The sequence below is a fragment of the Malaclemys terrapin genome, chromosome 21, assembly GCF_027887155.1.
Source record: "Malaclemys terrapin pileata isolate rMalTer1 chromosome 21, rMalTer1.hap1, whole genome shotgun sequence".
In the NCBI taxonomy this organism is placed as follows: Eukaryota; Metazoa; Chordata; order Testudines; family Emydidae; genus Malaclemys; species Malaclemys terrapin.
In genome coordinates, this window is record NC_071525.1 from 6,712,348 (window position 1) to 6,847,501 (window position 135,154).

A 135,154-nucleotide genomic window follows, 5' to 3' on the forward strand; every position below is an offset into this window, starting at 1 on the left:
GGCCCCACTCTCGGGCCGGAGCACCCCACCGCGCCGCCCCCCTCCAGGCGCCGCCCCAAGCACATGCTTGGTGGGCTGGTGCCTGGAGCCGGCCCTGGTTCCACCCCAGAGACAGCTGCATTTCGACCACCCTTGGGATGCAGCAGCACGACTGTAGATACAGACTGTCCAGGGCTCTGGGAGTCTTTAGAAAGGTACTTAATAAAAGGTGAGACTCTTCTTATTATGTTGTCCTTGGCTTTGTTTCTACACATTTTCTCCACAGCTCTGAATATCCATTTAAGCTTGAACTCAAACCTGGGCAGCTCCGCCTCTGCCCCTTGCCCGGCATTGGCCCCGGTTCCCAGTGACTCTGATCCTGGGCTTGGGACGCCGTCATGCCTCTTTTCGCAAGCTCCCTTAGCAGTTCAGCAAGTTAGAGCAGCTTCAGGGCTGCTCCAATTTCCACTCTGCTCCCCATGCCCCCTGGAAGGCAGAGAACAGTGCAGAGTGCTCCAGCCACACCCCGCCTCCAGGGTTGGGAGCAGGGCGGGTGCAGAGTGTAGAGGTCTTAGGGCACGTCTTCACTGGCCACGTTAACATGGCTTGTGTAGTCGCGGCGTAGCGACTCCACGAGGGGCGTAGCTCCCAGCGCCGGTGCACCGTCTACACTGGGGCTTTACAGCGCTGAAACTTGCAGTGCACGGGGGGAGAGGGGGGGGTTCACCCCCCTGAGTGAGAAAGTTGCAGCGCTGTAACGTGCTAGTGTACACAAGCCCTTAGAATCGGGCCCTTTTCCTTAGCTGGGTTTGTTGTGCCCCAAGCACCGTCAGTGCTAAGCAGACACATAAGGAAATAATAATACATCACTGATCCTTCGTGAATAATGGACAACGGTCCCCAGAACATCCCAGTATCACGCTGATGCCGCGCTAATCCAGTGCCCTGATGCCTCCGACCTGTCAGATCTGTGGTGCTTTGCTCCCACCTTCCCCCTTCCACACCCAGGGCCCATGGGTGACGTCAGAGCAGTGGGGAGCCATGGCTCCAGCAGGCGGGAGGCGGCAGGCCCAGGGCTGAGCTAAACACGCTGGATTCTCTGTCACTTGACGTCTTTAAGCCATGATCTGAGGACGGCAGCAAGTCAGCCAGAGGCCAGGGGTCTATTACAGGAGCTGGGTGGGGGCGGTTCTGCAGCCTGTGACGCGCAGGAGGTCAGACTAGATGATCACGACGGTCCCTTCTGGCCGTAAAGTCTACGTGTGTGGCACAGAGCAGCCGGGGAGCGAGCCCAAGCGCGCCCACGCTCCCGCTCGCGCGCCCGCTCTCTGTTATGTAACCAGCAGGCCGGGCTGGCCGGGGAACAGAGCACGCCGCTCCATCTGCCAATCACACGCCGCTGGAGGAGGCCGCGGCCCAGTGGGCGGGGGAGAGAGCCCATTCAAGGCTTGCGCTCTGGTTACTCACGCTGTCTGCTGACAGCCTTGCCGCATGCCAGGCCATGTGAGCGCCTTGCCATTGCCTCCCCCTCCCCCCAAGGCCTTCTTTGAAAAAATCTGCTCAGTGTTTGCTTTAAAAAAAAACAAACACCCAGGCCTGAGACACATTCCCCCCCCCACACACACACACACTTTTTGCAGGGATTCCTGCCCTTGTCCCTGGGACAATCGCCACCTCGGCCCATCAGGACTGAGTTTGCTGGGTGTTTTCTCACCGAATGCGCTGTAGGAAGCGGGAGGGGAGCGCTGGCTCTGGGGAGAGGCGGCACAGCTCAGGGGTGCGGAGAGGTAACCGGGAGGGAATCCTTAGGGACAGGCTGGCAGCTGGGAGAAGCATCGGACCCTTTCCTCCCTTCTGGGGCAGTTTGCTTTCAATTCCTTCCCTGGCTGGGGTCTTTGGCTAACTTCTCGGGGGTCTGTGCGGAGGGTGCAAAGCAAGTGTAAAATCCTCCCGGTCTGAGCTGCTCGGTAAAGGAAGGCATCCGGTGAGAGGGAATTGGGATCCCGGGCGCTTGTGGTGTCTGGAAAAGAAGGGGATTTTTCCCGGCGATTTCCTTTGCTCTAGCAAGTCTCATCTGACCATCAGTTGGACCTCTGATGAGCGGTGCCACTAACTGTTGGGGGTTTGGGGGCACAGACACCCCCAAACTTATCTGCAGCAAACGCCATTAAACTCTGGTCAGGTTAGCGGAGCCATAATTCAGGCCTGATGACGGATGCCCAGCTCCCCAAACGTCAGCTGAAGTGTTCATGGGCTGGTGCAGTGGTTAGAGCACCAGTGCAGGAGTTGAGAGACCTGGTTTCAAGTCCCTGCTCTGCCACAGGCTGCCTGGGTGACCCTGGGCAAATCACTTAGCCTTCCCGTGCCTCAGTTTCCCCCCACAGGGACAATGGGGATAATAGCCCTGCCCTGCCCCGCAGGCTGTGATGAGGATATACCTTAACGATTATGAAGTGCTCCGATACTACAGTGATGGGGTAAGAAAAGAACCTCAGACAGAGCGAGCCTGCAAAATCAGGCCCTTAGTAACTAACACACGTGGCTGAGTCAGGACTCCTGGGTTCCCTGGGACCTGGGTAAGCTGCCAAGTCCTGCAGCCCTTGCTCCCCTAATTTAGTGCCATGGGAGTTAGATGTGTGAAAAGCGCAGGATCAGCCTAGTAAGGCTCAGTGCCTCAGTTTCCCCCTTTTGTAAAAGCGGAGAACGGTGCCCACTGTTGGGAGGCTTCGCTGCTGTTCATAAAGGGCTCTGAGATCCTAAAAGAAAGCAAAGGACTAGGCACTTCTGGGAGGATGGGGACTACAAACCCTCTTACCGTGACCCCCACACGTTAGAAGTTGGGACGGGGCAGCCCTCCAGCTCTTTTCTGCCTCTCCTTCCCACGCACTCCTCCCCAACGCCCCGCAGCCAGAAGTAGGGGGCTGTGACACAGGGCAGCAAGGACCCAACTCAAAGCCTTGGGCTGGATCAGAACCAGCAGCCCCCCCAAGGGACACCCAGGCTCTGCGTCCCGGTCCCAGCCCCTGCAAGCCACTCGCTCAAAAGGGAGCCAGCTCCCCTGATGCAGCAGCCCAGCCAGGCGTGCTCTTCCCCCAGTTGGCTGGCAGCCACCAACCTGGCTCTGGGTTTATTTATTTACGCCTCTGCTGACTAAACCACCTTGTTCCCAGCAGCTGGGGAGGGGCCGAGGCACCAGAGCTGGGAGAACGCTATGTCCTCTTCTCAGATTTTTGATTAAATTTGCAACTGCCCCTTATGTAATAGACTCGAGGAGGGATCAGCGCACGTTCCCAGCACTGCTCACTTGGTGCAGATTTTCCTGGCATCGGTCTGCTGCTGGGGCTCGGATCCCTCTTCCCACTCTGGAGCCTGCCTGTCTGTCCTGTGTCAGAGACTGAGTATTATTGGTAGTGCCTAGGGCAGGGTCAGCTCCCTTCATTACAAACAACTGATAGCATGGGGGGTGCGCTAGCTTTGTTCCTCTCCCCAGGAATGCAGGGGAGGGCTAAAGCCAAGAAGCAACTACTGGATTGACCCAAGAGGAATCATCCGTGTTACGAACTGTTCCAGTTCTTATGCTGCCAGCTTTCGTTTCGTAATACTCAGCACTTATATAGCACATTGGCCGGGCATGTTGCCGTGCAGGCATCAACCCAACTTCCCAGCCTGCCTCGCTCCTTTGGGGTCATTCATTATTATACTCAATTGATAGGTTGGGGAAACTGAGGCACAAAGACTTGAAGAGACTTTATCAAGGTCACATAGCTGTTCGTGGACAGAGCCGGGCCTAATGCCCAGGAGTCCTGACTCTAGGGTGACCAGATGTCCCGATTTTATAGGGACAGTCCCAATTTGGGGGGCTTTTTCTTATATAGGCTCCTATTACCCCCCACCCCATCCCAATTTTTCACACTTGCTGTCTGGTCACCCTACCTGACTCACAGTTCCCCCTGTTCTAACCAGTAGTCTGCACTCTCTTCCATTGCCAGGAATAGAACCCAGGACAGCCATTCCCTTGCTCTAACCACATACCCTCTCTGGAATTCTTCCTGTTTATAGTGCGCCCTTATATAACTACTCATACGTCTCCTTGGGTGTGGACTAGGTAATCCTTTGCTGACCAAAAATTGCAATGGCAACATTATTTATTTGGTGACAGGTTTCAGAGTAGCAGCCGTGTTAGTCTGTATCAGCAAAAACAACAGGGAGTCCTTGTGGCACCTTAGAGACTAACAAATTTATTTGGGCATAAGCTTTCGTGGGCTAAAACCCACTTCATCAGATGCATGGAGTGGAAAATACAGCAGCAGGTATATATACACAGTACCTGAAAAGATGGGAGTTGCCTTACCAAGTGGTGGGGTCAGTGCTAACGAGACAATTCAATTAACAGTAGAATACCAAGGGAGGAAACATCACTATTGTAGTGGTCATGAGGATGGCCCATTTCAAACAGTTGACAAGAAGGTGCGAGTAACAGTATGGGGAAATTAGTTTTTGTAATGACCCATCCACTCCCAGTCTTTATTCAGGCCTAATTTGATGGTCCCCAGTTTGCAAATTAATTCCAGTTCTTCGGTTTCTCGTTGGAGTCCGTTTTTGAAGTTGTTTTGTTGAAGAATTGCCACTTTTAAGTCTGTTATTGAGTGACCAGGGAGATTGAAGTGTTCTCCTACTGATTTTTGAATGTTATAATTCCTGATGTCAGATTTGTGTCCATTTATTCTTTTGCGTAGAGACTGTCCGGTTTGGCCAATGTACATGACAGAGGGGCATTGCTGGCACATGATGGCATATATCACATTGGTAGATGTGCAGGTGAACGAGTCCCTGATGGTGTGGCTGATGTGGTTAGGTCCTATGATGGTGTCATAGGCGCCGACACTGTGGGTGCTCCGGGGCTGGAGCACCCAGGGGGAAAAATTGGTGGGTGCTCTGCACCCACCGGCAGCTCCCCGACCCGCCCTCCCTCCCCAGCTCACCTCTACCTCTGCTCCGCCTCCACCTCCTCCTCTGAGTGCACCGCCGCAGCCTGCTTCTCCCCCCTCCCTCCCAGCGCTTTCACTGCGAAACAGCTGATTCGCACGGCAAGCGCTGGGAGGGATGGGGAGGAGGAGGAATGCGGCGCACTCGGGGAAGAGGCAGGGCCAGGGCAGGGATTTGGGGAGGGGTCCAATAGGGGCAGGGAGGGGGTGGAGTCGGGGCGGGGCTGGGGGGGGCGTGAGCACCCACCAGAGCCAACGAAAGTTGGCGCCTGTGGATGGTGCCCCTTGAACAGATATGTAGACAGAGTTGGCACCGGGGTTTGTTGCAGGGTTTGGTTCCTGGGTTAGTGTTTTTGTTGTGTGGTGTGTAGTTGCTGGTGAGTATTTGCTTCAGGTTGGGGGCCTGTCTGTAAGCGAGGACTGGCCTGAAGGACGATCCCTCACTCTCACAGAGCTTGGAAAGAGACAGCCACTTATCAGTGCACAGCACACTACACAACAGTTTGGGCTGGGAAGTAAAGAAAACCCCCTTATCTGCAGAGGGAATCCACAGGGAGACTTAACCAGGGGGAACTCTAGGGGAACAGCCCTTCCTTTGCTAAAAGTGTGTCAGAATCTTTAATGGCCAAATGATCATGAACTGCAAATGGTCGAGAACTGGTCTTTGTCTTCATCTCATCTGAGATGGCTTGCAAGGAGATGCCTTGTCTCTTGCTCTTGATAGCAGCTAGCCGCACTGCAGGCCTGTGTTAGACATTTCGAGTCCAAGGCTTGGAAATGGCTCCACAGAGACACTGTTTAAGATTTTGCCTGCCATCTGTTTTGTGCTCAAGAGTCCATGTTATAAGAAAAACCACAGGATTAGTTCCCCTCTAATTAATAAGCTGTACTCCACCCCCCAAAATCAACACAAGCTGCAGAAGTCATTGGCCGGGGTTTCACTCTCTTCGGCTTTCTGGACATGGCTGGAGTACTGGTGCCATCAGACCACGAGCAGTCACAGCACTGCCAGCGGATTTTGAACATGGAGGCTGCCAGAGAATGATGGGTCCACTGCGAAGGAATGGGTTGGAAACCCAGAGAGGAGACTGATTTCAGAGTAGCAGCCGTGTTAGTCTGTATCTGCAAAAAGAGGAGGCTGAGTTTGCACAGTAAAAAGAAATTGAGACATCCAACTCTGCTAGATTCTGCACAGCCGTATAAGATGCTCAAGAGAAAGACATAAGCAGCACCAGATCCCACAGTGATAGGCCCAGTAGAAAAGATATCCAGATAGATAGATGGGTGTGTATGGCGATGGATGAATAGATACACAGAAGGGTGTGAATGTGGATGGATGGATTCATCTGGTGAGGGAGTGAGAGAGAAATCAAATCAGATAGATGGAAAAGCTTTTCTATTCTCTGTTATTTTTCCTTTGATTTTAATCATTTTTGTTTTCAGGGATGCTGTCGAGGTAACAGAAAAATTCGATATGTTCCAGATTTTAACCTCATTCATACTGGCTTTCCTCTGATGTAATATACATTGGAGTGGCTGAAGTTCTTCTTGATGAAGTTCTCCCTGGGGAGCAGAATCAGACCCTTTCCTGTATTATTACTAACTCCATCTTAGATTCTTAAAAGAGAGTGGTTAAAGAAAATCCAGCTTGCTTTCGGCACTGATGAGGTTGGTTTCCTGTTTGCATTTCACTCAGCTTGGACAGGAAAGGTAAGCTGGTCAATATCACTTTTTGTTTGCAATCAGATTCAGTGCTGGGTTCTAATGCACAAGGTTGCCATCACTGCCCGAGAAGCATGAAATGAACCAAGCTCTCATTGAATAAATCACAGCAACATCTCTATTCATGTTCAGTTTTGTAGCATCTCTCTCTCGCTCGCTTTTTGTGTATGTTGGTTTCCATAAGTAAATCTCTGTTGGGGACCCTAAACAAGGCTGACGCTGTCGCTTTAATGTTGTGTGCGTTGGATAAACACAGTGGACTATTTGAATCACTTACAGGGAACAATAATCAGAGAACAAATCCTGTTCCAAAGAGGCTGCATGCATACTAATCAAAGCATCAAATTCATCCATGGTGTAAATCCACAGAAGTGAGTAGATTCACTCTAGAGTGAATCTGGGCCCAAAATCTACTTATGCCCAGAATATTCAAATTTCTCAGCATTGTACTTAGGCATGTATTTCAGTTTATAAATATCAAACAAGGACTTCCATCCGCAGTGCAGGGAGAAAGAACAGCCATTTTCCTATTAGAATTGTTCTTTGATTAAAGATAGTTACAAAACACAAATGAATCCCCCCTTCCAATTTTTGTTGAGTGCTGGAGAGCTGTTACATTGGTCACTAAGGGACTGTAAACTGACAGATTCAGGACTTCAAGATTCTGCTTATTATTAATCATTCATATTACAGCAACAGCCAAGGAATCCATTCAGGATCGGGGCATCTTCTACTTTCCAGCTCTGGAGGAAAGTGAGGTCTGGTTTTTAGAGCAATGAAAACACCTGGGTTCTATTCCCAGGTCTGCCACTGACTCACTGTGAGGTGAGATGCAAGCCACTTCCTGTCTCTTTGGCTCAGTTTCTCCCTCTGGAAAGTGAGGACGGAGTAATTGATTACAAATTACTGGATGGGAACATTAATAGGAATTCAACCCAGAGATGGAACAGACCTGTCGGAACTGGATGTACTATCTCCTTTCCAATGCAGGATCATTCCCTACCGCATGTTTTAGCACATTTAAGCCAGCTTACTAAGTGCTGAACATCACAGCCTGTAGAGGGGGAACAGATCGTCAGTGACAGATCACAGGTTACCTTTACATTATGTGGACAACTGATACTGATGTCAGCAGCCGGGAACATAGAATAATAGACCTCTGCCAACCCACAGCATATAACAGCACTTTAAAACAAAAGCCACTTTGCTGACGCTTTTGCCACATCCCAGGGCCATAAAAGAGTTGGCTATATGCCCCCGCATGCAGTCACAGTGGCATGACACTGGAGGTCATGAGCATGCACGCAGCAGTAAAGTTTGTTATGCCCCTTAATGCTAATTCAGCAAAGCATTTAAGCATGTACGTTAACTTAAACTCCCCTCTGAAGTCAAGGGGACTTAAGCGTGCGCTTAAGGGCTTTGATGTATAGAGACAAGCTGCTGCCTTGGGGCACTAAGGGCTCCAGGCTTTGCAGTGCTGTGTGTCCTTTATTCCTACTGACCCATTACCAGGACAATAGTGTCTGTGCAGCACCCAGCCCCTTACAGAGCTGAAGTTGCGTGCGGGACAGGGCTGGGCTCCTGGCCAGCACCCACCTTTACCACATAACCTCAGCCGGAAGCACAAGAGGAGTCATTGTTCATTTAAAAAAGCCATCAGAGCAAAGAGACTTTGGGGAGCATCATCTTTTGAGGTAAATAGGTCCATGTGCCTGGCCCGGGCACAGGGGACGGGCTTCTCGTACCATCAGGCCAAGGCAGCTGCAGGGCAGGTTAAGCCTTCACCAGCTCCTCTCCACAACTCCCACCCCCTCCTCCCCGATCTCTTTTGCTCTTTCCTTTCTTCCCTTCTCTTTCCCCATGCACCTGTCTCCTTCCCCTCATGCTCCCTGTCCCTGCTGCTGTCCCCTTAGCAGCCCCGACTCTGTGTACATACCCTGCCATACCCCTCTCCCCACCCCTCCCTCCCCATCTCCCATCCCATTTCTCTTGCTTCTCTCCACTGACTGTGTTTCCCCAGCCATAACCCCCTCCTATCCCTGCTGGGGATCGCAGCCCCCCCATCCCCTCTCCTGTCTCCCCAGTCCTCCAGCCCCTCTCCTCTCTGTGTCCTCCAGCTGCTTCCTCTTCTGAGCCCCACCTCCACCGCCTCCTAACCCACTGTGGTCCTCTAGTCCTGCCATTTCTCTCCCCACCCCCAGTCCCTATGGTCTCCTCCTGTGCCTTCACCAGCTTCCTCTCCTCTGCCCCATTACCCCTATGGGTCACCTATCATCCCCCCTCCTCTGCCCCATTACCCCCTATGGGTCCCCTATCATCCCCCCTCCTCTGCCCCATTACCCCCTATGGGTCCCCTATCATCCCCCCTCCTCTGCCCCATTACCCCCTATGGGTCCCCTATCATCCCCCCTCCTCTGCCCTATTACCCCCTATGGGTCCCCTATCATCCCCCCTCCTCTGCCCCATTACCCCCTATGGGTCCCCTATCATCCCCCCTCCTCGGCCCCATTACCCCCTATAGGTCCCCTATCACGCCCCCTCCCCTGCCCCATTGCCCTCTATGGGTCCCCCATCGCATCTCCCGCCCAGCCCCCTTCGATGCGGCAGGCTGACACAAAGGGGCGTGTCCTTCTCCATTGCCCCGCCCCCAGACCCCTGCATCCAGCTCCCGCAGCCACATGTAGGGGCGTGGCCTCGAGCCCCACCCTCCCGGCCAATGGGTTCAGCGCTGCTCCGCCATTGGGCTGCGGGGGAGCCGCCGAGCTCCAATTAGGGGCAGGGGGCGTGGCTCTAGGGCGGTGGCCGGCGACACGGGGTGGGCTTGGGGAGCCAATGGGAGCGGGACGGGCGGGGCCCAGCGGGAGGCACGTGCCCGGCCGCACGTGGCCGCGTGGCGCCCGCACTGAGCCGGGGGCGGGGACCGGGCACCGGGCTGGGGACTGGGACGGGCTGGGTGTGGAGCGGGGACGGAGCCGCCCAGGGGACAGAGCAGAGGGAGCGGAGCTGGGAACGAGATCAGGTGAGGAGCTGGAGGCTCGCTGGGATCCAGGGGGGCGGACGGACACGGGGCTCGGGCAGGGAGCTGGGAGCCGCTGCGGTGTGAGAACCCCTGGCCGGGGGGCGGACAGCAGGGATCGGGACCCCCCAGTCCGTCCCCGGCCAGGATCGGGCTCCTCCCCCCCCCCCAACCAGCCTGAGACCCGCCGGCATCAGGGATCGGGCTCCTCCCCCCCACCCAGCCTGAGACCCGCCGGCATCAGGGATCGGGCTCCTCCCCCCCCCCCCCAGCCTGGGACCCGCCGGCATCAGGGATCGGGCTCCTCCCCCCCCCCAGCCTGAGACCCGCCGGCATCGGGGATCGGGCTCCTCCCCCCCACCCAGCCTGAGACCCGCCGGCATCGGGGATCGGGCTCCTCCCCCCCCCCCAGCCTGGGACCCGCCGGCATCGGGGATCGGGCTCCTCCCCCCCACCCAGCCTGAGACCCGCCGGCATCGGGGATCGGGCTCCTCCCCCCCACCCAGCCTGAGACCCGCCGGCATCGGGGATCGGGCTCCTCCCCCACCCGCCCCCAGCCTGGGACCCGCCGGCATCGGGGATCGGGCTCCTCCCCCCCCCGCCCCCAGCCTGGGACCCGCCGGCATCGGGGATCGGGCTCCTCCCCCCCCCCGCCCCCAGCCTGGGACCCGCCGGCATCGGGGATCGGGCTCCTCCCCCCCCCGCCCCCAGCCTGGGACCCGCCGGCATCGGGGATCGGGCTCCTCCCCCCCCCGCCCCCAGCCTGGGACCCGCCGGCATCGGGGATCGGGCTCCTCCCCCCCCCGCCCCCAGCCTGGGACCCGCCGGCATCGGGGATCGGGCTCCTCCCCCCCCCGCCCCCAGCCTGGGACCCGCCGGCATCGGGGATCGGGCTCCTCCCCCCCACCCAGCCTGGGACCCGCCGGCATCGGGGATCGGGCTCCTCCCCCCCACCCAGCCTGAGACCCGCCGGCATCGGGGATCGGGCTCCTCCCCCCCCCCACCCAGCCTGGGACCCGCCGGCATCAGGGATCGGGCTCCTCCCCCCCCCCCAGCCTGGGACCCGCCGGCATCAGGGATCGGGCTCCCCCCCCCTCTCCCCCCAGCCTGGGACCCGCCCCCACCCCCGGTCTGTGACCTTCTGGCATCAGGGATCGGGCTCCTCAGACTCCCCTCCCCAGCCTGAGAACCGCCGGCATCAGGGATCGGGCTCCTCCCCCCCCCCCAGCCTGGGACCCGCCCCCACCCCCGGTCTGTGACCTGCTGGCATCGGGGATCGGGCTCCTCCCCTCTGCCCCCGCCTGGGATCAGGTGAAAGGACCCTGTGCCATTGGGGGGATCAGGGGATTTCCCTCCCCCACATGTGCGCCCCCTGGGAGGATTCTCTTTTCTGACCAGAATGTGGGGATCCAGACCCCCCCCACACGCTTTTCTGTGGAGTGTCCGGATCCCGGCATTGTCCCCGGGCACAGAGGAGTCCGATCCGGATCGCGGGGGCAAGCATTGCAGCTCCCCACCAATCCCAGGAGCAACCCTGACCCCTGGGAGCACGCATGGGGCTTGGAGATTAACCTGCCCTGTGTTTGAAGGGTGGTGACCTGAGTGTGGAAGGGAAGGGGGATATGGAGGGTGTATGTGCAGTAGTTTGACCAGATGTCCTGATTTTATAGGGACAGTCCCGATATTTAGGGCTTTGTCTTATATAGGAGCCTATTACCCCCCCCACACACACACGACCCGATTTTTCACATTTGCTATCTGGTCACCCTAGTGTTCAGGGGATTCTGCATGAGGGATGCAAGGACTGTGTGTGCATGAATGGTAGGGAGGGGCAGGGTGTGAATGGCAGTGACTTGAGTGTGTAACACGTGAGTAGTGCGTGTGCTGGGATGAGTGCGTGAATGGCGGGGAGAGGGGGGGCATGGAGGGCGTGCATATATGTGTGTGTGTGTGTGTGTGTGTTGGAGAGGGAAGGACCAGGGAGAGTGTGTTCCTGCTTGCAGAAGGGGAGGCCAGGGCTGCGTGTGTGAGAATTCGACCAGCGTGCAGGGCTCATTGTGTCCCGTGGCATGGGGACAGCCGTGTCCATGATTGCAGCAGACATCCAGACAGCACGACTCTTGGTGTCGAGGAGCGGATGCGTGTTTAATCTAGGTCAGCAACGTGCGGTGGTGGCTGGGTGCGTTGCAGGCGAGGTGCTTGCTAGGCTCTGGGTGAAGGGAAGGAGGAACGAAACTGATTCTCAGGGTGGTGACCCTGGACGGGTTTAGTGGAAGGAGGTTTGCTGGGGACGAAGGAGCTGCCGTGGGGGCTCCTACTCGAGATCTCCTACTGAGTTCCAAGAATAGCGGGTTGGTTTCTTTAGCAAAGGGACTGGAGGGTGCTGCTGGCTCTGAAGTTAGGAGGGGGGTGATGGGTCTTGTAAGAAGCAGGGATGCGGCTGAGGCTGGCATGTGGCACCAGGGGGTTGATTACTTCGGGGGGAGACATGGGGTATAGGGAGAAGGGAATGTTTTGTAGCAAAGAGAGCGGGACTCCCACCCCTCCATCGAGTCACCGCCAAGTCACTCTGAACTGTAAAAACAGCTGAGGGCAACTTGTAGGTTAACTTGCCCCTGTCGTTCCCCAGCCTTCTTGGATAAAACACCTGCTGCACTTGGAAACCACCTCCTTTGCCGCTGCAGAGAGAGCCCAGCACCAGACCAGGAAACACCCAGGCAGATTGAATTCCCAGCAAGGTGGACACAACCCTTCATCCGTTTATTGAGTCCCGGAGGGATACCTGTGTAGGTGCGTTGGGCTAGGCCTAAAAAACAACAAGACGTGTGTATACCAAAAATCCCACGCGTGTGTGTGCGTGCGCGCGCACACACAGAGCATGCCATGTAGGGAAAGGCGGGTGGGGGTGGTGAGTGTGTTGATCCCTTCTGCTCCTAGGAAGTGGGTGCAGGATGGCAGGGATCTTAGCGATGCTGCGTATCTTGTGTGTGGTTTGGGATCTTTTGGGGGTGGAAGCCACTTGTGACTGTTTTATGACATTGGCTGCGTGAAGCATGCCCTTAGAACAGCCTCTCCAGGATTTCTCCCTGCCTGCCATTCTCTGTTGGCCAATTTACCGGTGAAATGCCACATTTCTCACTTAGGGGTTGTTGATTTCTCTCCAGCTGTTTGGCTGGCAGCAGGGTAGTTGCTGTGAGGTGGCAGTAGGCATCTCTCTAAAACAGGGCAGGAGAATAAAGCGTAGAAGTGTCTCATCTTTGTCTGCCTCTCCATGGAGGAAAGGGTTACAGATTTTTGTCTGCCTGCAGTGATGGGGAGCGTGGGAAGGCTGGAGCCCTCCCGTCCCTAAGTTTATGATCCTATGTTGCCCAGTAGCTGGGGCCAGTGCTCTGTTACAGAGACCGCAGGTGCTGACTGCATTGAGTCAGCCAGACAGTCCCTTTCAAATCAGACTGTCACACCCTGCTCTTATCTCTAGTGTATTGGAGAAACCTTTTCTCATTTAGATGTGTAGTTTGTCCTCTGCTTATTTTACCCTCAAGGGCCGGGTTTAACTCTTGCATTGAACAGCTCCAAGGTTCTCTGATTTTTATTTTATTTTATTTTATTTTAATTCACTTGTTTCCTGTCTGGTGGGCACTTGTGTTTAGTATGTTGACTTATGAGCTGTTCGTTTTATACCAGTCCAAATCAAAAGGACACAGACAATATCACTCTAGTATTACATTGTTAGTGGTCACTTTTGTACCCTAGGGTTGCTAACATTTTCGATGAGTAAACATGTTCTCGATGCACCACAGAAGTGGTTTAACGGGTCGATTTGGTTCTGCAGAAAAGAGATCTTAAGAAACTAAGACTGATCAGAGAGAGAGAGAGAGAGTGTTTGTTTAATGCCAGTTTTTGTTTTGTTTGAAACCTTTTCCCTACTGTGTTTGCAACCCAAACCTTGGAGCACCTGTCCATGTGAGCCAGAAAATGAAACATCACATTATATGTTTCAGTGTGTCCAAGTGGAAGCAACCCCACTCCCTTCCCCAAGGGGAAAGGTCCTGGTCTCTGAGGGTACATCTACACTACAGCGGGGAGTCGATTTAAGATACGCAAATTCAGCTACGTGAATAGCGTAGCTGAATTCGACGTATCACAGCCGACTTACCCCGTTGTGAGGACGGCGGCAAAATCGACTTCTGCGGCTTTTTGTCGGCGGTGCTTACTCCCACCTCCGCTGGTGGAGTTAGAGCGCCGATTCAGGGATCGATTGTCGCGTCCCGACGGGACGCGATAAATCGATCCCCGAGAGGTCGATTTCTACCCGCCGATTCAGGCGGGTAGTATAGACCAGACCTGAGTCGGGTTCCTACTGCTGCCTTAATACACATAAGAATTGTGTTTCCCCTTCTTAATATTTAGCAGACCGTGCTGTAAAACCGGGCAGGACATGTAGCTTTTTCCCAACTGATTTTGAAGCTGCCTGTGTCCGTGGCAATGAGGTTGCTAGGATATTTTTGTTGTCCATATCCTGTAATGCTCCTACAGGGAGTAATGCCACCCAGGGCGGCAAAGGAAGCCTGTCGTGAACTTTGCACCCTCCCCCACCTCACTAGTTCAGGCTCTGTGTATGTCACTCCGCCTCGCGCTCCCGTCGAGTGTCTGGGAGTTGACTTGGGCACCCACCCGCTGCAGGGCTGCTCTGTGGACCCTTCTGGCTGCCCCCGACAATGAAATCTAGTGGGTGCCTTGTCCCGGTGCAGACCCGATGGGAACAGATTGGTCGCATCTGGAACAGCTTCTGCTGGCAAGCTCTATCCAGGAACTGCAACTGCCCAGGGTCCATTTGGCTCCCTTTGTCTTTACCCCTTTGTTTTCAGCCGCCTCCCCCCAGTAAACCAGCGGAGAGTTTGATTTTTAGCTGACCCCGAGGAAATTATTCTAAAGCCTCCTTCTGCTCAGCAGCCGTGCTAAGAGCCGCTGGGCTGTAGGGTCTGGGGATGCCAGAGAGGCAGACGGTAGGATCTCTAAGGCATCTTTTGTTGCTGTTACTGGCATCTTCTTCATTTGTTTGCCCGTTTTTGGTCCCTGACAGGTTCCCGCAGCCATGGAGTCCCCCAACAGCATGTCGTCCTGCGAGTCTCTGTATTCGGTCGACAGCGCCGCCAGCGACGAAGAGGACAAGTGTTACGACTTCGGCGTCTTCCTGTCGGACTGCGAGAGCGAGGTAGGCGGTTTGAGCCGCCGGAGAGACGCCCGCTCTGGAGGGGAGAGGATTCTCTTTTCTCCCAAGTCGGCATGGACTAGCCCCAGCCTGCCGGGCCGGGACTGCAAACGCAGGACAGTGAAACCCACTTTGCAGAGCTCTGCTAGACAACGGCCGTCGAGTCAGTGCGGCCGGTTTCCCGGGGCGTTGGAAGGCAGATACCCCTCCGCCTGCGCTTGTTTGATGGACGGGGATGGCAGCCTGGCTGGGAGGACTCTGAGCCAGAAGAGGATGGAGAGCGGACGGAAGCGTCTGATCCGTCCCGCGGGGGAGAGGGAATACCCCGAGTATGCTGCAAAGCCCGCTGCCCACGGGATAAAAAGGCAAAGGAATGGGGAAACGGAGATGAGGGAAGCTCCGACGTTGCCCTTGACCGACGGCGACCGGTTGTTTGCCCAGAAGGTGAGTTCCATGAGAATATCCGGGGAAGCGGGTGTCAGCAGGGAGGGAGTTACCTGGGAAGGGGTGAAATGTGCGATCAAATGAGACATGAGGCCTGATCCAGGCTGGGATTTCTCCCCTGCCGGCTTGATGCACCAATGCCATTGGCAAAGCCTCGCTCTCTTTGCACCTTTGATCGCACCAAGGCCCTGTAGACGCTGAAGCTGGTGGGTGGAATACGTGGTGTGAGCCTGCTGGACATCTGGCCGTCTGTGTTATTAGTGTCAGGGGGGTTGTGCCTCAGTTTCCCATGTGCCGTGGCCAGTGCAGACTCAGATGTGAGCTGGGCACCCTATGGACTGGAAAAAATTGAGGGCAGTGGGGAAGGACTAGCATGGGGAAGGAAAACGGTTGGTCAGCGTCATCGTAATAGTGAAAGGATGGGAATTGGAATTCTTGCAGTCACTTGCATTAGCACCATGAGCCCTTCAGGATTAGTGGTGTGAAGTATTCATACTGCAGCAATGTGTAAGAGCCCCAGTCGTGGACCATACCCTGGTGCTAGGCGCTGTACAGACCCTGGTGCTAGGCGCTGTACAGACCCTGGTGCTAGGCACTGTACAGACTCAGAACAAAGACTGTCCCTGCTCCCAAAAGCTTACAGTCTGAGGAGGGTCATGAAATCAGATGTAATAAGTGCATTACTGGGGATTAAAGCGAGTGCTTTAGAGCCCACCTCGTTGTATTCACACCTCGCCGCCCCACACAGCTGCACAGGTGCAAAACTAGCCCCAGGGATGCGTCAGGGAGAGGTGTGTGCGGAGGGGTTGGGGGGAGCCCAGAAGGGGGATCGTCCCGGACGGGCTGGCTCACTTTCTGTGCTCCTTCTCTGCAGTGCCGGGAACTCCAGGGCTTCATCAGGCCTCTCGCAGAGCTTCTGAACGGGCTGAAGAAAGGCCGCTACGAACGAGGTAAGTGCTGTTCCTCGCGCTTGTCCCTCCCCAGAGTGTCTGACGCCGCCACGCGGCTATTTAACCGCAGGGAATTATTTCCCCTCTCTCCCCATTTTGATCCCTAAATCAGAGGCCAGTGGCCATCTCCGGGCTTCTTGCTGGAGTGGCATTCAGAGGGTGGGAGAATTGGGGACCAGTGAGAAACAGCTGCTGCCTGGCGCGGGGAGTTGCCCACTGCACGGTTTCCCCTGTCTGAGCTCTTTGTGTGGCTGGTCCAGGGTTTTCCTGCCTCCCCCCTCCCCCTCCTTCTTAATATCGCCCTCTTTCAATCAGCCCTTTGTTCCTTCTGGGGCCCCAAACGGAGCAGGGCAGACAGCTTTACCTGGCACTTGTCTGCTCCGGGACATAAACGGCCTCAGGACGGGGCTGGGTTGGGAGCAAACGAAGGAGTGGCGGGGACATGTATGATCCATAAGGGGGATGGGATGGGCAATTAGAGCTGCCCACGCTGCAGTTGCCACTTTAGAGACAGAACAGAAAACCCCAAAGGGCTCGATCTGCTCCCAGCCCAGCGCCACGGTGAGAGGCCGGGGGTTTTGTAAGAGCTGGGCAAGTTGGGTGCTGGAAACCCAGCTGTAAGTGTCACATTGGGAGCTGAGCGCGTTGGCTGACCCTGGCCCCAGTTGTGGCGCTGCACGCTTGGCAATCTGGTTCTGAGATCACATCCCCGAGGAAAGCGGTGGCATCTCGCATTCGTTTTCCATGCTTCCTGTGCATATAAATGCGTGCGCTAGATTAAGGACCTGTAATCACCACCATGGGGGGGAAGAGGATTTCTGGCTCCTGTAACGTGCATGTGTTGGACGGCAGAATTTCTCACTCTCTATAAGGGTGCATCCAGGGCTTTACCCCAGTGCTAAAGATGCCTTCTCCCAGGACCAGATTCTGAGCTCTGTTACGCTACGGTGACTCCTTTGACTTCTGTGAATTTACTCCTCATTGATGTGACTGAGATCAGAATCTGGCCCTTCATTATGGATTCATTAACGCTTGTAAAGTGCTCTGTAAGTGGTAAGGATCCAAATGCCGTTGAGAGAATGGGCCAGATTCCCCGCTGGTATAAATCAATGTCGTGCCGCTGAAGTCAGCAGATCTATGCCGAGGATCTGGCCCAATCCCTCTGACTTCTTTTTCCCAGCGTGGGGTCATTTCATCATCTTGGCCCTATGACTCAATCACCCGTTGTGTTTACATATTAATCTGATTACATCTGCTAGCAGGCGGCTGCCCTGCCCTGGAATGGGAAGGGATTTGAGGATCTAATGGGTGTCGCAGCTCTGAGATCCTGTATATTCTAGGATACTAGAGTAGATACGGGTGCTTTACCATTGCTCAGTACTTAAGAGACTAGTGTGTTACGTACCCAACACTCATTGTTTTCCCCTTATTCCTCTGCCCCCGAAAAGAATTGAAGGGCCAGATGTGGGCTAATGTGTAGTCTGTTGGCATTAGCTTATTCCCTTTACAAGATCTTCTCTGAATTCCTTCTTTCTGTTTTTAGCACTCTCCTGAGCCCTCACCTTAATTTCTGCCCCTGGGTTGACTGTGCTAAATTGCCTAGTAAAGAAGGCCATTGTAAGCTGCATTGATCGCAGCGTGAGCTGAGAAATTCCCAGGGAGCTGCTTGTGCTTTGTATCGCTGCTTTCCTGCCCTGAGAACACGCTGTTGGAAATCTGAAAGAGCAGGCTTTCATTGAAGCTCCCGCTCGGCGCTGAGAGCCTGCTCTCCTTTCTCTCTCAGCGGGCTGGTTACACGTGTCTCTGTGCGTGCGAGTTCCATCAGCCAGACACGTGTCGCGCTGCCTGCTTGTGTCACGCCCACTCTTGGCTGTGAAGAAATGATTATGGCTCGGAATAACGTGCAAGAAGGCAGCTGGTGTGGCGTGATACCTGCCCTTCAGAAAGTCATCACATGGTGCTAATAGAGCCCCAGGGGCACCTGCTTCTCCAGTATACAAACCCTTTTCCATGCTGGCTGCATTACGTGGGTGACTTCTCCTAGTACAACAGCCTCCGCTACAAGGAGCAGAGGCTGCAATTCACTGTATCTGCAGTGGGAGGGCAAAGACATGACAACATCTCAGCCCCCCCGCATTGTGCTGGCCTTTTCCTCCAGCTAATCTGAGGGCTAGGTTCTCGCGTCTGTCCACGCTGCATGTAATTGGCGTGATCTCTCCATAATCTCCCCTGGGTAATCAGAGTCTGAGCAGTGTGGAGGCTGAATCAGCCTGGCCGTGGCTTCCCAAGCGACTGCCTTCTCTCGCAGCAGTAAAGTTGGTTCGGTTTGTTTGTAAACTAATAGCCTTGCTCTGTTTTTTATTCCGCCCCCCAGGATTAAGCAGCTTCCAGCGGAGCGTGGCCATGGACAGGATTCAGAGGATAGTTGGAGTCCTGCAAAAGCCAGAAATGGGGTAAGCGTCTCCTCCGCAAAATCATTATAAGAGCTCCGCAGAGGTTGGTGTGTGACTGGCTGTGGGAGGGAGAGACAGACCGTGCACAGACTCTGTCCAGCGTTTCCAGCATCAGCAAACTCCTGTGCTGTTTCCTTGAGAACGTCAGTGCCCCGGGTCGCTTGCAGTTTGACTCGCAGGCGCCCCAGGTTAAACACCCCCGGGGCTGAGGTCTGCCTTGGGTGTCAGTAGAGAAATAGCTGGATTCTTCCTGGCACTATCATTCTGCTACTCCTGGTGGTTGATTCCCCCACTGGCAGCAATCACCCATGACTGGTAGTGCTGGACTGCACCTAGGGTGACCAGATAGCAAATGTGAAAAATCGGGACAGGGGGTGGGGGGTAATTGGAGCCTATATAAGAAAAAGACGCAAAAATCAGGACTGTCCCTATAAAATCGGGACATCTGGTCACACTAACTGCACCGTTGCACTCTGGGCTTTTCGAACCGAGCCAAGTCCTGGCACTCGTTGAAACCACAAATCACTTGCTACCCTCGTCCCTTTTCTTCACTGAAATCTAATCCTATGGCAGAGCGAAGCCCTGGGGAGGGAGGGAGACATTCCTTTTGGACAAAGGGGAGGGGAGGCATCAAAGTACTGAATTTCTGCTATTCTGTAACTTGAATTCAAAGCCCAGATCTTAAAAGTTGAGGCCCATCTTTTTGTTGGGGGAACTTGGCCTGTTTTGGAGGTGTCTCTGAAAGAGAGGCAGCCGTACGGAATAACAGGGCAGTCTCCTTGCTGCGGGGAGCCTGACTGTCTCTTCTTTCTCACGTTAATTGTGTGATACCTGTGCAAGGCGCTAGGCTGTGACCGGTCTGTCTGGGCTCAGCAGGGTAAAACTGCACAACGATCTCCCCTGGCTTGAGAGGAACCCCCTGTTTCTTTCCTCATCTTGCAGGGAGCGATACCTGGGCACCCTGCTGCAGGTAGAAATGATGCTGAAAGTTTGGTTCCCTCATGTCGCCTTGAACAGTTCCTGTCCTGATTCCAATCCAGCAGAGCATGCACGCAAGCTGGCGAAGGTAAGGGGGCTTCCTTGCTGGGTAACCGGTCTATTCAACCCCTTCCATCTGTATACGGATTAAAGGCCCATGGATGAGGCTCCTCTAGGTCTGTTCTTGTCCGAGCGATGTGCTGTTTGGCAAACTTGGAGGTAGCTGTCCCTTGGGAGAGAGGTGGGAATTACTAGTAGAACTGCAGCATGTAAAAGCTTCGGTCCAGCAGAATGAGGATGGAGCTGGGTCTGTGGCAGGTGGGATGCTGGCTGGGGGGAGGAACTTCTGTGGCACATGCTGCACTGGGGACATGGGTGAAGTGGGTCCTATAGGGGCTTGCCTGGTGTCCGTGAGGGCCATGTGTTGCCGAGAGGTCTGTCTGGTCTCCCCATGGGAGCTGTGGGTTCCTCCTTGCCCGCTCTTGCCACATCTGTTGGCCTTGCGGGGAGCTCCAGCAGGTAGGCCATATTGGCTGTAGCAGCCAAGGCTCTTGAAAGTCAACGCCGTCTCAGCCTAAGGTGCCCCCTTTCTCCCCTCTCCTTCAGCAGTCCCACCCCAAGCCTTCAGCAGTGGACAGCTCCGCAGGAAAGCCCGCAGTGCCCAGCAAAGACTCTGTCCAAAGCCCCGCTGTGGAGAAGCTGCACCTCACGGACCCGGCCGCAGCCGACGGCAAAGCTGACGCGGTGTGGAGGGAGCAGGCCTGCTTTCTGGCCGACTGGTCTGCCATGAACTTGACCTGGATGCACACCTCACCCATCTGCAACCCGCCACTGGGGCTGGCGAACCTAGGGCACTTGAATGCTGCTTTCAGCCAGGCCCTGCTCGGACCAAACGCTTGCGGGGTCATTCTCTTCCTCCACAACAACCTGACAGCCCCCGCGCCCTTCTTCCGCTCCACCTCCGTCACTCCTGACAAGAGCTCGCCCGCCTACTGCCACCCCACGCAACCTCCGGGTACGGGAGACCCCCCGAGATGCCAGAGTGTGCCCGGGGCCATGGAAGCAGGGAGCTACGTGCTTAGCCAGCATCCGGGCAGCCACTCCAAATCTTTGCCTCACTTGCCCTCCTCCAGCAAGGAATCCAAGCCAGCAGCCGCTTGGACTGGGAATCGGGAGTCAGAACTGCTGGCTAGGAAAGGGCCCGTGTATTCTTCTTGATGCTCGACTTGAGGCACTTCCCAAAATGTGTGAATTTAATTTCTTTTTTTATTTCTGCCTTTTTTTCTTTTCTTTTTTTTTTTTTAAAGTAAAACATTTCACGCCTGTGTAAAAGTCTGATAAACTTCCAGGAGGAAAAAAATTAATGTTATTAAAAGGTTTAAACCAGAGCAGTTTCCAGATGAATGTGATCTTTGTTGATAAATGCTCGACGGTGGAAATGCACTTCCCCTGCCCGCCCCTCCGTTAATACCTGGTCGGTCCAGCGGCACCAATGCTTGTGCTTCTCTAGAGCCTTTCAGGTCAATGTGAACTCCGTTAACTAAGACTTGCACCCTCCCCTGGGAGGTAGATAAATTGTCATGCATATTTTGGGTGTGGGACTGAGAGCCCAGAACTCCTGGGTTCTAATTTCAGTTCTCTCACACATGGCTGTGGGACAAGTCCACTCTCTTTGTGACTCGGTTTCTCCATCTGTAAAACAAGGAGACTACTTGTGTACAACACGGTGAACCTAGCTAGTAGGTACTGCCGACTGCAAAGTAAGCTGAGACCAGTCCCACAGCTCGTAGCCTCTCTTTCACCAATACATATCGAACTAGAGAATACAGCGCCTGGCACATCTCTGAAAGGCTGAGGGGAGAGACAGGAAGTGCAAACTGCTAACGGTGTAGTATGCCTAAGTATATTATTAAGACCATCTCCCAGGAGAATGGGCTGCTCTTGTATAAGACAGGAGTGGCTGTGCATCGTTGGATCACGTTCCCTGGCATAACACACCCTCCTTGCATGTTTCTAAACCAGGCTCACACAATTCACATGTATAGTTGAACAAAGCCTTTGCCTTAACACCTTATATTTTGGTGCCTTTTGGTCTGATGGATCCCGTGACATCAGGCAAACTCCTGAAGGCCCTCCTCACCTGCTACTAGAGTGCACCTAGTTCTGGAGTGGAACGTGTAGTCACTGTTGGCAGGCAGTAACGCCACTACATGTGTTCCAGGGCAGGAAGTGGAAAAACAATCCTAGAAATGACAAGGGGATTGAGGCAGGCGAGGATGGGTATTTGGGTTGGATGCCAGAACTCTTGCAATAATTGGCATGGGATCTTTAGTGATGACAAGGGGTCAGATTGTGGTTGTCTTGTCACCCAAGAAACCAACTGCAGTGGCAGCATCTCCCATCCCCAAGCTACAACACGGCCTCAGGACGGACGTGGAGGTGAGAGCTGCATTTTTTATTATTTGTGTTACCATAGCCCAGGAGTGCCTGGTGCTAGGCGCTGTACAAACACAGGACAAAAAGACAGTCCCTGCCCCAAGGGACTTAAAATGTAAGTATGTAACTGAATTGCAGATGTGTTCTCTGGCATCTTGAATTTTCCATGTCTCCCACTTCAGTACTAACCCAGCCGCGGCCACGTGGTAGAATGGGATCCCAGCAACGGATGCTGTAGTTGCAGTGGAGCGGGTAAGGACAGCATTTGCTGTTACACTGATAACCTAAACCAGTTCAGCCTGAGTAAATGAAAGCTGCTCAATGACTTGCTAACCAATGGTCCTGATTACTTGGGTTTTGGGCTCCAGGAGGCGCCTTCTATTGTCAAAGCAAAAAGCCGCCCTGTGTTTTGAAAGGCATCTGTGCTTGCTCACCCAAAACACCTGTCCACACGAGGCAGAACACACTGCAGGCTGTATGTTGCCCTTAAAGCTGTTTGATTTTAAGGGGGGCGGTGGGAAGGCTCAAAGCTACCTTCACTGTGCTTGAAGAACATGGTGCGATGTGGCTTTCTCAAGTGTTACACTGCATGACAATGTGCTGCTTGTTTTTTGTTGTTGTTTTTTAAGAGAATTAAAGATGAAACCTTTAAAGCTGGCTTTAATCCTACCATTCTTATTTAAGCAATGGCATGTGCTGATCAGTTAGCTGCCTTCTGATGGATGTTGACCATACAGGACTAGGGTTTGAAACTCTAAACTAAGCCTCGATAAAATGTCCCCTTTATATCTTTTTGGAATAAACTGTCCTGCAAAAAATGGATTGGAACTCAGTAAACACAAGTCAGAGATTTTATGAAAAAGAAAGATTCAATTTGCATGGTGGGGCACGTTTTAAGAGGGTGAGTGGGAAATGCATGTTATTGGGCACTGGAAGGAAAAGCTGATGGCAGAAGAACATGAGGCAGAAAATGACGCTGGACGGCCGCTGGGGTATCCCGGGTGGATCTAAAGGCCTATTCATCCACCAAGAGATTAGCAGGGGATCCTGCAGACTGGGCTGCCATGGTTGCAAACTTCCAGGAATGGAGAAGCCACCTAAGAAGACAGTAATCTGTCCGTGTAAAGCAGGCAGTTACTCTAGCTAATAACAAGTTGAAAAGTTTTCATTAAACCCCAACCCGTTTTTTTTTTCTACTGTCAGTTTTCCAAAAACACACAAGCCCTCGTGGATGATGGACGCATCTGTTCCCGCAACAAAACTGCGGGGCGAAAAAGCATTTTGAATGAAATTTCAGCCCGCTCTGCGCACGAGCCTTCTGGATAAACAGGCACCATTCAGCCGTTGCACTGCAGTTGTGGCTGGTCACCCCAGTCATCGAGCAGGCAGCCCTTGTGCAAGGTGCTGTATGTTTCAGTGCTATTAGGGGTATTATGGTAGCACCTAGGCGCCCCAGTCATGGACCAGGACCCCATTGAGCTCGGCGCTCTAGAAACAACAGAGAGAGAGGCCTCGCCCCAAAAAGGAGCTGATCATTTAAAGGTGATCATGAGAGAAGGGAAAACAAGCCACTCCCACAAAACAGGGACAAGCCCACAAATCCCACAGGCTCCCCTGTAACACTTGGGTGTTGTCTCTGCACCCAATCTGCAGGGGTAGCAGCAGGCCTGGGATGGGAAGGGAGCCTCACTGCAGCCTCAGTGCTCAGCTGTCTCTCCTGGGAAGGAGGGTATTAGCTACGCTGCTTTGGGGGAGAGGACGCGAGCTGCCCAGAGGAGACATTGCCCCTACTTTGGTTGGCCAGCTGCCTCCGAAACATAAAGAGGTGAAGGTGAGGGCTCCATTAGGATCAGCTGTTGGTCTCCTCTGCAATCTCCTTCCATTATTTGCGCTTGGGGATTAAACCTCGGCAGGCGCGTCGTATCACGTGGCAGAGGGCATGCAGCTGGGAAAGGATCCACGCCAGCACCATGGGTTGCGCTCTGCGCTGACGCACCCGGGCCACCGCCGCACAACTGGTTCCTTGCACGGCGGCGTGCTTTGCGCAATGTGGGAGAACTGGATTCAGCCGAGCGGTTGTTGCTTTAGACACCCTGTCAATGGCTGGGCTTCGGCGTGTGCCCCGACTTGCAGAGCGAAGCACGTGTCTAGCCAGAGCTAGAGGATCAAAGCTCCTGCTTCTTTATTACCTCCAGAGAAGCCAAGCTCAGAAGTTTAGCGGGGGCTTGGCATTAGTTACTAGGCAGTGGCTGTTTTATGTCACTGGGGAGTGTAAAGAACAAGGGGAAACTGACATTGGGGGTTTGCAGCATCCTCAAAACAGCAGCAATGCCAGAAAGTGCCAGGTCTTCGGCGGCAATTCGGCGGCAGGGGCCCCCCACCGCCGAAGACCCCAGGCCCCCTGAATCCTCTGGGCAGCCCTGGCTCCAAACCTCTGAGCTGAAATACTAGACTCCAGAACCATTCAAGTCCCAGCAGGGGCCATTCTGCCCTTCCAAAATAGATCAGAAAGAGTGCCATGCAGTTCACTCTATATGGGTCCTTTGCGCGAGACCTTAAGACACCGCCATCCTGTCTGCTCTGCGTTAGCTTCCAAGCCTCCCTCTTTTCGTCAGTGTAGGGGTTTGTCTTGGAACCCTTGGCCCAAATTTCCCTCCTGCCCATGCTATATGTCTGTTAGTTGCTGCCCTCTGCTCAGAAGTGAGCTCCGTTTCTTTGGCACTGTAGGTATTATAAATTAAGTGCCTGTGAAAGGTGCCCGTCTATGTGACCTCAGTGCTAAAGGCCTCAGAGGGTGAACACTGAAGACTGAAATCCACTTTTCAGCTACAGAATGACTAAAGTTTGCATGGCAAGCTTCCTGTGCCAACATGCTGCAGCCCTGCCCGGGAAGGACAGCAATGGGAGGCAGGAAAGAGGCACCATCATGACGCTATGGGGTTGGGCACATTCAAAACATGTATCTAGTTCAGTCTCGGCGCCAGCTCAGCCTGTGGGCCTTTTGCTGAGCCAGCCACCTAGGGGCCAATCAGTGCCAAGTGTCGTGATGGTTTCTCTGACACTGACCCCTGTCCATCAACTAGTTTCAGCCAAGCCTCCGGCCAGCAATCAGACAGTAACGCCTTTCAACTAAAGCTAGATTCAAACTGGGCAACTAGAGGGAACTAGAGGGAAAAGCCAGTCAGTCCCCCCGCTCCCTTCAGCTTCAGAATATTACAATCCCTTTCCTCTTCTCGTCAGCCTCTCATCAGTGCAGGGGGTGAAAGGAAGAAAACCAATTCATGTGAAGTGTGCCCTTGGAATCAGATCTGGTCACGTCCAATGCCAATCACTGGCATGGCCATGTCCGCATCACCCCACCCTGCCAGCATGTATCATGAACCAGCTGCTCTCTGCTATTAGGCAAGATTTTATTCTCCATACAAGCTGTAGTTTCAGGCAAGACGACCCCACATGGGCCTCGGCCTTCTCACCTGAGGCCAGTTCATTCCCCAAGAGGTGCTTGAAACAGCCGTGAAGGGTCCCAAGCAATAGACAACTGTCAAAGGCCCAGAATTTCTTCTGTTCAAAGGACTCCAAGACTTCAGTGGTCCTGCCATGGTTCTGTCATGCGGCTTGTCCGCTCTATATCAGGTGATTGCTGACTCGTTGAGTGAGTTGCAGAGTCTGGCCAAAGTCCCTGCATGGATTTCACCTTGATTTCGGTCATGGGGGAATTCGGCCCTTTTGTCTTGGGCAATGATGGGTGAACCAAGGTTTAAATTAACGCCCAGACATTTGGCTGATGATATGAACGATCCAAGCCGCTTGGTTCAGAGCCAGTAATTGTCCAAGGAAGCTCTTGCCTTTGTGAGTTGTGCCACTCGTGATTCCCTGTTGGAACTGGGCAGCGCCAAAGGGTGGGGGGAAATCGTTTTTAAATCATGAGTGAACTGGATGTTTCCAAGGTTTGGGGCCTGAGTTCGAGGGTTGGACAAAGAGTTCTCAAATAATACCCATCCGCTCCTGCAAGCGTCCTGCGAGCTGCTCTATGCTGGCAAATCCCAGTGTTCATACAGAGCCATGGGGCTGCGCGTGGCCTCAGAGACTTGTTGGCATGGAGCAGCTGGGCATAGCACGGCCTACATGGGATTGTATAGAAGGCCACGGCTCCCTACTGTTGGCCTTTTTCACCTTCCCTTGGCTTGTGATTAAGCTTGTCTTCAGATGCCCTGGTGCTGTCCTAAACGTGAAGATCAAGGGGACGGAGGTGGGCTGGTAGGACCCTGTCAGCCGACTAAATTAACCCCAAGTTCAAAACCAGCTGAACGTCTGCTTTGCCCACAGCATTGGGGAGCTCACTGGAGGCTGACTGGACAGAGCACCCTGCCTGGAGCCTTGACAGGGCACACTTTCCTAGTGCCGGATGCCGAGTCTGTACACACCTTCATGTCGATGTAGCCTTGCCAGTCTCCGAGGCCACCAACCTTCACGAAGCGCCTGGGTGCTGTAGAAGGGATGGGGGTGTGTGATGGAACCAGGGCTGCGTTTTCTTAGCTACCACTCCTCCAAAAATGAAGAAGACAACGTTGATCTGATCCTGCGCCGAGCCTCCCCACGTCTCAAGGAAATCAATGGCAGTTTCCAGTGCTCAGTAACCCCTGAGCAAGCGGCACAAGAAAACATTCCCCCTGAAAAGGCTAGCAATTCCTTGATGACGGACTGCTTAAGAGGGACACGTCTGCATGGCCCCAGTCTCCAAAGGGTTAAATTAAGCCCATCGGCAGGTAAGCTTGTGGGAAGAGGAATGGAAACTGACAGCCCTCTTGGACTGGAGCTTTTAAAAAAAGGCTTTTAAAGTCCAAAGCGGAAAATAGAGTTGTTTTCCTTGTCGAGACGCAACTTATGCGCCGGCTAGGCTGTGTCGGGCTCTTTTCCCAACCCCCGTGCTGGGCTTGGGGACTGCTGATGTGAATTATTGAAGGTGAACGCTCAGTGGAGCAAGGGAAAAGAGGAGGCAGGAATTAGACTGAATGGCCGTTTCCATGGAGACCCAGCAGGGGGGATGCTATCCTTCAAGGAACATCAAACTCGTCTGCTTTTAAGGAATACTACTGCCTGGCTTAGCCGCCCTGTCAGGGCCTGGGCTAAGTGGGATGCAGAGATGGCAGGGTCAGAGTCCCACTAGTACCCTGGAGCGGAGACCACCAAATGTTTACAGCTGTCTGGTCCAATTAGCCTCACGGTGGACTTAAAATCCTACATATGACCTCCACCAGAGTCTAGGATCACAATGAGAGAGGGAAGGGGCTTGGGAACAAGCGAGTGCGGCTGGTATGTGTATGTGGCCATGGGACGAGCGTGAGAGAGTGAGTGTAGGTGCTTGGGGTGGGCGGCACATGCGGGCAAGGCCAAATGGTGCCCCCCCCTTTGTTAAACTTTTGAATATCTTATTTTTTATTGCATTTGTAGTCCATTTCATGACTTTGCATGCATGATTTAGCCCTGGCATATAAGAGGATAAATTTGCACACCAGGATCTGTAAATGGGTATTTATTCGTGCCATATATAAGCAAATTAAAAAAAATCATTTCCTCTAAGCTTATAGAAACTTTTTCATGTTACGAAGAACTGAAATGTACTATCATCAATACTGGAAACATGCTACTTCCAACATTTTATTTTCCCTTTTGTTGCTAACAACGAAAACAGCACGCAGAGCCCCCCAAAGCCTAGCACCCCAGGCGGTCACCAGCCACTAAATCCAGTCCTGCATGTGGACAAGGCTCCACACTGGCCATCTTAGAGTGGCCAAGGCACCAATGGGCTATGGACACAGCTCTCCTTGGCCTCCTGGTCAGGACTGAGACACACTGATCAGTTCCCGGTGGGAGTCTCACCTTGTTCTGCCGATATACAGAGGATCTGGGTCTCCGGGGCTGTGGGCATCACCTTAAATGCGCACCCATACTCATAAAAATGTGGGTCTTCTCTGACAAGTAACGTTGTAAAACTAGCCCCTCCGTACTCCCCAACTGTTCCCTGTGAGTTTCTGAGTCACTTCTGCCACCAGGACCTGCCTGAAAGCGCGCTTCACCCTACTGGCTCTGTGACAGCCACCACAGCTCCTGCCAAGCGAGCTGGAGTCCATTCTACCTGGCACCTCCTCGGCTAAGTTCTGACTGAAGGATCTTGATTACTGCTGATGAGGTGAGAGGCAGAAAGACGCCCGGCTACCAATTCAGACCCCACAGGTTCAATTCGAAGAGCTGCCTGGCCAACTAGAAAAATATCTTTTGGCTTGTGAACTGAGCTGCTATGAGAAAAGATGGAGAAGGAATAAATGGGGGAGCCCCATGAGGTCACTTTCCTGGCTAGAATGTAAAGGTAAGTGATGACTGAGGTGAGACTGTGTCCTTTTAATGGGAGTTTTAGAAAAAGCCCCATACCCAAAAGACCATTTATGGAAGGTTGTGAAGCACCAATTTTTCACTTAAAGGCCCCCTACTGAGCTCTTCTGGTCTGCTGAGCAAATCTGGATGGAGGCGTTTTTTAAAATGTGGATTTTAACCCAATAGAGTGGAATGCCTCATAGGGAGCCATTCTAATTTGTGTAAACCCATCTTAGTCCATAGATTGTTGACCTGGTAATAATAATAATACTTAGTATGTTGCCTTTCTGCAGTACTTTGCAAGCATGACCAAATTTAATCCTAACTACCTCTACTGCCAGACTGGGAAATGTTACCTTCTCCGTCTTACGCACTGTCGGGGGGAGACGGGGGAAGTGAAGTGACTTGGCCTAGATCACAGAGCAAGTCAATGGTAGAGCCAAGATTAGATCTCCAGAATCCTGGCTTCCACGCCTGGTCTCAGACCACGCGCTGACTCCCACCATCATCCCTCTTCGGATATTGTTTCTAAACCATCACCCCTGGTAATATTCACCCCTGAGAGAACTTCTGTGTCAAATGTTATTGAATTTAGACACCCCACTTGTAAACTCCCCTACCAATGGGTTTGTAATTGAAAAGCTGCCCTTGCATTAATGTGATATTGATCAAACTCAGCATGAATCTCAGAGCCAGCAGGAGACATGACAAAAATCTTTGCCCTCCCCAGCCAGCTCTTTTCCCTTTCTCACCCACTCAGCAACGAACAGGCCCTGATCCTGGAAGCCGCGCTGTGCTGGCAAACCCCTGCGTTCATGTACAACCATGGGGTCTCCACATGGCCTCAGAGATTTCTCTGCATGGAGCAGCTGGGAATATTGGGGCCTGCAGATAGAGTCTGATCTACAGCCCGTTGAAGTCATTGCTTTTCGAATGAATACGATTGGAAGGTCCTGAAATGTGTGATTAATCCATATCTTATTATTGCTCACTGCTGAGCCCCAGTGTGGGCTGGGCCATGATGGGACACTGAAGCACCAGCGTATGGGCAAGAAAGTCTGTTTTCATGGTATCCGTGGTCCCTTCTGATTCCCGAAATCTCATGAGTGAGCCTGACATCATGAAATTTCCAGCCCAAGTTTGCTGACACGAGGTTTTGGATCAGCCAGAGAACAGGGTGTTGATCTGAACCAAACCCAAACTAGGAACCTTTCTGGGGTTCACCCAACACTTTTAATGAAGTGGGATTAGAGAACGGAGCCCCGAATGATTTAGGGCTTCGCTACATGACAGGCTGCCTCTCTCCTTGTGTGATCCAATGGCTGTTGTGATCGGTGGAGGCGCCTGAGGTGAAGTCTCCTTGGTTTAAACTGGAAAGGGGCTAGTGGCAGAGTTATTTCTGCGAAGGCAACTCTCTCCTTGCCTCAGTCCATCAGACTGTGGCCCTGTTAACCTCCTTTGCATGCTACAAGGCTCATATTTTCTCCCAGGCATTTGATGAGGCAGGTTGAAGTCTGTGCAAACCACGCTGACTGGGGGTGGGTGTGGGAGAGAAACAGTGACATCCTTTATTGTGGTTACACTGAAAACATGTAAGGGCTTGCCTACCCAGGGAAATTGACTGGAATAGCTATTGCAGAATATACTCAATAAGACCAAGGAGTGAACTCCTTTCTCGCCACTAGCAATGGGACTTCTAGGGTGTAGGTGACACCCACTGGTGAGACAATGTATGGGTAACGTGCCCAGCATGCTGTACTGTTCCATGGATAAACAGAGGACTTCAGTTCCTGGGGGAAGCGGGGGAATCTGTCTGGAACATACCGCCAACACTCATTTTTCTACAGGTCCCTGTCAGTTTTGACACTTGTCCCTTAGGAAGGACATTTTGCTCCAGTGCTGTTCCACAGAACAATGACTTTCCCCATATGTTAATGTGATATTGACCAAACTCCACACGAGCTGACAGAGGAGCCCAGAGAGTATGTGTGACAAACATTAGCCTCAGTGATGGCCTAGTGCTTCTGCTAGCTCTCCCCCGGTTTACAAAACACTGGTTGTCGAGCAGGGAGCAAGCTATCTCACAAGTAGTGGTTTGGTGGAGTGAGTTTGATGAACAGAGAGGGGCAGATAATGTGCCCTTTCAGAGCTCGCTCACCAGAAATGCATCTCTCATTGGAGAATCTCAAAGCATTTTACAAACTGTAATGGATTCAGTTCCTAGGCCCGAAGGTAGGGTTAGTACTATTTACCCTATTTTACTCATAGCTCCAAAGAGATTAAGGCCAGAAGGGACCACTACGTTCATCTAGGCTGATCTACAGGAGAAATGCAGAGTCCTGCACTTAGGATGGAAGAATCCCATTCACTGTTACAGACTAGGGACTGAATGGCTAGGAAGCAGTTCTGCAGAAAAGGACCTAGGGGTTACAGTGGATGAGAAGCTGGATATGAGTCAACAGTGTGCCCTTGTTGCCAAAAAGGCTAATGGCATTTTGGGCTGTATAAGAAGGGGCATTGCCAGCAGATCGAGGGACGTGATCGTTCCCCTCTATTCAACATTAGTGAGGCCTCATCTGGAGTACTGTGTCCAGTTTTGGGCCCCTCACTACAAGAAGAACGTGGAAAAATTGAAGAGAGTCCAGCAGAGGGCAACAAAAATGATTAGAGGGCTGGAGCACATGACTTATGAGGAGAGGCTGAGGGAACTGGGATTGTTTAGTCTGCAGAAGAGAAGAATGAGGGGGGATTTGATAGCTGCTTTCAACTACCTGAAAGGGGGTTCCAAAGAGGATGGATCTAGATTGTTCTCAGTGGTACCAGATGACAGAACAAGGAATAATGGTCTCAAGTTGCAGTGGGGGAGGTTTAGGTTGGATATTAGGAAAATCTTTTTCACTAGGAGGGTGGTGAAGCACTGGAATGGGTTCCCTAGGGAGGTGGTGGAATCTCCTTCCTTAGAGGTTTTTAAGGTCAGGCTTGACAAAGCCCTGGCTGGGATGATTTAGTTGGGAATTGGTCCTGCTTTGAGCGGGGGTTGGACTAGATGACCTCCTGAGGTCCCTTCCAACCCTGATATTCTATGATTCTATGACCTCCCATATAACAGAGGTCACAGAACTTCCCCAAAATAATTCCTGTTTGAACTACAACAGGTCTTTTAGAAAAACATATGATCTTGATTTAAACATCACTAGTGATGGAGAATCCACCATCACCCTCGGTCCTTTGTTCCAATGATGAACTGCCCTCAATGTTAAAAATGTGTGCCTTATTTCCAGTCTGAATTTATCAATGGGAATACTGAGGCACAGAGATACAAAGTGATTTGCCCCAGGGTCACACAGCGGCTCAGTGCCAGAGCTGGGAATGGAACTTGTCACAGGAGATGACAATTTTCTGCAATATCTTTAGATCTCATTGACTGAAGTTGAAATGGTGTTGGAGTTCATTGTATTATAAATGCGAAGTTTATGTCATATTCATAGATTCATAGATTCTAGGACTGGAAGGGACCTCGAGAGGTCATCGAGTCCAGTCCCCTGCCCGTATGGCAGGACCAAATATTGTCTAGACCATCCCTGATAGACATTTATCTAGCCTACTCTTAAATATCTCCAGAGATGGAGATTCCACAACCTCCCTAGGCAATTTATTCCAGTGTTTAACCACCCTGACAGTTAGGAACTTTTTCCTAATGTCCAACCTAGACCTCCCTTGCTGCAGTTTAAGCCCATTGCTTCTTGTTCTATCCTTAGAGGCTAAGGTGAACAAGTTTTCTCCCTCCTCCTTATGACACCCTTTTAGATACCTGAAAACTGCTATTGTGGATTGTAACTTCTCTAGGGGGGAGATGTGACCACTCTAAACCCTGAGCAATGTTATGAGTTTTAAAGGAAGCTTTGAAACGATATTCCAGACAAGGATAAACTTTTGGGGCAACCAAAGGTAAGAGGGTTTCCCAGGAAATATTTAGGGGGTAGTTTATGCACATGTACCTTCTCTGGCTATGCAAGAACTCAGCCTTTTGAAGCTTTGCCAGGAGATGGGGACCTTTGCCCAATGATCAGCTATTACATAAGGACAAGCTCAAAGGCCCTAACTGGAAAAAAAAGAACGAACCATTTGTGGGCATGCTTGTTCTGTGCTAACAGCTGTTACGAACTTGTAACCACAGACAAACTCCTTGCTGGGGTTTGAAGAACTGATCACTGGCCGCAGCCTTACTGGAGTAGGGGGTGATCTCTGGTAAGCTTCTTAGCATGTGTAGGTTACTTTATTGTTTTAATATGTTTTCCCTGTAATGCCTTCACCTTAAAGAATAAATGTGCTTGCTTAAAACGGGCTGTGCGGTAACAGCTTAGACCTGTGGGCAACTGCGCTGTTTATAGCCCCCGAAAGCACAGTCAGGCCTGCTTAGGCAGCCTGACTTGCTGGGGAACTCACAGCATAGGAAAGGAACTGTGCAGCCTGGAAAACCCTGGTCAGAAGAGAGAGAGATGTGGGTCTTTACCCAAGAGAGATGACAGCTGAGGAGCCTGGAGCGGGTGCCTTTGCTGGATCACGGAGGGGGAATACAGGTGCAGTTGCCATGAACTGTTACAGAACTCAGAAATCCTGGTTCCAGTCCCCTGTCCTAACCACAAACACTTCCTAATAGGGTGATCACCTCTCCTGTGTTCCAAAGCATGCATTCAGTGCCTAATGTCCTGCATCCCTTATCAATAAACACACTTCTAGATCAGCAAAGGATCATACATTAGAGTACTGTACTGTTTGATTTTGTACCACAAATTAAACATCTGGTAGGAAAGGGCTTGTCCCTTATAAATAAGCTTTGTTCCATATTTTGCATACTTTCATTTTCTTGAACTCTAATTTATCCTTCCCTAGGGACTGCTCCTTGATATAGTGGAAAGGGTTGTGTGTTCCAGTGACCCTGAGAGCTATGCCAGTGGGAGTTTTAACTCCTTGTAGGGCCACCCAAGTCAGACAAGTCATAGGGTATTGACCAGATGAAAAGTAGTACATTGGTCTTCCAGGTTGGGGAACTGAACAACAGGGCTGGCTTTATGAACTGCGGGGCCCGATTCGAATACCCGGCGACGGTCCGGGACTTCAGCGGCAGGGGGTCCGCTCCGGGTCTTCGGCGGCATTTTGGCGGCGGGGGGTCCGCTCCGGGTCTTCTGTGGCACCGAAGGACCCCCCGCCAAAGACCCAGAGCGGACCGCCGCCGGGTGAGTAAAAAAATTTAAAAGGCGCCTTAGGTGTGGGGCCCGATTCTGGGGAATCAAGGGAATCGGCCTAAAGCCGGCCCTGCTGAACAATAGACCAGTCTAGCCTCATAAAAAAAATTAAGTTTTAGAAACACAATAAAGTAGCCATTCTGTAAAACAGCAGGATAGACAGGGATGGCGGAACATTGTGCCTTAAGCTAGTGGTTCTCAACCTTTCCAGACTACTGTACCCCTTTCGGGAGTCTGATTTGTCTTGCGTACCCCAAGTTTCATCATCCTTAAAAACTACTTGCTTACAAATTCAGATATAAAAATACAAAAGTGTTACAGCCGCACTGTTACTGAAAAATTGCTTAACTTCTCATTTTATCTGTATGAACTTTTAGTTTGTACTGACTTCAGTAGTGCTTTTTATGTGGCCTGTTGTAAAACTAGGTAAATATCTAGATGAGTTGATGTACTCCCCAGGAGACCTCTGCATAGCCCCAGGGGTACATGCCCTGAAAATATGGGAACTGCCTAACCCTGCCCTGTGCCCCAACACCACCACCACCACCCTCTGCCCCAACATCCCCCTCCCCTGCGCCCCAATATCCCCCTGCCCCTGTGCCCCAACATCCCCCTGCCCAGCACCCCAACACCTCCCCCTGCCCTGCACCCCAACATCCTCCTGCCTTGAACTCCAACACCTCCCCCCGCCCTGCACCCCAACACCTCCCCCTGGCCTGCGCCCCAACACCTCCCCCCGCCCTGCGCCCCAATATCCCCCTGCCCCTGTGCCCCAACATCCCCCTGCCCAGCACCCCAACACCTCCCCCTGCCCTGCACCCCAACATCCTCCTGCCTTGAACTCCAACACCTCCCCCCGCCCTGCGCCCCAATATCCCCCTGCCCTGCACCCCAACATCCTCCTGCCTTGAACTCCAACACCTCCCCCCGCCCTGCACCCCAACACCTCCCCCTGCCCTGCACCCCAACACCGCCCTGCGCCCCAACACCTCCCCCTGGCCTGCGCCCCAACATCCTCCTCCCCTGCGCCCCAACATCCCCCCGCCCTGCACCCCAACACCTCCTACCTCCCCAGTAGGCGGGCCTGGTTGCCATGGTTTCCAGGCGGGATGTGGGGGAGGGGGCGGCGCTACGTTCCGGTTCCGGTTCCGGTTCCGGTGTCTGGCCTGCCCGCGGGGCCCTCGGGCGGGTGAGTATCGCGCAGGGCCTGGGTCCCCCGTGGGGGCGGCGACCGGGGCGCGGTTCGGGTGCTGCGGCCGGAGGCCGCTCGGGATCCCCGGGCTCGCGTGGAAGCTGGGCCCGGCGCCGAGGCGGTCGGGGTCGTGGCCGGGCTGGGATCGGCCGGCCCCAGCGAACGGGTGGGGCGAAGGGGGCCCAAGCCCTGGAGGGAATAGGGGGACGGCCCCCCAGCCTGGGGAGGGGTGAGGGATTTCCCCCCCCATGGGTTCCCCCCCCCAGCCTGGGGAGGGGCGGCAGAGGAGGGGTGGGGACATGGCACCCCCCCAGCCGAAGAAGAGCGGGTAGAGGGATCCCTCAATGAGAGGATGTTGCTGAGATGCACCTTGTGTAATTAATTAACAAATACATTTAAATTAATGGAGATATCCTATTGCCTAGAACTGGAAGGGACCTTGAAAGGTCATAGAGTCCAGCCCCCTGCCTTCACTAGCAGGACCAAGTACTGATTTTGCCCCAGATCCCCAAGTGGCCCCCTCAAGGATTGAACTCACAACCCTGGGTTTAGCAGGCCAACCCAAGGTGGGGAGGGATAGCTCAGTGGTTTGAGCATTGGCCTGCTAAACCCAGGGTTGTGAGTTCAAGCCTTGAGGGGGCCACTTGGGGAAGGGGGGCAAAATAAGTACTTGGTCCTGCAAGTGAAAGCAGGGGGCTGGACTCGATGACCTTTCAAGGTCCCTTCCAGTTCTAGGAGATGGGATATCTCCATTAATTATTATTAATTATTATTATAACAATACTTAATACATGTGGGATTTTGGCAAATGTTTTCTTGCCATTGGAGAGCAAAAAGCTCCAATTAGCCCAAATCCCCTATGTACTTTACAATTACTATTTTTTTAAAGCATGTCTTCAAAGGGATAGTAATGAAAAATGTGATCAGTGCAGCACGGGATAAGCAAGGCCTGACCAGAGGAAATCTGGGCACATCTAGTAGCATTTTCAAGAATTCTGCTGGTGTGCGACAGTTTGCTGTTCATAGGGTCAGAAGAGATTTGGTTAAAATTTTCTAAAGAAAAGGACCTTAGGATAGAAACAAATCAATTGCTTTGCACCATACACATCAATTGGAAAAGGCACAAGAAATGTCTGTTTAGAAATCTGTTACTTATGCTTAAGTTTTGGGGCTTCTTTCCCCCCCAGATCTCAGACTTCACTTCAGTGGCCTCCCCGAAGAGCAGGTTATCTGTGTGGCAGCCAAAAACACGGCACAGAGCTCTCTAGCTCTGTGATTTAAGCTTCTTCAGGAACAGCTACCCCCAAAATGTCACATCACCTGAAATTTATTGCCAGAACGGTGATGGTCCAGAATGGGAATGTGGATGCTGCCTACAGGACACTAAACAGGTAAATGTTAACAGCTGTCAGAGTCCACTCCAGAAGTGGCTGCATTTTACTGATGAGCAAAGTGAGTCCTCTGTATTTGTTTGTGGCAAATACTGTTAGGTTTGTCTCTGGTTGGTTACTTCCATTCAGATAAATTGTGATTTGTATTTCTTTGCATACTGTTAGAACAAAGAAACACTTGAGCAAATCACATTCTCAACCCCTGCTAGGGGAAGGGAGATTTCTAACAGGTAGTAATAGTTTTAATCGTATGTGGTCTAGTGGTTAGAGCAGTGGCCGAGGGGGTCAGGAATCTGGATTCTATTCTTACTTCTGTCAATTGAATGATTGTGACCAAAGTGGGTGGTGACACTTGAGAACACAGAAAAATCAGAGGGGGGGCTTTAACAAGTTCTGGTAAGTGTTCATTTTCTGTTCCCTGACTTTAAACTGCAGTGAAGAGACTCCCAAGTGGCTTTACAGGGCTATGATCCAGTTAAGCTGTTCTATCTAGTCTGAAATAAGCTGGCTGGTCCTGGGCATGGCAAAAGGCCCTGGTCTCAAGCAAAGGGAAGAACTCATTAATCCTAATTAATAATAACTGAGCATCAGTGAAATGGAGTTCAGCAAACCTGGGTTCGTCATGTATGTTGAATGCAGAAGGCAATAACAGTCTCTCAACATTTTCATTTTGTCACATGAAAATGAGTGTCCCAACACTGTGTTAATTAAAATCACCACATTTAAATCTGTATTACTTTACATTTCAAGGGGAAAAGGTAACATTTAGCATCGATTAAAGCCAGTAAGCCTGCCAAAGGATGAATATTTCACATTGATCATTTGAGGGGGGACGGACACAAAAAACATGTGCATGTATTTAAAAGGTGTAGATGCCAATGAGTGGAAGGACTAGTTTAGAGCAGCACAAAAGGATTATAACTAGAAAATTGGGGTGACAATTTAAGGAAAAGGAAAACATGGGCTGAATACTAGGAAGTATTTGCTAATATCAAGATTTTGGACTGTGACATTCTATAGATTTGAGTGAAGCTCATTCGTTTCAATGAGAAGGGACAATCCGCTAAAAACTGGACTGGAGGAAGTAATCCTGCATTGGCATTGGGGTGTACCAGATCAGTGTTTTTCAACGACCAGTCCCTGAGATCTCCCTGACACAGTTTAGGAAGGGAATAAGCCAGTCCCAGGTATCAAAAAGGTTGAGAAACATTGTACTAGATGGCCCACTAAGCCTTTTCCATATTGTATGCAAGAAGGATGATTTTGTGGACTAGAAACATGGCTTCATTTTTCCAATGTGCTGCTGATATATCATCTGGATAAACCTGTCCTGACTGGCCTTGGTAAAATCACTTCTCTCTGCACCTCAGCTTCCCGCCTGGAAAATGAGGGACATTTGTCTGACCATGAGGTCTAGCATACATGTGGTAGGATGCCTTTGTTTGGAACACTGGAAGGCGATAAGGATAATGCTCATCAGATCTGGATGAGGGCTTAGTTGAGTGGGGAACTCCTGTCTTGGGGAAGGAAATATTAATTTATGCCAGGCCTGTTCATTTCAAGAGAAATTGTCAAGCCTCATGGCTGGACCATGTTTAGAATTTAATGTCTTTTTCATTGCCTTTCCCTTATTGTTCTCCGGCCATCATTTGATTCTTCCAGGTTAATGTGAGTTCCTTGGGCAGTGCTCTACAGTGAGGGTATGTAGATCTCCATACATCAAAGAAGAGGCATTGCCTGGTGTATGTGATTTACAGTGCAAGCTGCTAGGGAATTTTCCTGTGTTTGTGCATTGCCAAGTATATTGTCAGAGCTCAGTAAATAATGAGTCTGAACATAGGAGCCAGGGTTCTGTGATCGCTTTCTGGCTTTGACAAGAACTCTCTCACTGCTTGTGAGTCAAGATCTGTGTTTCTCCATCTGCAAAATGTAAATACTATACTTCCCTTCTGTAGAGTAACCAATGTCTGCAAATGTAACACGCTGTATAATAACAATACTTTATCTTTCTCTAGCACCTTGCATCTGAGGAACTAACATTAACTAAGCCCTACAGTTCTTTTCCTTGCCCCATGAGATAGGTGGTTTATCCCCATTTTACAGATGGGGAAACAGAATGTGGGGTGTGTGAAGTGACTTGCTCGAAATGTGTCAGAGAGTCAGTGGTGGAGCTGAGAATAGTATGAAGATTTGACGCCCAGTGATCTGCACTAACCACTACACCACTCTACCTCTGTGGATTCCCCTGAGTCCATGTTTGTGTATTTGAGGGTCCCTCATTGCAGGCATATGAATATATAGACTGCACTAGAATAATGGGACCAGGGCTCTTGCTAGCATGGGCATTGTATCTTCTACTACGGCTGAGTGAGTGAGCCACAAATATAACGAAGCTTGTCTAAGGCTTTGTCTACACTGCCAATTGAACGACACAACTTTTGTGATTCACAGGTGCTTAAAAAAGCCCCCCCGTCCCGAAAGACAAAACTTTTGTCGCGGCAAGTGGCAGTGTAAACGGCTCGTTGTCGGCAAGAGTGCGCTCCTGTCCACAACGCATCCCCTGCTCGTAGGGAGTGGAAGTATTTTGTCCGCAAAAGTGCTGACAAACAGCGTTTACACTGCCCGACTTTTAGCGACATGGCCAAGCTGTATAGTGTAGACAAATCACTAATGTCCCATAAGCCCAGCACATATACTTTAATATTGCCTTGCTTTGGGATTTTACTTGCTTTACTAGCATGCGTGTTTGTATCTTCATTCAGATATCTACTAAGCTGTGGTAACTGGTAGACAATGTTTTGTGCTGTGTGCCAATGTTAGACTTAATCTTCTTCAGTCTTGTGATCATACTGACCTCTGCTGGCCTCAGTGCTAAAAATCCAGGAGGGCAATATGTTTTCTTTGTTAGCTCTCAATTTCATTGTGACATTGATTCAGACACTGGCAACAGGCTTCAGCGTCTGTTAAGTACTTTGATCTCCTGGGCTAGTGTTTTGAGGCCAGGAGTTATGACTAAAGTTGTGATTTCTTGCACATTATGTGTGTGTTTGCGTGGTGTTAGGGTCCTCTGTTTGTGCTGTTCCCTTCCCATCTGATAATGAGACTGTCTTTGGAAAAGATTGGACTTCGGGCCTGGGGTTTTGTTTAGCATAAAACCTCTTTTCTGCTGTGTAAGGCAAATACTTCACTTACCAGGGGGTGGTTATGAGATCAGCTCTGCATCGTCCTAAGGAAGTTTAGAAAAGACAGCTGCTTTCATTTCAAAGGCAGAGTATAACCTTTATTCTCCCTTGCAGTGCCCTGTTCTGCAGTATGCTATGTATCCGTTGGTCAGCCCCCTTCACCCCAGAGCTGGCTGCCTTTCAGCGATGCTATACACATGTAGTTTGCGATGTGCTTTTATATCCTGTGGATTGAAAGGTGCTGTAAAAATGTAGTAAAAGGCTATTAATTAGAGGATTATGTTCCTAAATATTAAAGCCTTTTATTTAAGTCTCCCCCATAGTTCTGATTTTCTATCTAGCTACCACTCCCAGGTGATGTGAAACTGAGAACTTCACTGACGTGCGGAGCTGGATGACACTAGAGTCCAGGAAGTGGTGTTTAAGAATATGGTATGGCTCTGCAAAGTCCGGTACTTCTGTATCCAAAGGACCCCTTTATGTAACAAGTTTTGCAAAGCAATGCCCTGTACTCTGGATCCATGCTGCACTGGGCTTCTTTTAATGGTGTGCTATTGCAGCATGGGGCATGCCAGGTCGTAACTGGGTTGGAGCTGGCTGACCAAGGGAACCATTCAGCACTGATTAGCTCATTTAAAAAAAACGTATTTGCAAGACAGCTTCTGGCCCTCAGATCCTTGACTGTATCCCTTTTTAACAGCAGTATACACAACGTGTGTCTTGGTATTTCTTCTCTCGTTTCGGTGCCCAGCAGATTTGCGGCTCATAGTTGTCGGTTTATATATAGATCGGACTGCAATTACACCGTAAGTGTTTGTTCAGAACCGTACAAAGGGCAACACGTTTTTAAAATGCCTGTGCAGCTGGTGAGCTGAACATGTGTATCTCTCAGCCCTTGCCCGTGGGACTAACTAAGCCCACGATGTTACATAACAAGTGCTTGATGCAGAAAAACTTGCTGCCTTCCGATTGGCCGCCCTTTTGTGACAAGGAGGGGAACTAGAGAGAACTGAGCTGTATCTTATTGGATGCTGGACACTTGTGGGTGGGTTTTTCAGTCCATTGAAGACTATTTATCTTACACATGTTATCTGCTGACATACAGGCTGCGTGCATTGCCATGTGAATGCTTATTCTCTAAAAAGGCTTCTATTCAAATCTGAACTTTGTTAAAGGGAAACTGTCAAATTAAAAAAAATATTTTTTTAAAAAGCAGATTCCTTTATTTGTGATGCCAACAGTACTTTACACTGTTACCTCAAGAGTCAGGGGGTAGGTGTGTTAGTCTGTGTCCACAAAAACAACAAGGAGTCCGGTGGCACCTTAAAGACGAACGGATTTATTTGGGCATAAGATTTCGTGAATAAAAAAACCTCACTTCTTCAGATGCATGGAGTGAAAGTTACCCATGAAAGCTTATGCCCAAATAAATCTGTTCGTCTTTAAGGTGCCACCGGACTCCTTGTTGTTTTTGTTACCTCAAGAGTAATGTTGTTTTAAAATCTAACTTATCTGCCATTATTTTTTTTATTGATGTTTTTTTTTTTATTTGGCCCTTCATTTTGTTTGGGTGATGAAAACTAACCAATCAATTTCATGTTTTTCTGGTCAGTTTCATTTTCTGATTCACATGTCCTGTCAGAGCTGTTGCAGTGTTTGAGTTCCCAATGCCGAAAGGAAATTTTTAAATCTCAACAAAAAACAATTTTCATTTTTTTTTTTTTTTTAATAATGTAATTAAAACTCTCTTGTTAATAATCAGGGTTGTAAAACCTTTTCTTTACATGCCTAAATTGCTGGCCTAAATGACTGTAATTGACAGTGTCCCTTTAAAATCTGTAACAGGTTTGATCAAGGCTGTATTACTGGACAGGTTAAGCATCACTACAGCAGGTTGCTAAATCTGTATAAGCTCTGTCTGAATTAGCCCTTGACGTGCTCTTTGCTGATAAGAGATTCACAAGTAGACACATCAAGTACTTTATATGAAAGGACAGCTAAACAGCAGTTTTCTCCACGGAGTGGTGAAATCCCCCTATTGTGCATTCTGATTTTCTTCAATCCTGAAGAATAAAGAGCAACAAAAAATGATCAGGCAGGTGGAGGGATCAATTTCACAGGAAAGATTAAGGCCCTGTCTGTGCTTTAAAAATAGCCATGTCTAAGCATGGCTGTCGGCGAACAGTGTTAGAACAGGATTTATTCTTGCCTGCGTAGATGAGAACAAGTTGTCATATAGATGTTGGGAAACCATGTTTAAACCCTTTAAGATACTTAGGCTAAAACATGGTTCCTATACATGTCTTTTTCTGTCCACACAAGCAAGAGAAAAAGTTTTGTGTTTGTAGTGTAAGTGATCTTAAGTGTAATTTGGCTAAAAGGGGGGAATAAGGTGTAAGTTGAAATATGTAACTACCCACGAAGGAGAGGAGTTAAGTAGGGTGGAATAACTAGAGGTAATGGTTTGAAATTAAGAAAGGGAAAATCCTGGCTGAATGTCAAGGAAAACTTTCCAGTAGTGTGATATATTAGGCTATGGATTCCTCTCCTTCGAGAAGTGGTAGAAGCCTCCTTACTCAGTACATTGTAAAACTGAACATCACAAACCACAAGTGCAACAAGGAGTCTGGTGGCACCTTAAAGACTAACAGATTTATTTGGGCATAAGCTTTCGTGGGTAAAAACCCCACTTCTTCAGATGCATAGAGTGAAAGTTACAGATGCAGGCATTATATACTCCCTGCTCTCCATGTGTCAGTATATAATGCCTGCATCTGTAACTTTCACTCTATGCATCTGAAGAAGTGAGGTTTTTACCCACGAAAGCTTATGCCCAAATAAATCTGTTAGTCTTTAAGGTGCCACCAGACTCCTTGTTGTTTTTGTAGATACAGACTAACACGGCTACCTCCTGATACTTGAAACCACAAGTGGTTGGGCCTCAGCGTAGAGATGGACTGGGTGGCTTAATAGGTCCTTCTCTTACTTCTGTTATTCTGTGACTGCTCTGACAGAGGAGGAAGGATGGTTTTGCCCATGTGTGGGAGCTAGAAGGTCTGGGTTATGATCTTGGCTTTGCCAGATTCACTCTGTGACCTGGGGCAAGTCCCTTCCCCTTATCTCTCTGCTTCTGTTTCCCTTCTCTGTAAAATTCCTCTCGATGTCCAATGTGTGCAGGAGAAAGCAAAGGAAGCAACTATTCCTGATCTTACTTTGGAAAGGCTGCAGAGTCCGATGTGACAAGATCTAAGCCTGTCGTTGGCTGACAGCTGTGACAGATAAATTCCTCTAGTGCCTGAAGGAGGAGATACACTCCCAGGGCCGGCTCCAGACACCAGCGAAGGAAGCAGGTGCTTTGGGTGGCCAATGGAAAGGGACGGCATGTCCAGGTCGTCAGCGGCAATTCAGTGACAGGTCCCTCAGTCCCTCTCTTCCTCTTTGAGCTGCCGCCAAAGTGCTGCTGAAGAGGAAGAGAGGGAGCGAAGGACTCACCGTCGAATTGCCGCAGAAGAATGAAGTGGTGCGATTGAGCTGCCGCCGAAGTGCTGCCGATCGGCTTTATCTTTTTTTTTGCTTCGCCGCTTGGGGCGCCAAAAAAGCTGGAGCCGGCCCTGTACGCTCCTACGCTACAGTTATTGTTAGTGTCCTAAGCCACAGGCAAAATGGATCTCAGGCAATTTTATGTGAATTGAATTCTTATGCAGCATCCGTATTTACACAGTTTAGCAGCTGGACTGGCTGAGAGCCAAGGGTCTTGTTAAAGGTTATCCAATGAAGTCACTAACTCAGCCTTTGCATCAAGGCCTTTCGGCAACCACTAAATCACCCTGCTCTTCATGTGAAGCTGTTAAATGTGCCTGTAGTCTGACATGGCATATCAGAAAGCCCGCTGTAGTTCTGCAAGTGCACTCTGTGGGCATGGAGAACAACTGATTACTGTCCTCTTTATAACAGGTCTTAACATATTTGAAGATTATCAACAGGTCCTCCTCAGTCGTCTTTTTCTCAAGACTAAACGTGTACCCTTTTTTTAACCTTTCCTCACAGATCAGTCTTTCTAAACCTTTTTTCATTTTTGTTGCTCTCCTTTGGATTCTCTCCAATTTGCCACATCTTTCCTAAAGTGTGGCACCCAGAACTGGACACTGGACTCCAACTGAGGCCTCACCAGTGCTGAGTAGAACAGGACAAGTACCTCCCATGTCTTACCTGCGACACTCCTGTTAATGATATTAACCTTTTTTGCAACTTCATCACATTGTTGACTCTCATTCAGTATGTGATCCACTATACCCTCTAGATCTTTTTCAGCACTACCACCCAGCCAATTATTCCCCATTTTGTAGCTGTGCATTTGATTGTTCCTTCCTAAGTGAAGTACTTTGCACTTGTCCTTATTTAATTTCATCTTGTTGAATTCAGACCAATTCTCCAAATTGTCCAGGTCGTTTTGAATTCTAATCCTGTCCTGCAAAGTGCCTGCAACCCCTCCCAGCTTGGTGTCATCTGCAGATTTTACGAGCATACGCTGCACTTCATTATCAAGTTATTAATGAAAATATTGACTAATACCTGCCCCAGGATTGACCCTCGTGGTACCGCGCTGGATATGCCTTCCCAGTTTGACAGCGAACCATTAACTATTCTTTGAGTACGGTCTTTCAACCTATTGTGCACCCACCTTATAGTAATTTCATCTACCTCATGTCCTTAGTTTGCTTATGAGAATGTGATGTGGGACTATCAAAAGCCTTACTAAAATCAAGATATAGCACATCTACTGCTTCTCCCCTAGCTACTAGGCCAGTAACCCAGACACAGAAGGAAATTAAGTAGGATTGGCATAATTTGTTCTTGGCAAATTCATGCTGGCTATTCCTTATAAACTCTGCTATCCTTCAGGTGCTCACAGATTGGTTGTTTAATAATTTGTTCCAATATCTTTCCAGGTATTGAAGTCTGGCTGACTGGTCTATAATTCCCCAGGTCCTCTTTGTTCCCCTTTTTAAAGACACTATGTTTCCCCTTCACTAGTCTTCTGGGACTTCACCCCTCCTCCATGTGTTCTCAAAGACCATTGCAAACAGTTCCAAGATTGCATATGCTAAACAAAACTAAGAACAAAAGCTTAGGGAAATCAAGCTTAGCCTAGTCCCCTTGGAACTTCGAAAGTTTGATTAAAAACAAGTGCGGCCTCCTGATAGTAGTAGTCCTCGTAGATAGAGCCCTCTAGCAAGGTGGATCACCTCTTTTATAGGGCACAAGTGCCTGAAATCCTTCCTCCTATGTAGGGCCAGCTCCAGGCACCAGCTGAGCAAGCTGGTGCTTGGGGCGGCAGATTGTTCGAGGCGGCGTTCTGCCCAATCCTAGGGCGGCACGGCCGCTTTTTGTTGTTGTTGTTGTTGTTGTTGTTGTTGTTGTTGTTCCGCTCCGGCCGCCCTGTAGGGGGCGGTGGCACGGAGAACCAGAGCGTCCTGCAGGGCAGTCCTCTTCCTTCCCTCCCTGCCGACTGGAGCGGAGCCTGGCCGCAGGTTTTTTTTTTGCTTTGCTGTTCTGACCGCCCCGTGTTTTTTTTTTTTTTGCTTGGGGCGGCCAAAAAGCCAGAGCGGGCCCTGCTCCTATGCCCAAACTTCATTCCTCACCCGCAAAAAACGTTAGGGTACACTTACTCCATAGGCTAGTATGTTTGTACGTATTGAGGACATGTACATACATATTAATGACATTAGATCATACACACACACACGTTATTTTTGTTCTTCGGTTATTTTGGTTCTTTCCTTGTGGTGCACCTGTTAAGTCTGTGGGTGGCAGACTTGGAAACCCCCTATGCCATTCTTCCATTATTTATCTATCTAGGTGAAAGATCTCAGATATGTGTGGTTGTTGACTTGCTGTCTGGGTGAAAGGTCCCAGACATAGATATGCTAACTTTGCCTTAGCTCAGCGTATAGGATATGGTCTGTAGGTCCCTTGCAGTACAGCCCAACTTACTTGAATATAAATCTATAAACCTATTACAATAAATGAAATACTTAAACTATAAGAAAAGATTATATATATATATATATATATATATGCAAGCAAGCAGGTTAATCCTATAGGCTACACAGTCGGGAACCTTTTAGCTACACGTTCTTAACCCTTATTCTGTTAAAATACATGGGGAATGATTGAGAGCCACTAGCTGAACTCTGGTAGCAGTCCTACTGTGAGAGAAGAAGAACGAGAGTTGACGTGGCAAGGAAGACTCCAGTAGGGCAAGGCTCACCTGCTCAGCTACAGAATGGGGAAGGACACAATCCTGCTTGCTTAGAACGGATGGCTTGGCAGCAGTAATGCTGTTGAGACCGTTTCCGTGAATCACTTAGCACAGGAATGCAGCTGAAACAGACTGGTTGCAGTCAGTGAATTGTATGTAAGCCAGCCTTATTGAGGAGGCCTTTATGTAGCTGAGTCTGTTCTCTTACAAAATGTGTCACGTTGTGGATAAAAGATTCCTCATCTCTGTGGTGATGCACTGGGGAGGCCTGATCCAAAGCCCCTTGAAGTCAGTGGGAGTCTTTCTATTGCCTGCAGCAGTGTCTGGGTCAGACTATATGTGGCCTTCTCTAATCTCTCTGCACCACTGCCCTCTGCTGACTAGCACATGTATGAGCCTGCGGCCTAAAGAGGAGAGAGACTGTAAAATCTAACAATGGAGGTAGCTGCCACAGTCCCACTAATCCATGATTTTTTTCACAGCTACCAGATAGTTTAATAACAAAGTTTTAAAGGGATTTTATTTTCCTTCGTACAGTTCTCAATGTATGACAGACCCCAAAATGAGGCCCAGGAAATATTGATTAATACAGGAGATTTGAAAATGGCATGGGGCCCATTTCTCTAGCTGAAATCACCTTTTTTTTTCTGATTTGGCATTTTTGATGTTAATATTTATAGAAATAAACAGTTTAGAAAACATCCGGTTTGCGGACAAATTTGAATCTGCAAAATGGGATATCTTTTGTAATGAGAGGCAGCTGGGAGGGTTCATTATTTTTGCTGCTTAATAAATTATGCCAGTTGTGCTGAAGTCATCTGTTGGTGCCATTGACTGGGAGGGAGTGTGTATTGATGGTGAGAGCAGGGGCTGAGAGATAGGACTTCCCCTGATTTACTGTGTGGACAATTGACTTCACTGTGATTTAGACTTAAAGAATGTATGCTTGTAAAGCTCATTATTATGCTCAACTGTAAGGCCCTCAAGAAATGCAAAATCTGACACTTGATTAATTTCCTCAGAATTCTCACAATGGATGGGATCATTGAGGATGCCAAACAGCGCCGGTACTATGAGAAACCATGCCGCAAGCGGCAGCGGGAAACCTACGAGACGTGCCGGCGGATTTATAACACAGAGATGGCCAGGAAGATTGCATTTCTAATGAGGAAGAATCGACAGGACCCCTGGCTAGGCTGTTAGATCCAAAGAATTACAATAGCTGGGGAAACAGCCCAGTGACTTCTTTAAAACAAACAAACACAAACAAAAAACCCTCAGAACACACCACTGTCAGATCTGATCACCTCATTGCTAGTCTGAGCCGAGAGGCTAATGACTGACTGGGCCAGGGAGACTGATCTCCCTTCTCCACCAGGGCAGGAATGAAGGACATCATACCATAAAATCTGTTTCTGAGCAATTGCCGTGTTGTGTCTTTCTATCTGTTAATAAAGTGACCATTTTAGCATGTTGTCCTGCTGTTCTTGGGTGACACAAACATAAGCAAACTATATTCATTCAGAGTTTAGAATTAGCTTTCCCTTTTATGAACAATTCCTTTAAATAGTGCTTACTGCTCATTTTAATTAGAGCCCTGCAAATCCGTGGATATCGGCAGAAATCCGCAGCTGTGAATGCAGATATCCGTGGACCATTTTTGCAGAGCGCGGGTGGATGTGGATCCAAATTTTGTCTCCGTGCCGGGCTCTAATTATAATCTCCTAGATGGCAGTGCTTGTGAAAAACCTGAGTTAGGTCTGATTTATTCCAGACTAAAGATGCTGCTGCAAGTATTTTCATTTTCCTTCCCTTCATTTTACTCTCTGTTGATTGGCAGCAAAGGATGTAGATTATGGAATTCCTACACATCATTTGCAGATTATTTTTAAAACGGTGAAGGTTCAGAACCTTATCCTCATTTATACAGTGGTTCCAGTATTCAGCTCCGGTAGTGTAAAGGGGCCTTAAAATGAGTGTAAACGTATCTCCACCCACTTCCAGGCCTCTCCACACTGACAAAATAAGAGTAAAAAATAAAAACAAGTCCTCGGAGTCCTGGGAGAGTACAGCTGTGTTTGCTGTGTCAACAACGTAGTTTTTTGTTTTTTTTTTGCTGGAGTTTCCATTTAATTTTCTCCAGTTTTTTTAAGGTTCCTCTTAAGCAATCATGTTGGGAAATGCAGAAGTTAAGCTTGCAGATATCATTTTCACACCCTCCTTTCCCTGCTTCTGTAAATGCTTCCCTGGACCTGGTCAATCCTGTTTTTTCACACAATTATACTTTTTCTGACAATCTCACATATGTAGTATCTTGTAACACCCTTTATTGTGTGTTGTGTGCTAGAGTCCACAAAAGTGATTTGTATAAAAAATACAGACTAGTTGGACAACATAATATTGGCTGCCCCCAATGGAAAAATAAAATTTAGCACTCAGCGCAAAAAACAAAACAAAAGGTTTGTTTCCAAGATCCCATCTCACAGGTCCTCAAAATCTTTCAGTGGGGAAAGTATTTAGTGTATTTTTAGATATCTTTTCATGTAATTTGGCAGCTAGAAATGAGCCAATCCCATGTGAATAGGAAGTCCTTTGTGAAGAGCAGTGTGAGAACCTTTATAAAAGGGGATGAGTTTGGATGGGTGTACACTATAACCTTAACATGCCTCGGTGACCTCATGAGCCCCCATACTGACACTCTGGCAGAGTGTTGCAATGCTGTCCCATGGTAAGTGCAGGTGTCAGCTTTACAGTGCATTGTATCGGCTTTCTTGCATGGTGCAATGACATTCTCACCTGCTGCTGCTTGCAGAGCGGCATGGCCAAGACCATCAGAGGAACAAGAAGGTGATTTCATAGCATGACACAGCAAGGCATTGACATGATTTTACCACGGCCCATATATGACGGCTGCCATGAGGGCAGGCTTCTGCCAAGCCGACAGCCCTCTCTCCTATGCTCCTCTTGGGCCTCGGGGAAGCTGGGGACCAAGAACTCAGCCCAGCCCTGCTTCACATCCCCCCCTCTCCCTTAGCCCTTTCAAAAGCTGGGTGCCAGCACCTGAGCCCCTCTGGGTCCCTTGCCCTCCAGCTCCTGCAATTGGCCCCTGTGCATGATAGGGCCATGACCCCAGCTCCTCTAGATCCCCTGCCCTTCAGCTCCTGCCCCCTGTAGGTGGTGGGGCCAGGACCCCAGCCGCCCTCGAGCTCCTGGCCCCAAATCTCCTTTTCCACTCGCCCTGCAGCAGCTCCTGCCATGGAACAGGAGATGCTGGGCTCCGCCCCCCCGCCAGTCACGTGACTGACCCAGACGCGTTGTCGTCTTCCGAGTCACGTGATCAGGCTGCAGCTCCTCCGTCACGCGACCACATCGAGGCTCTGCGTTCCTGCGTCACGTGCTGGTGCCTAATTTCCCCCCCCCTCTCCCCCGCGAGCGCGCCGGGCGGCCTCACGCGGGCCGTTTCCGCTTCCGCTTTAACGTTCTGTCTCCGTCAGTCGCAGCGAGTCCGCGCTAGGCCGCCGCGGCGGGGAGCGGAAGTTTCGGCCTGGGGCCGGGCGGCGCTGAGGTGAGGAGCGCGGGAGCCGGGGATGGGCAGGCCGCGGAGCCCGGGCTGGGGCGGGGCGGGGGGCGCGGCCGCGTGATCCGCCCCCCGGGGCTCGAGGGCTAAGCTAGGCCGGCGCAGGCCTCATGTGCGCGCGCGGGGCGCTGACCAAGGGAGGGGAGCCCCCCAGCCGCTCCCCCCCCGCCCCGGGGAAGGGGGGAGCCCCCCAGCCGCCCCCCCCCACGCCCTGGGGAAGGGGGGAGCCCCCCAGCCGCCCCCCCCCACGCCCTGGGGAAGGGGGGAGCCCCCCAGCCGCCCCCCCCCACGCCCTGGGGAAGGGGGGAGCCCCCCAGCCGCCCCCCCCCACGCCCCGGGGAAGGGGGGAGCCCCCCAGCCGCCCCCCCCCACGCCCCGGGGAAGGGGGGAGCCCCCCAGCCGCCCCCCCCGCCCTGGGGAAGGGGGAGCCCCCAGCCTGCCCCTCATATTACTGAGGCGGTGGCAGGGACCCCCATTTACTGGCCTGCCGGCCCCCCCAGGCCCTAGGGAAGGGGGGAGACTCCCCAGCCTGCCCCTCATACTCCTGAGGATTTGACAGCGACCCCCGTGTGCTGGCTGGCCGTCACCCCCCATGTCCTGGTGCAGTGGGGAGTCTCCACTCTGCGTGCCAGAGTTGATAAATGACGCTCTTGGTGATGGCATGGTACCTTCTTCATCTGTCTTCACACTCCCCCTTTTTCCCCATTATCTGTTAAACCTCAGATATCTGCCCTGTCCTAAAGGACTCCCTTGTTCAGGAGGGTGAGCAACACACACTCAGGTGCCCCGGGTGTGTGGTACTGAGGGCAGGCTTGGACCTATTACGGGTACCCGTGTCTCATCATCATGTTCCCTTTTCCCTCTGTGCTCCTGAATATAACTGATCAAGCACAAGTGAATTATTAGCCCAATGTTTGCAGTTAAAACATCTCCGTGAATGATTCTGGGAATCTCGGAAAGTCTCTGAGCAGCCTCAATTTTTGTGCATCTACCTCAAAACTAACAATCTCAAGCTCCTTGAAATGCTGCTTATATCATTTTGGCCCGGATCAGGGAGCACTCAGATTTGCACTTTTTATTTTTGTTGCATACTCCTATTTTTTAGTGTTTGCACGTTCTTCACACAAGAAGTGTGTGATTTGGGTACTAGGGCAGGCAACTGGGAGTTAGGGCCCCTGAGTTCGGATCTCAGCTTTGCTACTGATTTGCTGTTTGACTTGAGACAAGTCACTTAACTCTTCTGTGTCACTTAGAAAGTTAGTAATATTAACTTGTCTGACCAAGTTATAGTGACAAAAAATCAGTGTGGTGCTTTGGAGAGAACATGCTATATAAACAGTTTTTCTCCCCTAACATCTAGCCTAGAAGTGACTTTGAGGGGCAATCCCATCAATCTGCCACAGTGATGGTTTTGTCAAGAGGAATTTTTGCCCTTTGTATCTCCTATTCTCTATGTATCATAGGCAAAAAGCATCCTCTTTAATGGTGTGTATTAGGTTTGATTCTAAACTTGGGTCTTCTGGATACTTCATGTAGCACCAGTGCTGCTTTAGGGAGGATAATAGTACTTTGAGTACACAAGAACAAGGGGTCATCCAATAAAATTGAGAGGCAGCAGATGTGAAACAATAAGGAAGTTCTTTTCAGAGTAGCAGCCGTGTTAGTCTGTATCCGCAAAAGGAACGGGAGTACTTGTGGCACCTTAGAGACTAACACAGTTAACCATGCCTAATACTCAGAACTCCTGCCTCCCATTTTGCCTCTAACCACTAGGCTACACTGCTCCTTTGCTGACTATTCAAAGGTACACACACAGTGGTGGGGAGGGAATTGGCACATTTATTTCCATTCTGGATAAACAAGCATTTTTATTAAATAAAATAAAATGGAACAACGGCAACAAAAAGGTGTCCATCTGGGTTTTAACCTTTGCCAGTGCAAATGAGTTTTATAAGTAAGATTAGAATTGTCTGCCCATAAACATGTTACATTTGTGTTAGGTTGCTTCTCAGAAAGAAGTAATTGGGAATGGGAGGGGGACAGCCCGATCTTCCTATGTACACAATTTTCATTTGCAGAATTTGGTAAAATTTTCCGCAGTTATAAGAACACTCTTTTCCTATTACAGTTACATTTGTCTGATTCAAGGCATCTAGATTTTTAGCCTTAACATAGCCAGCACTCAGACCTTTTAAAATAGTAGTCTTATTGGGGCAGTGCTGTGAGCAAAAGGGTTTCTATTGAAAAGGGGCATTGTACATCTCACTGTGGCTTTGGAAACTCTAATTATAATCAGAATTTTTACTTAATTTTAGGCATGCATGTTTTACAGAATGAAGTTAAATATGTTGCTTATCTGAAGGAGCCACAGTTGCTTTGACAACAGCTTTGTGAGAACATCAATTTCAGATTATCCGTTTACTGAGGAATAACATAGTGAAGAAGGTTAGTGGGTGTAAACCTTAATATGAGATGCATGTGTTGTGCAGTTTCACTATTGGACCACCTGGTAGAAATCTTCTATTATATTTGGTCTGTCAACTTTCTTAGACATTTTAATACACACATTTGGCCTTATATGCAAGGTTTAACTGTATATAGAATACTTACATGGCTGAAAGATAGTGTTCTCATTCTGTAGGTAGTACATAATGGAGAATGCTCATATATACTCTTGGCTCTTCAGATACTGAAATATCGTGTTAACCCGCCTGAGGCTGAGTATTCTATTGGGTCTTATTGAATTACATAAATGAAGGTAAAATCTATCAAGGCATAACTCATTCTTATAGCAATATTAGCCTGTTTTTACAATATATAAATGAGGATACTAATATGGCAACGTGTTTTTATGAAATGTAATCATGGCTCTTAACCTAGCTGACCTAATGATCATGAGTATCAAATGTTAACATTTAACAATCATCGTCTGAAATGATGAAACAAGCAGCTATAACTGAAATGTAGCTAAAGGATGCCTGTGGGCTACACCTACTGTTGCTTTGTTTCCTTGCTCTTTGAAGTTGAAATATGTAGAACATTTCTTGACTATACAAACAGAAAATCTTGATTCTTTTAGTCTCCATAAAATGTCTATATATGAAAATCTTTATTTTAAAACATTGACACTCCCTTTCTGATTTTATGGACCAATAGTAACACTTTGTAATTATACAGTACAGAACTACCTACAGTTTTTTCCTTGTAGGGAAGAAATGTCTTAGGCTGAGCATATTTCCTTAAGAAGACTGCCTCTTTCTAGGTAAAGGAGGCTTGATTTCCAAATCAGATCAGGGTCTGGGTGCATAATTAAACATTATTTCATTTGTAGAGTGTAACCCTCTTGACATAGTAGCTTCTATTTCAAACAGTTAGTGGAGAGAGATCTTGTCTCCAAAATCGGTAGCTCACAACTAGATTCAGAATAGTAGGAGTGGGGAATATGGGCTTGTAGTTTGCAGAAGGGGTTCTCAGGCTTAAGCATGCCTATAAATATTTCCAGGATGTGGGCCATAGATTGCACAGTGATTCATGTGTGTGTGCTTATGCCTGGCGAGGCAGGATGATCTTTTAGTCTAAGATCATCCTATCTGGGTTGGAAGGAATTTTCCCCCAAGTCAGATTGGCAGAGACCCAGGGTTTTTTTGGCCTTCCTCTGCAGCATGGGGCACAGGTCACTTGCTGATTTCAGCTAGAGTAAATGGAAGATTTTCTCTAACTTGAAGTCTTTAAATCAACAGTTGAGGACTTAAGTAACTAAGCCAGAGGTTGTGGGGCTTTTTGCAGGAGTGGGTGGGTGAGGTTCTGCAGCCTGCAATGCGCATGAGGTCACACTAGTTGATCATGATGGTCCCTTCTGGCCTTAAAGTCTGAATCTATAGTGAGGTTGAGAGTCAGGAGACCTGGGAGATGTCCCCTTGCTGTGTGACCTTAGACAAGTCTGCCTTAATTTCCTCTAGTGTAGAAGGCTGCACGTGCTTACCTTGTGTAGATGTTGAGGCTTAATGTCTGTAACATGATTTGAAATCTTCAAATGGAAGGTACTAAGCACTAACTAGTGTGTACTAGAATTTTCAGTGTTTATCAAAAATGTATTTCATTCACATTGCCTAAGATGGACTTGGTCCCCTCTCAAAATATTGTAAAAACTATTCTGATATATAAAGTGCAAGTGGTGTATGTGAAATATGTTTGGATAGGTCTCAGTCTAGTGAGTAATGGTCAAGGGTTCACATCACAAATCCATCACCCTGATTGTCGCTAATTGGCTCCCTTTGGCACAAGCCAAAGATTGAACGGGCCACGAAGACGGAACTCCCCCCTCTGTCCTGGGGGCATTTATGAGGCCGTAAGTCTGTAGGAGTTGGAAACTGTGTTGCTGGTACCTGTTACCTGCTCTGTAGATAAATAGGACAGTATCTCACTCACCTTGTCTCTCTAATATCCTGGGAGCAACATGGCTATAACAACACTGCATAGCCTCCAAGAGTGTCATTTTGACACCTTCCACAAGAGGAAGGTTGGCCTTGTAGTCGTGGCACTGGACTAAGATTCAGGAGATCTCGAGTCAGTTCCTGGCTCTGCCATAGATTTCCTGTGTAACTTTGAGAAAGCTGCTTAAAGAACGAACGCACAGAGAGATTATCTCTAATAAGAGTCTAATACTTCCTTTGTCTTGTCTAGTTAGGTTGTAAGGTCTTGAGGGGAGGAAGTATTCCTTGTCTTATACAGCACTTAGAACAATAGCACCCCAACATTGGTTGGGGTCTCTAGGTAGAAATACATTAAAAAAAATGCTTTGCACCTTCCACTAGCTCTAAATTCACACTAAAAAAAGAAAAATATAATGGCCATCAATATAATGCTGATTTGGCTACTCCAGTCTCTCTTCTAAGTGATGCTTTTTACACTCTTCATTTTTCTTGTAGGCAAAATTCAAATAATTGAAGTCAGTCTGCCGGTGAAGATGTCGCTCTCTAAACGGGAATTGGATGAGCTGAAGCCATGGATCGAGAAGACAGTGAAGCGGGTCCTGGGTTTCTCAGAACCCACTGTGGTCACTGCAGCATTGAACTGTGTTGGGAAGGGAATGGACAAAAAGAAAGCAGCTGGTATGTCCTCGGCTTTTCATTCCGACACTCACAACACCCATATCCATTGCTGTGTATTTAAGAGTATTAAAGATCCTTGACACAAAAAGAGGGAGGTGTATGAAATAAGTGTTAAAAGAGACAACCTGTTGAATCTCTCAGGATTTCTATTTAGCAATACAATCCATTTTTCTGCGAAGTATTTCATATAAATTGTATCCTACCATGCCTTCAAGCTAAACAGTAGCAAAGCTGGAAAAGGAATAGAAGCATCACTCAGGAAAATGAAACTAACAATATAGACACTTTGTGTTGGTCTAGAAAGCAACCAAGTGAGGCTTTCAAATTTGTATCTGAAATAAATGAGTATTTGTTCCTGTGAGTAGCTGTGAGCTTTACAAATGGAATTGGAAGAGCTGTACTGCATTTGAAAGGGTCTTTAAATTAGCTTTAAATTTATCTTCCTTATTCTTGGGCACTTTTTCACCTGACTTTAGTGGTGCTAAACTGTATGTGGCAAATTGTTTCTTCATCACTAATTAAGGTTGTGACAGTGTTTCCATTAGATGGACCCCCTTTTCATGGATATGACACCCCTTTTGAGCTGAGAATGTCCTTGCTAATTCTTAACTCAGAGCCAATTTTTATGTACTTAATATTTCTAGACTTACTTCACAGGCTGTAAGTATGTAGTAATAGAAGCTTAGTTTGGACAGATTTTCTTGTACTCCCCTTTTCCTCATGGCAGAAAGTGGCATTGTCTAAGGCCTTGGCTACACTTACCAGGTAGTTCGACGGCTGGAAATCGAAGTTCTGGGTTCGACTTATCGCGTCTAGTCTGGACGCGATAAGTCGAACCCGGAAGTGCTCGCCGTCGACTGCGGTACTCTAGCTCGGCGAGAGGAGTACCGCGGAGTCGACGGGGGAGCCTGCCTGCCGCGTGTGGACCAAGGTAAGTTCGAACTAAGGTACTTCGACTTCAGCTACGTTATTCACGTAGCTGAAGTTGCGTACCTTAGTTCGAATTGGAGGGGGTAGTGTAGACCAAGCCTAAGACACTTCCAAAACACTTAAAGGGTGTTACAGAAACTGACAAGACAGGAAATGCAGTTGAAAGACTCCATTGATAAAGAAACTGAAGAAATTTGCTGTAGTCAGTGAAAGAGGCTTGCATGGAATCTCCAAACCCATAGGTCATGTATTCTAGATGTCCGGGGGAATGGCAGTCTGTAAACTGAGAGGCTGAAGTATAATTTTTATCCACGTATTCCTGTCTCCAAAAATGTTCATGGTCTAGTCACACAAATTTATCTTCCTTGCCAGACCATCTGAAGCCTTTTCTTGATGATTCCACTCTGCGGTTTGTTGACAAGCTCTTTGAAGCTGTAGAGGAAGGACGAAGCTCCAGGCACTCAAAATCCAACAGTGACCGGAACCGGAAGAGAGAATTGAAGGTAAGCTAAGGACTGATTGTTATATTGTTCGTTAAAGGCCATGAATGCAGTGCTGTTACTTTACCACATTCTCCTCTTCCAGAAAGGCACATCTTATAATGCTTAAAGTTCAAGAGAAAAGACCCTTCTCTACAATGAAGTGTGTGAGCCTTTACATTTCAGTTCTTTTTACTCTCTTCTGAGGTGCCATGAGGTACCAAATACTTTCCCTGGCCATGTCCTGACTTGGAAGCCTGAGCATCCGGTTTCTTTAACAATCCCCTAGTAGGTTTAATGGAATAGAACAGCTTAAATAGCAGGATTTGTGGCTCTCTGCTGTTTTTCTTACTCCTTTATCCCTCACTGCATTTTTGCCATACTGTTGAGTCTTCATTAACTAGAGGTTAGGAGTCTGGGTTAGTCGGTCACAGCTTATAGTAACTTTCCATTGCTTTTCCTTGCTCAGACGTGTCATCATAAAATCTAAACGGATGATTTCACAACTGTCAGTGAATGAATGTTGGTGGGTTACCTTGTAGATTTTCACTTTCTGTCCATGCGCTGAAGCTCATCTGGGACCCATAATATGCAACTTCTGGCAACCTTTTTCCCCCACCAAATTCAAGGTCCTTAAATACAGCAAGGATTTTCTAGTGTTCTGGTGGTTTTCCCATCTAACATTTGACTGGGATGGTGGAAAGTCTCATGCATCCACAGTTGTCTTTTACTTCTCCCGCTATCTTGAAGATTTTGCTTTTGACCGTGGAATTACAATTTTTTTTCATCATTTGCATACAGAATTTAAAAATGGCTACTCGACAAGCTGTTCCCTGGTCTTAAAGTAAGTTCCCTTTCACTTTTTTCCTGAAGTTCCTATTTTATGGCATTTTATATTTCTCTTTTTGAAGTTTTGCATTGTATCCGTTCCTGAGTCATCAGTTACATAGTATATTCCCTTACAGGGCTCTCAGCTGTGCCTTTCCAGGTGTCTCTGGGAAAGTGCTTTGTACTAGGAGAGGGACTGCCTACACTTCTCAATATTTTCTGTCTGAAACTGTTACTTTTCTCCTCTGCCTGGCTGAGGCTTTAAAATGTGCTAGAGAAGGGTCTACTTACCTTTCCTCTTCCAGGTTCCAGTTACATTCACTGGTTAAATAGTCATGCATAAAAAAGAGGCATTTATCCCCAGAACAGGTACAGGCTGGTGCAAGCTTCCCTGCCAATGTGCCTTAGTCTGATCTGGAGTGAGCCCCACCCCTCCCAGGGGAGAGAGTGGGGAAGTTCAATCTTCCATAGCTCGGGTCTGGTCTACACTACAGACTTATATTGGTATAATTTATTGTTCTGAGGTGTGAAAAATCCACACACCAAGCGACGTAGTTATACCAACTTAACTCCCCGGGTGGACAGCGCTATGTCGGAAGGATAGCTTCTCCCACCGACATAGCTACCTCCTCTCAGGGAGGTGGATTAACTATGCCGACAAGAGAGCTCTCTCCTGTCGGCGTAGAGTGTTTTTATTAAAGCAATGCAATGCCTTAAGTGTCGATGTGCTCTCAGTCATTGGCACCTCTACTGAAACTATCAAGAAGGGAGCCAACTAGTGTTATGTGCTGGCATCTTTGTGCTGTAGGCACATTTAATTAGGAACTAGATTGAAATTTACTAACTCATTTCACATAAGCCACCAAACTGTCCTCAGATTGAAAGCCAGTAAGCCATCATATTTGTCCCGGCCAGATCTCAAGTCTCCTACCTCTGGTATATTGGGGAGACAGAGAAGAAACTGGAATATCTGAACTATGCCATGCAGCCACTTGACATCTCATTGTAAAGCAGATGGTTCTGCAGATGAATCCTTTAGCAGATGGATTACAGTCTACACTTTACGAGTGATGATTATCTTCTACTTCTGTAGCACTTCTGATACAAATGGATTCCCAAAGCTCTTCACAGTTACAAATCATTGATAAGACCATGCTTTACTCACCTGGAACATGCTTCTACATCATACAAGAATGTTACTTAGCATCAAATAGCAACACTGTACAACATCATAGGACAGGAAGGAAAGACGGTTACTCTGTTGAAACTCTATGGGGAATCTTATGGAGGTAGGTTAGATACCCAAGTTGGGCTTTGGACTGGGCACTGGGGCTAATGCCCCATCTCTAGTGAAAAGTGCTCTGGGATCTTGAATGACCAAAAGTGTTCCAGGCCCTCAGTTTTGTATCTGATCTGAAATTCAGCCCTCCTAGTAGCACAGCATGCCCAAACACACTGTGGTGGGGCACTGACTCAAGGAAAAGTGTCATCTACTGAACCACCAGCTCCTCTTCCTGGAGTTAACTTCCTTAGAAGTGTCACATCCAGACACTGATCTGCCCTGACCCTGCTTAGCAGGAGATCTACTGGAATTGCAGCCCAAGGTGGTATAACTAGGGTAACTTTTCCTTTCTGGCTTTTCCCTTGATATTAGCCCTGCTTTTACATATGCTCACAGAATTAGAATTGTAGTGGTGGACAGAGGGATGATAAAACCATTAGATAATACTCATGTTAGCTGTCTTTCAGCATTCTGTCTGGCCCTCTTTCTCCTCTCTCTTGTACCATTTCATGGGGTAGATCACTGCTTGGGAAGTTTCAGGAACTAAAACGTAATGGTCTACACACTTTATACTATGGGCAAGTCCTTTCTCTTGAACTTGTAGGTATTCCAAGAAGTACCTGTGTCTGGCTGAGGAAGTGTCCTTGTAGAATATGAACCATAATAGTGAAGAGGGGATTTCAACTAACGCTTACAACCGGTGTGTATATCTTCTTTTCAAATAACATTCACTTATAATACAGTATGTCTATTGTATGGTAGATTAAGGGCTTGTTTCCTCACACAAATGGCACCCATTTAACTAAATTAGTGCAATCTCCTTGTAGACACTCTCTTAAATCAGGTTTCAGAGGGGTAGCCGTGTTAGTCTGTATCAGCAAAAACAACGAGGAGTCCTTGTGGCACCTTAGAGACTAACCAATTTATTTGGGCATAAGCTTTTGTGGGCTAAAACCCACTTCATCAGATGCACGGAGTGAAAAATACAAGTAAGCAGAATATATATCATAGCACATGAAAAGGTGGGGGTTGCCTTACCAAGTGGGGGGTCAGGGCTAACAAGACAATTCAATTAAGGTGGAAGTGGCCTGTTCTCAACACTGAATACCAAGGGAGGGAAAATTACTCTTGTGCTATCAAGGCCAATGCAATCAGGGTGGCCCATTTCAGACAGTTGACAAGAAGGTGTGAGTTTCAGCAGAGGGAAGTAGTGACTCTTACATCAGTTTGAGATTTTAGAAACCAATTTTAGTTAAATCAGTTCAGTTTGTAGATCAGATCTGTCTGTGGATAGGTGTGTGAGAGAACACACAGGCTTACTGGGAAGAACGATGGACCTAGGAACTCTTTAACCCATGCAGAAGGATGGTAGTGCCTTTCACACAAGGATCTGGGTGCTTTGCAAACAATAGTTAACCTCGACATCACCACCATTCATTTAGATGGATCTCACTTACCATTGTACAGGTGAGAAAACGAGTCACAGATTGAATTTGTGCCTGATCCCACAGTGGGTAAACGGCAGGGCTGAGAATCCAACATCGGAGTTTTGGATTCAAGCCCTTTGCTGTGACCGCTTGACCAAAATGTTTTTCAAATTCTAAATTGCTGGACTCAAGTGGTGGTTGCTTGTCTTCATCAGTAGCCGTGAGTAGCTTTGTTATATCATTGATCGTAAGCTATCTCGTCTTGTTCCCGTTCTGTTAGGATGTGTTTGGGGATGACTCTGAGATCTCCAAGGAGTCTTCCGGCGTTAAGAAGCGGCGTATTCCACGTTTTGAGGAGGTAGAGGAGGAGCCGGAGGTTATCCCAGGCCCGCCTTCAGAGAGTCCTGGAATGCTGACCAAGCTACAGGTTTGTCTTATCAGGCTGCTCTCCTCCACCACCTCCCAAGAAACACAGATCTTGGATCTTAACATCTTAACATTGAGTTTCAGTGTGAGGGAATAACAAAAGTTTCAGGTATCTTATACTTCATATCATGATTAGAAATTTGAATGTCAGGGCCTGGCATCCTTCTTTTGAAAACTAATGGCAAGTGCTTTCCACTGTGTCCTTTTCGGAGTTTGCTGCTACTATTGGCCAGTTTCAATAGAAGTTCCCAAATTCACAAGCCTAATAGTCCTCTTTGCCGTTTCTCGAAAACGGAGTGGCAGAGAGAGTGCCATGTTGATGCCTTGTGTTGCTAAAACTTGCTACTCATACAGAATCTACGTTTGATAAAATACTAATGAATACAACTAAACTATACTGAGAATAAATAGAGAAAATACATTTGTTATGCAGTATCCTTCGTTTGTTTGGAGAAGTGTTGACTTGCACTGAAATGTGTTCATGTGCAGTTATGTAGTATAAACTGTTCATTAGCTGAATGCCATCTGTATGATCTGGCACATTTCATTATTTTTTTAATTATACGGTACCATAAATGTACATGAAGTTTTGCAGATTCAGAAAACATGCTTGGACTAAAGCTCTTAGTCTAAATTAGGCTGACCAAACAGTTCAGACACATGAAGTAGTTTACCTGTAATGGCTTAATCTCAAAGCACTGCAGATTTTTAATTAGTGGATTAATGTCACTGAGTTTAGTGGAGGAGGTGTTCTAGAATTAGTGAGATTCTCCTGTATATTATCTTGAAACAGTGATTTCCACCAGGAAAAGGCAATTCAGTTCTTACCGTTTGTGGTGTCAGTGAGCAGACTGAATTGATTAAGAACAGTCCAGGAAAATCCATTTTGCAGGTCCTTTCACTTTTTTTTTTTGGAACATGTAAAGCACGTGGTCACACTTGAATTCAGCCAAGGAAACAGAAAGCGAGGGTAAGACCCTCTTCACAAATGAAACCGGCAAACCAGGCTCCTTTTCTGTAGGGTGAGCTGAATCGGAAGGCACAGGTCATGGCCGTGGGCACTGACTACCCGGGGTTGCTGCTGCTGGATTGGAGGTTGTTGGTTAGAATTGTCCCGGTTGGTAGCTGGGTTTGCACTCATTTGCCACTGTGTGAGGAGCCTTTGAAGAGTGCTTTAGCCCTTCTGACTTCTTGTGAGGAGGGGGAAGAAACCTAACTTTCCAACTTTTATTTCTGCAGATCAAACAGATGATGGAGGCAGCAACACGTCAGATTGAGGAGAGGAAAAAGCAACTGAGTTTCATCAGTCCTCCTGCACCCCAGGTACAGCCTGGAAAGCAAAAGGGCAGATCCTTTGTCACAGGATTCAAATGGATGTATTGCCTTTCTCCTCAAACAGTGACTTGCGTGATTGTTCTGACATGTATCTAACAGTGTACGTCTCTCCCCAGCCCAAAACTCCCTCTTCATCCCAGCCAGAGCGTCTCCCCATCGGCAATACCATCCAGCCCTCACAGGCAGCCACATTCATGAATGATGCTATTGAGAAAGCCAGGAAAGCTGCTGAACTGCAGGCCCGAATCCAGGCTCAGCTGGCCTTGAAACCTGGGCTCATTGGCAATGCCAACATGGTGGGGTTGGCCAACCTGCATGCAATGGGAATTGCACCTCCGTGAGTACAATCAACTTGCCAAGTACACTGTACCCCTGGTAACTTCCTATAGGAACAAGAGAAATGTTAGGCGTGCATAGTGTCAGCCTTCATCATTGCCTTTCCACCAAAATTCATGTGTATTGGCTTGGATTCATAAACTGGATAATTGGTGGCTCTGTGTCAATGATAGAAGCACCAGAGAGTGATGTTGGACAGGCGTTGCCCTTCTGGATGTTGTCTGTCTGCTGTTGTTCACCTCTACTATAACACTGGTTGTTGTCCTTTGAATGTTCAGTCCATTTCAGGGTCAACTACGAGTAGTCTAAACTACATCAGATCCTTGTGGCCTTGTCTACACTAAGGGTTTTCTAGATTGCACAATGGTTAGAGTGCAAGACCACTCTCCATCACCTTAACTATACTGGTCCTTGCATCATTGCAGCCATCAATGTAGCTAAACAAATGATAGCAACAGTGGGAAATCTTACGGGGGGCAATGCCTCAGGGCTGACATTGTTACACTATGCCATTCTGGCAGCATAACATTTTCATTGTATAACATTTACACCCACTTTAGGACCCCTTTATGCTGCCAATAAGGTGTAAGGAGATCTTGATGCAAATGAGAATTGGACCCCTAGTGTAAGCATACCCATATCATTCATGGTGTATGAAACTCACCTCTGTTCCCCGAAGTATCAAGAAGAGAGAAGTGTTTAGATTATTGATGCTCTATGAGGGATCAAAATGTGGAAACCTCTGTGCTGATGCTTCGGTCAGACTTATAATAGTTGAAGTTGCTCTAGGCTCTGAATCATAATACTGGCACGTACTTTTTGATTACTGTTGCACTAAAATGGCTTCACATCTGTTTCCTTTATATGATATTGACTAACAAGGCTTAGCAAAAACCACCAAAGAGCAGACCATACTCTTTTCAAGACCTATTTTTGGGGTGGTCACAATACACTCTATATTTCCTCCGAGTTTAATGCTACATGACTGCATTTTAACAAAATGTTTCTTGCATCAGGAAAGTAGAGCTAAAGGACCAGACAAAGCCTACCCCATTGATCCTGGACGAACAAGGCCGAACTGTTGATGCGACTGGTAAAGAGATTGAGTTGACGCACCGTATGCCGACCCTAAAAGCAAACATCAGGGCTGTGAAGAGGGAGCAGTTTAAACAGCAGCTCAAAGAGAAACCTTCTGAAGACATGGAATCCAACACTTACTTTGACCCCCGGGTCTCCATAGCCTCATCCCAACGTCAGAAACGCACCTTTAAGTTCCACGACAAAGGCAAATTTGAAAAAATTGCACAGAGGTTACGAACAAAGGTATTGTCTAGTTTTTGAGTGCTGGTGTTAATGGACAGCACTAGAAGCAGGGGGTGGCATGGGAACTGAACTCTTGTGTCCCATTCAAGAACGATGGAGGCTTCAGGACAAGAAAGATTTCCACTGCAGATGGTTGAACATTTTCCATCAAAACTTTTTCAATGGAAAATTGGTTTTCAGTTTTTGTGGAAAGTGTCTTTCTGTATACGTTGTTGACTCTTTGTTGAAAACACAAAGAACTTAGTTCTCTTATGAAAAGCTGAAATTTTCCAGGGAAAAATATACTTTTTGACCTACTTTTATTAGAAACAAATGATTTGGGGGCTGAAAGAACTTAAAGGGAGAGAACTTGCCTACATTTTAACCCTGCGCAAAAACATAAGTGTACATAGCAGTCACCATTTAGTGCAGTTGTAAGGTATAACGGGGACTCTTGGAATGCAGGGCTGATTTAGGCTGGATATTGGGAAAACCCTTTGTGATACGGAGATCTGTTACACCATGGAAGAGATTTCCCCCAAAGAAGTAGTGAAGCACTTTGAGATCTTCTGATGAAAAGTGCTATGTAAGAGCTAGGTAGTATTATTGCTAAGACATTTCCCAGTACGTTGCCCAGCCCAGTTTTAAAGTATCATCTAGGAGAACAATTGTGTATTAGGGTTGTGCGGTAATGCGTGCATGGGGCAGGTGTAACACCCACAAACCTCCACAAAACAACCCGTTAGTCCCAGGCTCCATTCGGTGCTTCCTCTGTGACATGCCCTGATCAGCTTGTAAAAGAATATATCCAGTGTGCTTTGCTTTTTAAAGGCTTCGCTAGTTCTGCATGTGCCCATGGAAGTGACCTGCTTGTACCATCTCTCTCCTCTTGTTCTCAGGCTCAACTAGAAAAATTACAGGCAGAGATCTCTCAAGCTGCCAGAAAGACTGGGATCCACACCTCTACCAAACTAGCTCTTATCACCCCGAAAAAGGAGCTGAAAGAAGGGGAGATCCCTGAGATAGAGTGGTGGGATTCGTATATCATCCCTAATGGCTTTGACCTGTAAGTTATTACCTGCTGGACTTTGAAAATTTTATTGTAGAGAAGAAACTAATGGCCTGGCTTTTGAGAATTGCTGACCAACCCCTGGTTCCATTGAAATTTTTTAGGAGCTGCTGGTAGCTGAAGTGCTCAGCGCTTCTGAAAATCAGGCCCTAAGCCTTTACTGCCTCTTTTACAGAAGCAAGTGCCTCCGCTTGAGTAACTGCATTCTGCTCCCCTGAATTCCCCGTGGGCGGTTCAGTTGTATTTTGTGTTCGCTCCCTGCTCCAGTGTGTGATGTGGTGCCAAAGAGCTGCCATATTCCATTCCAGAGCTGTCTTATTCCAATGACTGAGAGAACAATTCCTGTGTGCAATCGATCCAGCAGTTTGTTAGAGCGATTTTGGCTAAAAGCCATTGTGGGATTTTCAAAAGCAGCTAAATGACTTTGGAGCACAAGCCCCATTGACTGTCAGTCAAGCATTTTTGAAAGTTCTGCCTCTAATGTCTAAATGTAAGATCAATATTTAGAATATTTGGGGCAATGGGAGGGACTTTAATACTTATGTAGGACCCATGCATCTCCTTGCCTCCCCTGAACTCTTGGCTTTAGAGTACCTCTCAGCAACTTGTGTAAGTTTAATGGTTAGCATTGTGGTGGTTGTGTGTGTGTGGGAGCCAAATTGCTTTGTTCGCCAAATGCTGTGGCTTGTGGAACATTGAAGGAAGTGTGGGAAGCCCAGCCCTAAGATGACAAATAGTGATATACGAATTCTCTCCTCTTTAGAACAGCTGGAGTCTACTCTAAAAGAGACGACTACTTTGGGATCACAAACCTTGTGGAACACCCAGCACAGTTAAGCCCACCAGGTACTATTATGTAGCAGTCTAGTTCAAGGCCTCTTTGTAGTCTTGATCGATTTATGGTTTGTTTTGTAGCAAGACCCTTCAAGTGCTCCAAATCACTGGCAGCATGAGACCTGAACCAGGCTAAGACCGTCCCCATTTGTAATTCCACTGACTTCATTTCTCACCATGAAAGAAATCATGCTAAGATAGAAAGTAGAGCTCTGCTAGGGTGGTGAGACAGCTAAGACTAGGAAGGCGAGTCTGCAAAAAGACTGGAGGCGATCACATTTAAAAGCATAGTGACCAACTGGATATTGGAAACTGGTAGACTCCCATGTGGTCGAGGGGATGGCTACTGCTACTTGGACATTATGGGTGTCTACACAGGAACTAAACACCTGTGTCAGCTGAGTCGGGCTCGGGCTGCAGGGCTGTCTAATTGCTGTATAGACGTTTGGGTTTGGGGTGGAGCCCGGGCCCAAGCCTGAATGTCTATGCCACAATTAAACACCCTGAGCCCCGTGAGCCTGACTCAGCTGATGCAGGCCAGCCACAGGTGTTTAGGTGCAGTGTAGACATACCTCAAATTCCTTCTGTGATCCACATGGTAACACAGACCCAGACAAGGGACATAGGATAGTAAAGAAAGGTTTAGATGATTAGTAGTTAATCTGTTTAACATAAACTATATTGTAACCTCTGTTTTCTGGTTCAGCATTGATATAAACAATCTGGAGTAACTCAAGGATCACAGATTGTAGCAGAGAGAAACTATGATCTAATATGGGATAGCAGAGAGGCATACATACCTGCTCAAAAAGAGGGGGTTTGTAGCTTACAAGCAGACTGGAGGACAAAAATGGTGGTGTTGGGCTGCCTTAGCCTTAAGCATGAGGAATTGGTTATAACTCTTAGACTGCAGCTATTTCCCTTTCCTTTCCCCAGTAATGATTGTAAACAGTATTTGGTCCTGCCCTTGTGGAACTGGGAAATGTAAAGTAACTGTTCATTGGTTTGCCTTCCTAGTGGACAGTGACACACCAGTGACTCTGGGCGTTTATCTAACTAAAAAAGAGCAGAAGAAGTTACGACGTCAGACGCGGAGAGAAGCACAGAAGGAACTGCAGGAGAAAGTCAGGCTGGGCCTAATGCCGCCTCCTGAACCAAAAGGTAGGTGACGACCTTGTGGAGAACAGGCTGTATGCAAAACACCGCATTGAAACATACACTATCTCCAAATGGTGTCACATTGGCTAGTTAAAAACTCCGTTTTGGTAAATTGCAGCAGACAAAGGAGTTGTGCGAGAGAAATCCTATAGATCTACTCTGTTCATGAATTTACATTCATGCATGTATATTAATAGAACTAAGTCCGGAAAAGGCTGTTATGATCATCTGGTGTGACCACAGATGATAACACAGGCCATAGAATTTCACTCAGTAATTCCTGCTTCAAGCTCCGTGTGCATAGGGCAGTATTCTGGGGTGACTTACACCCCATCCAACCCCACTGACTTCATTAGGGTTGCACAGAGTCAGAACGTGGTACAACAAATGTACATACTACACGGAATGCTCAGACGGAGGAACCGCTCTTTACTAAATTTCATGCATTGTTGCTGTGTCTTGTCAGTCAGTTGTCACACTGCACCTGGAAATACCTGCATTTCAGAGGCAAGTGATGTGTGTTTGTAGCTAGTAATTCGGTAAAGCATTTTGAGCCTGACAAAAGATGCTACAGAAGGCTGTTTTTAAATAATGCTGGGGAGGCTTTTGAAGCAAGCCTTAGAGAGGAGATCTGGTCTCACCTAGAAATTAACTTGTACCTTTCTTTCAGATGGTTTCCCCCAATGTTGTTTCACTCTTATAATCTTTGCACTCAGTTTTATTTAAAGTAAAACTTCTATTCTGAAGATCTTCTCATTTTTAAGCTTATACTTATAGGAAGTAACAGATGTCATAATTTGTGTCAAAAATGCAAAAGGCAAGTTGGTACTTGATAGATCCCTTTAAAATGTTCCTCTATTTCCCTTGCAGTAAGAATTTCTAACCTGATGCGAGTACTGGGAACAGAAGCTGTTCAGGACCCGACGAAAGTGGAAGCTCACGTTAGAGCACAGATGGCAAAGAGACAGAAGTAGGTTGCATGTTCTAGAATAAGAAAACTTTATTTTAAAGTAGATTCGGTGGTGGTGGTGGTGTCCTGACAGCCCTAGCGACTAAAGTCCTCTACTGAAGCATATATCAGATGTAGCAAAGGGAGAAGGAATGGCAAATTTTACTCAGATGATGACCCTACAATGTATTTCAACTTTGTCTTGAAACGCTCTTCTCTCTGAGAGCTAGAAGAGGGTTGCGTGTTCATGACCCATCCGTTCTTGGCCCCTTGTCCTGAAACTGTCAGCAAGAGGCCCAATTGCAGTGGTGGCTTTTGAGTAGAGACAGCTGTCTGCTGGGAACTGGACTGAGACCCTGACTCGCTTCACAGACCCTCCAACAACTGCTTGTGGAGTAATGACTTTGAAGCATGGTCCTCCTCCGCTCACTACGTTCAGTAACTTACCCTGAATAGCTTCCGGTTTAATACTAAGTAATTGACTGCTCCAGACAGCAACATCTCCACAGTAATGTTAGGTGGTGCATGCACACATTCATCCTCGAGGGAAGTCATCTGGGAAATGCAAAGGTTTCACTGTAGTAAAGGTGAACTGAGTAGGCTCTTTAAGAAACTAATCTAAAGCAAAGTACCTGAATTAAAAGTTCATATGTGCCGTCTGAAACTGCAAATAACCAGATGGCTGGATTTTTCAGGCTATGGTAACGATACAGGGCCTTATGCATCATCACCACTAGATCAAATGCAGCCTCTAGCAGTCCTGACTGAAAGTTTGTACCATCTGATGGTGGGTTAGTGACCGATTTAAAATTAGTTGGTGGGTTTTGATCCAGTTCACACCACAAATTTCCACCATTCCAGCTGGCACTAATTGCTCTCTTTCAGCAGAGGCCAAGGACTAAATGGATTGATCCCTCATCACTAGAGGCGTTGAAAGCAAATCGGAGGGTCACATTGCAGGAAGCTTGCAGTGTCACTATTCATACTTGTTACAACCTGGTCCAGTTTCCCTCGGGATGGAAACCGGTCTCTTGTGATCTAACCCACTCACATGCTTCTAAGCCAGTCGGGTCTGGGCAGAGCGTGGTTCACTGTTCCTAGCTCTGGGTCTACCAGGCACACTCCAAGGCTCACTCCCCTTCCAGTGTTCTGAACAGACAACCAACAAGCTGCATTTCTGCTGACCTGTTGTCTCTTTTCCTCCCACCCAGAGCTCACGAAGAGGCCAATGCTGCACGAAAACTAACAGCAGAACAGAGAAAAGCAAAGAAGGTTAAAAAACTTAAAGAAGATATTTCCCAGGGAGTGCATATATCTGTGTACAGGTGAGTGCCTTCTCCCACAGACCCTAGAGGGGCTTTGTCTCAACAGATGTTTTTCTCATGTCTTTTTCTAAATACAGATGACAAACGCCTGTCTATAAATGTGTGCTAATATGGAGTGTTCCTTTAATGCAAGGCTATTGTCATCTGGCTCCCTGAACTCCATTAGAAACACTGAATGCTGTTCAAATTATTTTATGGTAGAGAGAAACAGCCCCACTTTCTCAAAAGTAAATAAATGAAAAGGTAACTCCATTCTTCACTCATTCTGTGTGAGCCTTCAAGGTGAATGTAGAAAGTCTCTTCATACTTTAGTGCTTCTATAGCGCTTTCCATCCAAGGATCACAAAGCACTTTGACTTTTAATCCTAATGACAGGGAACCTGAGACACTGGGAGATGGAATGGCCAGTGTCACAAGCAGAGCTGGCAATAGAACCCAGGAGTCCTGACATCTGATAAAACGCCATTCAAAAGCCAGATGAAAGCTGCTCTTATAATGTAATATATGTAATAATGTATTCTAAACTAAGGATGGGACCCTGTTGTCCTAGGTGCTGTAAAAAGATAGATATTGTCCCTGCTCCACACTGAATAAAACCCTGTTGAGCATAAAGTTTTTTGTAAACCCCCACAGTGCTGGAGAGTTTAAAGTGAGAGGAAGTACTGGACTGAATTGGAGGAGAGTAAGGGAACCTTCTTTCTCTGTTGTCCACTGTTCATAGTTCTGTAGTTCCTTTTTCGAATAGATAAACCTTTGCTTTTCTATCCTCAGAGTCAGAAATCTGGGCAACCCAGCAAAAAAATTCAAAATTGAAGCAAATGCTGGGCAACTGTACTTAACAGGAGTGGTGGTTTTACACAAAGACGTCAACGTGGTGGTAGTAGAAGGAGGTAAGGCTCGGGGGGTGAACTTTCTGGTTAGAACATTAGACATTCAAAAGCTTGTTTCTAACCAAGATACCCAATTGCCAGTTACTGGGCTTTATGGAAGTAAAGGAAGATATTAAGCTGTTCTACTCAGAATGCTGCTTAGATTTATTCCGCACCAGCCCTTGGGTAGTCAAGTATGTTAGTTACTTAAGTATTTTAAATAATCCTCTAAATATTTAAACTGTGGCATTATTAAATCTGCTAGATTTGAAGTCACAATGCTTTGACAGTGACAGCTTCTCAGGAAAGACTCTGCCAGCCCTGGTTGAGTCTGCTACAATGCCTCCATTTGCATGGTGCTTTATAAACATTCTCACAGCACGTTTCGTGAGATACTATCCCCATTTTACAGCAAGGGAAACTGAGATGGCACAGAGGTGAAGTGACTTGCCAAAGGCCACGGGAGAGTTCCTGTCTCCAAGCCCTGTGCTTAGGTTAGAGACTATACTCCTTTGTCATTGATCTGCAGTATTCTCTTTGCCCAGGGCTTTTAGCTGGAACTGTGTGGGTGTTTGAGTGTTTAGTTTTTCCTCCATGGTTTCAGCTGTCATTAGCTTTCACTGCTTTTTGGAGGCAGAATGTAACCCTATCAGGACTCTTAAATTGAAGTTGTCAACGAGCAAGAACTGAGTGAAAATGACCATCTCTCTCTCCAGGCCCAAAAGCACAGAAGAAATTCAAACGTCTTATGCTCCATCGAATAAAGTGGGACGAGCAGACATCAAACACGAAGGGAGATGGTAAGCATAGACCCATGTGGATATATATGAAACATGGCTAGTGTGACTGTATGGAAGTGGCAATAGGGTCATTTTGTTGCAACCTGGAAGAGAAGCTATTACTATGCAAATCCTTATGCAGAACATAATAAATCTGATCGTCTGAGGTGTAAATTTGAAGATCTCTGTAATGCTACTAAAGCAAACGAACACTGGGACTGTGATTTAGATGATAAAAAGCCAAGAACTTCAGTGCTGGCTTATGCTCCTTACTATTATTTACATCAGTTTTCCAGATTGCCTTCTACTGTGTCAGCCTCTCCTATTCAGCTGTAAGTTTTCTGACACCCAGTAGAGCTTGAGCTGGCTTTGCATTTGCAAGACTCGAGGTTTGAAAAAACACAAACTCCAGTATGGGAAAGTGTGTGTACTGCTGAATGAAGCCCAGTCCTTGCAGACTGGGGAGGCAAATACTCCCAGGGAGGCGTATGTCTTAATTCTGTGAGGCACTCAGGGTGGTCCTCTAGATCCCAGTACAGGTATGTATCCCTGAGACAGGAAGTGATAGCCCAGAGCCCCAAATCACACAACCCTGGCTAATACTGGTACACAGACAGTGCTGGGAACCACTTCTCTATAAATGTAGTGCCTGTGTAAATGTCATTGGCCAGCAGTTTTCTTAAATGGGTCAGCTCTCCAGGGCAAGACCTGTGCCTTCGTATGTACTTTATGCATGCTCCGCCCAATAGGGGAGCTAATCCTGATTGGATGACCCCCGGGTACTACTGTAATAGATATTTCGTAATTGTGTAGTGTGTAATGTGAGAGACCAGTCCGTGGCTCTGGGCCAGTGATACTCAGACTGAAGTCGGGAGCCACAAGTGGCTCTTTAATGTGTGTCCTGCTGCTCTTTGCAGCACATGATATTAAAACACTGATTTAATTATTAACCAATCAGGATGCTTTTACTGTGTTGTTAACCAATTAAGTTATCAACTTGCACTAAGTTATTTTATTTGCTGTGGGAATAATTATGTATATCAAAACTTATTATTTCCCCTGTCATACTGTTTAAATACGAATACATAGTACTATAGCCAGCTACTACTGTGGCTCTTTTAGGTAATGTTGGTTGCTAATTTGGCTCCTGAACCAGAGATCAGAGTATCACTGCTCTAGGCACACGATGGACCCTGAAATGGGAATAAAAATGTGATAGAGGGATGTACTCACTGCTGAATCTTCTGTGCAAGTAAGTTAGATCTTCCATAGTATTTGAATTCGATTTTGTGCTTGAAATGTCAGATTATGAAGTTCAGGTATCACATAACTACTAATAGCTATGGCGGACTCCCCCCTAAACACCAGTAGAGAAAGGTGAAGGGAAATCAGCAAACATTTGTGTGCATGCCCAAAATGAGGGAAATGTAAAAGTCTTAGTTTAAATAGCAGAAATGTAGTTTGGATTTAGAAGGGAGACGTTCTCTGAGTGGAATGAGAATAGAAGCATGGTCAGGACTTAGGTCAGGTACCTGCTTAGAGCTCTGGGGTAGGAAAGACTTGTGTATTTAATGCTGGTGCTTTTTTAGTGACTGCCTGGAATTCCCTATTGGCTGTAGGTCTAAAATCTGCTTTATTTTTTTTTCAGATGATGATGAATCTGATGAGGAGTCTGTTAAAAAGACAAACAAGTGCTCTCTGGTTTGGGAGGTAAGTTATGATCTTGATTTAATGGAGCATTTGGGGCCTTAAGCTCAAGTGCTTAATTTCTGGGTCACTTGGCTTTTCATTACTGCCAATATTAAAACATGTGTGCAAACTATAAAGCCTTGTTACTTGCTGCACACTTCTGTTTGCAAATGGTTATGCATAAAGCATTTCACTACCAACTTGATGGCACTTGATTTTTGTTTTGATTGAATTAGGTTGGCCCTGGGGTTTCAATATGAAATGTTCGGGGTTTATCTTTTTAAACCTCATTCAGATGGAGAAAACAATGTGGTGACTTTATCTAGTCCACACAGGAATATTTTTGCATTTGGAAGAGTATAATGCTGGGAAATGCAGAGGATGCATGATCCTATTCAGATATCTAATCACTATTCAAAGGAAGTGTCCAGGGCTAACTTATTGGCTGCTTTTTGCAATGCAGGAGAGCTGGGTTTCAGACTCTCTTGCTCTTGTGGAGGGAGGTAGTATACTCAGCCCTTGTGGTGGAGAAACCAGTCAGTGCTTTCTATGGCTAACTAGTGACAGGAACCAAGTTGGCAGCTTTCAAGAGGTGTCCTGGCCAGAAGTACTGTGGCTCCCTTGTGTTCCAAGTGACTTGAGGTTGGGGCCCGCACCCTTCAGTTTTCATGATCACATCCTTTGAGATGCTATATAAAAATATTGGCACCTCCACAGTCTTTGGAGATAATCTTGCATGGCATAATAAAGGACACTGGCTGTGCCAAACAAAGATGGACACAGACTGGAATAAAACATGTAACTTCAATTAAAGCCACTGAAGTGCTCTTAAACACTTCAGTTTGTTGCAGACTGTATCAAAGGAAAGTCTTTTCCTGGCAGTTCATTTAAAAGAAAACATTACTAAGTGACAGTGGAAATTGCCCTTATTTAAGCATGTTTCTACACAACTTTTCACCTCTGCACAAATAAAAATAGCACTAATTTAATTATGCAAATCATAGTTCCTCTCTGAACACTTGTTTAGAAACCCGAGAAATTACTTTTTCGATTGTAAAGAGGTTTATTCTTGATTCCTCTTGTAATTGTGGTTGCATTTGCTTGTTGATGCATTTGCTTGGTGGTTTTTCCTGCCAGCAAGATGCACCAGAAAACTCCTACTCTTTCTGTCTATTTCAGGGTACAGCGAAGGATCGCAGCTTTGGTGAAATGAAATTTAAGCAGTGCCCCACTGAAAACATGGCACGGGAGCACTTTAAAAAACACGGAGCTGAGCATTACTGGGACCTGGCTCTGAGCGAGTCCGTGTTGGAATCCACAGACTGAGGGTGCTGCTGCCCCCAGCGTTCCCATTGTTAATTTGAGAACAGTACCTGGCTGAAAACTTGGACAGAATTCCCTTCCTCCCCTCAAATCCCCACAGTACGTTGCATATGATTAAAGAAATATTTTTAAAACAACAATCACAGCTACCCTGTTTTCTAGATAAACCCAACTCTTGGAAATTGTGGTGCAAAACCACTGGAAAGTGGTATCCACCAGAGAATTCCGTTTTGAGGAGGTGGGAGGGGCAGAGAAAATTTTCAGTAGTCTCTTTAGTCCTTCACATACGGCTGTCTCAAATGGAGGTACAGACACCTCCTTGCTTTGTCAGCTGTTCCATAGATGAGGTCTGACATTGGACAAACTATATGGTGCATACAATCAGAGATTATTCCTTTGGTGGGCGGGGAGGCAGTTTGGGAGCAGCCCCGAATGGTCTGTGGATGCAGTATGGAGCATTTGAATTTGTAAAGCAGAGTAGGAGATGGGGACTTAGCCCACATCCTATATTTACATAATAAACTTTTTTAAAAGAAAGTCAAAGATGTGTTTCTTTACATGGGAGTTTCAAATAGCTGCTGTTACTCAATGCAAACCACGTTCTTCTGTACTTGGCTCTTGCATCAATCTTGAACCATAGTTTGGGTATATTTGGAAGGATTGTTTGACAGTAGCTTCAGAATCAGGGGCCTACTCTGCTACAAACATGGAGGGAAGATGGTCCTTGCTCTCAGTTTTAAAATCTAAGAGAAGTAACAAAGTTTATGGGGAGAAGGATACAACCAAATACACGTTTTTATAGATCCTTGTAGTTCTCTAATGGTAAACAAGATGCCAGCTCAGCTAGCCATCATTAATTGGCTGATCTCTTAAAGGCATAGCATAGGGTGGATCTTGAAGAGGTACTTAATGAGGAAAATGGACTGGCCCTACAGATGAGTTGAGGGAGGATATTCCATACATAAGAAACAAAGTGGAGGAAGGGTCAAATTGTTTTGTTTTTGAAGCTGATGTGAGTAGCAGCAGTCGAGGCTGATGTTTGGAGAGATGAGCAGACAAGAATGAAGAGGTAGTTGTGAAGCTTGAACTTTAATATTTAGGAAAACGTGGAACTCTTGTAATATCCTGTGCAGCATTATAAATTGCAGCAGTGAGTATGATCAGCACGTGCAGCTGTAGTGCACATTGTGCTATTCTTGCATCTGAAGAAGTGAGGTTCTTACCCACGAAAGCTTATGCTCCCAATACTTCTGTTAGTCTCAAAGGTGCCACAGGACCCTCTGTTGCTTATTGTGCTATGGTTACTGAGGAAGTTATTGTCTGTTAAATTGGTTATTAGAAGGAAATTATGTTGAGTGGGTTTCTTCAATTAACATTGCATGAGCTTCTACAGCCAGAACTGGTTTGTCTTGTATTTCATACAAGTAACATCCCTCAAGGTATGACCAGCTTTGAACCTGCTTTTAAATTCATGGAAATGCTTTGGTGCCATCCCACTTAGTTCAGTTGGATGCTTATTCCAGCTCCTGCAGAGATGAAAAGTAAATAGCAGCCGTCCAGTGTCCTTTTTTTTCTTTAAATGCAGTGGGAAAGGGTTCCTATAAGCAAATCTGGTTGTTTTCACTCATCCCTAATTAGGTTAACAGCTTTTAAACAGGTGGTTGCATCACAGGAAATATAGAATATTTTTCAAGGTTGGAACACTAGGTCTGATCCTGTCCTTTCATCTTTTGCAGACAACTAGATCAGTGCAAAGTGGATGTCAAATGCTATCAGACCAGCGTGGTAGCCTTTTACACTCATTTCATAGTGGTGGGAATGACTGTGCAAGGTGCAGGACAATGGAGAATTAAACAGTGTTTGTTATCTCTACGAATGCAAGATCTGTTTTAATCTGGTCCTATTGCTTCATTCCGTAGCTGGAGTCAAACTACTTCTGAGAATGTATTCAAGAGTCAGGACTTCAAGGGAGGAATAAGCAGCTCACCTATTGTTTGGGGGCTGGGGTAGATGGTTGGAGATAGGTAGAAAATGCCATAATAAATGTTTGTTGCTAATCAGTATGGCCTGCATAGTTGCGCTCCAGGTTTCTAGTAGGATTAGTCATTTTTTGGCTGTCTTTGGCACAACAGTGCTTCTGTTTATACTCTCAACTATTTATACTCTGATGTCGACACTACTTCCTGCTGTAGCTCATTCTAAACAATGAAAGGGACTTTGTATATTGGGTCCTGAATGTAGGAAAGACTCAATTGTATTACCATCTAATTCTAGATTTTCTTTAATTGTGCACTGACAATTCTCAGCCTGTTTTGCTCATAGAATATCAAGGTTGGAAGGTATCTGGGGAGGTCATCTAGTCTAACCCCCTGCTCAAAGGCAGGCAGGTTTTTGCCCCAGATCCCTAAATGGCCCCCTCAAGGATTGAATTCTCAACCCTGGGTTTAGCAGGCCAATGCTCAAACCACTGAGCAGGAACAGGATTCAAGACATGAGTTTATGGTGTCTACCACAGGAGCAAAATATTGTATGATGGGAACTAGGGGATGGCTGGTGGTAAAGAGACAGCTTCCTGTAACTTCCCAAAAACCTGTGAGCTAAAGCCCGGGAACCCACCTCTCTTCCATCAGCCTGCCTTCTGCAGAAGCTGGTGCGAAGTACTACTTCCATGTTTATCTTGTTAGAGAGCTTTAAAATGTGCCTCTTCATTGTAAAGAGACAATCTTATTCACATTTTTTAAAAACCAAATATTGTTTCTTGAGCCATCTTAATTTAATAACAAAATCTTAACATGTAACTTTTAAACTGTTTGTGCTGCTTTTTTTTATTTTGGCTGAGGACAATACAGTATTAGAATCCTTTTCTCCTTTGGCTAAGGCTCAGCTACTTTGGCTGTAAAGCACTTAATATTATCTGTTAATTGTATGCTTTTTAAAAATGTACTGTAATGAAGCAAGTGAGAAGAGGGCTTATCTCTTGTAAGAAAAAAAAATCAAGCTCTTACAAGTTTAGGTAATTACTCACTACTGCTCCTTTAAAAGTGGTAATTGTTTCTCTGTCCATCCTCTTTTTTTTTTTCAATCTCTTCTATGGCAGGCTCTGCTTAATAAAACAGCCTGTTGCTTTCTTCCACAAACCACCTGGTGCAGGTTCTACCATGCGTGTGGAGTGCCTTTGCAAAATGGCACCAGTGCTGAATGAGCTTGGCCAGTTCTGTCTGTGTTGCTGCTCTCTTGGGCAGAAGGGAGGGTGCCAGGTTTGCAGGCTAAAAAGGGGGTGGGGAGAACCAAAGAGCATAAGCATTCTGCCATGACTGGGGCCAGTAGGGCCCATGGCCATCTGCAAAGTACAACTCTAGTCAGTGCAGGGGGGGAGTGCAAAGGCTGCTGGGAGAAAAAACATGAAGCTGGGAGGAAAGTGCAAAGGATGTTGGGACCCTGGCCAATAGTGGAGTGGAAGCACAAAGGATACCAGGAGTGTGACTAAGGTGGGGGGGGGGGGAGAGGAAGAACCACAGGGAATGCTGGCAGTATCAGCAAGGTGTGTGTGTGTGGGAGAGGAGCACAAAGGATGCTGGGAGCATGGTCAAGGTGGGGGGGAGAGAAGTACAAAGGATGCTGGGAGCGTGGTCAAGGTGAGATGGGGAGAAGCACAAAGGATGCTGGGAGCATGGTCAAGGTGGTGGGGGGGAGAGAAGCACAAAGGATGCTGGGAGCGTGGTCAAGGTGGTGGGGGGGAGAGAAGCACAAAGGATGCTGGGAGTATGGTCAAGGTGAGATGGGGGAGAAGCACAAAGGATGCTGGGAGCGTGGTCAAGGTGGGGGGGAGAGAAGCACAAAGGATGCTGGGAGCATGGTCAAGGTGAGATGGGGGAGAAGCACAAAGGATGCTGGGAGGGAGCATGATCATGCCCTTCATTGTACAGCCCCAAGGTAGCTACCTCTCTCCCCCCCTTCGCGCTGGGAAGCCCTGATTGGACTGACACCCTTGACCCTTCCCCCAGGGGAGGGGGAAGGCCTCGGTCATTTGTTCGCGCTCCCTTCCCGCCTCACGTCTGGCCTCTCCACTTCGCACATGCGCAGTGATTGGAAAGAGCGCCTCAGTGCACGGCGCACGCCCGGGGCTTGTTTAGAGAGCGCGGCCCGCATGCGCAGGAACGTCATTTCCTCAGGCTTGCGCACAATCGATTGGGAAAGAGGCGGTGTTTGCGCGGCCACGTTCGCGCATGCCCAGTATGCTCCGCGACGCTGACGAGTGGTTTGGCACATGCGCAACCACGGTGTGGCGCGTGCGTCGTGAACCCCTCGCGCCTGGAGGGGCTCGGCGCGTGCGTAGTTGGCAGCGTCCCGAGAGGGGTTGGCGCATGCGTCCTAGGTGGCTGTGGTTCTGAGGGTAACTTGAGAAACCTAGTACAAAATGGCGGCAGATGGGCGGGCTCCGAGCTGTGTTGGGGATGGAGAGTAACCAGCCCCTGGCAGCCGCCTAACCGGTTAGCGGCTCAGCGAGCACAGGAGGGGCCCTTCAGGGGAAAGGGGTCCGTTAAAAGCCCCCTAGAAAGCGAGGGGGCGGGGCTGCGGCGCGTGCCCGGGGCGGTAGCGTGAGGCGCGCGCTCCCGCGACCACTGGCGGCCGCGCGACGCTCCCACCGTTTCGCGCGAGTGCGCGCACTTCCCAGCCGGAGTGTCTCGGGCGCGGGCCCGGGAGAGAGGCCGGGCGGTGGGCGGTGGCAGAGCCACCCCTGTGTGCCAGAGAGAGGAGGGGGTGCAGCGGCCTCTCGCGCTCCGGCCCCGGCCGGCGGGACGGGGTGTCACCTCCGTGCGCTGTGCCCGCTCGAGGGGGCGGGGATAGAGCCGCTCCATTGCAGGGGGGCGGGTGCTCGCATTGCTTGCTATTGCGGGGTGGTGGGGGAGGGGGGGATGAGACCCTCGCGCGCGCGCGCATCGCGGGCAGGCCGGGGTTGAACGAGTGTTTCCTCGGACTGGACGCCAGCGGGCGGGAGGCAGCGGCGGGCACAGGTGCATTGCTGCGCGTTGCGGGGTGCGCCCGAGGGAGACCGGGAAAACCCCCCCCCGCACACACGGGGGCGGCGCCGCCCGCATTCCCGCCTGGCCCGCCCTGAGCCGGACGGCGAAGCCCCCCCCCCCCGGCGCCAGGCGCGAAGGGTTGCCGCGGGTGCATTGTTACATGCCTCCTCCTTGGGCAGCGGCCCTGGTTAAAAATAACACCCCCGTGCGGCCGCAAGCCCAGCCCATCTCGGCCCGGGCGCGCGCACAGGAGGCACGCTCCCCCCCCGGGCGAGGGGGGAGGGGAGGACGGCTGAGCGGTGCGCGCGCTCCCGGCCGCGGCGGAGGGTAGCGGCGCTGCTGCTGCTGGTGCGACCAGGGGAGGAAGATGGCGGCCGGCGGCGGAGGCAGCAACAAGGCCTCCTCGTCGTCGTCCTCCTCGGCGGGGGCCCTGGAGGCGTCGCTGGACAGGAAGTTCCAGTCGGTCACCAACACCATGGAGTCCATCCAGGGCCTGTCGTCCTGGTGCCTGGAGAACAAGAGGCACCACAACACTATCGTGTATCACTGGATGAAGTGGCTGAGGAGATGTGAGTTGGGGGGGGGGGGGGGCACCATGGCGGGAGGTGGAGATGGGGGGGAGGCTCTCGAGAAAAAAGAACCACGGCCTCATTATCTGTCCCTGGATGAGCGAAGAGGGCACCAGGAGGGAGATGTGGGGGGGGGGCGGGGCATCGAGGAAAGTAGGCACCACAACCCCATAATTTTTCATTGGAGGAAAAGAGGAGAGAGGGAGGCAAATGTAATGGCTCTCCAGTCAACCATTGAACCAGGTTAGCCAGGGTCATGGTGAATTCTCCTTTTGCTAGCCGTTTTAAAATCAAGATGGGGTGTTTTCCTAAAAAGCATGTTCTAGGAATTGTTTGGGGGAAGTTCTCTGGTCTGTGTTATGCAGGAGGTCAAGCTAGATGATCACAGTGGTCCCGTCTTGACTTGGACTCTATGAATTGGGAGAGTGAGATTCGGAGGGAGGCATTAGGGGCTGTGAGGGACTCTGGGGAAATAACCCCTTTCTTCCTTTCACTTGCCTTCCAAGTCTAGTCCCTTTTCTCCATTTTCCAAACCCTGTTAATCCAGACATTTCCCCTGATATGAATCCCCCCCCCCTTATCCAAACCCCATTGAGAAATCTGTGGTTCCATGTCACTTATCCTATGATCACAACCCTACAGACTCTTTAATCTGCATCTTGTTTATAGTCCCTCACTGTGCATTAGGTTCTCAGTGGCTTCCCCTAGTTTATTTAAGCCACCTCCACTCCTACCCAAATGGTTCCTTTATTGTGTTTTAAATACTTTGGAGTCTATAAACAAAACTATCAGTCTGTGTACAGCTGGTACAATCAGAGATGTTTGCAAAATGCATTGGTTTTCTTAGCTTAAAAAATGCCATTTCTTTCATTTATTGATAGATGATTTGTGGTGTTAATAAGAAATAATAGAAATGCATGGTACCTCTTGCATTGTACCTCTTTAAAATAGATCTGTTTCAGAATTTAAAAAATCTTGCTTATGAATTTGGGAATTTAGTGATGTGAATTTCTAAATTGGTTGAGATCTTTGTTTATAGTTCAGGACAAGTCTGGGAAATCTGTTGCATTGCTTAATATGTTTGTATGTGTGGTATTTGATTCACAAGCAGAAATGTTCAGTTTGAAGTGGATGTGAGTGTATATCATTTACAGCAATAGACATTCTAACACAACTTCACAAAAGTCCAAAAACTGTGGTGGGAATCAACAGAATGTTTGGGGTAGGGAGAGAGGGAGTGTCTTGAGAGGATGAAGGGGAGATAACTACCTTCTTGTACCACAGGTTTCAAACATATATTTAATAATTGATAGCTAGTCGTCTTCCAGCTTTAGTTAACTTATTGAAGTTAAGGCTCTCTGGGGCATAATTATACAGAGAAGAAATTTTTGGAGCACATAACTTCTAGGCAAGCCCTTATAATCTCAGTTCTATCATATGGCATTATCATTGCTGTGTATGTTGCTTACAGTGTTAACCAGTAGCTGGGGAGTCCTCTCCAGAGTCTCAGGTAAAGATTTTCGTATACAATTCCAAGAAAAAAATAAGCATGTAAATTAACCGCCTGAACATCAGCTCTCATTTTTGGATGCTAGCCACAGTCTTCTTCCCCCACTCCCAAAATAGTAGTCTCTTTAGATGTGGGTAGGAGGAAGAGTATTGGATATTAAAATCAAATCTAGAGAGCACTGGCCGTAGGTGTATTGTGGACTTGACAGTGGAGAGATTAATCTTTTTCACTAGTCTAAACATGGTTTGATCATCTTTGCTGGAATTGCTCTTTCATATGTTCTTAAAACATTCAAATCTTGTACTGTCTCAGTATGCGCTAAAGTAAGTTTTGCAGGAGCAAGAAGGTAACTTTAAAGTGGCATTATAACTCTGTTATGCTTAAAAATGTTAGAAATAGTTCATTTTCCATATTAAGAGATGATTCTCTAAGTTGCTGAGTGCCCCTTTTTCCTTGTTTACTTTGATTGTATTTGAGGGCTCTCCACAGGAGGGGAAGCAGGATTGAGTCCTCATTCAGGAGCTGTGTCCTGCACTTGCATCACTTATTCTAATCTGTGCAGGCTGATAAATGCTGTGAATTAATTGGCAGAATAGATTGTAAATTGTTATGAATCTTGATATTTATGAGGTACAGTTATTAGGGCTTGAAATTGCAGGTATTTGTCTAGATGCAGAGATGATGGCGAGTAACTATATTATACACTGCTTCAGTTAGCATAACTGTGTTTGCATTTTAAAATCACACAATTCTTCCTAGCAGTCTGAAAGTCTCAAAAGCAAGACTTGCTTGTCATTTGGAATAAACTGAGATGTATCTTGCAACAAATGTCAATGAAAATTAAGGTTTTGGAGCAGTCTGCAAGTAAAGGGGACGTTTTGTGAGAGTGAGACTTTTGCAACTCAGCTAGCATGTGGGTTCAAATAGAAAATTAAACTATTTTCCTTGCCTTTTAATTAGCATAAAAACACTTAATTGTTGAAATTTTCAACAGTACAGTTGTCTGACTTACTAAAATTGTAAACAGTTTGTTGTTCTCAAAGGTTGTAATTAAACTTTATTTTCAGATATGTGAACTCAAATGAATATCTTAATGAGAAGTGAATCTTACTTCTAGGGCTGGGATTGCTGGGCAGAGCAAAATAGAGTAGTTCATAATTTTCTTTTGTTTTGTTAGCGTGACAAGTAGTTAAATTGTTTTTTTTTAATGGTATGTGTAAGAATCAAAATATTAACTCTTAAGAAGCTGCTTTTGTCCAAACCTCTAATGACCTCTTTTCTAAAGCTCAGAACTAGTACTCCATCCTCATCCTCAATCTGTCATCTGCCTTTGACACCATTGATCATGCTCTTCTTTATATCCTGTCCTGTCATGGCTTCCATGACTGTGTCCTCTCCTGGTTCTCCTGTCACCTCTCTAATTGTTCCTTCAGTGTGTCCTTTGGCTCATCCTCTTCATCCCCCACATTTCTATGCAGTTTCCACAGATCTCTGTCCTTGGGCCCCTTTTTTTCTCTATACTTTACCTCTGGGTAATCTCACCTGCAAAGAAAATTCAGCTACCATTTCTCTCTGCTAAGGACTCACAGATCGACCTCTTTACTCCAGACCTGTCTTCTGTCCAAACTAAAATCTCGGTCTTTCTGACATCTACTTGTGAATGCCTAGCCATCAGCTCCTTCTCAACATGGATAAAACAGAGCTCTTAATCCTCGTCCCCCACGAACCTCCCTGTTACCTCCATTCCCGTTCACTGTGGACAACACCATCATCCTGCTTGTCATTCAGGTCTCTAACCGGGGCACCATCTTTGATTCAGATCTCGCTCTAAATCCTCAAATTTAGGCTATGTTTAATTTTCCACATAGGGCCTTTCTTGTTCATCCACTTCTGAAACTCTTGTACGGGCAGTCCTCTCGCATCTTGATTACTGCAACATCCTTCTCTCTGTCCTCGAGAAATGCAGTTTTGCTCCACTCATATCCATTCAGAATGTTGTCACAAAGATCATTTTCTTAGACCATGTAATCCCTCTTTTTGCATCCCTCCTCCGGTTCCCCCTTCTCTATCACATCAAACAAGCTGTTTACTTTCAATTTGACGGAGCTTCATGGCCTATCTGCTCCCTACCTATCATCTCTTAAGCTTAAGGTTAAGATTTTGTCACAGTTATTTTTAGTAAGTCATGGACAGGTCGCAGGCAATAAACAAAAATTAATGGGAGCCTGTGACCTGTCTGTGACTTGTACTAAAAATAACTGGGGGTGTGGGGGGGGAGGGAAGGAATGACAGCCCAAGCCCCACTGTGTGGGGACTGGCAGCCTGAGCCCCACTGCAGGGGCTGGGGCACACAGCCACAGGAGGGCAGGGGGGCACACATCTCCTGCCACTGATAGCTGAAGCCGAAGAAGTCACAAAAATGCAGTAAAGTCACAGAATCCATGACCTCTGCGACTAAATCATATTCTTACTTGTGCACCATTGAGACATTGACTTCCTGCCTTCCCATCAGCCCAGGATGCATAGGGCCCTGCCAAATTCATGGACATGAAAAACACGACATGGACCCTGAAATCTGACTATTGTAGGGGAGACCAGATTTCACCGAGTTGGGCAGCCAGAGAGTGGTAGCTGCTGGCTGGGAGTCCAGCCACCGCCAGCAGCAGCATAGACGTGAGGGTGGTATGCTATGGTATTGATGATTACCTGTTCTGTTCATTCCCTTTGAAGCACTGGCACTGATCACTGTCAGAAGACAGGATATAGGGCTAAATGGACCTTTGGTCTGACCCAGTATGGCCATTCTTATGTTACTGCCACCCTTACTTCTGTGCTGCTGTTGGCGGTGGTGCTGCCTTCAGAGCTGGGCACCCAGCCAGCAGCTGCCCTCCGGCTGCCCAGCTCTGAAAGCAGCAGCACAGATGTAAGGGTGGCAGTATCACTACCACCCCCACAATAGCCTTGTGACCCCCCCCCCCCTTACCTGTTTTGGGTTGGGACCCCCACGATTACAATACCATTACATTTCAGATTTAAATATCTGAAACTCAAATTTATTATTTTTAAAATCTTATGTCCATGAAATTGACCAAAATGGTCCATGAATTTGTAAGGCCGTAATGATGCAGCTTCCATCACCCATTTGATACATTTTCCGACACCTTCATGCTTTCTTCTATGTTGCCCCTCATGCCTGAGAGGAACTCCCCATAAACAGCACAAAACTAATTCTTCTTCTTCAGATTTCACCTTAAAACTCTCCTTTTCTATCATCCCTACAAAAACTTGACAATAGTTAGCTGGCGTTGTACTGACTCCACCGCATATCATGCTGAGCCAATTTGTCTCATTGTTTCCTCATACTCTCTTACCTGTCTCTGTATCCACCAGTTGTTCATTGCCTTATACTTAGGGTATGTCTACACTTACCACGGATCGATGCGGCGATCTATCCACTGGGGGTCGATTTAGCGGGTCTAGTGAAGACCCGCTAAATCGACTGCAGATTGCGTTCCCGTCGACTCCGGTACTCCACCAGAACGAGAAGCATAAGGTAAGTCGACAGGAGAGTTTCTCCCGTCGACCCGGCGCGGTGTAGACACTGCAGTAAGTCCAACTAAGCTATGTTGACTTCAGCTACGTTATTCATGTAGCTGGAGTTGTGTAACTTAAGTCGACTTAACTCCGTAGTGTAGACCTGCCCTTAGGTTGTGAGCAGTTTGGGGCATGGACTGTCTTTTTGTTCCATTTGTACAGCACCTAACACAAAGGAGTCCTGGTCCATGAATAGTAATGGTCCATGATAATACAAATAATAGCTGGTAATAATTAAGAAAATTTGACTTGCTTTTAATAGCTGTTATTTCCTGAGAGCCTCTTGCAAAGGGTAGAATTAATAAGATAAGAGAGTGGCTTTTTGTCCCAGAATTCTCAATAAAGTTTTTATAAGATTCAGATGAAGGTACAGTAGAACCCAGTTGTCTGACCCTCCATTAACCGGTTCTCCTTATTAACCAAACAACCAGCGCACACAGGTCCAAAAGAGGGCAATCTCTCCTGTACCCTCTAGATGGCACTGCAGCCTCGCACTTTCCCATTCTCTGGGTTATCCGAATTTTTGGTTATCCGATCTGGCCTGAGTCACAGATGTCGGTTTCTAATTTTCCCTGGGGGTGCTCAACCTCTGCACAGTCCCAGGCCCCACTCAACCCCTTCCCCTAAGCCCTCATCCCGCTTCTTCCCACCCCCACTTCACCCCTTCTCCCCAAGGCCCCACTCCTGCCCCGCCTCTTCCCCTCCCCGGTCCACCCCCACCCCACCTCTTTCCACCTCCTACCCTGAGCGCGTCCTGTCCCCTTCTGTCCCCCCAGTGCCTCCTGCGCACTGCGAAACAGCTGTTCCGCAGCGTTCAGGAGGTGCTGGGAGGGAAGGGGAGGAGTTAATCGGTGCGGGCCACCAGCGGGAGGGGAGCTGGCTGCCGGCCAAGTCCCAGTTAGATTGGATAAATGAGGTTCTTCTTGTTAGAGCCCTGTGTGGGACAATTTTTTAATCCCACCTCACAGTTCCCAATCGCTCCTGCATTTTTTGTTGAATTGTTATCCTGCTATTAAGACAGCAAATCCTATGGGACCTGCAGGATCCCAGTCCCACTGCAGGTCTCTATTGCTTGTACTTATATTGAACTGAAAAAAATAGCTTGGTGTTTACGTCTCTTAGTAGGGTGACACTCTTGAAGAAAGCATTGTACAAAAATTAAATTGAGCAGTGTTATAGGTGGTATTTCTGAAATGATACTTGTCTTATACAGTATTTTTTTTTCTGGTTTATAAATTCATTAAACATATGAATAAGGGAATTCAAATTTTTTCTGTAATGTCATCCGTAGTGACATTAGCAGCACTGTTAAAAAGATCATTGATTTTCATGCAAACTGTGGTCAGGAAGAAATCTCCCCACTTACACCCACCATCATATAGTCAGTCTTGCACACTTAGCTAGGTTCTCATCTACTGGTTTCTGCCATCCTCTAGATCCCGCTTGAGAAGAACATTTATTGATTTTTGTTTTGGTATTTGAGTTGTTTTCTTTAATTCCAAAGTTTTCTTCCTCTGTTTATATCATATAGTATGTATGTGTTGTCAAATCCTGTCAATTTTTTTTCCCTCTGCATTTCTCTACTTTAAGTCTCTTAACAGATAGGGTACTATGTAATTCTTATACAAAAGATGTGATGCTATTAGAATGGAACCATTCCTTTTTTAATGCAGAATTAGCGCTGACATTTCGATATCTCTGTCAGCACATGATTGAATTACCTCTTCATCAGTTTTTTGTTCTAGTAGTATAATCATATGGACAATGACAGCTTGCTTATGTGAAAACTGAAAGTTTCACTAAAATAGACAATATTTTCTTTATAGAAGTATAAGGTATTTAATGCTGTGAATCACTTTTTCTCCAAAACTCACTACTGTGAATCCATATTATAAAAGACTTTCTGACAGGACTATCTAATTTATTCAGTGTGCTTGCATAAATACTGTTTAGCCACAAATTAAATATAATTGCTTTTCAGGTCAGTAAGCTATGCATTTATTAATTTCAGACATGTTAATCCATCAAGTAATATAACATCACTTTTAAAAAAAAAGTACAGGAGGCGCACTTGAAGAAGAATTTGAAAAACATTTGGCCATTGGCAGTGTGAGATCAATAATGCAGTTTACTGTTTCATGAGAAGAACTGATGTCTCCTTTACAATTTGTTGAGACATCATGATTGAATAAAAGTTCTCTTCATTCATTGACCTATAATAAAGATTTATTCAGGTACCTCCCAGTATGTTAACTGCATGCATTCCCAGCTTACCAGTTCCATAATGCAATGATGCGATTGAAATTTGCTTCTTTTTTGCGTATGATTCTGTTTCATAAAAGCAGTGTACAGTTAGTGTGTTCTTATTTTGATATAGTTTTTAATCGCTAAAACCCACTGCATACTAAGACTTGTGTATAACTATAAATATAGCTTTATCAACTCTGATTTATTTGAACACACTTTTTTTGTAGTTTGTAATTTGGAAGGGTTAGAAGAACCAATTGACCCTAACTGGAAAAAAAAAAAAATCTTATTTCTGCCTTGGTGCATGTGTTAAAGTTCAACATCATGAAAACTACTGTGAGGTTTCAAGTGCTGGATTGTGGCATAATTAATTGAATTTAGCTGTTAGAACTAACTGACTTTATTTGCCACTTGAAGAAATCTATAGGATGGTTGATTTAAAGAAACCTAAAACTTGATTTAAAGGAGCCCTGGCAAAACCAAAACAAATTATTTAAAATAAATCCTTAAATCATAATTTTCTTGTGGTCTAATTTTTTGGCATTGTATAGAAGATTTCTGGAAGTCTGTGTAGACAATACAACTGTGACAGAAATGCATCCAGTGACCAACGGATGGATTTAACAAAGTTGTACAGAATTTTTAATAACATTATGGTAAACCTTCTTAATTTGGCTGAATAGTTGTCTAGTAGATTAATACAACTGAATTTTAAAGTTTCACCTGCTCTTCACCAATTTGGCTGCTTGTTTTAAATTTATTTTTGTAATTGACTCATCTTACATCTGAGTCATGTATTAGCACAATTCTGCTGTTTGTGTTTCACGTTACTGTAGAGGAAGGTTTAAATTCAAAATATCTTTTGGGGGTGGCAGTGGCCTGGTGAATGGAGCACTATTTCCAGCTCTGCCACCGGCCTGTTGGATGACCTTGGGCAAGTCATTTGCTTTCTGCCTCAGTTTCCTCATCTGTAAAATGAAGAAAAAGATACTGATCGTTGTAAAAACATGCTAAGATCTATGGATGAAAAGCACTAAAGAGCTAAGAATTGTTTTTATTATTAAATAACAAATCTTAACTTTTTTCATATCGGGTTTTCTATTAAACATAAATTTGGGGCCTAAACTACTTGTGTCCTGTTTCATAATTGTTACCGCAGTTAACACAGCATAATGAAAATGGCAAGAAATCTCTGTGTTAAATAATAGCAACAATAATTGTCCATAAATACTTGAAAAATTTATTTTTCTGCTAGTCAGTAATGAGTGAAAAAGACTTCCCTCTGGGAACTGAAAAGTGAGCCTGACATGAGCCTTGTAAATTTCACTTTTCTACTCCTGCTGGGACCCTCCTGTGGGCAGGAGTAGTAGAGACAGTGGACTGTATTCTGTTGCTACTGGGTTGCTCTTGGAGAAGGAGGAAGATAAATGTATCTAGTCCCACCATCCCATTAGCAGCCTTTGCTGCTTCTGGCTTATACTTGGGGGTGTGCAACATGTAGCAGTAGAAGAGAGTTTCATATGAACCTCTGCTGTTATTTGGGATGGGCTGGGAATGAAGAATAAAGAGCTTCTTCCTTCTCCTAAGAGATTGAAGAAGCAGCAGGCCAGTGTCTGTGGCTTCTGCATGTTGCAGGTCTACAAGAGGAGCCGCATAGGGAAATTTACAAGATTATAATCAGTTTCACTTCACTGACACAGCAGCTGGAGGGCCTCATCCTGCAGGGAGACCTCGCCTGCCTTTCCCAAAAGGAGGCGTGTAGGTGGGCATGCTCTCACAAATGGAGAGGAAAAGCATCAGAAAAACTACATAGAACAGGATAGAGAAAGGGAGGGCAAAGAAGCAGCATTTGTGCGCACGCATCTTCTCCCTCAACACACCTGTCTACCCTTGTCTTTTCTCTCCCTCATTCTCAGCACCAGAAATGACAGGGATGGGGAGAAGAGACTTCCTCCTGATTGTGTACTGAACATAGCACTCGCCCTGTCATCTGCTAGCCAAAGCTAATACAAAAGACTCGAGGTGGGTGGGCAATAGCAGCTTAGATCACTACCTTGGGACGACTTGGACACAACTTGAGTTGGGAGGTGTAATCTTTTTTTTTTTTTAACTGGGCACTGGCCTGTTAGTCTAGTAAAATGTTCAGATCTTGAAGTTAGCTCTCCAGTGGATATCTTCCTAAATGACTATGTATAGTCAGTGTCTTGAAGCAGATGTGACTTAACGCTTCAGAAAACACATTAATAAGTAATCATTGCATACATTCCCACACTTGATGCAAATTCTTTGCAACTCATGATCTCACACACACACCTCTAAAATAAGTTCACCATGGGCACTTTGCCACAGGTAGTGCCAACTGGGCTAAACTAGCTTTGACTAACTCGTCCCATAGCTTTTTTCATTTGATAATTTTATGGCTAAGTGCTGAAAAGATGTTGTCATAACAGCTTTATTTTTAATTTTTGCTTTCTGAAGACAAAAGGTGTAGAGATGACATTGTAGACTTTACCACTGTGAGAAGTAACGGTTATTTTGGGCTTTATAAATGTGCCCATTGTATGGCATGGGCACATTTACAGTGTGGATTAAAAGCATAGGTGCAACTACTGCCTACTACAGCTAATATAATAGGAATACGTCACTACCAGAACTACTGATACAGGAAAAACTACCCATTTACCTCTCCTCAAGGAGAAGCCCTGGCTTTGAGTTTTGGTAGACTGGTAAGGGTCAAAAATTCCAGAGTCCAAGACCATCCTCTCTCAGGAAAACACCTGCCTTTAGTCCTTCAAAATTCAAATCTAGGCACCTCAAGCTCCTCAGATGTTGGTGTGTGGCAGCCTGGCTCAGTTCCCCCTCTGTGGATGGACATCAGCCTGTTCTGATTGGACTCAGTTGCTGGATCCCATGTGCTTTTAAGCCTCCTGGCTCTGGGTGGTAACTGGTCACTGTTCCTAGCTCTGGATCTCTCAGGCATACTTCCAGGTTCAGTCCCCATGTCTGACACCCTTCTTGGGCAGTGGGACTCTGCAATCTGGCCTCCTTAGATCTCCATTCCTTTTGGGCCCCCCGTTACTTGTATATGATCCCTTAGAGTTTCCGCTCATTGTGGGTGCTCTGATCTTCTATGTTAATCCCTTCAGCAACCGTGTGGCAGGCAAGCAAGGAATACAGGCTTAGCAAAGAAATTTTTTAGTCACAGGTACTTTACTGTTAAAGAGCACTGGAGAGATGCAGATCTTTGGAAAATATCAAAGTCCTGAATGTGCCCTCTTGTGTCTCATCTCACCCTCCTGCGAGTTCTGGGTTTGGTCAGTGTCCATAGGCTCAGGGGTTCTCAAACTTCATTGCACTGTGACCTCCTCCTGATGACAAAAATTACTACACGACCCCAGGAGAGGGGGCGGAGCCTAAGCCCGCCTGAATCAAACTGAAGCCCGTGGGCTTCAGGCCCACTGCCTGGGGCTGAAACCAAAGCCTGAGCCCTGCCGCCCGGGGCCAAAGCCTGAGCTCCGCTGCCCGGGGCTGAAGCCGAAGCTCTTGGGTTTCAGTCCCGGGCAGTGGGGCTCAGGCCCAGGCCCAGCAAGTTTAAAGCCAGTCCTGGCAACCCCATTAGAATGGGGGTCACGATCCACTCTGGGGTCATGATCCACAGTTTGAAAACTGCTGGGCTAGCGAGGCCTTCCTGACTTCCCTCTCCTTACCCTGGCCTTCTGGCATGAGGTCTTGGATGGCCACTCCTCACAGACCATTACCCCTTAAATACAGTTTCTTACTCCTCTAGGGAACGTGCCCAGGCTGAGGAACTCCAGCCCCTTCCCCAGACTAGACTTCTATGTAGAGACTTCATTGTTTTTGTGGACAGGCTAGTAGTGGAGGGGTGGGAGCTGTTGACCCTAGTTTGATCTATGCCAGCTTCTCTCACTTGTAATTCAGCTAAATATCAAACCCCTACTACAAAATGGATGCTCTAATCCAAAGTGGAGGTTGCAATACAGTGTAGCCCCTGAAAAGAAAAGGTGGTTACAAAACATGATTGAGTTCATAAATTGACACAGACATACCCCAGTCTATCACACCATGGCTCATAGAAAGAGACCTAGTCTGCTAGTTAGTCAGGGCCCATGCTATAATAGGATGTTAAAGATTATAGCTAACACTTTGCACATCTATAACTTACTCTTCTAAACAAAGTTTGGAAAGGAATTTTCCCTCAACTCAGGGTGGCAGTGATCTTGGTTTTTTTCATCTTCCTGTGCATCATGGGGTTCACATCATTCCCCAAGATCTGTCTATATCTCTGTTAATCAACTCCTGCCATTGCAGGGGCCGCAGGCATTGGTTCACTTCAGTCCCTTTTGCTCTCAGCCCATGGCACACAATAGCTTAGTCTCATGAGGGCAGTTCTATTTTGGTCTAATTCTAGCTCTTGGCTTGGTGTGTGTGGGTGGTCGGGTGGTATTCAGTGGCAAGTGATATTCAGGAAGTCTGGATGATCTGGTGGTCCCTTCTCGCCTTATGCTCTGATTCTAGTAGAGCAACTGTGATGTTACCATGTGCTACAGCTTGCCAGTCATCAAACACAGACTTGTGAAATTAATTGAATTTTTTTCCACTTTTGGAGGGGGGCAGAAGAGCTCATTTTGACAAATCATAAGACTTCTCACTGTATTTTCCCTTCACTGAGGCCATCATCTTGTCACCAAACACAGCATATCATACCCATAAGTGATTTCCCTCTCTAGATGTTTCCATGCAGGCAAGCAGAGAGGTGATTGGTTCATTAGGCTACATCTCTTTTCTAGGGGTTCAGTAACATCCCACAAGTGTTTACATTAAGCATCCTTAACTTCATTCCTTGGAAGAAATATAGGGTGTGGCCAATGGTGTTTCAATAAATGAGGGGCAGCAAATATATAAGAAACTTGGCCACTGACTGTTTAAATTTGCAACATGTGAGCCATCACATTTCTCAACTGGCTGCAACGTATTCTCTCTAGTGTATATTTCCTGCCCGAACTGCAGGCCTAGTATACATGGGAAAGATTTTTCGGTATAACCCAAGGCATGGATTTATACCAATATGGTTATACTGGTATAACCTCCTGTGTAGTCATTTTTTCTAGTACAAGAGTGCCATTTTTCATTTAGCTTGTTGTTGGGAAGGAGTGTAATCTAAAAGGAAAAAGGCCAGTCTTTTGCCTGAATAAAAGTGTCCATGTGTGGGGGGGAGAGGGGGAGGGTGTTACACCAGTATAGAGTTAACTGATAAAACTTGCCCATGTAGACAAGGCCCTAGGCTATATAGGATATATCTACACTGCACTATAACACCCACAGCTTGCTTAGCTGACTCGGGCTGCAGGGTTGTAAAATAGAGGTGGAGATGTTTAGTCTCGGGGACCCTCCAGCCCAAGCAGCTACACAGCAATTTTAAAGTCCCAGAGCCCAAGCCAGCTGACATGGGCCAGTGGCGAGTGTTTTATTACAGTGTAGACATATCCATAGAGGCCTATTGCCTGGTCTAGATCATGTTATCCAACATGTCAAAGAGAAACACTAAGTGAATACCTCTGAATTCACAATAGGTAGATTAGAGGTGCAGTAGAACTTCCAAGTTATGAACATCACAGTTACGAACTGATCAACCACACGCCTCATTTGGAACCGGAAATACGCAATCAGGCAGCAGCAGACACACAAAAAAGCAAATATAGTACGGTACTTTGTTAAACAGTCTACTAAAACAATAAAGGGAAAGCAGTATTTTTCTTCTGCATAGTAAAGTTCCAAAGCTGTTCAGTTGTAAACTTTTGAAAGAACAATAATGAACATAATATTTTGTTCAGAATTACGAACATTTCATAGTTATGAACAGCCTCCGTTGCTGAGGTATTTGTAATTCTGAGGTTCTACTGTAACAGCTAGCAAAATCAGAACATAGATGACGTGGCTCCAAGGGAATCTCTTTGGTCATCTGTTCAAGCAGGAGGTGCCCTGAGCTGCTTCCCATAAACTTTTTGTTACTATTATTTGACTGTTTACATGGTATGGAATGAGACCAATGCAGTAAACAATGAGTTACAGTATATCTCTTCTCATCTCAATGAGCAATGCCATCAAATGAAAATCTATATTTCTCCTAACACTCTTACTTTTGAAAGTTAAAATATTTAGCTACTGGGTCATGACTTGTTCAGGCCAGTTGCAGGGCAGCAAAATAAAAAGCTGCATCTAGCACTTCCCTGCTGTGTCACTATTTTTTGGCTATGCAGGAACAACACAACATCTAGGGGAATGAGGGGCAGAAGAGACATTTCATGTATCAGGAGATTTATCTTAGTATTTTCTGTATTGCTAATACCATAATATCTAAGTGTTGATGAGAGATACTTAGGGCTCTTCTCCGATTAGAGCCCAATACAGGATAGGCCTCTTTGCATATGCTTTATAATTGAAGCTACAAAATTATGGGCAACATTTTTCCTTCTCATAGCTTTCCCCATTATGATAATAGAAATGTTTTAACTGAACACTATATGAACCATTCGACCTCTGCTAAAGAAATGCATTGTCGAAATGTCATTATGCAGCTCTTTTAATATGCTTCCTGAATTTAGTTCACATTTGGAGTAGCAGTAATTTTGCTAAAATGGGTTTAGTGGAGTTATGGTTATATGAAAAGTCATGCTCAGAACAATAGTCTGAAAGAAGTTTACAAGTGGGGAATTTAAAAAATCCCAACGTTCCGTTTGCATGTTAACAGAGGACCATTATATATGACCATGTACGACACCTTGTTGGAAGAGCATCAACAACTGAAGGAAAGGTTTCTTGAGGCTACTGTAGTGGTGTTCCAGTGGTTTTTAATGGGGTATATCCCGCTTCCCTCTGGAGGATGTTTGCTTTTTCTGCAGGAGAGGGTAGCACCTGTGCTACTGCTCTGATGCGCAGTCCTTCCCTCAGTGGTAGTGGTAGGAGCATAGTGAAATTAGGGCAGACCTAGTTGGAATTGTTGTATTGCTTTGGCCGGACTGTAGGGAAAGAGCTTTATATAGGTTCACCAAAGGCATAATCATTTTCCTTTCATCAGCTTTTCAAAAGTAGCGGAGGATTTATACCTCTTGTGTTTCAACACCATGCTTTTCCCATGGCCCAACAGGAGCAGCAGGATCTAGGCCTGTGTATCACTGCAGTTCTGTTGCTGGGAAAGTGCTTTGTGCACAAGCAGCAATGCATGTCTATTCCTTGGGGAAGAGGGAGGAAAGTGAGGCGGTAGTAAATGGACTAGGCACACAGAAGCAAAGCCGCAGAGGACTGGCCTGCTTGGTTTTATTAGCTTGCTCTTTGAGAGGAGGAGCTGGGAAGCCCTACACTCTACTTCTTTGGTAAGGCCGAGCTTTTCTTTGCTGTAACCACTTGAGTTGAATGAAGGTGCAGCATAAATAGTTTCCAGTGGGTGCCATATCCATCCCTCCACAACCAGAGAAGAGCTTTGTTGTGTGACCTTTTGCGGAGGGAGTGAATGGGAAAGGAAGGTGGGGAGATTCTGGAAGCCCCCGGGAAAGAAAGAGGTTGAAACAGTGAGTGGGGCTAGGGCGGTAGACGATGGTAACTTTGGATCTCATGCAATAACTCTGGCATTGACTATGTGGAAGGTGCTCACATTCTCTAGTGATGGGCTGAAGTATAAAACTCGAAATTAGATTAGTTTATACTGCTCTGTACTAATAATTTGTACTGTAGTGTGTCAGCTTGAATCAATTCAAAAATTCCATTTTTAAATCCCATATCTGTTAAAGTCCTCTTCAAATATATACTGAAAACTGAAAAAAATCCTTTAATAACATTTTAATGACTTTTCACTGCTTTCTGTTGTTGGTTATAAGGATCTTTTCTTCAAGGGAGAACCTGTTATACAAGGGAAAGCATGTAAACTGATTATACACGAAGCACTCTCACTCACAAAGTGAGCAAATTGAAAAATGAGGAAAAACTAAATTTTCTTAACTATTTAAATAATGGTAGGTGTTGTTTGTAGCTATTTTGGGGGCAAAACTTTCAGATAAACAAGCTTTCCAAATTGACAATGCTCCTTTATAGTAAAGGTATGGTAATATGATTACTCTTCAGGTTAAAAATCTGTCAATTTGTCACTTTCCTTGGTAATATTGTTATTCCAGTCACTGCACTCAGTGTGGCTATAGGCTAGCTGCCCAGCCAAAGGGACCCTATATGAGTGATTATTTTTTTAGATGTAGCAGGCTTCTTAATTACTTAATGAAATTTCTGTAACAATATTTTTCATAACAGGGCAGCCAAAAACTGTAAGCTACAGTGCTTCTTCAAAGGCTGTAATGGCTGCATATAATGCAGATTTTCTGGGCCAAACTGGCCTTTTCTGCATCTAAGATCACATATAGTATTTATTTTGACCTTTTACCACCCCTTGATGTCAGTAGTCTTTCTGGTCATATGGTCCCATGAGTTGAGTAAAGATTATAAAAGTTACAAGAAGTCAGTGACCCGTTGCTATTTATTTAGGTTCCTTATATGGCCAACTTTAGACTAGAGACTTGGTACTTGTAGGGAGAATGCTTTCACTTAGTTGCACCTTTCATGCAAGGATTTTGAACCAATTCCCAAAATGAAGTTTCACAACATACCGGAGCTAAATTAGTATTGTACCTAATTTTCAGATGAGGAAATGGGGACACTGAAGTGATTGCCCAAAGTCACACAGCAAATCTTTGTCAGAGCGATGCATAGAATTTGGGTGTCCTGACTCCCAGTCCCCTGTTTTAACTCCTAGTCCTGTCTTGTTACCGTTGCACCATTAATAGAAATATTGCTGAAAAAATCATCACATATTTATAAAACTTCATCAGAAATGCTAATGGTACTCTTTGCTTTGGAGTACAACTGAATTTCTTTTCATTTTGTCTTTAGCTGCTTTTCCTCATCGATTGAATCTGTTTTACCTGGCCAATGATGTCATACAGAACTGTAAAAGGAAAAATGCAATTGTATTTCGGGATACATTTGCCGAAGTGCTTCCTGAAGCAGCTGCTTTAGTTAAGTAAGTGATACGTTTTTTGTTTGTGGGTTAATAGCTTAAAAATGTGAATTTACTTGTGATTGCCCTAACAGCTCAAGCTATATAGAAGTGTTAGAAATATTTCAAAGGTGTTTCCTTATTTACTCAAGGAATTGTCCCACCTTTTAAGATTATTAATGCACACATCGGTGCATTCACATTTGCAAAAAACAGAATCTCTTGCATTAGAACATTTGTTTTTATTGGTAAAAAAAAATATCTTCTGCTGGAGAGGACATAAACACAACTATGCCAGTTGAGGATCTTGATATGGGACGGGAATAGAAGGGAGTGTATATTTGGCTTTATGGAAGTTTGTAAACTGTGAAATATTTTTTAATGATATGAAGTGTCTGACTGGAAACATGGTGAAGTGAAACATGAAGAAATTATCTGTAAAGCACCTAATATTCTGTACGCACTATGTAAAGAAGGTATAATTGGAGGGCTTTGATTTATCTGACAAGGTTACTTTATGATCCCTTCTCTGTTTTTAAGAACATGCTTTCTTAAAAAAAACAAAAATGTTGAGAAGAAAGACTGATAGGGTTTTTTTTTTTTTTTTTTTGCTAGTCATTAATTACAACACTTTTTCTTATTTTGCCTTCTGTCTCCTTGATTTCTGCTCTTCACCTCCTTATTTTCACATTTTTTATCTTAACCTATATATGCTACTGTACTTAAAGTGTTCTTAAGGGTTTAAGTCTTTCATAGAATCATAGAAATGTAGGCCTAGAAGGGACCTCAAGAGGTCAATTTAGTCTACCCCCTCATGTTGAGACAGGATCATGGATACCTAGACCATCAGTGACAGATGTTTGCTTAATCTCTTCTGAAAAACCTCCAGTGTGGGCGATTCCAAAACTAGAACCCTGCAAGTGTGTGAATATCCGCTTTATATCCACGCACCATTTTTGTGGATTTAATGCGGATACAAATTTTGTATCCATGCAGGGGTCTATCCATAACCTCCCTTGGTAACCTATTCCAGTATTTAACTATCCTTAAAGTTAGAAAGATTTTTCTAAATCTTCCTTGCTGGAGATTAAGTGGATTGCTTCTTGTCTTACCTTCAATGGACATGGGGAACAATTATCCTCTTCGTAACAGCCCTTAACATATTTGATGATTATTGTCAGGTGTGTTTCTCTCCTCTCTCTCTCTCCCCCCCCCCCCCCCCCCCCCCCCCCCCCCCCCCCCCGCCTCCAGTCTTCTTTCCTCAGGACTAAATATGCCCAGGTTTTTTAACCTTTCCTCATAAAGTCAGGTTTTCTAAAGTTTCCATGATTTTTGTTGCTCTCCTCTGGACTCTCTCCAGCATATTCACATCTTTCTTAAAGTGGGGTGCCCAAAGCAGGACACCATACTCCAGCTAAGGTCTCACCAGTGCAGAGTAGAGTGAAACAATTACCTCCTGTGTCTTACAGTACACACTGCTGTTAATGCACCCCAGAATGTGTCTCTTTCACAACTGCGTCATATTATTGTCTCATATTCAGTTTTTGATCCAGTATAACCCCAGATCCTTTTCTGTAGTATTGCTGCCTAGCCAGTTATTCCTCATTTCGTATTTGTACATTTGATTTTTTTTTCCTTCCTAAATATAATTCTTTGCATTTGTGTTTATAGAATTTCATCTTGTTGACTTCAGACCAATTTGTCAAGGTCGTTTTGAATTCTAATCCTGTTCTCCAAAGTGTTTGCAACCCCTCCCCTCTTGGTGTCCTCCATGTATTTTATAAGCGTACTGTCCAATCCATGTCTTTAATGAAAATATATAATAGTACTGAACCCAGGACAGACCCCACTAGATTTGTTGGCCCAGTTTGACAGTAAATCATTGAGAGTTGCACTTTGAGTATGGTTTTACAACCAGTTGTGCACCTGCTTCGTCTGTACAAGGTGGAAACTTTCTAAGGCGTCTGATCATATTTTCATTTGTTGCTTGACACCCTAATTGCTGGGCTGGACTGTAATTTCACTTCAGGATCAAGCAGAAGGGCTGTGAAGCAGGCAATGCCTATTCATTCACAAATACTAATGTAAACGGCTCTTTGTTTCTTGAGATTAGATGTACTCCTGCTGCTCATTCCATAAGTGAAGTGCTAACCGTTTTGTGGCAGCTCAGTAATTTTCACAGAAAAATAGAGCCTTTAGAGTTGTTTTAACTTTTATTGGAGAGTTTCCATCTTGCTTTTAACTGCACCTTTTCATTAGTGTTTTAGTTAATGGTACTCTGTCTCTGTGAAGAAGCAAAGAAGTGCTGTCCTCATTTTTACACATGTGAAAAGAAGTAAAGTGAGCGTAAGTGACTCGAATGCCAAGATCATTCCAGTTATCTGTTGTGGAGGCAAGAATAGAACTGAACCTCTGTTCTGCCAGTCCTGTGCCTTAACCACAAGACTATCCTTTCTCCAGAGTGCCTTTCAGTTATGTTATAAACCCAAATGCTACGATTTTATGACTTAAAAAACATGACCAAGCTTTGAGGATATATTTGTGGTGCATTCACTTTGCGGAATGTGTTTTTAATCCTCTTTTTTCTATTATAGCAGAGCACTAGCTTTCTACTTAGATGGACTATCCTAAATGTTCTAAAATCCATATGCTGACTTGAATTATCTTGAAATTTGTTCTGCCTCAGGAGTGTTTGGTAGTGGTAGTGATCCAAATTTGAGCTCATCCAAGCAAGGGGGTTCCAAGATACAGCCTCCCCCTCCCCCCAAAATAGCATTTTACAAAGTCATCTTGTTCAGACATTTATTTGTGTGTGTGTGTGTGCACACGCGCAACTTTGGTGCACGCTCTGGCTCTAATCTCCTCCAAACTGATCTCAGTTGCTCAGGATTTATATCAGCTAGTGCACGGCTCCCACTATCCCTTAGAAATATTGAAACAGTTGTTCAGGGTTAAGTTAGGTACACCAGGTCAGCACATGCCTAAAAAGGTGAAATGAGTATGTGCAGCAAGATTAGGGGTCGTTGAAGAAAAAGGGTTTCCAGGCAGCCTGTTGTAAAAGTAGCTGGGTGACATGCTGTGGTCACTGAACCTGGGCTGTACCCCTGCACTATGAGTATGAACTCTACCCCGGGGCAGTTTCCAGAGAGTGTCTTATGCACACTCTTTGCTCTCTGCCTGCATTCTGCGGGGGCAACTTTTTGCACATTTTTGACTTGAGACCAAAGATTCTGGTTTGAGTGATATTTGAAAGTGCTCTAATATCTCAGCCTGCAAGAGGATATTAATTTGTAAGTATTGGCAAGGAAATTAGCGTTAAATAGAGGGAAGATACTCTAGAAAGCATTTAGGATAGCGTGATCTTGTTTCCTGAACAATGGGACTGCGTGAGATCAAAGGAAAGCTAGGTGCTGCGTCATTTGGTCAAGGAGTTCCTGAACACAGCTCCTCCAGCGTGGGCTGCTAGGGAATATGGGAGGGGGGTCAGATTAATGTTGCGGGGCGGGGGTAGAGCAGTGCAAGGGGTGTGGGGATTGTGTGTACAAGGAGAGGATGGGGGAACTAGGGGATGAAGATGGGACATTTGGAGCTGTGGCAAGGGGAGGAAGATAAATGGGAGTGTGGGAGGCGAGAGGTGGGAGGCTGAGAGAGGGGCAACATGCAGGTGGATCACTGCAGAAGTCAAGGGGACTGTCAGCCCGACATTCTTCCCATTCCATTTGAAGCTCCCTTGGTCCCCCAGGCTGGGTTGAGTGGTGGTGGGAGATTCATAGCCCCATCTCTCTGTGGCTGGGGGCTGACGAGGGATGTGCCTCAAACAAAAGTGGGGGATATGGCGGATAGCCTCCCTCCCTCCTTTGCGTGAGCAAGGATCTCAGGAGGGTCCTGCTTCCTGGGAAGGTCTGAGCCCTCCTCTGTGCCCGAAGGTAAGCCGGGATCTGGGGAGCGAGGTCCTTGCCTTCCTATGTGTGGATCTGGGATCGGGGACCCTGCCCCCTATGAGAGTCAATTTATCCGGAGCCCTTCCTCTCCTGGCAAGGTCTTAACCCCTCTTCCTACCCCCTATGTGAGAGCCTGGATACTACATGCCCAAGGTAGAGGGGATAAGAACATCCACTGAGATGAATGGGTTAACTCTCACTTCTCTGAGCTATTGTTTCAAGCTGTATTCACCTCCATGTATTCACCATTCTGTCAATGGAGTAATCATTACCAAGGAGGCAGTGGATGGGGAGAGGTGAGCTGTTGTTGAGTGGGGTGGGAGAGAGAACAGAGATATTATTAAAAAACAAAACCCAAGGAAATATAAAAGGTGCCTCAGGTCCTTCCCGGATGCAGAAAGTGGCTACATTTAAACCTCTGAACATCAGGCAGTATAAAGTTAAGGTATTCTCCATCCCCTGTAATCCAGCCTAATTTAGGGTATGTCTGCAGTACAGGTGCAGCAGCGCCATAGTGGAGACACTTGCTACAGAAAGGGTTTTTCCATCATTCTAATTAATCCACCCCTTCAAGAGGTGACCGCTAGATCGATGGAAGAATTCTTCCGTAAATCTAGCAGTGTCTCTACCGGAACTTAGGTGATCTTAACTGTGTGTCTTGGGGGGTGTGAATTTTTCACACCCCTGAACAATGTAGCTAGGTCGACTTAAGTTATAGGTGTAGACCAAGCCTTAACTCAGCCCTCTCTGAGCAATGTCCCAGTATCCCAGTAAGAGGAGTACTAGCATTCTGCACTCACAGATGCTCCAGAATGCTTTGGGGACAGAGCAAATGAGCACTGTAGGACGGTATTACAGCTTCTCTTTGCTAAGGCAAATCTTGAGTTAGGTCAGGCATAGCAAACAGGAGGCCCTGCATGGGGCCCGCACTTAAACACTGAACCTATTCCACAAATTCCACTTCAGACTTACTAAATGTTACTACCCCTTCACCCTTGCCTTGAGGATTCGTTCTGAAGCAGCTCCTTCATTTGTCCCTCATTTAGCCATGGAGACCACTGTCATGTCTCCCACCAGCCTGGTGACAATCCCTGGGCAAAAAGACACCCTTGTGCAGTGCTACAGACACAGCCTACAAAATTATGTGCAGAAATGAGGCCTACTTATTCTCTCAAGGTAACATGCAACTCTCCATGTTGCAGTCACAGCTCTGCCAAACTGCTTCAGCTAATCCCCTCACTGTTCAATACAGCTACACCTAATAAAGTGGGTGCAGCTGGAGTGCATGCGTATAAATGCTGGAATTCAAATCTGTGGAAAACAAACAATTGCATGTTCTCTTAGTCCTTCCTCATACTGCAGGTTTTTTTGTATATTCATAGATTTTTAAGTCCAGAAGGGTCCATTATGTGATCTAATCTAACCTCCTGTGTAACACGGGCTGGAGAATTTCATCTAGTTACTCCTGTATTGAGCCTAATAGCTTGTAATAGATTAAAGCATCTTCCAGTAAGCCATCCAGTCTTGATTTGAAGACATCAAGAGATGGAGAATCCATCCCTTCCAATGGTAATTTGATAACCTTTTCATCACTTACTGAAGCATTCCCAATGGTTATTGCCAGCTCTTGGGGCAGTTAAGATTGCGTTGCAGAGTTAGCATGTACCATAACTTTATATTTTCTGGGTTTTAGAGGTTTAAGTTTACCGACTTTCCACATTTTGGAAGGATATGGGGCACCAGTGGGTTACCTTAATTCTACATAAAAAATGTTTTTTTGGACATGTAACTTTAGTATTGATGAGTTTTTTTTATGATAGAAATGTATGTATTTACCAGCCCAGGCACAAACTCTACTCTCGCACCTATACCACGATAATAATTAGTTATATTTTAATCATCTGTCAAAAACGTTATTCACTCCAGGCAATTGGATGAGTAAAACTTTCAACAGACAGATGTACCTGACTTTGTGGCAGTATAGAATTGTCAGAAATGATATTTTCTCCCAATAGGACACAAGTTTTATAGACTCAGAGCTTCAGAGGGACACGGTGGGTGAGGTGATATCTTTTACTGCACGAACTTCTATTGGTGAGAGAGACAAGCTTTTGAGCTACACAGAGCTCTTCAGGTCTGGGAAAGGTACTTCCAGTGTCACAGCAAAACACAAGGTGGAACAGATTGTTTAGCATAAAAGTTAGCACATTGTAAAGGACAGTTCAAAGTAGAGGCCTGTTAAAACCCCATAGTTCCATTAACACGCACAGTCAGGACAAAAAAAGAGGGTTAGTGGGTTACAGATTGTTGTTATAAGCTATAAATCCAGTGTCTGTTCAATAAATGATTTTTATTGTCTAGCAGAGTAATGAATTTAAGCTCCCAAGCTCGTCTTTTGAAGTGTCGTGCAGATTTCCTTTGAGGATGAGGACTGGTAGATCAGATATAGAATGGTTGCTTTGTGAAAAGTGTTCACCCACAGGTGATAGTGTTTTTGTCTTTTATCGTCTTCCTGTGTGAGTTCATTCGAGAGCGTAATGAATGTATGGTCACACCCACATAATTGTTATTGGGGCATGTGTAGGATCCATGGATCTTGAAAGGTGTCCTGTAGGGGGTTCTGATCATTGTAGCAATGGCATAGTGTGTCCATGTCCCTTACATTTATGCTGTTCCTACAACTCTGTTGGCTCTGAATCTTAGTTTCCTGTGATCAAAAATAGTAAACTAATTTCATATTTCAATAATGCAGTGTTTAACTTCAAGTCCAATTTTACAGCTTTAACATATGTTGTATAGCAGAAGAGCCCCAAAGAAAAATGAAAATGCAATAAAATAGATGCTATTTAAGTTCTGCATCATAAACACTTTTAGTAATATAGGTAGTATTTGTTGATAGCGTGAAACTCTCAGACATTTAAAATTGGCACTTTGCCAGATGGTGCAAGCTTAATCCTATTTATCCTTCGAATAATCTTGTTTTCAGTTAAGTGTAGCACCTTTTAGACCTGTCAGTTGCAGAATCTACCTGTAACAAAGTAGTTCTTAAAGAGTGTGGTTATAAAATAGTAGCCCCATAAGCTATTGCCTGTGTCTTCTGGTAGTTTCCACTCTGCCCTGATGGCTAATGATTAAGTACAACGTGAGTTTGGGGACAGATCATAGTTAGGCTACTAATTCTCTTACAGCTGAATGTAGCTGGCCACAAGGGGATGATGAAACGAACAAAAATATTCATATACATCAACACTAAGGAAAATATTGAACTTCCAGGAACACTAATTACATAAGAAAATGAGGAAAAACATATGGAAATTAATAAAAGATGGGGGGGGGAAAGACCCATAAAACCATCTACAAAGGCAGTATCTAAATTAGGGAAATGAATTCACTCCTCACTACTTCCATCCTCTCCCAGTGCTGTATGTCAGGGCAACTTGGTTTGTCCGCTCCTTAATTTACCTATCTTCGGGTATGTCTATACTGCAATAAAAGACCTGCAGCTGACCTGAGTCAACTGACTCAAACTTGTGGGACTCAGGTTGCAGATCTAAAAATTACAGTGTAGATTCCTGGGCTGGAGCCTGGGCTCTGAGATCCCGAAAGAGGGGAGAGTCTCAGTCCAGGATTCAGCCTGAGCCTGAACGTCTACACTGCTGTGCTCTGAGACTTCATGCTGCGTTTTTTTATTGCAGTGTAGATGTATGCTTGGGGATGTCTACACAGCAAAGAAAAACCCGCGGCGGGCCTGTGCCAGCTGTTTTGAGCTGTGTGGCTGTTTTACTGGTGTGTAGACTTCTGGGCTCAGGCTGGAGTCCAAGCTCTGGGACCATGGAAGCCTGAGCCTAGAAGCCTACACAGCAGTGAAACAACCCCACAGCCCAAGCCTGAGTTTGCTGGCACAGGCCAGCCACAGGTTTGTCTTTGCTGTGTTGACATACCCTTGGAGACCTTTCCTCCATCTCTTGTATTTGGAAGAATGCAATTCTGTCTTTTTAGGTTTGATGAGTGATGAGATTCAACATATCACTCTACAAAGATTTCTTTAGACTTCCAAGCCCCCAAGCACAATCCCGTCATAACCTCTCAAACTGTAAAGCAGCATTACCTTTCTCAAACTGAGTCTGTTTCCAACTAGCTTCTCCCTGTCAGTTTAATACCCATCAAAAGATACTGAAAATGCATCATCCCATTACCTAAGGAACTTCCCACAATCACTAAGTTACAATGTCCAAGGGCGGTAAGTTAACTTTTACTCCTGTTCAGTTGAATAGACTGTGTCTATTCCTTTCGCCAGAGTTTTGCCTGGCAGAGTATCTTAAAATGAGGTGGGTTAACTTCTGTAATGAGTGTAGGATTTAACCCACTTACAATGAGCTTTGAGAGATGCTGTGGTGCGAAGTGCCTCTAAGGTTCCTTTGATATTAGTTTGTACTTCCAATTAGACAGTTTATTATTCTCATCTCTCAAATTCTCTAGGGTAATTGCTTTTACGTAGGTGCTGAGCAGGCCTTAGGTTCCTAGGCCTCCACTTGAGGTTTCTTACTGTTTTGTCATTGGAGCCTGTGTACATGATCTTTAATTAAGGTTACTTTGAAAGGAATAGTACTCCCTGTAGTGGCTAATGACTGATGACTAGGTGCTACTACTTGTTTTTCTTTTCCCCATGTTGTTTCTGGAACTCCTTGTTTATCCCTGCATTTTTGTATTGATTCAAGGAATTGTGGGGCATGGGGAGGGATTTTTATTTCTGGCTGTGTTGTTTCAAGTTTGTCTGTATATAGCCCTAGAGAGTGCTGTCTAGTCCCAGCTGCACCACAGCTTCAGGATGGATCTTGAGAAGCCATTAACATTTAAAGGAAATTCCTGTTTTTCTCTCTGGTGTAGAGAATTTGCAGAAAATAAATCTCAGTATTGTTTGTTAGAGCAATCTTATACCTTTTACATGGCTTCAAGCTCCCAATTCTTGTCCCTCCTGTGCTCACAAAGGAGGGCACAGACCTAAAACTTCTTATGGCCTTGACAAATCTGTGACTTTATTTTTGTTAAATGTTAACATTGGATTCCTGGCCAGGTTAAGCCAGATCACTTTGAGTTGATGGATAGGTCTTGATATCAATGTGGAATTTGTCACAATGTCATTGTTGAAGAAGCAGAGTCGATATATTGAGCCGTCTCTAATAAGTTTTGTCTGAAGTGTTATTGCTGCTAAAAACTGTATTCTCGCGAAAGCTGAAAATAATGTAAAGAAATCACTGTTCATGAATCTGAGAAAAAAGTGAAGTTCTTCTTTTTGTCTTTCAAAACTTGCTTAAAACGCCTCCTGTATATTTTCAGTCAGCTATTCAATAAAATTAAGATAATCTCAGGTGCTTTTCCTTAAAGTGCAAATTCTGTCAGCATTGACCACCTTCCTCCTATCTCAGTTTGGTCACTTAAGTTTAAGGCTTAAAAAAAAATTACTCAGTACTTTAGCCAGAAGACTCAGGGCTTGTCTAAGTTACCCGCAGGATCCACGGGCAGTGATGGATCCGGGGCGGGGGATGGGGTGTCAATTTATCGCGTCTAGTCTAGACCCGATAAATTGACCGCAGAGCGCTCTCCCGTTGACTCCGGTACTCCACCAGGGCAAGAGGCGCAGGTGGAGTTGACGGGGGAGTGTCAGCTGTTGACTCACCGCGGTGAGTAGATCTAAGTATGTTGACTTCAGCTACGTTATTCACGTAGCGGAAGACTTAGATCAATCTCTCCCCCCCCCCCCCCCCCTTCCTCCCCACTCTGTGTAGACCAGGCCTTAGCCTACTAGCCTTAGAGAAAAATGCCTAGGCCTCCAAGCCATCTCTACTGTCATTGAAGGGAACATAACAGCTACGTGCTGTGTTTGTGTGCTGTATTTAATTGTAACATAGTTTATTTAATACATTTCTAAAAATGTAATTTACTCTACCTGTCTTTTGTGTTCCCGTCTTTCCCTTCCTAGCTTTACTCTACTCTTTCCATCAATAGATACTGGTGTAGCCTTTCTTCAGTTATTTAAAGGGTCTGTTGTCTGTCTTTCTCAGTCTCTTCCCCCCCTCCCCCCATCTTCCTCTTTGCCTAAGACTAAGTAGTTATTCCTTAACTCCCTCCCTGTATTTTGTCTGTCACCCATCCATGCCCATCTCCTAGAAAAATTTACCAAATACAATAGCCAGATCATTAAACTGAAGGGCTCTAGTGTCCAAGCCAATCCTCTCTCCCTCCAAAACTGCTGGGAAAGAAGAGACTGCTTGGAGTATTTCTGTGACCTCTGACTAATAAGGTGTTTGAAATTTGAAGCCTACTCCTTCGAGCTCTCTTGCTGCTGGAAAGGAGAAGATGCATTTCTTTGTCTTCTCCCCTTTCCCTCTGGAACTCCTCTAGCTTTTGCAAATGTGCTGGTGTGAATCTTTATTAATCTGTCCCTCACCAGCCTTTGTATTTTAGTTCCTTCTCCCTAGTTAACAGCTCCAGTGCCTAAATATATTTACGCAGCTGCTCTAAACTCCCGCAAACATCAGCAGAAAGAAATTTAGCCAATACTTGACAATTTCACTGTGGCCCACAGAGTTTTGGAAAGCCTCTATGAAACAGTTAATGTCAGTCTGCTTGCAGTTTGGGAAGGCCTGAGCAGTGGCAGAGGCCTTGGAAGTGTCTGTCTACTGATTTAGATAAATATTTTGTTCACATTTGGAAAGTTGTCTTTTCAACTGTAAAGGCCACAAAACTTAATTTAAAGAGAGAGAGCGCTGTTCTGCAGAAGTTGGTGGTACTCAGCTGTGATAGGTTTCCACTCATCCTGAGGGAGTAGATTTTTCAAGATCTGGATTAAGTATCAACTTCAGCCCTTGGATACTCAAATGGGGCTTTTATTGAAGTAACAGGTGCCGGGGCATGCTTTTGACAGCAGAACTTGAACCTGACTCTTAAAAAGGTGGCCTTTACATTTATGAGAACTGGGAAGGTGTCAGTTTTAAGGAACACTAAAAGCTCCCCAAAATCTAATTGTCTATTTCACAATGTCTCTTACTTTTGTTTGTTTCAATTTGCATGGTAGAATTTTCTTACAATGTATATTACAAAATACATTGAATCAAAAAGTACTTTTACATTTGACTGTATTTTGCCCAGACTGATCTGACCATGCTGCATGTACAGGAGATACCACGAGACATCTTAAATCGCGAGAATTGTGTGAATTTAACTCAAGTGTGGTATCTGTATACTTTGAGAGTACTTATTTGTGGGTAGGCAGGTTATTTCACTTTCCTATCAATTTACCCTTGAATCAAGTTACCAAGATAAGATAGTTGGCTTGAGAAAGAATTGATCTTGTGAGATGGTGGTAAAATGTGTCTACCCACCTACATCAGTGTCCCTGATGGGTGGAACTGCAAAATCTCCGAGACTGACTGGTTCTTAGAGGCACAGAAAGAAGGATATGTGATCTGAGACTAGAGTTCTCTAGAGTATAGTAGTACCAGGCCGTGCCTACAGGGAGGGAATTGACTGGCATAGCTATTCCAGAATAACTATTCTGATGTAATTTAGCTATGCTGGAATAACTCCCATGTGGACACTATTTTGGATTAAAAGTGATTTTATTCTGGGATTTTTACACTTATTTTGTGAGCAGAGTAATTAATTATTCCATAAAAGTCACTTTTATTCCAGAATAGCGTGTCGTCATGGGGAACTATTCCATAATAGCTATATTAGGCAGTTTTCCCATGTGGACAATACCTTGTCTTGTTCAGGATAGAATTGCTAGTCTTCTGTGTGCTAAACTCTTTAGCCAAAGTTCAGCACATGCATAATTTTAAGCATAAGAATAGCTTCTTTGACTTAAATGGGACTACTTATGCGTAAAGTTACCTATGTGCTTCGGTATCTTGTTGAATTGGGGCTTACCTACAGACAGACTGACGTATCTCAAAGATCTTTTAGAAATTCGCTTTTCTTTAGCACTGGGATTACACTTCTAGCATATAGTTTTCCATTGCAGAATAATGGAAAATTATACTGTTAAAACACACTAATATTTTATGCCCTTCTTTTCAGGGATCCGTCAGTCTCTAAATCTATAGAAAGAATCTTTAAAATCTGGGAAGACAGAAATGTATACCCTGAAGAAACTATTGTGGCACTAAAAGAAGCTTTAAGTAAGTCCTTTATCTTTTGCCTTTCTTAACATATAAGCTAATTTAGTATGTGCTTGTAGTAGTTATAGTCTGAAGTCAATAAAATAAAACATTCATTAATCACTGTTTAAATGCATTCATTGCTCTTTCTGCATTTGCAGGAATTAATAAAAAGGAAAGCTAGTAGGTTAATATGAATGAGCTTTGTGATAATTATTTGTTGGACAATTCTTCCATTTAAATAAAGCCAATATTAAATCCTTTAATTTTTAGCTATAGTGTAAATTGCAATTGTACTAGTTGATAGAAAATTTATATTATGTTTAAGGTGACTTCATCCTAAAGGAGTTCTGAGCATCATGCCTAAACCTCTTCCCTTTATCTTGAGGTTTTGGGACATTCCGACTTTACATCTACAACTTCAGTTGATATTAAGATTCCATCTGAGAAGAACAGGGCAGAGTAAAAATAATCTCTTCAATTTTCTTTCTGTAGATTATAATAATAAGGTTGAATGTTATTGGTAAAATATCTACCATATTTGAAAAAAATATAGAAACACCCATTAGAGTGTGGAATAGTTTAAAAGTCCTCAGACACTCATGTAAATATATTTTTAAAAATCCTGAGATTCCAGATATTAACTGAAAGCAGTATGCACATTAAAACTAAATAATGGAAAATCTGTTCTTTCTGATTGTGAAGGAGATGAGTGCATGATTCTATTGACGTTATTGACAGTTAAAACTGCTTTTCTGTTGCTGGTTTAGAGGTGGCTTTATGTGATTGTGGGTCAGTAATTGTTACTTGAGAAATACAAAACACTGTACTTGCTTCTTGGCGAATTAAAAGACTTTCAGTTAAACATTACAAATCTATAAACGTGAAATCTATATATGTGTTCTGTTAATGTTTTGGAATCTCCATACAGCTATTTAAAAAAAAATTCAGCTCACTTCTAAATTTGATTGAATAAATATTTCTTATTACACTGTTTCGCAAGAAACTTTTCAGTTGGATGCAATATCTTTTTAATTTAGACTTTGGGTAAGTAAATGCTCATTTAAACTACTAAACCACATGCCTTACTATTTCTCCTGAAATGTGTTGTGTTTTCCTATTTGCTTTTTTTGGGCCAGTCATAAATAAGTCATTGTCTAAGAGTTTAAAGAGCAAATTATGTCAATCTCTGTGATTGTTGAATCCTCTGTTCTTTTAAAGGCGAACAGAAACTTGCTTTAAAAATAGAATGACCGTCATAGAAGTTGCTGTATTCCTGAGTAAACTTAGTTTGTCTTGGACATTCAACAGCTCATCTAGGAAAGTTGGTTTGTGGATTTTAAAACAAATTTCTGTTAATCTTTTACCATGCAACCATATGACACCAAAACCAGAAACCTTTAAAGGAATCCCATAATGCCAGACTGCAAAAAATGAAATGTTTTCCAGGTACCACTTTCAAAACTCAGAAGCAGCTGAAAGAAACTCTGAACAAACAACCGAATAAGCCGTGGAAGAAATCTCAAAGTAAGGAAACAATATGAACTATCTGAACTAATATTAAAAATGCCTTCTTGAGGAACAGAAGAAAGTCTAGTGCAAAACTGGCAAAGTACCTGGCCTAAAGTATGAGCAAGCATGTGTCTTCCAGACTTGTGAAGTTCCTTACTGACGTGTAAAACACCAAGGAATTGCTGCTAGAAAATCACTTTTTAAGGAATGAAATGTGAATAAAATTTTAAAAGAGCAAAAGTTATGAACAGTAGAGAAAAGATCTGGTGGAACTTCTTGGAAACTGGCGTTAGACTATTCAGAGATGAAGAGAAGACAGACATAATAACCATGTACATTGGCAACAGTGAAACATGGACATTCCCTTCAAGTTCAGGAATACATCTTCGGCAGCAAACTAGATTATAGGATAAATGGAATACTTACAGTGAGGCAGTGCAGTTAATGAATCATCATTCAAAACTATCAGGAGTACAGCTTGCTAGCTGGAACCACATTTATAATGTATCAGTCTCTAACCTTGCAATAACTGTAATATGGAGAATCCTTGAGTTGGCAAGAAAGCAAGATGATGGCACATTAGATGTAAAACTTGGCACATGCCACTTTGTGTGAATGCTGAGACAACTGGGACTAGGAGGACAATAAAAGGGGACAAGAGGGTTGGAATCTTAGATTACCAGAAAGAATTTGGCCACAAGATATGTATGGAAAACCATTTTCTAGAACAAAATTGGACAAGGGAGTTAGCGTTTTTTATGTGATCATCTTATTGTACATTTCTTTGCTATTTTTTAGTAACATGGATTTAGATCTCATTTTTTTCTCCTCTGTTTCTCAATCTCTAAATGAGATATTAGAACATAATTGTAAGGGCAGGGAAATCTTTAGGAGGGAGATGGGTTAGTCCAAGTAAAGGAGTAAGTGATCTATCATCCCAAGGAAATACTAAACTCAGAGGGTCAGTTCTCTGTGTCTAGAGGTCAAGAACTCTTCAGAGAATTATAAACTAGCACTTTAGGTTAGTGGATGAACCATTACAAGAACATTTATATACAATAGATCTGGAAAAGTTTTTCACAGTAACTGTTTATGTAGTGCATATATAATACAGGAACTCTACAGTCTAACTTGGCTTCTGAATCATAGCTCTGTGCTTTCTAATGTGTCTGACAGGCAGATAGATGTCACTCAATGTTCTGTGTGGAGGGGGAAATACAATGAAATGGCATCCTGTGTATGTTTTGCATAGAAATGTGTTAAAAGGTTTTTGAAATAAGTCTTTTCTGAATTTTGCTTGCAGTCAGTACTGAGTGTTTGTTGTACTTAATCTTTGTAATTGATATCTTAATTTCTTTACACATTTTTATACCAACAGCATCCACAAATCCAAAGGTTGCTCTAAAGTCGAAGATTGTTGCTGAATTCAGAGTAAGTTTAGCAAGTGAAAACATCTTTTGCATTAACCTCTGTCCTTGGACCGTAGTAACGTTGACTAGTTTGTTTATATCCAAGAGTCATCGGGGCTTGTGTTGAAGCTGTGGCCCTCAGTGTTGATTTGTTGGTTATTGTATAGTGCCCTGAGGCTGCAAGCTCTGCAGGCGTGCTGCCTGTTCTGTAAGGCATCATGTAGGCTGGTGCTATTTAAAAACAGGGCGTGGAAATAGAGCTAGGGACTGGAGGGGGTTAGTAAAGGCAAATAATATTTCCATACCATTTAGAATTATCTGCTGCAAGAAAGCAGTTTGCCTTCTTGCTAAGAGCGAACTGCTGTAGCTTTTGTAGCCAATGAGTATGATTATATGATTGCCCATTGTTTTAATGTGTGTTTAAATATAGGAACACTTATTAGGGCCTTGTCTACACTTAAGCGTTTACTGGTAGAGTTATACTTGCAACCTCCGTAGTGGAGATGCAGCTTAAAACAGTTCCATGAATGGAATTAGCTACACTGGCAAATGGATTTTTGGCCAGTATAACTGGATTTGCACAAAGGCTTTTGTTTGTCAGTTGAGGGTGTAATTTTTTCCCCCCACACTCCTGACTGACATACCTCTGCTGGCAAATCTTTCTTCTGTTTACCAGACATAGAGTTCTGATCATCACCTTGTTCATTTCACTTCCAGTTGTTATGAATTTAAACCATATGTTTCTCTGAATTAATTTATTCCAGCATCAGTGAAAACGCATCTGCTTTGATACAGAGACAGCTTTTCAATGGAATATTTATTTCCGTTACTTAAAAACAGGTCCATGATGTTATCATTGCAAAGTTAGGGCTTCTCTTCTGCAGAATATAATGAGGATGCTGTTCTTGTTTTTCAGCCACAATCCCTTGTTGATGAATTGTTGTTATATAAGCGTTCAGAAGACCAGATAGAACTGAAAGAGAAGCAGCTTTCCACCATGAGGGTGGATGTATGCAGCACTGAAACACTTAAATGCTTAAAAGGTACAAGTCCTGTATTCTGGCAGTCATATTATCAAAGGAAACAAAAATGTATCAGTAGTTGTAGTAATTCATGGGCTCTTTTACATCATAGGTTAGATTTCTGCCGTATTCTCTAATGAATTTCAGATTGTAGAATGCTAAATGATGTCAAAGCACAATTAACACATTTTCAGAGGTATCCACTCCTTTTATTTAAAAAATACAGTACTGCAGTATTCTACTTTAGTGATCCAGTACATTACAGCAGTATTGATACTGCAACATTTTTAGCTGTCACTGTAGTATTTCATAAATCACAGGACAGAAATGTTTCTGATTTCAGTCATGAGCACATCAACTGCCTCCTAATGTACATAGTCTCCCAATATCTTGTTTTCATATGTAGTAGATCTTGTAATCCTTCTATAGTTGTTTTTAATTAAAAATGTAGTTCTCCCGATGCTTGTATTGAATGTTTTTATTTTTCAAATAACTTAAAGATGCACATTGTGCCCTTTCAGTCTGAAGTACAGAACTTCAGAGCACTTGTCCTCAAGATGTAGTAACAACTTCAACTCTGAGATTGAACCTGGGAGCTTGAGCACATCTCTGCTGCTTGAGCTAAAGAAGTAACTGCAGATACCTGAAGTAGGCTGCCAACCTTTGTGGTCTGGCTAGGAGAAGGGGATGGAACACTTCATCAGTTTAGTACATAGCCTGCATGGAGATAAGAGCCCTGGGCCAGATTTACAAAGGTAACAGAGGGTCCTGTGGCACCTTTAAGACTAACAGAAGTATTGGAGCATAAGCTTTCGTGGGTGAATGCCCACTTCATCAGACGCAAGTAATGGAAAAATGAAGTGGGCATTCACCCACGAAAGCTTATGCTCCAATACTTCTGTTAGTCTTAAAGGTGCCACAGGACCCTCTGTTGCTTTTTACAGATTCAGACTAACACGGCCACCCCTCTGATAATTTACAAAGGTATTTATTTAAGTGTCCAAAGTTGCAGATAGGCACTTAGTGAGATTTTCAGAAGTGCCCATCTGCAGCTTTAGACACCTAATCCCTTTGTAAATCTGTCCCTATATGTACAAGAGCTACTGGCAAGTACAAAGTACAAACCGTAAATGACCAGGATTTGTTTGTTACTCTGTTCGGAGGATAGCCCTGTACGTGTTTCAGAATGCATGGATTTCTTAATGTGTTCAGTAGTCTGTAACTTTAACATTACAGATTTAATAATTAGCTGCTTAGTTCTTCAGTAAAGCTACAATAATTTAAGATTTTGGAAGCGATGTAAACTTGATTGGAAATAATGTTACAAGGGAGTAAACAATTTTAGTTTCATTGCCCAAATGAATAGGAAGTTTCATTGTAAAATAGAATTGCTTTAAAAGTACCTGGTATCCAGTTACTGCAGCTCGATACCATAATTTGTCATAAAAATGTAGCAGCCAGTAAACATAGTCCTACCAATGTAATGGTGAAAGAAAGCTGAATAATGTTTTCTTGCCCCCTAAACAGATCAAAACTACTGACTCCAGGTGATTGGAAGAGTAGAATTTCAAAAGGCTAACGCTAGTGGCCTCACTTGCATACAGAATGTGGTTTTGTTCTTTAAAAAAAAAACAAAAAAACCCATGTTAGATGTTATTACTAATCACTGGTTTGAAAACAAAGAATACAGACAGCTAGTTGCCTTGCCTTTACAATGACTTCGTTACCAATTATTAAACTAATTATCTACTTAAAAACCATGAAGTGCACATACCAACTTACCAAGTAAGTGTGTGTGTGTGAGAGAGAGAGAGAGAGAGAGAGAGGGGGGCTCTGTTTATTCCAGGGGAGGTAATGTGCATAATTTAATTTGTCTTTAATATTATCTCTTTCAGACAAAACAGGAGGAAAAAAGTTCTCCAAGGAATTTGAAGAAGCGAGTTCAAAGTTAGAAGAATTTGTAAATGGTTTAGACAAGCAGGTGAAAAATGGACCCTCACTAATTGAAGTGCTTGAGAATGCTGGTATCTTTTATGAAGCACAATATAAGGAAGTCAAGGTGGTAGCAAATGTAAGTGCAAAGTTTTCCCCAATAGCAAATATCTTCTTGATACAGCATTACTAATAAGAGGACATAATGCAGAATACAAACTGATATGGTTGTGGATTATTGAAGTCTATTACATCATCGAGCCATCTTAATGTTGTTATTCAGCTAATATTTGGGGATTTGTATTAATGAAGATAAACTCAGATTATGTAGTCCAGATTTCCAAAATGTCTGAGTCATGCAGATAATCAAAGTTTATCTGCATTTGTTAAACTCTTTACTAGAAGAATGACTGATAAAATCTCAGTGTACTAATGAATGAAGTAGAAATTGTGTGAGATTATAACACAAATGGTTTAAAAGGAGAGCAGAGATGATGGAGTTCAACTAATGAGATAATTAGATGCTGTTAAGGTTGGTAGGCGCTAATAATTTGACCTACCATTTTTCTCATATGTTTTTGCAAATTCTCTGCATGTGAAAAAAGAAAAGATTCATTGTTATGCCGAGTGTAAAGTTAACTTCGAGAAGCTGAACACCTTTGTCGGTAATCTAGATCTGACAGTGACCTTTGGGTACTGAAGTTTTTCCTCATTTCTTGAAGCATTGTATCAAACACGATAGTTTATGGATTTGAAAAAATTCTTCCAGCAAAAGCATTAACTAAATGGGAAAAAGTAGTCACGTGAATATCCCTTCTGAGGTTCTTGCTCTGTAAGCCATATTGAGAAGCGAAATACTTAATGCAGGGGCAGAGATGATTGGGGAGTTGAATATGCTGCTATTAATACTATAGAAATGGTTCAAAGGTATGTTATTTTTCCTTCTTTATAAAGGACTCTAAGCTAAATATCCTTTTTTTGTGTCTTAGGCTTATAAAACATTTGCCAATAGAGTGAGCAATCTAAAGAAAAAATTAGATCAATTGAAAGCAACTCTTCCTGATCCAGAAGAGTCTCCTGTCCCTTCTCCAAGTATGGATGCTCCATCTCCAACTGGTTCTGAGTCCCCTTTCCAGGGAATGGGGGAAGAGGACGACATCCAGTCTCCAGCAGTGGAAAGCGAGAAGTCTGTATCTCCTGAACCTGTGGCAGATAATCGGGATGTGGAGGACATGGAACTGTCTGATGTGGAAGATGACGCATCTAAAATTATTGGTACGTTCTGTGGAAGTAGCAGTAAAATGGGCTAATAGTTTTATACTGTCCACAAAACAATCTAGGCAAACAGTTTTTCCAGACCTCATATAGAATCAAGAGGATGGTGAGAAACTTTCCTTGTTCTGGGAATACTGCAGCTCAGGTACTATGCCAGTCCTCCAGCAAAAAAGCAGGGAAGTCAGACCCAGATATTCCTAACTTAAAAAACAAGCATAAAAAAACCTCTTTTCATGAGGCTGTCCTTACACACTCTAACAGTTCAGTAAAAGGCATCAACAATTGCTTTTCCTCTGAACCTTTACAGTAGTTTGTTTTAAACCTGGGACACATTGAGAAGCCTGCAGCTCTTAGGCCAAAAGAATTCTGGGAGGCCGATTGAACATTCCATGTTTTCTCTCTATATTTGAATTAGTGGAGGAGAGGAAGGAGAAACAGGTTGTTCCTTCTTCAGCACCTGCAAAGACTGAAAGTGTCCCCAAAGCAACAACCTCCACAGTGGTTGCTGCTACACCAGCAGTAACAACTCCTGCTCAGACTCCTCCAACTCCCAAGACAGTGAGCACAGTGCCTGTCCCTCCATCGCCGGCACTCGGTCTGCCAAACCTTGCCAACGTTGACCTAGCAAAGATCAGCTCCATTCTTAGCAGCTTAACTTCCGTTATGAAGAATACAGGTGAGTGTCTGAATTGCAGGTTGTGACTGAGTGGTGCTGTTCAGCAGAGACAGAATTCTGCATTATACAAGCAATAACTTTGTTGCTCAGATCTTTTTTTGCTTCTGTAACATTTTAGAACTAAAACATTGAATTGTAATTCACTCTGTACTTCAGGAGAGCTGTGACATATTTGTACTAAAAACCCTCTCAATATCAGTTTTAAACATGCTTCCTTTTAAATGATTTAAGGGCATCTGTAGTGTAGAGTTTCAAAGTAGGACATGGTGCTACCTAAGTCTGTGCACCATAGTGATCTTAGGGCCTGTCTGTGCTAGGGTTCCTACTGTTGTTAACACTGCAGTAGTGAAGGTGGTCATGCTAGTTGTAGACAAGGCTTCCACAGCTGCTGACATTTTTAACAGTGTCATGTAGGTCTGTGTGATGCTGTTAAATGCTGGTTGCTTCAGGAGCCTTGTCTACACTAGCAGCTTACTGCAACTCTGCTGGTATTAGTAATAGTTGAAAGTAGCCAGAAAACCTTAACAAAGCAGTATGTATGAGCAATGTATTTATTGACTGTTTTCATTGCTCTTGCAAAGTAGCATTTTGTGTTTCTGAGCAGCAAATGTTTTCACCTCAGGGGTCAGTCCTGCATCAAGACCTTCCCCAGGAACCCCAACGAGCCCCACGACTCTTACTAGTGGCCTGAAGACTCCTGTTGTGGGGACTCCATCTGGTCCTCCAAATCCGTTAGCAAATATTCTTTCCAAAGTTGAAATAACTCCTGAAAGCATTTTGTCAGTTCTCTCCAAAACCCAGACCCAGACTGCACCAGCATTGCAAAGTAAGTATTTAAAATCCACTCCTTTTGCACAATATAAATAGTTAGCATCTATATTTGGATGACAGCATCAATACTAAAGCATCCTACTGTGTGCTCCTGAAACAAGACTTTATCTGGGAGGAAATTAGCTTGTATGTAACACTTTTTCCAAATGTAAGTTACATTTTGCAAGATAGTGTATTTGACATGGGCAAGTCAATTTTTCAACAGATTCAGGGAGTGTTTTCCTATATGTTTAATCTTTTAAAATCTTTTTAAAATCTGATGGTGTTGGATACCATCCTAGAACATTTTATATTTGCTTTATTAGTTGTAACTTTTATGACTAAATCTTGTTGTTGTTGCACAGTAAGCAAATAGTGTGAATATGTTTAATTGCTGGTTCACCCTGGCTTTCCAGTTAGCCAAGTAATTATATTGTAATGTGTTTATTAAAATCTTATGTTGCATGGAAAAAATGTAGCAGAGCAGGGGACCCATGAGTGAGTATCTCTTGGATTCTATTCCTAGCTCTGGAATGGGGTTTGTTTTAGTGGTTTGAGCAGGGGGTTAGGAGCGGAGGACTCTAGATTCTGGAGGGGGGTTCCCTCTACTACTTGCTCGTATGATCTTGGTTAATAATATTACTTCCATGCCTCTGCTTAACTAGCTGTAACATGAACATAATACCGACGTGGTTTAGATGTGTGTTATAATTTATATTGGTAAAACAATTTGAGATCAAAAGCACAATGGAAATGCAAAGTAATTAGTATTTAATAGTACGTAGAGATGGCAAAGTCTAACCATTTTGTTGGCTCAGATGTCAGCTAGTTTCAAAAATGTAAGTTTGTAGCTTCTCTGCCCACAAAGCCAATCATGATGATGGCTTAGCACAAGTTTTTTTAAAATATGTAATTAAAATGTTTTGTTTTGTTTTTTCCTCCAGGTTTATCATCCTTACTTCAAAGCGTTGCTGGAAATACAGCCCAATCAAGTGAAACAGCATCTCAGAGCACTTCAGCATCACCAGCCAATACAACTGTTTCTTGCATGAAAGGGAGGAATGTTCCTTCCAATACTCAGTCTTTTATGTCTAAAAATGTTGGTTATTCTCCAAATTCTTCTACTGCTGAGGTTTCTTCAACTTCGGTTAACAAGGCTCCTGTTGGACATAGCCCAGGGCTTTCAAGTTCTAGTTTTAAACCACCAACAAATTCCCTTGGATTTGTCAATACCCATCCTACCAGTCCTTCCCTTTTACCAACAGAAACCTCATTGAGTCAGTCCTCTGAGATTTCAAAAACAAAGCTGGAGTCAGAACCGACCTCTCCAAGCCTGGAAATGAAGATACACAATTTTTTAAAAGGAAACCCTGGTTTCAGTGGTCTAAACTTGAATATTCCAATTTTAAGCAGTTTAGGGTCCAACATCACATCAGAAAGCCATTCATCTGATTTTCAGCGTGGTCCTACTAGCACTTCTATGGACAATGTGGATGGGACGCCAGTCCGTGATGAACGAAGTGGAACGCCAACCCAAGATGAGATGATGGATAAACCAACATCAAGCAATGTTGACACTATGTCTTTATTATCAAAGATTATAAGCCCTGGATCGTCTACTCCCAGTAGCACAAGGTCCCCTCCTCAGAGCAGAGATGATGGATATCCCCAAGAACTGTCTAATTCTGTGCCTGCCTATAGGTCTTTTGGTCTCGGCAGGGATTCTCCAGCCAGCATGTACAAGCAGTCGTCCGATAATATGGAAATACCTTCTTCTTTAATGGATTCCCCTCAGGAGAAGTTTTACCCAGACACGTCTTTTCAAGAAGATGAAGATTATCGTGACTTTGAATATTCTGGGCCACCACCATCTGCCATCATGAACCTGGAGAAGAAGCCTTCAAAATCCATTTTGAAAGCAAGTAAGCTTGCCGACGCTGCAGAGTACCAGCCAGTTCTCTCTAGTTACAGTCAAAGAGCGCAAGAGTTTAGTGTGAAGTCGTCTTTTCCTCCATCTATGAGGTCTATTCTTGATCAGAATGAGAGCTGTGATCCACTGTCATCGTCTTCTGGAATGTATGGAAGTTACAGCCTGCGAGCAAATGACTCTGGATCTGATGGTTCCCCTTCACCCAGTAAGAACGATGTGTTTTTCACACCAGACTCCAATCATAATAATTTATCAAAATCTGTGATGCATTCTGGCCTGTCACAGAAACAGTATCCAGACTCTCCCCATTCACTTCCTCACAGATCACTTTTCTCTCCTCAAAACACTCTTTCAAATCCTGCTGGTAGACCACCCACATCCAGTGTGGAGAAATCTTTAGGTTCTTCCATTTCTGCCACTTCAACAATTGAGTTTAAGAACATGCTTAAAAATGCATCTCGCAAGCCTTCTGAGGAAAAGCATTTTAGCCAGGTTCCTAAAGGTAGCTCACATGAAGGGGTTAGCCTATCTAGTCTCAGCCAAGCTGGAACTTCTACCGGAGAGCAGCAGCAGCAAGAGGAGCACTATCGTATAGAAACTAGGGTGTCGTCGTCTTGTTTAGATTTGCCTGATAGCACTGAAGAAAAAGGAGCCCCTATAGAAACTCTGGGTTACCATAATGCATCCAATAGGGGAATGTCAGGAGAACCAATTCAGACAGTAGAATCTATAAGAGTTCTTGGGAAAGGAAATAGAGGACACGGGCGAGAGGCATCTAGAGTAGGCTGGTTTGAGCTAAGTAATACAGGTAGTGCTTTTGATAATGGGCCCTCAAGTGCTACTGAGCTGCCCACCATGGGTACTGGCAGTGGAATTGCCAGCTTTCAAACACAGTACAAAGAACACGTGCCACAATTTCAGGAGAGTGTAAACAATTTCAGAACAAATAATTTCAGCACTGCCTTTGAGCGTCACATACCACCTCCTCCCATAGAGCATGGAACTCCTTTTCAGAGGGAACAAGTTGGTGCACCTGCTGGGCCCCCATCTGCTCCGCCCAAGGATCATGGAAGCCTGTTTCCTAGGGATCACTCAGTTCCTCCACACATGTCATCAGTGGATCACACTAATCCTTTTTCAAAAGAAAAATCCTCTCCACTCCCATTGCCTCATACTGCCCCTCCTCCTCCTTCTGTGGAACATAGTGGGCTTCCATTTCCTACTCCTCCCCCTCCACCTCACTCTGTGGAACATGGTGGCGTTCCATTCCCTACCCCGCCGCCACCTTCTGGGGAACACGGGGGCATTCCATTTCCTGCCCCTCCCCTGACCGTGGAACATGGTGGTGTCACGTTTTCCAAGGATCACGGTACTATTCATCAAGGAACTATAAAAGAGCATTTTAATGTGCATTCAGGACCAAGGGACCATGTGGCCCCACCTCAGCGAGACCACAGTGGTCCACCCCTTGGTCGGGTTCGAGAAAACATAGGCCTAACTTCCCTTTCGAGAGATCAGCATGGGCCATCCCATAGCGTTCCTCACATTGGCCCATCTCATAGAGACAATGTAAACCGGAGTGGAATGATGATTAGGAACCCACGACCAGACTTTAGGCCTAGGGAACCTTTCATAAACAGAGACCCATTTCCCAGCTTAAAAAGGCCTCGGCCACCTCTTGTAAGGGGCCCTCCATTCTTTGCACCAAAACGCCCGTTCTTTCCTCCCAGGTACTGAAACAGACATGCGTCTCTGTAAGTGAAGGTATTTTGGATATTCTAGAGAGCAGTGGAAGTAGCGCTTTCACTTTTGTTTTTCCTTAAAGAGCCCCATAACATTTTTCTAAATTAAATATGTTCTGGTACTTTTTTTTTGGTTGTTTATTTTTTTAAGCCAACCAGTTGGCGTAAATCTAGCAAAATGTTTTAACAAAAAATAAGAATTTTCCTAAGAGTATTGCCGTTGAAATAAAACTTCTAGTCATAAAAATGATTGAATGTGCGATGTTGGGATGTTATTTTTAGCTGATTACCAAATTGTTTTGCTTCATGAGTCCTCCGAACCCATGTCAAAAAATAGAGGTGGGGGAAGGAACTCTGTTGCTACTATTGATTAAGGAAGATAAAGGGTCCAAGCTTTCAAAGCCTTCCCTGTGGCAATAGAAATATTAACCCTTCCTTGTGCCTTTTGTTTAGGTTAATCAGTCACTTTTTTCACTGATGTCTGCTCAGTCGGTCCCTTGCTATGAAGCCTTGGAACATCTTGCTGCTTGCTGTTTTCCATCTTGCTGATAGGAATAGGGAGAGGGTAGGCAACTAACATGGTCAGTTTTTCAGCCCTTCTGTTTGCTTTTTCTGCCTTTCTCAAAATGCAAAAGGAAAAAACCTGCTTTTCACAGTTGACAGCTTTGCCACTGAGGGTCTTGAACTTTTCTCCTAAGTTGGGTTTCAGAAAACAGTCTCTAAAGTATGTGCACTTCCTATCTCCAACTTGGCTTCCTTCCTCAACATGCTAAGAGGGTTATATTTTGCTGAATATAAATCAAGTAATGCATTTAAAATAAGTGAATGCAGGGAGGTAGCCAGTGGTAAAACTCAAATCTGTGCTTACACACACATTTAATGTATACAGTGTATATTTGAAACATGTCTGCATACACATGTACAAGCTGCATCATTTTTTTTCTTGTCTTATATCACAGAGCTAGGCCAGGTCTAGTAAACTATATTTACTTTTTTGCTGGGAGCATTGTTGACATACATGTATTCTTCACTTTTTGTAATCACACCTTTCCTTGTGCTTTGTTTGAAGCACATAGTCCCATGTAAGATGAGAGAGAAACTGCATGCAGCAATGTGAAAACAATACCTAAACTCTCTTCCCACGTTTTCATAAACTCACTTCTGCTGCCATGTGCATAGAGGACTTTGTGTGGAGTTTGAATTACTTTATTTGATTTTTTTTTTAAAGTGAGTAGAATACAACATACTAGTGTCTGATAAAGGTATGGGAAAATATCTATAAAAATAACTACAGAATGAGAAAATGGCGGAGCATTTGTTTGTGCTTGGTCTGTGTGTTTTATTTAATATATATAATATGTATAATTATATTTCCATACACAAGTAAGTGAATCGGAAGGTTGTATGGGTGTATTTTATTGAATTGCCCTGGGTTTACAGAAAGAATGATGTTATAGTGCCAGTGCATAAAAACCACCTCTGTTTTCTAATCTTAGGACAAAAACGTGCGTTCCACTTCATTTTGCAGCCAGCAGCAGATGTCGCTGCTGCTGGTCTATAGGGGGGTGTATTTAGGCAGCATCGTGGAATGGTGCACCTTGTTGTGTGGACTGTTTCAGTTAAATAGAATTCCTGAAAAAGTAACTGCATGTGTAATTCATGCAAACATTGAGTGTTTAAACTTTTGGGTTAAATTTAAACAGTATTTATTCCTTTTCTGTTCCTTCTGAGTTCTGTTGTCTTTGGACACCGCAGCTCCTTTCAGTGAACCTCCAATATGATTGAGTGGATAACACACCAAAGTACTACTGTGAGGGTAGCTTGTGTAAGTTAAGCAAAATGTTCAGAAGGTAAAAACAAAGCAGTCAAGATATAAAGCAAGAAAACTACGTAATAAGATGTGAGAATTCACTTATCCTATGATATGAAGTAAGATGATCTAACTCAGTTCCCTATACACCAGCACTCAGAATGTCTGATCATATTTCTCATTAGTCTAGCCATACAGCTCTTAAGTTTTAGGACTTATAGGATGTGGATATATTTTAATATCTAATGTTAATGTCCAGCACGAAAACTGAAAACATTTCACAGCTTTTGATATATATTGGAAATGACGTATAGCTTAGCCCAACTTCTTTGCTCTACTGGAACGTTTGAAATGAAGCTTTCAGTAACAGCGTGGCATTCCATTTACCTCAGACCTAAACTACACAATCCCATTGCTTTAATATCTATCCTGGCTTGAAGGGACAGCTTCAGAGAAGTCATAGCTTAAAGATACTTTGTTGGAGGAAACCAAGGGGGTGAAAAAACGCAGGAGATTCTGATGTAAGAATGGAACCAATATTGACTAGAAAAAAATTTCCCTCTAGAATAAAAGAATGTGAATTATTTCTGCTGCTCGTGCTTAAAGTGGTAATTTCGAAGTAAAGAATTATTAAAATCAGATGGTGACCATCTAAGAACTGCTCTCCATGCCATCTGACATGCCTGGCAAGTGGCTTCATTGCTCTTGGAGGTGGCTTTTTGGGTAACTTGAAAAGTAAAATGACTGATTTAAAAAAAAAAAAAAAAAAAACACACACACAAAAACTTATTGTAAAAAAAAAAAAGACTATTTTAATGATGAAAGCTCCATGTTTTTTGTTTGAGGTTTTTCATTTTATTCTGTGCTTGTTACTTTAAACAAAATGTCTACAGTAACTGAAGACACGTGTACATATGTAGAAACCACACAACTTATTTCTGGACATGAAGGCGTTTTTTCCTGTCTGTGATTTAAACTACCCAACCGTTCTTGAACTTTTGTATTTCACCTTATAAGAAAAAGAAATAAACATGTATTTTTTAAATAAAGCATGAAACAGTGTGTCTCATGAAGGACATAACTTCATAAAGAAGAAAAGCAAATTGCAGACAGCCTTCAGTGTTCACTCCAGCTGTTCTAGAAACCGAGAGGACAAACCAAACATTACACTGGTACAGCTTAATGGCAGTCAATAGAATTAACATTTACTAGAGGTTATAAACACTTAAAATGTATCCCTGTTCTAGACTTCTGCTAGTGTAGTACAGATATTCTTGTCACCAGACTTATGAGTATGCACCATTTAGATTTCTACTGTCCCCTCAGATACGCAGTACGCATACCTGCCTCTTTGGAAAAATTCAACATACGCTATGGTGTGCTCTGTATATCAGAGAGGAGGGTTTACAGCTGTGGCTGACTTTGTGATCTAAATACATTTTAGAGATGCTTTACCTGTAAAATATTGTTCAGGTGTGAGAAACCTGTTTAGATAATGTGAATAATGGTAAATTTTTTAAAAACCATGCAGAATAAATGATCATATCCTGAAATTAATTATTCAAAAATAAGCTGCAGTGCTGTTATTTCAAAACTGCTGTAAATATTGGCTGCTTTTTTTGTGTGCCTGTTAAGATTAATTGGATATGTTGGATTTATATTCTCAAGTGTTCCGTGTGGAGAAAGCAACATGCATTAGAGGAAGCGACAATAAAACTGCAGATCATTTTGAAATGTGTATTAATACATTTAATAAAATAACTAGTTCTAATGTTTTGATATTCTTTTTTAACTGGAACCTCTATTTAAGTGTACAGGGGGTGTAAGATTGCCTGATCCGTGAAAATGACCAAAATATTGGGCTGAAGAGAGAACATCAGTTTTTTGCTCAACATTTGCAGTCTAGAACAATAGCCAGGCTTTATTTCATCATTGCTGAATTACAAGTTTAGGGTTAGTGTGGCCTAACCCTTTTTTTTTTTTAAACTCTTATTAAAGAAAAACAAACACACACACACACATCTGCCTGCAGCTCAGGCTCTGTGACCATTTTGAAGAAGACTGAAAGAAATTTAAAACTGTTGTTGGAAGATGGCTCTGTTTCTTTTAATTTTTAGAGGCGGTGTTTGGAGGCAAATCTGAAATTACTGTTAATTCGCAGAGCAAAACACAGAAAATGGAATATTCTACCTGTACTTGTGGGCTGAGACAACAGTTACTTTCCCCCTGCCCCCGTTTATTTTTGTATTGCATATTAATAAAGTGTACTTTACTTGGTGTGGTTTCCTTTCAAAAGAGTAAGATCTTTGCACCAGTTTACTAGCTTCTGGCCTCTTGTACATACTCTTCTGTTCTGTCATGTAATTTTGAAGGGTGATAATGTTGATTTTCAGGGTTGTCTTGGCTTCCTGTCCTTTTTTGTTGGCTGGGGGGATGGGAACAGCTGGCTACACAGTCTCGAGAGAAGCTGGTCTCAGTGATTACTGCTAGAACCTCACTTTCAATCTATATCTGCATAACGCAAGAAGCAATTATGTGAAGCAATTTAAAGAGTATAATTTTTAATAACTTCAGAGGTGCATGGTCATTAATTTTTAACAAATTGCTTTAGCTGGGCTAGCTTAGATTATCAAAATGGAAAGAATTTTAAACAGTGAATTTACTTTTTGCCATTTATGCTGATTGGCTACTTTTTGCATTTCACTTAATATGGACAATAAGAATAGCCTGCTACGCTCTGCATTCTGGTACAATAATAGAATGTAGTAGTAATTTGGCTTCCAGGTGCTTCGAAGTCGTACATAAACAAGGAACTCTTATTTGAAATTGTTTCTAGAATAGGAAACCTATTTTATTTTCCAAGCTACAGTTTTTGTATCTAAACTTATGTCCACATGTCATTTTGTTAAAGATCATTTAGCTAGAATAACGATTCAGGGAAGGTTATGAAACATTTCAAGAGCAAGGCACTATTAAATGAGGAATTCATGGGCCTCTGGGAATCAATACAAAAATAAGCCAAGAGGCCACTTCTAATCCAGTATCTGTGAATCTAATGAATACTCAGCCCTAGTTTTGGGAACATGCTGATTACTGTATTTAGTGCTGTCTTTCATGTGGAACTCCAAGCCTTTCAAGCTTTTTGTGACTGAGGGAGAATACTGCTGAATTCAGTAAGCCTATTTATAGCTTTTTCAATACATCTCTAAAGTAGTAGACTCTAACTTAAATCCCCCTGTGTGTCTGAAATATAAAAGTTCCTCTCGTTAGCTCAGGTGTCATGCAAATTTGGTCAGATTACAAATATGTCATATCCTGCACAGCACTCTGTATCCGCCAGGCTTAGTGGGAGTATAATTTGTCATTTTATTGTGATGTTGCATCCACTCACCCTTTAGCATCCAACCAAGGGCAATTACTGTTCCTTGTCCGTCTCAAATGACCCATTTCCCTTCCCTCCCTTTTCATCTCATTGCTTTTGATACCATTTCTCATCTTCTTGAGAGGATTTCACAAAGTCCTTTCCAAGGTTTTCAAGAGAGGTCACACTATGGATGTACTAATATAGAGCAGGTCACTTGCTACCCTCTAGCATGAGGGGCTTTGGTTCCTCCCCAGCTCAGTGGGTGTTCTGAATCTCTCTACCTGCTTTTGAGATGAGTCCTGCCATATTTTCTATTTATCTTCCCTCTATTCTGACGTACCTCAAACTGACTTTGGTAGGGTTCCATATTTGCACTTCACTGATTTAAAGATCTTTCTTATTTTCAAGTGAAGGTGGGTGTGGAGCTTTTTAAAGGGCAGCCCTGAAAACTTCATCTTGGATCTGAAAGTTGGGCTGGTTTCTGCTGGACTGCTGCATCAGAGCCATGCATGGCCAAATTCTGTCGGAAGAGGCACAAGTGTAAAAGTCTTGTCCTGAATTGTTAACTACTCGCAGTTGCTGCATGAGCTTATAAATAAGAATAAAATCCAGCAGCTCGTCCTATAGCTGTTTGCGCTCTGCAAGGTCATGAAGATGATGCATAGTGCTGAATGTGGGGAGTGGGCAGACCTATTCCATAAATATGCCCACTTTAGTTACTTTTCAGAGCAGGGCTGCAGTTTGAAGTATCACCGGCACTGCATTCCTCTTCTGTACTGTTACTTATCCCTGATGCAGACAGATCTGTAGAATCTATAACTGGAGGCCCATGTGTTGAGAGTGTGATGCAGATTGGTTGAACAGGCACTATCTTTGAGACTGAAGCATCAGTCTTCCAAGGGGATATGATCCCTTAGGCTCAGCCCAGCACTCTGAATGCTCAGGGTAAAGAGAACTTCCCCGCATGAATAAAACTGGGCAGGGTATTTGAAAATTGCTTAAATTGCAGTTGGTGTTCCTTGAGTTTGGGTTGAATGTGGGCTGCTATGTGGTACAAGCAATAAGGAAGCCCAGGGTAGAAGTGCTACAAAATTCTCCATCCTCTTTTAATCCCATTTGAATCAACTAATTGTGCTTAAATTTTTAAACATGAAAGATTTTCTTCTGTGAGCTTCCATTCAGCTTACTTATGCATAGCTTGGCAAGTTAGCATCAGAAGGAATGCCATTTTCCACCAACACGGCCACCCCCCATTGCAGACTTGCAAAATAGATTTCAGTCTGCTCGTGCAGTGACGCGCTTCTTAGCCTATGCCAGGGTATCCAAACATATGCCAGCCGAAGGGCTGTTTTAGCAACTTGGCCGGAGCTTGAGAGCTGCACTCTGCAGGTACTTCCTGCCTCCTCCCGCTTTACATCAGTGCAACCCCTGGGGATTGCTGGTTATATGCAATTCTCTACCTTCATTAGTGTGTGCCAAGTCCATGTGCTGAGCTGCCGTATTGAAGACAAGGGCAGCCCCGGGCTGCACTGTAGAATGTTGGGAATGCATTTGTCCCATAGACTGGCATCTTTGCTGTGTTCAGATGGGATTATAAAGCATTTAAGTGATTTGAAAAACCCCTCCCTTCCTGTGTCGACTGCTATGCTACCATAACTGAGGGAGCTTGCCATTTTGAGGTGACTGTGGCGTGTCCCAAGATACGATGTGGTAGGGCAGTGACTGCCCTGTCTCTCACCCTTGTAAGAATGTGCTGAAAATTAGTGGTGTAGCGAGCTGAGCTTTGGGGATGGAACATGGCACAGGGGTGGTGTATCCCTCCTGCTAAATGATTGGAGGTTAGGCGTTTCTTGACTAGCCACGCATCTAGCAACACTAATGTCCATCGTTCCCTTGCCCACTGTGGACCTTGCAAAGCAAAGGGGTCCCTCGCTCCGGTGGAGTTGTGCAGCGCTTAGTTTGGAAGCTGATGGCGCCACTTTGAGATCCGCTGACAATGGCTGCTGTCCAGCAACATGTAATTTGCTCCTACAGTTCAGAGGCCAGACCCGGTAGTCAAGCCCTTGTCCTGGGTAGCAGAGCCAAGCACAGCCATTGATCCAAAGCCATGCCGTTGTGCCGTCACAGTGTACAGAGAATGTCAATTCTTTGCCTCAACCCTCCTTTCCCCTGTCAGCCATTGTTAACAGCCTTGGCTGCGCTCCCCACGTGGGCAGTGTCTCTTCTGAAAATCTTGGTTTCTGCTCCACAGAGGCTGGCAGGAATTAATAGCTCATTTGGTTTTTGTTTTTTAAGTAAATAATTCAAACATTTGCAAACTCTGTCATTCAGCAGGGTCTTACCTTTACAGACCGGATTGCTTTGCATTTAGGTACCGAGGCCTGTACGCACCAAAGCTCGACATTGGTTTAGTTTTCATTGTGCTACTAGTTGACAAGCCAGTTGTGTTGACCAGTGGTTTGACTAGCTACCACCTCCTCTCCCTCTCCCTCCCACCCCCCCAGCCTTGGCTGGGGTTTCTATTTGACTTAATATCACACTTCCCACTTAAACCGTGATAAACATCAAAGACGTTTTAATAGTGCTATCAGGGACAGGACTTTGGTGTCTGGGCTTCCAGTGTGACAGCATAGGTTTAAGGCTGGGATTTGCAAAGGAGCCCAAGGGAGTTAGATGCCCAAATCCCATTTGAAATTGAGTTTGGCACCTAATTCTCTTAGGCTCCTAGCCTTACATTGTTCATTTCTCCTCTTCCCCCTCCAGTTTGCACAGCTAACATATGCTTGGCTTGGGGAGCAGCATCTTACATTATAGAAGCTTTAGATCTTGGGTAAAATTTTCAGAAGTATCGAAAGTCCCATTTTTTCAAGACTGGCCTAGGTGCAGAAAGAATCTATTTCAAACAACCCTGCTGGAGTAGCAAATCCCAAGATACTTGCATTTTGCAGCACTGATGGGGCCTAGTTGTCATTTTGAGGCCTTTCTCCTCCACTTCTACTCTCTCCTTCCCCTCCCTGCCATGCTGTACTGGATTTGTTTCTTGGTCCGAGTTTATCTGATATCAGCTGTTCAAGTACCTTATATATTAAGCTCTCTGGGCAAGAACTGGGACAACCCTGACCCTCCAATCTGGCAGCTAATAACACATGCGGCGGGTGGCCAATTCTTATCACGCCTTCATAGTCTCTTGCTGGGGAGTTGCAAAGGTTCGTACCCTTCATAGACTCATAGGGTTGTTGGTTTTTTGTAAGGCCAGAAACTAGGGTCACTAGAATCATCCAGTTGGAACTCCTGTGTCACACAGGCCAAGTGCTCTTATGGTTGAACTACAGCTGATGGTTTGGAAAAGCGTCCAATCTTGATTGAAAGAGACGATGGACAACTTCTGTAATAAACCAACAACTTCTCACAACCTTTTGCTTGTGGGCATAAGGTTAGAAATCCTTTAAGAGGTTGAGGCCCCCTACCTTTAATGGGAGTTTTAGGGTATCTCGCCAGTAGGGCTTGACGTATGGAACAACCGCGCCTCTGTTTGCCTCCTGTCTTATTCTCATCAAAGCGAGGAGAATAAGCAACTGCTTTTGTTTCTCCACGGCATAAGTAGCTCTTTTAACACCCATAGCTGAATAAAAACCGCTTTTAATTGTAGTTGTCTTTTATTCCCATGTCTTGGTCTAGCCCCAGAGCATGCTCTTCCACCACATTTATATCTTCAGCCTCATGGCAATTAAATGGCAGCGCTCTTCTTTCAGCTGCTGAATTAACAGGTAACAGGCACCAAAGCGCTAATACGAATAAGCAAGGAGAGTTGTTTTTTAATGGAAAATACTGAAGGTGGGATTTCTCCAAAGCACCCACCCCTGACCTGGCTCTGACCCATTGAAGTCAGTGGGAGCAGAGTTAGGCCAGTTCTGGGTTCTTCTAAAGATCCTGCTCGTAGTCCTTGAGGTTTGCTCTCACTAGAGGAACAGATTGACCACCCATGGTGCATTAAGTGAAGGAACCTGGCTGTATCTTTAGTTGAGGTATATTAGTGGTGTTACCATAATGCATAGAGATCCTAATCTAGGTCAAGGCCTCAGTGTGCTAGGTGTTATACAAACTAAATAAGACCAGGTAACGGATGGGAGGAGAAACAGGCATAGAGAGGGGAAGTGACTTGCCTAAAATCACACAGTAGGCCGGAGATGAACACATCTCTTCAATCCCTGTGCAATACCCTAACCACTGGACCAATCTGCCTCTTGTCAAGGCAATAGGTGAAATGTACATGGGATTTGGTAATCTAGAAAATGTCATTCCTTGGGGGGAGGGGCGCGGACGGTTTTGTTTTTTTCTTTTTAAAGGAATACTTCTGCCAATTATGAGTGAACAAAATACAAGAAATGCTTAGTGTCTGTCTCATTTGTGAAGCTTTGTTGTACAAGAGAAGAAACAAACAAGTTACATTTTCTGTGGTTGACAAAGTGGGTGTGTGGAAAAGGGAAGTCACTGAATTAAGATGTCTAGTTGAAACACAAGCTACCATCCGATCACAGTAATACCGACTCCAGTCACTAGCGACTGGGCAACGGCATGGTCTGATGGTGGGCTGTTTGCCTGTATGACAAGAATCGGTGTGTGCCTGGTCCCCAAAAAATGTCTCCATCACCAAACACCTCCCCCCCCCAATCCAAAAACACCTCAATCCTTCATTGACGACACTTAATTGGCAGCCTGAGCAGAGCCACTAAGGATAGAATAGGCCATGGAGACTTAACTCTGCTCTCTACCCTCAAGAAGAGTATTCTGGGACAGGACTGAGAGGCATTCATAGTGGGAGCATACACTCCCCTAAGAAGTGCCAGACCTGAGGCCTGTTTTGTCCAGTATCCTGTATCTCAGCCTGATCTCTAAGACTTAGATTGGTTTAAACCCTGAGACATGAGTTTTAATATCCCTTACAAAAACTCTTGTCATCAATGATAATTCTGGACGTTCTTGCTAGCTGTATAAATGTCCAGTCCCTGTTTGAATCTTAAGTTCTTGGCCTCACTGACATCCTGTGGCAGTGAATTCTGCAGTCCAGTTACACATTCTGAAAAAAAAAATTGTATCCTCTTTGGATTTCTCATTTTTATTTTTCTATGGCTGTCCGCTTACTCTTGTGTTATGAGACAGGGAAAACAGTCGATCTCCTCTAGACCATTCAGTATTTATATACTTTTAATCTGTCGCTTCTCATCCATCCCCTTTCCAAGGTTACAATCCCAGTCTTTTCAGTCTCTTCATAGGAGAGCTTTTCCATACCCTTGGGTCATTCTCATTACTCTTCTCTGAACCCCCTCTAGTTCTGCAATAGCCTCGTGAGATGGGGTGGCCACAACATGTGGATGAGAGCACACGATTTATATAAAACATTATAATAGCGCTGTATTATTCATCCCATTTCTTATACATTCTACCATCTTGTTAGCTTTTTTGACTGTAGATGCATATTGACTTATCTACTATAACACCCAGGTCAACTTTCTTGTGTTGATCATGCTGGAGGCAATACAACTACTCGAATTTCAGTCTGACACTGTCAATGTCTGTCCTTTTCCAAAAATTTGGTTCCTAAGCACCTAAATCCTACTGAAATCAATGGAAGTTATATGCCTAAATACATTTCAGGAGCAGGGCCTAAATTAATTTTTTGTTGTTGTTGTTGCATGGTATCAAAACAGGTGAATCAAAAGACAATGAGCTGACCCAAACAATGAAACCCCCTCATTTTTTGTATGGTGTCTAGCATCCGAGGTCTTAGGTGCTATCACAGTGAAATACTACATAATAAAATCAGTTGCAGAATCTATGTTCAAACTCCAATGTAACAGATTGATGAATCAGGGCCTAAGTTCTGCTAAAGCACTTAAGCACAGGCCTTGAAGTCAGTGGGATGTGCACGCATACTGAAATGTTTTGCTCGATCAGGACTTTAGCCCTTAATTCCAAATACACTTTTTAGAACAAAGCTATACTGTATTAATCAGGAGAGAAGGTAACAGCTCCATGGAATAAGGAATTAAAAAAAAAATTCTTAAAATGTCAGGAGTGAGAATGAAAGAAGTAATGTTAGGCTCTAAGTCTATAAGCACAGGATGTGGTGAGCATTAAGGTTACTGGGAGCTGTGGGGTGCCAATGATTATATGTGAATTATTGGTCAAAGAGCTAGAGTGTGGGGGGCTGTTTTGTATCGTATTTTTAAAATGTATCAAAGAGTGCCTGGAGCAAAGGGTAGCTGTTTCTCTTTCTGAATGCATGTTTAAATCTGGATGAGTAGAGCCCTACCAAATTCACGGCCATGAAAAACACGTCACGGACCGTGAAATCTGGTCACACACACACCCCCGGGTGAAATCTGGTCTTTTGTGTGCTTTTACCCTATACTATAAAGATTTCACAGTGGGAGACTAGCGTTTCTCAAATTGGGGATCCTGACCCAAAAGGGAGTTGCAGGGGGCTCACAAGGTTATTTTTTGAGGTGTTGCGGTATTGCCACCCTTCTGTGCTGACTTCAGAACTGGGCGGCCGGAGAGCAGCGGCTGCAGGCCAGGAGCCCAGCTCTGAAGGCAGCGCCACGCCAGCAGCAGCGCAGAAGTAAGGGTGGCATGGTATGGTATTGCCACCCTTACTTCTGCATTGCTGCCTTCAGAGCTGGGCGGCCAGACAGTGGCGGCTGCTGACGGAGGGCCCAGCTCTGTGGGCAGCAGCACAGAAGTAAGGGTGGCCATATCATGCCATGCCATCCTTCCCTCTGCGCTGCTGCTGGTGGCAGCTCGGCATTCAGAGATGGACTCCAGGCCTGCAGCCGCCGCTCTCCAGCTCTGAAGGCAGAGCTGCCGCCAGCAGCAACACAGAAGCGTAGCAGTACCGCAACCCCCTCTACAATAACCTTGAGACACCCCCCCCCACACACAACTCCTTTTTGGGTCAGGACCCCTGAACAATGACAGCACCATGAAATTTCAGATTGAAATAGCTGAAATCGTGAAATTTATCTTATGATCGTGAAATCAACCAAAGTGGACGGTGAATTTGGTAGGGCCCTACGGATGAATGAATAAAGTTGGGCTCTTGCTTCAGTCTCTTGGCCTTTTAGGCTTGTTTTGGTCCTGCAAACACTCTTCAGTGTGTAAATTGACTTGTGGGAGTAGTCCCATAGATGTGTGTAGGGTTGGTTCGATAGGCCCTAATCCTGCAATCGCATCCATTGATGAGAACTCCGCACCCATACAGAGCCCTGTTGACTCCAGTGTGCGCCCGCATGAGCACGGGGATTCACTTTAATGGATCTGATTGTTGCAGGCTTGGGGACCTAAATGTGATAGACAAGGGAGGAGGGGGTCAGCACAGGATTGTTTTAAAGTCCTGTACGTCAAATACAACCTCAGTTCTCCACCCCTCTTTTATCCAAGACCCTTTTAACACAAGCAGGGTCACATCCCCTGACATTTGGTGAATGCATCCAAAACCCCCTTGTTATCCAAATGTATTCAATATTCTCCATGATGCTAGGATAACCCAGGGTGTGCTTTAGTGTTACTACAGCTGCGTAGAGAATGTGTGTCATCCACTTAAAAGTGCAATCTCTCTCTTGGAAATCTGTATGCAAAATAAAACGCTGGGTGTTTTGGGTTATGTTCCTTCAGCTTCCTGCTTGTAAAAGTTTGCCAAAAGTTTTTATTTTTCCACGTACAGGCTGGTTTGTGCTTTTGTATGAAATCTTTACCGCTCACGTTGTAACCTGCCTAAAGCAGAGAGTCTGAACGATAGAGCTTTCAGAAGATCTTGTTAATCGTTGACATCACCTATGTGCATTTCCATTCGCTCAAAACAGTTAGAGGGTGGCTGATGTTTGGGCTGACCTGGGGGTGCTGGGGTGTGCTGGGCCCTTATGTTGAATACAATTTTGGATCCTCCCATGCAGCAAGTCAACATTTGAAAATGTATAACACAGACGAGAGGGAGGTCGAGATGGTTTCAGCTGATAGTTGAAGTGTGTTAGAGAGTTGGTGAGATAGAGGAGCTGCAAGGAAGAAGACTCTTGCACTAGCAGTAGCGAGAAGGTGCAAAGGGGGAGGAGGAGGAAGAGGGGAAGCAAAGGTAGCATTCAGAGCTTCATGTGCATCTGCTCAGAGAGAAATGATGGTCCAGTGGTTAGGGCACCAACTCAGGATTTGGGAGACTAGGGTTTGATTCCTTGGTCTACCATAGACTTCCTATGTGACCTTGAGCAAGTCACTCTAGGTGTGTCTACTCTACTCTGCAAAGCAAGGTGTGGCCTTAACTCAGGTTAGCCAGCTTGGGTTAAAATAGCACTGAAAACACACTAACTTGAGTTCAACCCCACCTGCTCTCTAGGCTTTAACTTGAGTGGTTAACCTGAATTAAAGGCAGAGTTGCTGTATCTTCATAGCTACTTTAGCCAGAGTTAAGAACTCACTTTTTTTTTTTTTTTGCTGTGTAGACCTACCCTTAAGTCTCTCTGACCCAGATCCACAAATGTATTTAGTCTCCTGGAAATTAGGAGCCTAAATACCTTTGCAGATCTTGGCCTCAGTTCCCCATCTGTACAATGGGGTCATAGCATTTCCCAGGCATGTTGAAAGGGTTGTGAAGTGCTCAGAGGCCATGGTGAGGGGGGGCCAGATAAGGACAAGGGATAGCTGGTCACGTGTTGTAATTGCTGACTAGCATATAAAAGGTTAATCAACTACTGATATTTTAATAAATAGTTAATTCTTATAGTTTGTTATTGAGTCCAACAAGTCAGTAGCTTGGTTATAACCCCTGCTGACCCCCTCTGCTAATGTACCTAAAACCATCCATAAAGCGTGCGGCTCACGCCTGTAACAGGTCTACAACACCTATTGTAAATGGAACCTTTTAACTAAAGTGCGACGAAGACGTTTAGGTAGAAACTTGAGCTTGACGCGTCAAATCATCTTTAGAAATAAATATTGCTAATCTGGTTGGGTTTTAACCTGAAAAGCCCAAAAGGGGTTTGGACCTTTCTCCCGGAGGCCCTAATGTGGGAAAACATTCTGTAGTCAATGGGACTGAAGCACTTGCTTAACTGTGAGTACGTGTTTAAGTGCTTTGCTGAATCAGGGCCTTGGGAGAGTACCAGCTCCTGATGACCTGTTGCACATTGCAATCAGGGGATCTGCCATACTTTAAAAGAGGAGGGACTAGGAATAGAGTGTTCAGTCTAAGGGGATATGGAACATGCTACCCCCCAACCTATGACCCAAAATAGCCCTGGTCCGTTGATCTTCAGGCCATGCTGGACGGTATCTATTTGCACGTGCTGCTGCACAAAGTGGAGTCTGAAGGTTAGATCTGCAGAGGGAAGAGCGTTTTTGTGTTCTGGTGGCTGTCTAACTTGATTTTCTTTTTGTAATTTATGACAGAGGCAGCTGGAGCCTTGATTAGATTTGCACAGAAAAGAGGCTTTAAGTTATACATCATAAAAAGTAGGCCCCGATCCCGCCATGGGCTCAGAATGGGCAGACCTATGTGTTGCTCATGGCAGGATTAGGGTAGCAGAGGTGATCTAGTGTTAATGAATTGAAGATCTTATTTATTCTTAGAACCTGCCTCTGCTAAAACCTCCTCCGAACCCCCTGTGCTTTCACTGGCTTCTGGAATTTCTTCAAGCTCATCCTTTTTATTAGTAATGCCATAGAGCTGTTCGGGAAATGGTAAGTATTTTCTGCAAATATTTTTTGAATGAAACAAACAAATTGTGCATACGGTTGTTTGGGCTTTTTGTGTGTGTGGTTTGGGGGTTATTTTTTGTTGATGTTCATATTTTATGGGTAGAACTTTTTGAATAGTAAACCAAAACACTGTCATTTTTCAAAATCAAAAAGTGTTTTGACGGTTGATTTTTCCCTTGAAAACCCATAGAACTTTGAACTAAATGAAAACTTCGCACAAAAAAAGGCCATTTTTTGTTGCAAAAAGTTTCAATGGGAAATTGCCAGTCGCTGTAATTTGCCACAGAGCCATGTAGATCCCTGGTTAGTTTTTGAGATTACTTGATATGTAATCTTATATGAGAAATTTGGACAAAACTGAAAGATTTGGGCGCCCAGTTGGACGATCCCTTTTGGCAGTATTGAAAATTTCAGCCCTGAAGTTTAAAGGAACACTGTCCATTTGAAATCTAGCCAATCTAAAAGTAATAGTATGAGTAATTTCCGGTACCTTACAGTGTTGCCAATGGACAATTTTTATCATTTTTTGTGATATTTGGTGTCTTTTCTTAATGCCACAGCTCCTGGATTTATGTGACTGTGTCAGAATCTCAGCTTTGGTTTGAAGAAGAATAAAAAAAAAGTATCTACCCTCCATGGTCGTGAAAAAAAACCTGAAGGTGAATAAAAAGCACCCCCACATGTATTATTTTTGAAAATCCTGTGACTTCTATAAGACAATATTGTGTTATTTGGGGAAAGGGGGAACTGAGTTACAATTTTTGAATTCTTAGGGTTGACAGTACTGGTAGGCAACCCCCACCCCATATTCCCTGCCCATTTTTGTGATTTAATAACCACATTTCCCTTTTATTTTTTCTTTCTCTTACATTGTTGTGGAAGACCCACAAACCAAGGAAACTGACTAGACAAGTGCTGTCATGTCTTCTCAAGAGAGCTGCTGAAGCTGCAAGAATTGCTGGGAGGGGAGATACT

At 45.4% G+C, this 135,154-nt stretch overlaps 4 protein-coding genes across 9 annotated transcripts; all 4 read left to right on the forward strand.

Annotated features, from left to right (window-relative positions):
- Positions 1-9,625: 9,625 nt before the first annotated feature.
- Positions 9,626-21,127, forward strand: CIART (circadian associated repressor of transcription). 3 transcript variants are annotated; one of them, XM_054011052.1, is made up of 7 exons: positions 9,626-9,705; positions 12,332-12,492; positions 14,786-15,358; positions 16,233-16,308; positions 18,683-18,761; positions 19,704-19,827; positions 20,346-21,127. In XM_054011052.1, the coding sequence occupies exons 3-7, from the start codon at positions 14,798-14,800 to the stop codon at positions 20,955-20,957; spliced, it is 1,452 nt and encodes a 483-aa protein (XP_053867027.1). In that variant the 5' UTR covers positions 9,626-9,705; positions 12,332-12,492; positions 14,786-14,797; the 3' UTR covers positions 20,958-21,127. The 3 variants fall into 3 exon arrangements, with proteins under 3 accessions (XP_053867027.1, XP_053867029.1, XP_053867028.1); XM_054011053.1 differs by lacking the exon at positions 9,626-9,705 and adding an exon at positions 10,964-11,856; XM_054011054.1 differs by lacking the exon at positions 12,332-12,492 and having other exon boundaries at positions 9,677-9,705.
- A 15,082-nt stretch (positions 21,128-36,209) lies between these two features.
- Positions 36,210-47,291, forward strand: MRPS21 (mitochondrial ribosomal protein S21). The gene is made up of 2 exons (XM_054010756.1): positions 36,210-36,376; positions 46,843-47,291. The coding sequence occupies exons 1-2, from the start codon at positions 36,294-36,296 to the stop codon at positions 47,021-47,023; spliced, it is 264 nt and encodes an 87-aa protein (XP_053866731.1). The 5' UTR covers positions 36,210-36,293; the 3' UTR covers positions 47,024-47,291.
- A 1,977-nt stretch (positions 47,292-49,268) lies between these two features.
- PRPF3 (pre-mRNA processing factor 3) lies at positions 49,269-73,385 on the forward strand. Of its 3 annotated transcripts, XM_054011093.1 has the most exons (18): positions 49,269-49,385; positions 51,713-51,842; positions 52,084-52,155; positions 54,326-54,508; positions 55,811-55,941; positions 59,735-59,881; positions 61,120-61,203; positions 61,332-61,552; positions 62,568-62,874; positions 63,753-63,919; positions 64,686-64,768; positions 65,774-65,917; positions 66,785-66,884; positions 68,075-68,188; positions 68,960-69,078; positions 69,774-69,857; positions 71,485-71,546; positions 72,705-73,385. In XM_054011093.1, the coding sequence occupies exons 4-18, from the start codon at positions 54,364-54,366 to the stop codon at positions 72,849-72,851; spliced, it is 2,055 nt and encodes a 684-aa protein (XP_053867068.1). In that variant the 5' UTR covers positions 49,269-49,385; positions 51,713-51,842; positions 52,084-52,155; positions 54,326-54,363; the 3' UTR covers positions 72,852-73,385. The 3 variants fall into 3 exon arrangements, with proteins under 3 accessions (XP_053867068.1, XP_053867066.1, XP_053867067.1); XM_054011091.1 differs by lacking the exon at positions 52,084-52,155; XM_054011092.1 differs by lacking the exon at positions 52,084-52,155 and having other exon boundaries at positions 51,730-51,842.
- A 4,562-nt stretch (positions 73,386-77,947) lies between these two features.
- RPRD2 (regulation of nuclear pre-mRNA domain containing 2) lies at positions 77,948-122,839 on the forward strand. 2 transcript variants are annotated; one of them, XM_054010574.1, is made up of 11 exons: positions 77,948-78,441; positions 94,745-94,874; positions 106,871-106,971; positions 108,400-108,477; positions 109,841-109,893; positions 110,788-110,914; positions 112,789-112,964; positions 113,815-114,100; positions 114,516-114,776; positions 115,399-115,602; positions 116,531-122,839. In XM_054010574.1, exons 1-11 carry the CDS (start codon positions 78,240-78,242, stop codon positions 119,251-119,253), a joined length of 4,341 nt encoding a protein of 1,446 aa, XP_053866549.1. In that variant the 5' UTR covers positions 77,948-78,239; the 3' UTR covers positions 119,254-122,839. The 2 variants fall into 2 exon arrangements, with proteins under 2 accessions (XP_053866549.1, XP_053866550.1); XM_054010575.1 differs by lacking the exon at positions 115,399-115,602.
- The last annotated feature ends 12,315 nt before the right edge of the window (positions 122,840-135,154 follow it).

Excerpts from the sequence above, each read along its gene's own strand:
- CIART (XM_054011052.1), top strand. The coding sequence starts at position 14,798 with ATGGAGTCCCCCAACAGCATGTCGTCCTGCGAGTCTCTGTATTCGGTC. Across the intron at positions 16,309-18,682 it reads GAAAGGCCGCTACGAACGAG|GATTAAGCAGCTTCCAGCGG; the intron begins GTAAGTGCTGTT and ends TCCGCCCCCCAG. Across the intron at positions 19,828-20,345 it reads ATGCACGCAAGCTGGCGAAG|CAGTCCCACCCCAAGCCTTC; the intron begins GTAAGGGGGCTT and ends CCTCTCCTTCAG.
- MRPS21 (XM_054010756.1), top strand. The coding sequence starts at position 36,294 with ATGTCACATCACCTGAAATTTATTGCCAGAACGGTGATGGTCCAGAAT. Across the intron at positions 36,377-46,842 it reads GCCTACAGGACACTAAACAG|AATTCTCACAATGGATGGGA; the intron begins GTAAATGTTAAC and ends TAATTTCCTCAG.
- PRPF3 (XM_054011093.1), top strand. The coding sequence starts at position 54,364 with ATGTCGCTCTCTAAACGGGAATTGGATGAGCTGAAGCCATGGATCGAG. Across the intron at positions 61,204-61,331 it reads TCAGTCCTCCTGCACCCCAG|CCCAAAACTCCCTCTTCATC; the intron begins GTACAGCCTGGA and ends GTCTCTCCCCAG. Across the intron at positions 64,769-65,773 it reads AGCACAGTTAAGCCCACCAG|TGGACAGTGACACACCAGTG; the intron begins GTACTATTATGT and ends TTGCCTTCCTAG.
- RPRD2 (XM_054010574.1), top strand. The coding sequence starts at position 78,240 with ATGGCGGCCGGCGGCGGAGGCAGCAACAAGGCCTCCTCGTCGTCGTCC. Across the intron at positions 108,478-109,840 it reads GCCGTGGAAGAAATCTCAAA|CATCCACAAATCCAAAGGTT; the intron begins GTAAGGAAACAA and ends TTATACCAACAG. Across the intron at positions 114,777-115,398 it reads TTCCGTTATGAAGAATACAG|GGGTCAGTCCTGCATCAAGA; the intron begins GTGAGTGTCTGA and ends TTTTCACCTCAG.